The sequence below is a fragment of the Podarcis vaucheri genome (genome assembly GCF_965113315.1).
Source record: "Podarcis vaucheri genome assembly, chromosome: 4".
NCBI lineage: Eukaryota > Metazoa > Chordata > Lepidosauria > Squamata > Lacertidae > Podarcis > Podarcis vaucheri.
The window spans coordinates 59,845,918-59,990,096 of NC_138762.1; the positions used below are offsets into that span (position 1 = coordinate 59,845,918).

The 144,179-nt window shown below is 40.7% G+C and overlaps 1 protein-coding gene across 4 annotated transcripts; it reads right to left on the reverse strand.

Annotated features, from left to right (window-relative positions):
• Positions 1-3,481: 3,481 nt before the first annotated feature.
• Positions 3,482-111,036, reverse strand: KDM6A (lysine demethylase 6A). 4 transcript variants are annotated; one of them, XM_082219813.1, is made up of 31 exons: positions 110,814-111,036; positions 110,457-110,520; positions 87,043-87,151; positions 78,201-78,250; positions 70,149-70,207; positions 68,037-68,157; positions 61,788-61,842; positions 54,255-54,289; positions 52,781-52,874; positions 50,627-50,753; positions 48,690-48,788; positions 48,027-48,246; positions 47,357-47,491; positions 46,766-46,915; positions 46,188-46,283; positions 44,485-44,589; positions 42,206-42,601; positions 36,720-37,495; positions 27,568-27,697; positions 26,040-26,145; positions 25,023-25,228; positions 23,785-23,943; positions 22,569-22,633; positions 21,587-21,661; positions 19,829-19,977; positions 15,653-15,767; positions 14,126-14,313; positions 12,660-12,801; positions 8,073-8,199; positions 5,868-6,038; positions 3,482-4,358 (listed from the first exon to the last, which is right to left on the reverse strand). In XM_082219813.1, exons 1-31 carry the CDS (start codon positions 110,975-110,977, stop codon positions 4,329-4,331), a joined length of 4,518 nt encoding a protein of 1,505 aa, XP_082075939.1. In that variant the 5' UTR covers positions 110,978-111,036; the 3' UTR covers positions 3,482-4,328. The 4 variants fall into 4 exon arrangements, with proteins under 4 accessions (XP_082075939.1, XP_082075940.1, XP_082075941.1 ...); XM_082219814.1 differs by lacking the exon at positions 47,357-47,491; XM_082219815.1 differs by lacking the exon at positions 23,785-23,943 and having other exon boundaries at positions 110,814-111,035.
• Between the last annotated feature and the right edge of the window lie 33,143 nt (positions 111,037-144,179).

Here is a 144,179-nt window from a genome sequence, read left to right on the forward strand (position 1 = left end):
GCTGTTTTTGCTCTGGAAAAAAAACCCCCAATTGACAACATCAGACAATGAAACCTTTGCCACTACTGAATTTTTTTTTAAAAAAAACAACCAACACATTTTAAAAAATCATCTGTGAAAAGTTTTTGTGGCTTCTCTCCAAGCTACTGGGAAGTTCATTTATGAATTGCAATTATCTTAAGCCTTTCAAAAGATTCTGTCTTGAGACGGAATTATTACTAACCACAGATTTGTGCTTTTAAATATTTACTGAGTTTGCTTCCACCTTATTCTGCAGGAAAACTAAACTGGGGTGGTGCCAAGAACAAAGTTTTTGAAGGCTGGGGTTAAAAATCCAATCTAGCCGCAGCTGTACAGTCATACTTCATGTTACGGATGCTTCAGGTTACATGTTTTCGGGTTGCAGACTGCGGGAACCCCGGAAGTACCAGGAAGTAGTTCCGGGTTTCGCCGCTTGTGCATGCGCAGAAGCACCAAATTGCGCTTTGCACCTGCGCAGACAGAGTGCTTCAGGATGCAAACGCTGCAGGTTGCGGACGTGCCTCCATCACGGATTATGTCCGCAACCCGAGGTTCCACTGTAGTGAGTTTACCACAAGCTGCCATTTTGAGTTTATCACATGCAAAAAAAAACTCTGTGTCTATCAAAGAGAGATACCTAGGGTGCCATAGGATAAGGCACTGAAATAGCTATTCCTATTTTTGAGCCTTTGCTTCTAAGAGTCAACCAACCAACCAACAACTTCTCTTGCATTTGAAAAGTTATGGCTGAACACATTAATCCAACTTGATGTGCAAATGTTCCTTACTGTAAGTAACCATAGCGTGTGCCTAGAAGCTAGTCTCTATCCTTGGGAATAGCTCCTCCTCCTGTTCAGAAGATAGGATAAAATTCTTGGCATCTGCTGCATGAAGTACTGAGTCTGTGAGCTAAATTCTAGACCAGAGCTGCAATGATATTGACTTTTATGTAACTTCCAGATCATAGCTACATGATACTGAAACTCTCAGGCATGAACAATGGCTCTCAAAGCTCTACCTCACATAAGGTGATGTTTAAGAGCTATAGATAACATATGAGTGAAAATGCCAACCTACTAGAATGAAGAAACTCCATGAAGGCAAAACCAAGAAACTGACGGGCTGATCCAATGCTTTGTGGAACTATCCTGGTGGAAAGTGAAATGGGCCCCTGAACAAAGGATCTTCCCTGTGTTGTCAAGCAATGCTCAACCAGTTTGTGTCCAAAGCAAACTGAGAGTGAGTGCCAGGTTCTTCTCCAGGCTTTTACAATTTGGGCATTGCTCAACAAAATTTGGTCCTTGTATGTATGTATGCTAGTGTAACTCTCTCCAATGAAAGTATCCATGGCAGATGGCCATCCAATCTCTGCTTAAAAATCTTCAAGCAAGGAGAGTCCATAACCTCCCTGAGGGAGTCTGTTCATTTGTCAAACAGCTCTTACCGTCAGAAAGATCTTCCAGAGGTTGTGTCAGAATCTCATTTCTTGTAACTTGAATCCATTGGTTCGGATCCTTCCCTCCAGAGAAGGAAAAAACAAGCTTGCTCCATCTTCCATGTGACAGCCCTTGAGATATTTGAAGATGACTATCATATCCCCTCTCAGTCTCCTCTTCTCCAAGACAGACATACCCAGCTCCCTGAACTGCTCCTCAAGGCTTGGTTTCCAGACCCTTGATCATCTTGGCCACCCTCCTCCACACACATTCCAGTTTGTCAATAGCCTTCTTAAATTCTGGTGCCTAGAACTGGACACCGTATTCAAGGTGTGGTCTGTTCAAGGCAGAACAGAGTGGTACTATGACTTCTGTTGATGCAGATTAGAATAGCATTAGCGTTTTTGGTGCTGCATTTCCCTGTTGACGCACCTTAAGATTGTGGTTTACTAAGACCCCTAAATCCTTTTCTTGTGTACTACTGGCAAGTCAGGCATCTCCCATCTTATATTTGTGCAGCTGGTTCTTCCTGCCCAAGTGTAGAACCAGACATTTGTCCCTATTTAAATTCATTTTGTTAGTTTGGGTCAAATGGCAAGAAGACTGCATCATTTGGCGCTATATGGCCAAAGGGTTCTTTTCACTCTGAAGGGTACCTCACCTGTGGGGGCTACAATATGGAGGTACACTATCCTGAGAGTTGTGATAAGCAGATAAACTACTGGGGCTTTAGTTCATTTCTTCATGGGCTATAAAACAAGGATTCCATCATCTCATCAAATGCAACCTATAGAAAGTACTAGAGTAGGTACAGGTAAAGCAGCCTTATTGAAGTAAGTTGCTCTGCTTCCTCCAGCACAAAGTAAAATTAGACTTTCTGTGAACAATCAGTCTGGTCAGTGAATAGAGCCAACCTACATTCTAATACTTGAGAGGAGAGGGGATTGGATTAGCTAGGCTGGTATTCATTTACTTCTGTTCTATCCCCCAAAATGTTTTCTGTGTTCCAAGTTGGTGTTCATATTAAAGTAATTGTATCTGATACATCAACGTATGTAAACTATGGCTTTCAACAAAATGCTGGTTTGGGAAAATGCTGCTCATTCTTTTAACTAAAGAGAAGCATTTAAAAACTGTTAATGTAAAAAGGAGGGGGTGCTTTGTTTCAGCAACATCAAATACCACAGTTATGAAGCTGCAATTATCAGTGCACTTGATGCAGAACTTTATGAATCAGTAAACTAATCCACTGGGATGAATAAAGGTCTTGGATTTAGATTTAATGTGTTTCCATGTAACAGTTAAGAAAGTATGGAAGCAAATTAATAAAATAAAATGCTATTATTAACTTTAAACTGTAAACAGATAAGATGCCCTAAAGGATTATAATGTCTTTAAAATTTACAATTGAATTTGAATTACAAAATAAGCAGTAATAGAACATGATTTGTACTTAAGACAATATAGCCTTACACTTGCTCAAAAAAGCAACTGGAATGTACAAATCTTTTTTTGGTCATCTTCTCAGATATCAGTCTCATCAAAATTCTATTTTACTTGATCATACCTTGCTAAATTTCAAGGTGTCTAGAGTTAATCTTCAAAATGTTACTATTTTTGAGCTGTTAGCTAGGTAGGCTATTTCTCATTTCTTACTACTACGATTTGGCATCAGCTATATTTGTCTGTAATTGCAAGAAGTGCAATTTAACAATAAACCAGTCTGAAGGACATATCATATCTTGAGGATACATACCATATATATTTTTTAAAAAATATTCATACTTTTGTAAGCAATACTTTACAGTAGACACCTCAAATCTACCATAGATGTAAAACTTAAAACGAGAAAAATTTAGGCTCTAATTTTTATACATATATTTATATTCAGTTTTCTATATATATTATATATATACACACACGCACAAGAGTATATATAAAATATATATAACCAGATTCAAAAAAATCAACAAAAACGGGGCAATGTACATAAATTCTTTTTAAAACTCAAACAATACAAAAACTTTAAACATTAAACAATTTTAATAAAAGTTTCTGTACAATGCTAAGCAGTTTTATGTACATATAGAAAATGTAATAGGAGTAGTGTTTGAAATTACAGAACTCCTTAAAATTTCAATGGCAGGTAATCTGGAAAAAATAACAGCATTCCATTCACAAATATTTTCAAGCAATAAATATGTATTTATAAATAGTGTAAATTTACATCAAGATTAGAAACAAAATCACAAATCTGAAGTTTATTCTTTAGTCTATGTGCAACCCATTTATCTTTGTGACTTGGCTGTTAATTTTTTTAAATTTCATTTAGGAAACAAAAAGTAACCATCATGGTTTCAAAACAAGACAGAATAACATAAAAGCAGTAAAAAAAAAAGAGTATCACCTAACCTTTCACATTAAAAAAAAAAAGTGTAGCCCAAAGAAAGACTTAAAATTCTAACTACCTTACAAAGAAATGACCAGCTATGCTAGTACTTTCCAAGAGAAAACTCTGAAGGGAGGAAAAATAGATGAAACCAATTCATCAGCCCAGAAACAGAGAAATACAAAAGAGGTGGTCTTCAAGTCAGTAGTCTGTATAATGTTGCCAGTTTTGTCAGATATATACAAAACGTGGAATTTTCTTTTTAAAAAAAAATCAGCTGAATGAGCTTTCTATATTTCAAATTCTGGAATAGGAGCTGTGCTCTCTCCTGTCCAGTTGGTTGACACTCCGCACTTGGAAGGTTGCATAGACACAGCTTTCAGCCAGCAGCCTTATGGGATCGCTACAAAAATCAGTGGTGCAGAACTGGGTCACTTCCTGAATATCAGAAAAGTTTTTATGTAAATGTCCTTGGAAAAATGTCAAGATGAAGATGATGGCAATGGAGGTGCCTGAAAAGAGATAACACAATACATAACCTTTAAAAAAGTTGTATTTACTGAACGTGTCTTTAGAAAGCGTTACTGTTCAGTCCAGAGCAGAAGTGCACTGGTTCATTGTTTGCTTCTTTATGTATCTGGATGCTGCAATACTATTTTCTGAACATTTTACACAGAACATTGCTTAAGACTCCCCTTATTCAAAAGGTTTCCAAGTTCTATTCACAAGCTTCAGTTTACCCTTATTCTTTAGCTCCCTCAAAGGCACACATTCTGCAAATTCTCACCTTCACACAATGGTTTGGACCCAAACTTTCAGTGAATGAGAACAGCATTTGTAGAACATGCCTTTCCCATCTCTCCTTCCCTCTACAGTCCATGAATATCCGCTCTTGGGGTTGGCTAACTTTTTGGATAGGTTGGAAAAGTATACTGGGCTACAGTGGCCCCTACCCTGACATGAACAGAGGAATGACATATGATCCAAGCCCATTCAACTAGAAGTAGCACTGGAGTCCTTGTTTTTCATTTTAGTGTTCTCTTCCAACCCAATCCATGCCAAAGTAAGGTCAGTAAGCAACTTCCAACCTGTCTCCAATGCTCATATGTTTTCCCTTCCCAACACCAGACATTCCAACTTAGGAACTCTAAGTGAACAGGTTAAAAATTATTCCTTCCTAATAACAAATACACTTCTTCAATCCATGTCCCTGAACCAGTGTTGTCAGGGCGAGCGCGGAGGCCTTTTTCAGTTCAAGGTTCTTACATTAATTTACAACTTAGGGCCAGGGTAGCTCAGGGATAACCTGAACCTTTTAATCCCAGCTCAGTCACCAAGATCATCTGCTAGAGCATTGCTGGTTATCCCCCGGGTTGGTGAGGCTCATTTGACAACAAAGAGAAACAGACTTTAGTGTCCCTGGCCCAGTCCTGTGGCCTCCTCAGCCAATAGAGATCCAGCAGGCACCTTTCGTGCCAACTTGAAATCTTATTTATTCCACCAGGCCTATGCAGGCAATTAAGAGTATATCCTCAACAATGGATTACTGACACTTGTTTTTAAGTGTTTTGCTTTTAAATTGTTTCTAATTTGTTTGTGCTTTTATTGTATGGTTTTTTTATCTTTTTAATGTTGTAAATTGCTTTGATATTTTTTGTGATATAGCAGTACATACATATTTTTATTAATAAATAAATAATACATATTTGCTTATTCTGGTACCTCATCAGTTGCAAATGAAGGATTCCACATGCTTTACATCTGATATTCTAGCAAAATTAATGCAATATAGTTGCTCCCAAGATTTTGCTTAGTAGTAAATCAATGAAATAAATTAACATAACCCAGGATTCTCCTGAAGTACTAATTATATTATATACAGTAAGTGATTGCCTAAATGGCACAAGTTTTTTTCTTGTAACAAGTAGAACATATAGTTACACAAGAATAGCACAACCAGTATGTTCAAACTGTTGGCATATATTAATAAAGTACTGACTCACAAATACAGTTTTACTTACTAATGTAAATTGGTCATAGATTTGCATCAGATCCTCCATTTTGTACTGTTCTAGCACCACAAAGTTTTCCAGATTCCCACATATCTTTCGTGCACAGTCTAGGCAATGTACGACATAGGTTTTTCGACAATTACTCTCATTTGTGACAAAAAGCAAATTGAAGACTTCCACCTGTGGATACAAAAAGGAAGCAAAACTAAGCTGTAGCAGAATATGAATGTGACAGCAGAGCTAGACCTGGACTTAATTTGGCATTGCATATATTATATAGGCAACTGAGCTAGAATGGCAAAAACAGTGTTGAGACTTGGCTGGGTAGTGGCAGCAGGAAATTAAGGAGGCAATTCTGAATGAAACAGCATAGCTCTTTTGAAATCTAGTAGCCAGAGTCCATCCAAAGTCGAGCTTATGGGTTGCTCCCAGCCATGAAATGACATGCTATTTTATGACATGCTAAGTTTTCAAACCCTGTATAAATATTTGGCCACTGATAATATATTGTAGAATGGGAAGTAAGAACATCTTGCTATCAAGACCCAGCATATTTCAGAAGAATAAATTCTACTGATAGCCTTCACATAATAAAACCCATATTACACTTTGTATTGGAGGTGAAGAAACCCTCACAAGTCAGTCTAAAGATCTTTCTTTGATACTGAAGGCACAAAGAGCAATAGTAGAGTATAAGCCAGGTCAGGAAATTAAAGGACTGCTTCTCCTCTTAAAGGGAGATGCCACTAGTCCGGTAACTTGAAATAGACCTACGTAAAAAACAAACAACACTAGTACTACTATGGATGAAGTAAAGCCAGACCAAATAAATCAATAGAGTAGATCAAGACAGGGACTTGGTTTGCACATAATGAGCCTTGGTTTCTTAAACTATGTTTTATTAAACAGTGGGTTTAAAAAAAATCATTTGAACCCTGCCCAGCAACTTACCTCCCTCTGGTTTGTCTACTGCCAACAAACCGCAATCTGAAGCCATGCTTTGAAAGCCTTTCTTTTAACAATGCCTAGGCATTACATGTAAACCTAGCACCTTTCCTTAACTATGGTTTGTTTGATTACTTCACCTCATGTGCTCACTAAGCCAGTGTTTCCCAACCGGTGTTCCGCGGCACACTAGTGTGCCGCCGGACGTTGCCTAGTGTGCCGTGGGAGGGAGGCGGGCGAGTCGGGCTAATCCTCCGGCCCCGCTCCCCCGGGGAACGTGCCCCGTCATCCGCTTCTGCCTTGCTCCCTGTGACAGGAATTCCCCAAACTGCATCAGCATCTGCCGCTTGCCCAGCAGCCCCGGCGCTGCCTTGCGCCCTGCGCCCCCGCCATCCTCGGCGCAGGGAGCGAGGGGCGCGCAGGCAGGCGCTGCCCGGCGGAGCGACGGCTCCTTCCGAGCGGCTGGCAGTGTCTGGGCATGACTGGCCTCCCGCCTGGTCCCGCGGCGGCTGCAGACGCGGCCGAAGCAGCGCAGGGAAGGAGACGCCCGGCCGCCCAGCCCAGCCCCGCACGCTCCCACTCTCTCTCGGCGGCCGGGGAGCGGGGCCAAAGCGGGCCCCCACCTGAGTGGCGGCTGCGTGAGCCAATAGGCGAGCTGGGGCAGAGGGGGAGGCGGGGCTCCGGAGAACAAAGGAGGGAGGGGGCACCCGGGAGAAGGGGGCGGGGCGGGAGGAGCGGGGAGCGCGGCGCTGCGCCCGGGACGCCCCAGTTCCGCCGGGTTAGAAGCCGGCGGCCTACCTCTGCTGGCCGTGGAAGGCAGCCAGGTCTGGATCGCGCCCCGAGAGTGGCGGGGTCCGCGCACAGCCTGCCCTCCAGGCTGGGAAGTGGCTCCTAGGCTCCGCCTGAAGCCACGCAGAGCCCGCAAGGCGCCCTCGGCGCAACTTGGCCGGGGCAAAAGGCGAAGCTCTGGAGGGAAAGGCGACCGGATTCCCCTCCTCGGCGGGTCCGGTGGTCTCCCGCCTCCTCTGAGGAAGGGTCTCTTCTTCAGCTTTTCTGATCCTTCGTGGCCCCGTTGGGAGAAGCCGAAATAAATAATGGCCGTGCCATTAAAGTTCTCTCTTTTATAAAAGGGATCCTAATAGAATCGTAGAGTTGGAAGGGATACCACTGAAGTGCAAACAACTGGGAAAGGTCTAAGAGATTAAGTCAGAAATCAGATTTTAAAACTGTAAGCAAATATTAACCCACAGCACATACATCTTTACTCACCTCACATATGCTACAGTAATGAGCTGGTTCTTCCTTTGTTCTCTCATGCCAAACAATCTCCTTTCCTGCAGCAATTAGAGCTTCCCTCAAAGTTTGACACTGCTTGAGAGTTCTCAACAGGCAATACCTGCAACAGATATTAGAATAATTCAAATGATTATTCATTTTAACACCGTTTTATGAATTTGTTGTTTGAATTTTATTGTTTTTAAATTTTGCTACTATGAAAGGCCAAACGACTGCCTCTCCTGTGGGATATAGGAGTACACCAGTGGCATCACAGAAACATTTTTCCATTTTTATTGTTAAAATACACACATATTTACTGTTCAAAATAATAATCCCAATACATAAAAGGATGTCATTTAGAAAAAAGAATTAATACACATAATTTCCCCCTACAAACCATATCTGTTAGTTTGTCTATTCATGCTATTTCCTTAAATAACTAATGTTAGAAATAGTGGCTATCCAACAATACTGAGTATTGCCCTCACAACTAACAAAAAATGAACTATCAAACATACAAATTTTTAAAGGCACATTCATTATATTATTTTGCAGCATTCTTAATGCATCAAATCTCACACCATTCTTTGTTATTTGTATAACTATTTGTAGGACTTGAAGCCAGTAAATATGAACTTCAAGGCAACTCATAAAATAAATATACAATCTGACAGTGTGCATTTCTAACAACAAAATATTCATTTATAAATTATGTTGATTTTGGGGGGATGTCCTCTGCAACCAATGGATAATCTTAAAATGGGTGTTTATAATAACTTGGCCTAGGTATCTTACCCATTTGATGTGGTTATGGTGCAATATAATTAAGTGAAGCGTGTTTACTTGACAGCTAAAGATAGGTAAAGTTCCTTCTGCCTGTTACTGGTTTTAGACTTAGTTTTTGCACTTTCCTTGAAAGTGTTCAAAATACCACAAGTCTTATGAGTACATGCAAGAAGACTGGGGGGGGGGGAATCCCTATCAATTCTCCCCCAAAATCCCCCTGCCCCTAACAGTGGGATGGGGGCATCTTCAAGGCCTCTTTCTGTCTCCATCAGTCTTTTAGGGTGCCAATAAGAAAGCACCAGCAGCAGTATATTGGGTGCAAAGAACCCTTGGAAACATAGTTCTCCAGGGCCCCCACGTTCAATAGTTATTTGACTCAGAAGCCCTGGAAAAGTATGGGAGCCACGGACTCCAGAGCCTAAAGGCACTCTAATGAGAGAAGTAAGAGAGCGCTGCCCCTCTCTCCAGCAGTTAAGTGATGAAAGCATGACTGGTTTTCCATTGGTGAGTGTATTAAACTAAGATGGCATAAACAGAATCAGGGCTCCCTTCACATTGGTAAGGCTTTTCAAAGTGCTTGTGTTTTAATCTTTCCTAGGTCAAACTGACCCATTACTGATAACCTTTTTAAAAGTTTAACTGCCAATGGAATATCAGTGATAAATGGTATTATATCCCTGCATTGCACGGGGCTGTACAAATTCTCTCCCTCCCGCCAATCATATTTCAAATCATTGCTGACAAAAGGGGAAAAAATCAGTCGTGCCTTAGAAAAGAATAGGGCTTTAATTGTATGACACAATAGCATCTAATCAACAGTATTCAATGTTATTCAGTATTCAATATTATAACAGTATTATTCAATATCTAAAAATGTATGCCCTCTTAGTGTTGTGTTTCTGCACATTCTACTTAACAGAAATATCACCCCAAGTTTCCCCCCCTTAATTTGTCAAAAGTTACTTTCATTCTATAGACTCAATTAAAAAATAAAAATCTTAACAAAAAGCACCTGAAACCCAACCACTCCTGTATGACACAAAAACAATTTATAATACAGACTGATGAGGCCAGGGAGCAGGCAAATGTGATTGGAAATTACGGCTAATAAAGGTCAACACCATCAGCTAACGTATCTTTCTTTTGAGGAAGGAATGGAGAATTATTGCTCGTGTCTTTATTTCAGTGCAATCATTTCCTCTATCTATTGTTCATTCTGTTCTGCCCTCATCTATTTCTCTGATGCCCAAAGTATTACAGCAGTGAAGAATTTATGCTCAGCTACTTAGTTGAGTTCCTCAATGTTTAATAACAGAAGATTCTATGAGATACAATAATTTGTGATGGGAAATTACCAACCCTTGACCTCAAGGTCTGCTTGTCTGTCCTGACTGTGGGGAACTTGGAAAGTAACAAATCTTAGTTTCAGATTAAAATAACAGTGTAGTTCAGGGGTCTGCAACCTTTAAGACAAAAGGAGCCACTTGGACCCGTTTCCGAAGAAAAAACAACAACTGGGAGCTGCAAAACCCTTGCGACATTTAAAGCATGCGCGCCGCTGCCCTCCGATCTGACAGCGGGCGGGAAGGTGACGTTGGGACGGTGCGTGACTAACGCACGCACCGCCCCCATGCGACGTCACAGCCAGTACAGCGCCTGCCACAGTGGGGAGTGTCGGGGCGCACAATGCGCCTCCTCCCCTCGCTAGTATCCGCCCCGGAGCCGCGGCAAAGGTGTAAAAGAGCCACATGCGGCTCCGGAGCCATGGGTTGCAGACCCCTGGTGTAGTTAATGGCTTACTGGGTTCTGGCAACTGATATGCTCTGGTATTTGCTCTGACTACCAATAGTGTACAGTAGGCTGAATTAATGTTTGTGTGCCCCATCTATTTGGTTAAGTGATACATGCCTGATAATACACACATCTATCAAGAGAAATCCATGCCAGTCAAATAATGTTAGAGAAAGGCCACAACAAAGCAGACTGAGTGGCTGTTTAGGATCCTGGCTGGTAGATACTTCCTGACAGAGGCTTCACCCTCAATCCTATTCTCCCTCCACAAGCCTTCCAAATAACCTACAGAACCCCTAACTTCCTGTTATAATCTTTTTTAACATTGGATCCCAATTGCTGCATGAAATATTTACTAGAATGATCTTCCTAGAACCACCTTTTGGTGTTGTGTACTTATAAGAGGCCACTTTACTTTTCCTGACACCTCTGTTGTTAGCTTTTATTTCCAGCTTGCCTTTTTTGTACTGCACTTGGTTTCTTCCAAACTTCAGGTTCCTCCCTCTTTGAACACTACCCCATTATCTGCTCTGTCTCCTTTTTATTTCTTTTAGAATAATGTTAGGTTGCATTTTAATTATAGGCTCTTTTAGAATGCTTAAGTTGTCTTCCAAATGCAACTTTTTTTTTTACTGCACCAATGTCATTGCTGATAACTACATGAAAACATGTTTTGAGTCATATTTAATTTATTCAATATCCTGAAAATGTGAACACAGTATGCTATATTAGGGATAGGCAATTTTATTGAGTTGTACACTGAAATCTCTGTCTGTCTCTCTATCTGTCTCTCTCGTTTTTGGCAATTTAACCGGTAACTTTCTCCCCCTTTTTATTCCTTTCTTCTAATTCCCAACATAACATGGGGGGGGGGGGAGAGAGAGAGACGGAGGGAGAGAAATGCCTTCATGTAAGGAGGGGACGGAGAAGGAGTGAAAAGCATCTGCACCAGTCTGTCACTTGAGGAGGATCAGCAGAAACTTCACCACCTTTCACCAAGCTCTATAGCCAGGACAGTTTGGAAAGAGTGGAGAAAACAGTACCACACATTCTACAATCCTACTGGGAATTTAACTCTTACGCCAGAGAAGAGAGTACCTACTGCTTCTAGTTAGAAGCAAAAGAAAATATTAGACACCCTGCCCCTGCGAATGACCATCCCAACAATCTGGCTTACAGATCCAGAGGATTTTTCTTACAGCTATTCACATACAGAACATAAAATCAGAACAGTGAAAGCCAAAGGGGGTGGGGGTGGGGAGACTGCAGTAATTTCTAGTCTTTCAGCTAAAAGGGAAAACTGGTGTCGGTTCAGTAGGTGTTTTTACACTGCAATGCTGCTCACAGCCACTAGAGTGTAGTATGCTTGCTGTTGGCCAGAACACTTTTGTTTGTTTGTTTTTTTCGGGGGTTTTTGCTACTGGTGTGGATGTGTCACCTTTTTATATAAAAGCAACTGTGGGGTTTGTTTACAACTGAAATGTATGTAAAATGGTGGGGATGATGGGTGTCACGTTTATTTAACATTTTATTTCAAGTTGTACTTTGGTTGCATTATTCATTCAGAAAGATGCTTAATATTTAAAAAACAAAACATATATTTAATTTAGCAGCAAAGGCAGAGTTATTATTAACATGTTGTCTTCTCAAACTAATGCTCAGAAATAGCCTCCAAGTGATCAGGTGAAGACTCAGGGCCTGCAACTCACAGCACATTTTCCACCACTGGGTCATGCCATTTAAAAATATATATATATCTATCCATTGGATATAGCTAGTTTGCTTCACAAAGAACTCTGTTCTTTGTACCTTTGTATCAATAAGTAAATTAAGGTAATAACTCTGTGTTGAATTCAACTAACATTTACTTAGAGTAGACTAATTAAAATTAATGGACCTAAAGTAGTCAAAGTCATTAATTTCAATGGGTGTACTTCAAGTAAAAGTTAGTTGACTACCACACTCTGAATTAACAAGCATAGTGATTTAAAATGTACATACTTGATCATTTCAAAAAGCTTTGGATCTGAGACTTTGATATTCCGTGCTATGTTCCAAGAAAGATGAACCATAGGTACTATTGACTTCACACTCTGCAATTTATTCCACTCGTACCGTTCTACAGCCAATTTATATTGACAGGCTGCAATAAAACAGAGAAAAGTAAGGGTACCAATTAGATATGAAAATACCACTGTAGTTATTCTCAATTAAGAAAAAATATATATACAGTCACATTCAAAACCTCTGAGCAGTTTCCAAAATAAATGATTTTGGTAGACTTTTTCATTGTGTATGCCACACCGAAATAGAAAACAGGGGAGAAATATGATAATGGCAGTTCTTTCTTTAGCAACAGATAAAAGAACCAAACTGAAATTTCCTTGTCTCTTAAGTGTAGCCTTTTGTAAAGAAATCATATTCCTGCAGAACAAAAAATGTTTTTAATTGCCTCAGATGTTGACAATTTGTGGCTTCATTCAGATATCACATTCTCCACACTATGATTTGGGGGATTAGAAAAAGCCGTACATCTATCCTCCTCCTCTGGTATCCAAAACAGCAAACCTCACCAACCTAGGCTTTAAATCACCTTTCAGTATTGGTCTGCAAGAAGCGCTTTTGCCAATTCGGACATCACAGCAAGCCATGGTCTGAGGAATCAGGATGGATGATGGATGGCAATGTGCAAAGGGAGAAGGCATGTGTGCACACAGCATATTCACAAAGAGGGAATATGACATCTGACTTTGCTACTTCATACAATCCTACCAGGTCTTAATAAGCAGAAAAATGAATGAGTCCTTTCTTCACACATGCAGCCTGTTTGTTCCTCCCTTTGTACAGGGTGTGATTAAACCTGGAAGCCTCTAATCAACGATAGTTTCCTGTTTTGTCTGGGGAATTATGGTTACCAGTTTTGGAAAAAGACAGGATATCAAGCCAACTTCAAACCATGGAGGAATTCCCTAGCTTGTTCCAAAGCTGGTAAGCAGCTTCCTGGTTCAGACAAAATGAGACACTATAGTTAACTGACAACTTCCTGGACTGTTCCTGCCATGAAGGGGGAGCAAAGGGGCTACACAGGCAGAAAGCTTATTCTTACTAGTCCTATTAAACTGAAATATTATCTAAATGCGGACAAATCATCTCATGTTATTCCATCCACAGACTCCTACATATATATTTGACTATAAATAAATTAATCCAAATTTGTTCTGTTACAGTTACTTTTGATGTAAAATTACGCTGGAGAGCTGATCTCAGAAAAGTCTGTATTTCCTCTGGATTTTTTTCAGAAAGATTGTTAGGATCTGGAATTCTCATATGCATTATTCTAGTTCATGCCCTCTGCAAAATCACACAGTCTAAGGGCTTCTTATTTTGAAAAATATGTGTGGTCTGTTGAAAGCTGTGTCAGTGCTTTTATGAAGTATTTGTGTAACTATAAAGACACATCATCATACCTGTAAGAGGGCCAACATTCCAGGCAATATTGTTACACCAGCCAATAGCTTGAACCCAATGTACAGTCCCAGCATTTATCCACACCAAATCTCCAGGTCTCTGAATAAATCTATATACAGGGACATTGGCTTCATACAAATCTTCCAAATTAGGCCACCAAGAGCCCAAAAGAAAATTCATATTGTTTCTGAAACAGGAAAAGATGAATGTAAATATTTATCAACAGAAATATTCTATATACATCAAAAACATGTCAATCCAAAATGCTGTACACAATAAAAGGACAAAAGATTATTATAAATAATCTTAAGAGGTAAGTTTGCTCAAACAGGAAACTTTCACTTTAGTGAACACCTCCAAGCCAAAGTGAACTGCTACATGCTAATGTTTGCAGAACTTACTAACTAAATTAGGGGATTTATTGCACTAAGTACTATTTTTTTAACATTGCTGCTTCCAGGGAATACAGCTTCAATAATACCCACTTTAGTTGTGACAGAATATCTGCTACCATCACTGGGCTTATTCACAACTGCTAGTTTTAGGGATGTCCAAGGGATAGGAGTTTTGTGTCTTTTTCTTTGAACAGCAGACCCTCTTACCAAAGCACATATAACCCTTTCTATCTAAAAGTTTGCCATGCAGATTGAAAAACCCTCTTGAAGAAACACAAGCCCAAAAGCTCTCAGGCTAGCCCAGGGATGGGAAACTTGTCATCCAGATGTTGTTAGATGACAACTCCCATTGTCCCCGACTATTGGTCCTGCTGGCTGGGGATGATGGGTTGGAACTTGCAGCGGTTCTTTAGATTCTAGCTGCAAAAATGCATATCTACATTTCCACATCAATATTGTTGTTACACCATAACATATAGAAGGTGGGAGAAGAGAGAGATGAAAAAGTAATATATTAGGACAAGAGTTGCTAACGTATTTGGGCCAGTGTGCATATTCAGAATTGTTAAAAAGTGCTGTGGGTGCCAGTCACAAAGTGGCTGAAAGGTGTGGGGCGTGGTATAAAGCAAAATGGTCTCCATGAGAACATGCTATAATGGCTACCACATCCAAAAGGAAAAAAAAAGAGTCAGGACCACACAAAAGTCCAGGTTTGCCCCCTTCCTGCAAAAAAACCATCAATGAGGGGAAACCATTGCATGCTTGTTCACAGAGAGAAGCTTTTTGTACCTCCGCTTCTGTTCAGAATGGAAGGAAGGGTGGGCAGCCAATGAAATGTGTACATGTTTAAGGGGGCATGTGCAGCGTAGAAGAAGCTGAGCCACTGAAAACAGTCTTTTGTGTGTTGTGGATTTTTGAGAGGATATTTGCCGAGCCTTTTTGCAGGCACCATAGGAAATACTGGCGGGCACACTGGTGTCCACAGACACCACAATGACAACCCCTGTACTAGGACAAACCAAAGTAATATATCCTCCCAAATTAGCATCACAAATAGCACTGTTTAGAGACAGAGTGGATTGTGAAATAATTGGAAGCACAGCATATGGCGATGGAAAATACTGAACGTACTTTTCACAGAAGTCATTCATGACGCCCCAATAATTTTCTGGAACAACAAACCATTCACAGTCACCTGGACCTATATTTATATTGACTGAGCAAAAGTTGTTATTTTCTTGATGACCTGAAATTAATAAGAAAAAAACAAAACAATAATAGTGATGATTGATGTTTGCAGGGCACTATAAAAATATGGAGCATAACATGCAAACAAAAATGATAAGAGTCCTGTGGTACCTTAAAGATTAACAAATTCATTGCGGCATATGATTTCGTAAGCAATATATTATTTCATGTACCAGAATATGATTTTATCTCTTCTTAAGGTGTTGTAACATTTTTTGGTTGCTGTTCTGCAACAGACTAGGACTGGTACTATTCCATCAGTTTAACTTACTATATTTACAAATTAATACCCCACATTTCATATCTGATATTGAAGACATCTAACATAAATCAATTATAAATTAAAATATCTAATTGAAGACAGTTGCAGTCAAAAAACCTAATCAGTAGCTAGATAGATGTAGATAACCAGTCTCATGCAGGAAAACCAGAAGTTGAGCTGCCACAATGCACTTAAGCATCCAGGTGAAAAATGGGATGTTCAAAACTGCCTGAAATCAGAGCTGCCAGATTCTAGTACTTTTAAAACTTTAATTATTTCAGCAAGTTATAGGTTATATAATAATGGATACGAATCATAGAATTTAGAGTTGGAAGGAGGATATTTCAAAAAAATATTGTAGGAACTTTGATGCATAGTTAACTTCTGATGAAAGCTGCAGTAATATGCAACCATTACCAATTCATTTTACAAATGTAAGGAGGATTGAGACAATTACATACTCCTTGCTATTTATCAGATAACGTTCTGAGACACACGTGTTCCAACTAAGCTTTGGGATTTAAACTACAGCTCTGAATTTATATTTTATTTACTTTAGAAAATTTACATACCACTTGATTGTAATAAAACCTCTAAGCGGTTTATACAAGTATTAAAATAATCAACAAAAAAGTTAAAGACACATCAAAACATCTTAAAGTACACTAAGAAGAGATTAAAACATGCCTACACCGACATGCCTGGATAGCCTTGCCTAAAGAAAAATCTTTTAAGAAGGCCCCAAAAGGACAACAGAGAAGCTGCCTGCCTGGTGTCAATAGGCAGAGAGTTCCGAAGTGTAGGTGCTGCCACACTAAAAGACCAATTTCTTACAAGTGCAGAATGATTATTATGTGGCCAGTTCTGCAGAACAAAACAGTCAAGTGGGTACATATGGGGTAAGGTGATCCCGCAAGTAAGTGGGTCCCAAGCTCTTAAGCACTTTATATACCAACAGTAACAACTTGAACTTGGCCCAGTAACAAATCAGCAACCAGTGCACATCTCAGAGCAGAGGTGTTATATGTTGGCAGGGTCTTAATCCTGTCAGCAACTATGCTGCAGCATTCTGTACTAATTGTAGTTTCCAGGTCAAGCCCTGAATAGAGTACATGGAAGTAATCCAATCTTACAAGTCACTTGCATCTGAACTACTGTGGGCAAGCTCTCCTGGTCCAGTAATGGCTGTAGCTGTTGTACCAGGCACAGCTGGAAAAACATGCTTCTAGTCACTGTGGCTACTTGGGCATCCGGACACACAATTGAATCCAGGAGCACATCCAGTCTGTGTACCTGCCCCTTCAAAGAGAGTGCAACCCTGTCCTGGGCAGGCAATTGACAAATTTCTCAAGACACAGGAACTGCTCACATATTGTGCCTCCATTGTAGCAGGATTCAAGCTGAGCTTATTTTCCCTCATACATCCCACCACTATGTCTAGGCACCAGCGCACTTCCTATATGGCCTCTCCCGATTCTGACGTTATGGGGAAATAGAGCTGAGTATCATCAGCATACAGGCAGCGACCTTTTCGTGTGGGGGTTCCATTCCTGGCCCCTGCGTGCATCGGCACGCATAAGTGCCCCCGATCCACCTTCTTCCAGGTCCAAAAAGACCTGTACACTGGTGATGGCACATTGAATGCTCCTAAAATGGTCACTGCCTGTATTAATGGCACCTTGCCACAAAAATCCTATTAACTGCTCCCAGTGGCTTCATATAGATATTAAACTGCATTGGGGATAAAATAGTGCCATGCAGCACCTCAAAGCATAACTGTCAGAGGACCAAAAAGCCCTCTCTCAATGCTACTGTCTGGACTTGGTCCTGTAACTGGGAAAGGAACCACTGTAACACAGGGCACCCAATTATCACTCCATGGAGTTGGTCCCAGAGGATAACAAGGTCACTAGTATTGAAAGCCACAGAGAGATCAGGAAGCAACTACAAGTTCTGCTTGTCCTCCTCTCTGTAAAGGTAATTCATCAGGGTGACCAAGAGTGACTTTGATGTAGTTTAGTGTACAAGTATTATTATTATTCTTTATATAGTATCATACATGCATGTGACGCTTTATAAAGAATGAAGTGGTAGGTCCCTTTCTCAGGGGGCTTAACATCCATAAAACTAAGGAAGTGAGGGGAATGGCGCCTTGGGTAAATAGGGAAAGAATATGCAATTATTCTCAGCTGCAGTTGAGTTGGATATGGGGACTAATGAGTTGTGTCAAAAGCATCATTTAAAAGGTGGGGTTTGAGGAGGAATTTGAAGAAAGCAATAGAAGTGGCATCACAGACATTCTATTGGAGGCAATTTCATGCATAACAGGCAACATGGAAGGAACAGCAGCCATTCTGAGGCGAACGGGTGGTTTTTGAATGGCTGAGGGTGATGGTGTAGAACAAGTGAAGGGATATGTTGGGATGCAAGGGCAGATATAAAGTGACTCAAGGCCATGGAGGCGTTAGAACAGGGGGTGCCAACTTTCTTAGACTAGCAGGCACATTTTGATAGAGTGCTATTGCTGCCAGTCACAAAATGGCTGTCAAGAGGCAGGGGAACATAACACGTCATGGCATAGTGCAATGTTAGAGAGAGTGAAGTCACTGCTTCCCCCCACCCTACAACAATCTTAAGTTTACCACAGGAAGTTGACTATGTCCTCCTGGTCCTGACTGTGAAGGAAAAGCTATTAAAGGCAAAAGAACCTTATTTACCCCAGTTCCAACACTAAACCACAGCCTAGGTTGCCATGCAATTAAGCAGTATATAAACTGTTGATGAAGAAATAAAGCATAACTATCAGCACTTACCTGAGAGTAAGTCCCATGAAACACAGAGACTTACATCTGAGGTAGACATGTATACCACTGTACGGTAAGTTAACTTTGCAGTGAATTCTTAATGTGCGCCTAGATATCACTTCCTGCACAGCAGGAGACATGTCTAAGCCTCTTTGCAAAGTTTTCACATTCTGCATTTGCCATTTGGGGAGTGGATTATTTAACATCCACCTGAATTTATAAAATTACTGGAAGGACCTGATCTCAGATGAACCTACCACAGGAAAGATGCTTCCTGGTTTCTAGAAGGTTCCACAGACTATTAGAAAATTAAATGCACGTGGGAAAATTGCACTAAATGGGAAGAGAAAGCCAGTAGTCAGGTTAACTCATTTTCTAAGGGCATCCAGACATTTTCTAAGGGCATCCAGACATTTTACTTCCTAACAATCTTTCTAAGAGGATTAGAGACTTAAGGAAAAGGAAGGGAAAGCTCAGAGTCTGGAGCTCCTTCCTGTGGGTGCAAATGAAGGTGCTGTGTTAGTGATCCCCACATTAGAAACTAAGGAAGAAAAGCTAGTGAAGTATCCTGTAGCAGACAGGAAGTCATCATAGGAACTTAAGGAGCTGCATCATGTGGCCAGAGCAGCAAGAGCAAGAAGAATGGATTTTTATCCATTTATTACTATTGATTTCATTTACACTCCACCTCCCCCCGCCCCCAGGAGTCCAAGGCAGCTTTTTAATTGTTGGGTTTTATTAGTGATCTTATGCTACATTTGTTGGAAACTGAAATCAATGGCAATATTATATGGTCATCACTGCAGTCAAAGAGCCACTACAAAAGTAGCTGCAAGCACTACTAAGAAAATCTTCAGAATCAATAGGATGTATAAATGTATAATTCAGAATTATTAATGAAAAGTAAAGTTGCAAAAAGAAGGCAGAACAATTCAGAAATGGTAAAAATGAAGAGGTTTTTTGTGTCAGTATGTAGCACTTCACATTACTCACCTGGTGTTCTGCTGCCTGGCACCTTCATATACAACTGGACTGTATTCATTCCCAGGATTGTATGACCAACATGACTGAGGAGATTTCCTGCTGATACCACCCGCACAAAAGCAGGAAGCTTTGTAAGTTCATGAAGCTGTAGCTTCCACCTGTTGTAAAACAGCAAATTAATCCATGTGGTATTTGGAGATGCAAAAACCAATTACATTACTTACACATTTACCCTAAAAAGCCCTTCATATTTGTACACAAGTAAAATTTATTGACCCTTTTGGGATGCTGTATTAGATAACTAATTTATACTGTCTTAAGCCTTTTTCATGAACAAAAACCCAGTGCCCAGCCACAATAGGCTGTGTAGGATCGCAGAATGATTATGGTGGTTTGCTGGTTATGAGAACTAACAAATCCAACTGCTTTCTTTCACTGAAAGCCTCATGCTCTGCTTCCATCTACATCCATTTGGTAGTCCTGTGGGTAGCTAATGTACTGGATGGCCCCCAGCAAAACTTGCACCAGACCTTACAAAAGGTTTGGTTGTAAGTTGCTTTGGCTTGCCTTGGGAAAGATAAAGCGAGTATCAAATCAAATCATGTCGAATCCAATCAATCTCTAGGGCCATAGCCTTCATAGCTGATGCCACACTGGACACCACTCAATTCTCCACAAGAGTCATGGCGGCAGCGGCAGTGGCAGCAGCAGCAAGACACACCCTATGGCTCCAACACTGAGATGCTGGCACACAAGCATGCACAAGGTCTTTCACCTGGACCTTTCATGAGCAGAAAGCTGTTTGAAGATTACACCTTAATGAATATGTTGGTAGACCCCAAGAAAGAAAATAATACAGTGTCCACCACATACATGGGAGATGAAAAGTGATAATTTCACAGAACAACATTCCCATATCAGGCACCTTCACACTCCTTTTGTATATCCATAACCTCAGGACGAAGCACAGCAATCTAGAGTTTTGGAACTGAATCTCACCATGTCTCTCCCCTCTTTACATTAGGCTCAGGTGAGGCAGTGAGCATGTGAGATCAGTGTTCAGAATCAGTAATGGATAGTCTAGTAAACTGAAGCCCAATTCTGCTAAAACAGAAATTATTTTAGAGTATGGCTCATTTGCACATGAAGGTGCTGTTCAACCTGTTCTGGATAGTCCTGCACTCCTGAAAAGGACCAGATATGCAGTCTGGAGGTCCAGTGGTATTAGAGTCATAGGGTGCCTTGCACTGCATGAGGCTAGTGTGTTAACTGTGTCCCTCTTCTGAGCAGAGATAACCTCACTATGGTTATCCATGTTCTGGTAATCTCTCAGGTAGATCACCACAATCCATTAGGACTGCTTCTGAAGCCTGCTCAGAAACTGTAGGTAATTAAAAATATAGCTGCTGGGTTATGAACTGAAAAGGAAGCAGGAAGGGTTCAGTCTCCTTTGCTCTGGATCACATATCCTCAACCTCTTCCCATATCTGTGTCCATCTATCTTGGTGTACCATATTCATAACACTACCTAAAATAATCAGAACTTGCTAGATTCAGGATGCTGTCAAATCCAGCACTGTTCTATTAATTATCTTACCTAATTTATAAAATAAAGGTACAGCAGTCAACACCCCATATTATTGACCTAGGGGGTGCAGCTCAGTAAAATTTAAGTTGATAATACAATCCAGGAAAAAATATTCGAAGTTTGGTATCCTGAGAAGATTTAGTTCCCTATGGTGACTATGTACATGTAGATTTACTTACTTTTTGTCATCTGAAAGATCAATGTTGGTCCCAAATTTGATAGTTTTAAAAGGTCCTTTTTTCCTCCTCCCAGAGCTATAAAATAAATAGATTATAGTTATAAATTTTAACTATTTTTTTGAAAAAACCAGCATCTTAAAATGTGACTTTCATAGCCTGTGTGTTTTTTAAACCTAAGTGATCACCATGAGCTAGGAATGCATTTTTGTGTGAAAGGGCTATGAAACAATGTAATTATTTAATTTGAAGTCAATTTGCAAAAATTTGGTAATTCAATTAAAAAAAATATTTCAAAAGAGAAACCATTTTGTTACTGAAATCAGATTACTGGACTGAGCATGTGCTATTAGGTACCCTGTTCCTTAATTCTAAGGGTTTGTCTACCTTACCCTGCCACTATTTTGCACCCCACTGATTGGTGAATCTTGGGGTTCTAGTAAAAAGCAACACAGATTCTACAAGGCTACAAGTTTGTTCATGCCTGTGCTGGGGGCAATGTAAAATAGAAAATATATTCATGAGTTATGCATATATAAGATTACAAATGGAGACATTAAGAATACAAAACACACAATACATATGTATCCAGACATAAAAAATCAATGTAGTTCTGGAAATATATGTGGCTGAGAAACCCTCTTCACCAGTTAAGGTCTGAGGCGACTACATTTCTTTCCATTGAAGATGGTGAGCCGATGTATTAATACACTTACTCTATCGCTTCTCCTTTCACTGTGACCTAATTCATACATGCTTCCAGTTACCTCTATGTGGTGTAATCCCATTATGCAGGATGCATGCATGTGAATACCAGTGGAGCTGATCACATTGGTCTTGACCACATTCTCTCACCTCTCTAAATATGTGGAAAAACCACATGTAATCAACCCCACCCATTCTGGAGTATAGATTGCTTTAAGAAGCAGCTCCTATGCTGTTGGGAGCACATGTGAAGGGGACCTACTGAATTCTAGCCACTCACTTATCAGAAGATGTTGATTCACTATCTGAATGGTCCTTATGGTGACTTTTTTTCTCATTTTCCTCCTGCAAAAGTCAAAAATGACATTTTAAAAAATCAAATTCTACAAATATTTGGTAAACATAAACAGTACAGTATGGAACAACTATTGATACCTCTATGAAAAGTGATTTTACTGGGAGATGCCTAAAGTCATTGCCTCCTCTTTTGACCACAAGAAAAGCCACTCAGCTCATGAAAGGCTTAGTTTACAGGATAATTTTAATCATCTCAGTGAACAACCATAAAAATATCATCCCCTGAGCAGCACCCACATTTTCATCATCATCATCATCATCATCAGCAGCAGCAGCAGCAGCAGCCGCCCCTATCTGACTGGCTTTCCCCAACCACTCTGGGCAACATCCAGCAAAATATAAAAAGACAATAAATAAAAACACAACGGCATCAGTATATCTATAATTCCAACATTAAAAAAAAAAACTTGAGAGAGAATACTAAATGTAGGGCACCCTCTTCTACAGTTGATCTGATTTGCACTATACCTTCTTGCTTCTAATTCCACAATTCTGTTAATTAATGGGAAGTAAACCCAAAGCTGGCTGAAGGACCTGTGGAAGCAGCATTAAGTGCCACTGTATCAATAATATGACCTGCCAACGGGTTGGCACACATACTGTTGGATGCCCCCTGGTATACCCACAGAAAGCTCTGCAGTTGTACATGTCCCACCAGCCACGTTCTGGAAGTGATTTGCAGGAGAGAAAGGGAGAGCATTTCAGGGGTATGTCGGGAAGACTGTGGAGCCAGAAGATTCTAAGACTTCATTCCCCCAGCAGGTCCCTTAAAAGGGCCCAGATCTACTCCTGCCCTGGGTTAGTGTAACCCTTTTTTCTCCCAAGTGTGTCAACTGGAGTGGGAAAAGGGAGAAAAGAGAAGGAGGTCTCTGCCTCAGCCACAGTTAGTCAGTGGGGAATTGGATGTGGTGGTTGCTCCACTACAGAATCTCCACGTTTTACTATCTAACATATAAAAACCAGAAAGCCTTTGAGACATTCCTTTTCATCTAACAGTAATACATTTGTCCAAAAACTATTCGGACATGTGTTTCATTTCCCTACGTTTTCCACTTGAAAAAGTAGGGCCCCACTCATGAACCACCCGAAGTTCTATTGCGCTCAATGTTTTGACACATTCTCTGATCTTTCTAGCTTACCTTTTTGCCCTCAGAATCAAAGAGGCTCAATGCTTCTGGAAGCCCCCACCCTCCAACAGCGTTGGAATTATCTGGGAGAATACAATGCTGGCTCCCTTCTCCAACCAGCAGCCGAAAATCTTCAGTGGATATCCCATTTCCCCCATCACCATTGGCAATCTAGAAAAATCCCATTTGTGTCCCTGATCAGCCCAACAAAGTACTATCAGAATCTCAGAATGTACCCACCCACCAAACCAGTCCATCTTCCACTTCTTTTGTCACCATTTTTTGCCCTGCTCACAGCCCCTGTTGGTTCTTTCACATTCTTCCACCATATGTAATCCCAGGCTACATTCTCTTAGTAAGTATTTTAGATTTAATATTACTGTGTCTATCTTTTGTTCCTTTGTTTCTCATTTCCTACTGCAAGCAGTAATCTAACCCCCCCCCTTCCGAATAATTTTGCACAAATAATTTCAAATTGTATCTATTTATCAAGCAGAGGTTGTTTTTCACTGTTTCTCTTATACGTGCATCAGCCCACTGATATTACTGGGTTTGTATACCTCTTAAGCTCTCTCAAGGCAGCCCATGTTCCAAGACTGTGCTAGATATTAGTAGTTAGAAACACAGGCACACACCCCAGTATAGTTTTCATAAAGCATGAAACAACTTGGCAAACAGAGTTTTCTTCCTCAATATGGTAAATGTTGTGGCAACTGCATAAAAACGAACAGAATGCAACTGCTAACTTATAGCAGATTGCAGGTTGTTCTGTACCAAATATAAAAACAGTGCAAGCAAGCATGATTTCTCCACATTTAAGAATAACATTTTCAATATATAAAAATACTGGGGGGGTGTTTTTGTTTGTTCATACTGTATGCATTTTTGTGGTTTTATATTGTAAACCACCTTGTAAACTTTGGATGAAGGGTGATATAGAAATTTAATAGACAAACAAGCAAACAAACGTTAGGTTGTCTTATAAAGGTAAGGAATGTTTATTTTCTAAAATGTTAATAACTTTTTCTCATGCTTAGAATAGTTATATATATTTGTTTTATAACCTCAAAGGAGGACCTAACTGCAAACGACAAGGTATTTTAGCCACCTTGGTTATCCTGCTATAAATGACTATACATATTCTACTGTATCTCAAAAACCTATGCTTTTGGAGTAAAGTTAAGTGTGCCTATATGATACAGATCAGGAACAGATCTTAATTGACAAATAAATTATAATGCCCTACTTACCCTTAATGATTCCTGGAATGAAGAGGCCTGGTACTGTGCATATTTAGCAATGGTAGTTTGAGATTTACTGCTTTCACAACGCCATATTTTCTTTGTTCCAGTGGGGTCCCAGTTTTCATCCGATGGTTGTAATAGCTGTGTCCTTACTTCTACTAAGTGTTCGTTATTAGCTTCTACCAGTGTTTTGGTAGAGAAGAGTCCTAGATCTAGGGAACAAGCATGTACTTAAACTGAGAGCTCTTTTGCATGCACTGCTGCTGCATGAACAGCAGAGATAAATGAGTAAGCAAGCTAAAGCTTTAGACAGTACTAGCTATGAGCACATTAATACATGATCAATTCAATAAATATTTCTCAGCTGAATCAAAACCTGCTTAACAGTTTCAGGCTTTCAGAAAACTTTCTTCAGCCAAATCTCCTTTAAAAGGATGGTAGATTTCACAAAGCAAAAAGCTACCAAAACCTGTGGCATATGTCCAGAACCCTACCCAGCAGAATCAGCAGAAGAGCCCCTCAGTGCAGCAGAACTGGCTCACCATATTTTGAAATAAGTGACATAATACACATTACCATCTAAAGGCCGGGGAGGAGAGCACTGTAAGTCCAGAGTCCAAAACTGTGTACTGCAGTATTGGTTAGAGATCAATAAAAATTACTGAGCAGTTTGAATTTGCAGAATTAGATAGGCAGTTGAGTTTGTAGAACATACCTTACCAGTTCCAGTTCAGTACATTTTTACTTTTTTATGCATTGGCCACTAAAAGACATGTTACCATAAACTATATGAAAACAAAAATACACAGACCAAATGATCTGTAAGTAGTTTAGGAGCACCTCCACTTGTAAATATTTGTATTAAAGAAAAATATCTAAATATAGGGCCATGCACAATTAAATCATACATAAGCAGACCCTTAAAAATCAATAGACAAGTCAACCGATTTCCATGGCCGTACTCTGCATTTGACTTAGTTCAATACAGCCCAAACAAAGTAAATCTTTCTAACTCAAACTTACCTAATTTAAGAGCTCCAGCAAGGCCACGTATTACAGTAACAGGATTGTTAGGATTTGTACAAAACTGATGTAAAGGTGGGAAGAAAGCATCGCGCTTGTTTTCCAACTAAAAAAATAAAGAGAAAGTTCAGTATTAATGCAAGGAAATAGAATGCAGAGTTGCATCAGTCCCTTGTCATAATGCTTCCTAACAATTACATGCAGCATGGCATGGCATTGCTACTCACTAGAAGTTATTTATGGGTTGCTAAGGATACTTCAAGAAGTATACTTAGATCAGTGCTTTTTTTCTAAAAAATGTTTAGGGGTACTCTCATTTTGACTCAAGAAAATCAGAAAAAAATAAATACAGTAAATGGACAAAAGTACAAAGATTCACAAAATGTTTAGGGATGTGCGTACCCCTGCGTACCCCCAGAAAAAAGCACTGACTAAGATGATATGCAGAAAGCAGTAGCAGTTCATCATGCAATTGTTCTGCAATGATTCAAGATGTGTGCCCTCTAGTGTGTGGTTGTTTTTTCCTAGTTGCTATAGAAAATGTACTTATTGCAGTATTTAGAAAGTTACAAGGGTATGTATGCTATAGGAATATGTTGGCAACTGAAATATTTATCAGAGACAGAAACAAAGAGATACATAATCTGAATTCCAGAATATAAAATGTTAAGCATACAATGACTGCATTTGAGCATCCTGCTATACTATGGTTCTCTAGGACCAAAATGAGTCCAGCTTCGTGAGTCCTATTAGGCTCACATAATATTTTGCTTCTATTTTTGGTTTGTAATGACAAACTGTAGTTGACATTAACTATGGTAAGTGTAAAGCAAGGGTAGAGAACCTGTTCCCTCCAAACGTTGTTGGACAAGTTCCATCATCCCTAAATACAAACAGTGCTTGTTGGATCAGCCAGTTGGAGTCGAAAACCATCTGGAGGACCACAGGTTCCACAAGCCTAGTTTAAAGCAAGCCCACTTTGAACCATGGTTTTTGAAACTGAATGGTTTGAACTAACCATTGTAAATGTAAACCAAAGTTCTGCGTCTGGCTGTGTGGAAGGAGGAGAGGCAGATCTGGGAATGCGCAGATGTGGGAGGAAGCTAGGCTTGTTCACAGCCTGCTATACCATAGTTAATATCACATACAAACATAGACACTCGAAGATTTATTTCATGTTATAAACCTGCATTTCCAGGTGGTTTCCAAAACAGGTATTAAATTAGTGGCCATGAGCCTGATGAGCTCTTTTTGTTCAGCAGAATTCCTATCCCTTTACAGTATTTGCATTTAATAAGTCATTTTGCTTTATAAACCACTTTGAAAAGCTGTTTAAAATGCAGCACTGGGAGGTGGGTAGAAGACAATATGCTTTGTGAAAAATGTTTTGATGCGTACTAGGCCCTTTATAAATCTAAAGGGTTTTATGGATTATAGCAAGAGTATTTCTAGTAAAACATGATCAGCATATAGTCTTTTATTTTAAAAGGCAACAAAATGTTCTTACAACTGTCTAAACAATACTTACATAAATACTAGGTGTAGGTGGATTGAGCTTGTCCTTTGGCAGGGGAGGATATGGAGGTGGTGGTGGTCTTGGAGGAGGACATTTATCCAATAAAATGCTACTGTTAGATAAGCCATTTTTACCCAGATTCCTAAGAAGAAACAAAAACAGTTATACAAACATCTGATGAATGCAGAAAAATATGAACCTTTAATTACTATAAATACAATTTAAGTCCAAAAGTGAACTGATTATCAAGTGTGAAACACACACACACACACACACACTATACATATATATGAGCTTTTTATATTTGAGTTTAAGATCAATTTCAATAGCAGTTATCTGAAAAATAGATTATTAACCTGAAACATTAAGTAGATTATTGTCTCCATTTTAAAGGAGCATTTGTTCACATGGGGCTGTATCCAATGTTAGTTCTACTCAGAGTTGATGAGCCTAAGTTAAGTCGTGCCCATGAATTTCTTTGCTTTTTACTCTGAATAGAACTAATGTTGGATGCAACTCTTGGAAAGTTGGAAGACATCTAATTAGGTTCAGAGAGCATCAACATAAATATATTCAAAGGTATCAGTGCACTCAGAGGAGTAGGAAACAGAGCAAAGGTAGATGTGCGCATCTAGTTGCTCAAAGCAAAGAGCTAACTGGGAGCTTCATTCACCTCCCCATTTCATAGCCCAGAAGCAGGAAAGAAGGTAGATAGGAAAGAAAACAGCTATGTGACCAGTAAATCCTTCTGACAGAATACAGGAAAGCATATGCACATCAGTGCATGGGCACACATACACATTCAAAAGGGTCTGCATTCATACAAATATCAGAGTTATGCCAAGGCTGGGGGTGGCGGAAGATTTGAAGTCCAAACCCAAATCTTCTTTTTAAAAACAACACACAGCAAAACTGGTACAGTCATACCTCAGGTTACAAACGCTGCGGATTGCGCGTTTTTGGGTTGCGAACTGCGCCAAACGTGGAAGTACCGGAACAGGTTACTTCTGGGTTTTGGTGCTTGCTCATGCGCAGAAACACAAAATGTCACGCACATGCACAGAAGCGCCGAATCGCGTCACGTGCGTGCACAGACGCAGTGCTTCAGGCTGCGGTATGCAAAAGTGCCTCTTGCACAGATCACGTTAGCAACCAGAGGTATGACTGTATTACAGTAAATCTATTAGAACTTTAAAAAAGGAGTAATTGCAGCCACTAACTATGGTCTGATCCACATGTCACTTTAAACCATAGTAAAACTAAACTGTGGTTTAAAGGTGAACATGCAGCTAAAATTGTGCACTAAAATTGTGGGTCCTTTGCTCCACCCCCACTCTTACAGCTGCTGTGCTGCCAGGAGGCAAGCAATGGCTTAGTTTAGTGTAATGTCTGAACCTGGTTCATGGTTTGTTTCTTTCCAAATAAACCTTGATTTTGTTCATGGCTTACCACTCATGGTTTCAAAGTAAGCTAAACCACCAATTTGCTACCAGGAGCGTGACACCAGCCGGAGAGGTGGTAGAGTGAAGTGCTGCATGGAATGAACTCATGAATTTCAGCAGTGTGCTCTGGCTTGATGCACGACCACATTTTAAAGATTATTTAGTTTGACTATGGTTTAAAGTGATGTGCAAATAAGCCCTACCGTGTTTTGCAGATCTCATGAGATAAGCTTTATTCAATTTCAGGAGTTTTATAACAGTATAGGAAATGTCTAGAATGATAAATATGCTGCGGGGTCTTTTTTGACATCTCTAGAAACATTCTATTTTTATAATATTTGATGTGAGGTAGTCAAAAGATTTAATTAAACAGCTATGACTGCATATAGCAAAGAACAGATGAAAAAGAGGTATTTGGGGAAGGAGTAGTGGCTGGATGAAAACATTAGCATTACATTATTATTATTATTTACTTTTACAAACCAGGATTGAACTTTTAAGCAGATCACGATCAAAACACCCTTCCCCGACCTAGTGCCCTCTAGATATTTTAGAATACAACTCCCACCAGCCCCATCCAGAATGGCCAATGGTTGGGGGTGATGAGAGCTGTAGTCCAACAACATCTGAAGGGCACCAAGCCGGAGAAGAATGGTCAAAAGGAAATCTTCCCCGCCCATATTCAATATCAAAATTCAATATGCTGCTTGTCTCCAAAGCAACCCCCAAAGCAGGGGGTCCATTCTATGCTGACTATATGCTAACAGGAGATCATCCTAAGAACTGTCATCATCATCATCACCACCACCACCATCTCCCACCTTCCTCTCAAATGAGCCCAGGGCAGCAAACACCTACTGATAAAACAATAGAAACATTAAAAACATATCCAATACAGATACAGATTGGGAAAGATCTCAGCTTAAAAGGCAACTGAAAAGAGTATGGTCTTCAGGAGGTGCCAAAAAGAGAACAGAGATGGTGCCTGTCTAGTAGTAGTAGTAGTAGTAGTCGTAGTAGTAATAGTAATAATATCATGGGGAGGGAGTTCCAAAGGCTAGGTGCCACAACACTGAAGGCCCTATTCTGACATGGTGTGGATCTGATAAGATCTTCATCTGTAGAGTGCAGGCGGTCAATTTGTTATATAAAGGATGAGATGTATTTCAGATATCCTGGCCCCAAGCTGAATAGCAATTTACAGTCATACCTCAGGTTACAGATGCTTCAGGTTGTGCAATTTTGGGTTGCATACCGTGCCGAACCCGGAAGTACCGGAATGGGTTACTTCCGGGTTTCGGCGCTTGCACATGCGCAGAACCACTAAATCGTGCTTTGCGCATGCGCTGAATCACGACCCGCGCGTGCGAAGATGCAGAGCTGTGGGTTGCGAACGTGCCTCCTGCACAGATCACGTTCACAACCTGAGCGTCTACTGTATACACCAAAAGCACCACCTTGAACTTAGTCCAGTAGCTAATTGTCAGCCAGTGCAATTGTTTCAACAGTGGGGTAACATGCTGGCAATATCCTGCCCCAGCTGCAGCTTCTGGCCCAAGCATCAAGAGCAGCCTCACAAAAAGTGAATTGGAGTAATCCAGCTCAAAGGTTACCAGTGCATGGATGACAGTGGTCAGGCAACCCTGGTTCATAAACAGCTGTAGCTTTTTTACCAGCCAAATCTGGCAAAAAGCACTAGCCACTGAGGTCACCTGAGCCTCTAGTGATGAAGATGGATCCAGAAGTACCCCAACTACAAACCTGCTTTTCAAGTGAGTGCAACCCCATCCAAAGCAGGCAACTGATCAATTGTCCAAAAACAACAATTGCTTTGATTTAAACACTACAATTCAACAGATGTGTTATAAAATTTAATAATATTTATTTAATTCTGGAATCTATTGTTAGAATATGTTAATTGTTAGGATATATTAATTTCTGGAGGGTTTGCTATGCTAACTGAACCAAAATAAAAATGAAAAGCTACAGAGAAAAATGGTAATTGTAATTATAATTATTCTTCTATTGGTAAGGTGTTAAGAGAACTTTGTTCACTGCTTCATGCGTTGTCTGTTAAGAAAAATTAACAAAATAATGTGTTGCCAAAAAAAAAATAACCTCAGAATAAGTTGTCAGAAATAATATGTCTTGCAGCGAAATGTCAATGAAATCAGAAAATAAAGAAGACCAACATTTAGTGTTATGAATACCATTATTATTTTGCCTAAAATATAAAGAATCTTTTATTCCTGAAGAATCTTTGAGGATTTTCCAATTCACCTGGAGCAAGTAACAATTGCTTCCAAGGGAGTAGACAAGTTGCAGCTACACCAACCATTCTTCTGCCACACCGCTCTATCTTTTCTGTCTTTCCTCTTTCAGGCCATTTAAAGCTATATACCAGACAGCAAGTGATATGGTAGAGCAGTATTGTAATAGTTGCATGCACTCTCCACAACCCTCTCATCTTAAGGAGACAGTAGAATTGTGTGCATAACACTACAGTGACGCGGGCGGGAAGAGGATGAGAAGTTTGGGATGCGTATATCTGGCTTCTGTTTAGTTATTTTTTAAGGCTGAATTAACCACAGTATTAACCACCTTTCTTCATTCCAAACAAACATTCCAAACATTTCTTCATTGTCAAAGAATATGTTATTTTTCTATAACTTCTAGAAATAAATCTGAAATCCTTTTAATCTTCTCGGGCCTTACAAGTATACGCAAAGGGGGAAAAATGGGGAAAACAAATTATATTCAAGGAAGATGAATAGAGATGCTTAAACAGGTTTAAACTCTATTAAATATAGTGTGAAATCCTATGTTCCGCTCCCACTCGCAAAATGACTGTCCATCCAGAGAAGGCAGTGGCGTAGCGTGGGTTGTCAGCACCCGGGGCAAGGCAAGTAATTTGCGCCCCCTAACCCGTGGATTTGCACCCCCTAACCCGTGGATTTGCGCCCCCTAACCCTAACACCCAGATGTTGCGCCCGGTGCGGCCGGCCCCCCCTGCACCCCCCACGCTACGCCACTGAGAGAAGGCATTGCCTAACTTAAAGGGAGGGGATGGGGGAATATTTTCCCAAACTCTGCTAACCTATTCAGCTAAATACACTTGTAAAATATCTGTTCTAGAAGGTTGGGGAACCCTCCAGGACAGTGTGGAACATTGTAGGGAAGGTTGCAGGGGGGGAGGAGGAATTGAAGAACACCCGTACCCTGCTGGACTTCCAGTATGGAAAGCCTCTGCTAATTCACAACTCATTCAGTGAGGAGAATGGCAGCAAAGGATTCATTAATCAACAATATATTAATAAGCTCTGTTGTTAAATATTTACTAATATACTGCTATTAAATTAATAATGGCCAAGTTATTAATTAGCTGTTGTGGAACCATTTCAAATAGGGAGATAACATTTTAGATGATTGCAAGACTAACATTCAAATGGATTTTAAAGATTTTGGTAATCACAAGAAACAATAATAAAAGAATAAGGATGGGAAGGCTTGAAAAGTAAGGCAATATTGAGCCCAGTAGGGCTGTATCTATGCTAAGGTCCAATGTGTAGATTATATATTTGCTTACAATTCTCTTTCTATTTCCAGAAGTCACACCTTATTTTTAAGTAAAACAAAATATAAGATTTAAGTGAGATATTAACTAAGCCTCAGCAATGACTTCTATTCACAGTCAAGCTTTGAAAAACAAGTTCTTATGTGTCTAGGATAAAACATATATGCTACTAATACATAAAACCCTTCACTCACATGCTACTGAGATTATAAATATTAAACATAAAGCTACAAAGCTACTAAATATAAAATGGAACACAGAGCTATATACAAATGTTCTACACAGCTTGTCTCATGTGCAGATGGAGTTCCTGGAAAGCAACCGTATCTTTATTTAATGCACTATTGGGGGCATGGCAGTAAATGAAAAGGGTGTGTAACCAGTCAGAAATGAAATTTCATTGTTGCTAACAAGTTTGCTCAGCAAATTAGGCATGCTATACTTTTACCGAGCATGATAAAAGAATGCAAGGATATTAACTGAATATTTAAAATCTAATAAAACATTTTACCAATATTTATACTAGCAATTACCTGGTAAATATTTTATTCAAGTATTTAATTTTTCTCATTGATTTTAAACTTGTTGTTTGCTGCCCCAGGCTCCTTAATAATCAATGGAAGGTGAAATAATGCAGAATATATCATAAAATGCCTACAAGTGGTAGCTCATGCTTCCAACAATATACAGTTCTCGTTAATCTCATCTTAATAGAGCACAGCATAGAAAAAATGAACAGAAATTTAATGGCAAGCATCATTCAATGGAACATCTTTCAGATAAGAATAGGTTTAAAAGGACAGATTAAAAGGCAGAATACAGGTAGCAAAGGGATTCCCCGCAATTAAGACAGATGCTGAAATTTAGTAGCTTTACAACAAATCTTTACACATAATATACACATGACTACAGAATTCAGTAACATGACATTAGGAGTCTTGTTGCACCTGCTGCTCTATGATCTCTTACATTATCGGTCAGTCCCCAACGCTTTTCTTCCTTCTCCTACCCTACTTTATATTTTCTTGTCCATTCTAATCTAAACAAAGAATATTGCAGCACTTTAAAGGCTAACCAATTTATTATGGCATAAACTTTCATGAATTAAGAGTCCCATTTATCAGATGCATTGAACATTATCCTTAGTTGACAGGAAAAGAAACTCATGGGTGCAAATTTTTAACCTCTCTCTACATCCATTAGTATTTATACCTGTCACTCGAGGATAACATTCCTTGAATATGATTAAATAGACGCTAATCCAAGAAAGCTTATGTCATAATAAATGTTAGCCTTTAATCCAACTTAAGGGTTCTGGACCCTCTCATTTCTAAGGCCCAACTGTGCTTCTGTACTAATCTTCTTCCCTCTGTGTTACCTCAGATGGCAGGGAGAATGTAAAAAAGAGTAGGGGGGAGAGCACATTACATACATAAACACTAGGGGGGGAATTTTTTTTTGGGGGGGGCGTATCTCTTAAGAGTCACAAAAAGTCAACACTACTCCCCTGCATCTTATAGTTGCAATTATTAAGGGATGGAGTAAAAGAGGACCACACTGCACACAAAAGTTCTGAAGCACTGTGACACCTACTGGGCAGGATCGAAAGAGCTAGTTTAGGATTGACCAGGAACTTATATTTCCCCAAGGGAATTTCCAATTTTCCTTTGAATTGAGGCCAACTACCCTTTACTATACAACTGTTAGAAGACATCTGAAGGCAGCCCTGTATTGGGAAGCTTTTAATGTTTAACGTTTTAAGACGTTGCCCTGAGTGGCTGGGGCAACCCAGTCAGATGGGTGGGGTACAACTACTACTACTACTACTACTACTACTAATAATAATAATAATAATAATTCAATACCACCCTTCCCGTGAAGATCACAGGACAGTTTATAGTATAAAAAACACAAAAATGCATACCATAATAACAAACAAAAACAATACCCCCCGAGAATTCAAAATAGATGGTTTAATTGGCCAAAGGCCAGGGAGAACAGGACTGTTTTTGCCTAGCACCTAGAGATATGTAATGAAGGTGTCAGGCAAGCCTCCCTGGGGAGAGCACTCAATAAGCAGGGAGCCACTACAGAAAAGACTGGTGCTTGTGCTGCCACCCTCCAAAACTCTCACAGTGGAGGCACACAAAGAAGGGCCTCAGAGGATGATCACAGGGTCTGGGTAGGTCCATATGGGGAGAGGCAGTCCTTGAGCCATTGTGGTCCTGAGCCATTTAAGGCTTTATAGGTCAAAACAAACACTTTGAATTGAGCCCGGAAACTAACTAGCAGCCAGTGCAATTGGTGCAGGATCAGTGTTACAGGCTCAAACTGTCTTGCCCCAGTGAGCAACCTGGTTGCCGAATTATGCACCAGCTGAGGATTCCGAACTATCTTCATACCCCAGGTATAATGCATTGCAATAATCTAACCTGAAGGTTAAGGTAAAGGTAAAGGGACCCCTGACCGTTAGGTCCAGTTGTGGATGACTCTGGGGTTGAGGCGCTCATCTCGCTTTACTGGCCGAGGGAGCCAGCATACAAGTTATGTGGCTAGCATGACTAAGCCACTTCTGGCAAACCAGAGCAGCGCATGGAAACGCCATTTACCTTTTCATTGGAGCGGTAACTATTTATCTACTTGCACTTTGACGTGCTTCTGAACTGCTACCAGCACAGAAAACAGAAGTTAGACTATCGTTGTCCAGATAGGGGCACAGCTCAGCCACCACCAAAGCTGATGAAAGGTGCTCCAAGCCACTGAGGTCACCTGAGCCTGTAGTGACAACAATGGATCCAGAAGGACCCCCAAGCTGAGTACCAACTCCTTCAGAGGGACTGTAACCCCATAAAGAGCAGGCAACATCCAATCCATCTGGTCTAGGGAACTACACTCTTAAGTCGGGATTAACTTTAGTTTGTTGGTTCATCCACTGCCTCAAATGCAGATGTAAAGGAGGAGCATAGCTGGATGCCATCAGCACATTGCTGACAACGTACTCTGAAGCACGGGATGACCCCACTCAGAGGTTTCATGCAGATGTTAAACTACACAGGGAATAAAATTGAATCCTGAGGAACCCGAAATTGTAGGCTCCATGGGGTCAAATAACACTCTCCAAACATCACCCTCTGGACATATACATCCACCACCCCTAATTTGGAAAGCCATTCCAGAATGGTATTGAAATCTGCTGAGAGGTAGAGGAGAATTAACAGGGACACATTTCCCCTGTCTTTCTCCCAACAGAGGTAATCATACAGGGCAACCAAAGCAGTTTCTATGCCAAAAATTGGATATTTGTTTATGCAATTCAATATGCCAGGCAGCAGTATGTCATACATAATTTGTAGCTGTTGTTCCAGGAAAACCAAACTAGAGATTCTCTAGAATAAAGAAACTAATTCCATGGCCCTTTGTTTCCTGGCCTTAATCTCTATAATAGAAATCCTAGGAGTTTCTAAAGTCTGACAAATAAATATTCAAGTTCACTAATAGGTCACAAATAAATATTTTCAGTACAGTGGTACCTCGCAAGACGAATGCCTCGCAAGACAGAAAACTCGCTAGACGAAAGGGTTTTTGGTTTTTTGAGTTGCTTCGCAAGACGATTTTCCCTATGGGCTTGCTTTGCAAGACGGAAACGTCTTGCAAGTTTGTTTCCTTTTTCTTAAAACCGTTAATACAGTTGTGACTTGACTTTGAGGAGCAACTCACAGCACGCGGTGTGGTAGCCTTTTTTGAGGTTTTTGAAGACTTTGGTGATTTTTGAAGCTTTTCCAAAACTTTTCCGACACCGTGCTTCGCAAGACGAAAAAAATCGCAAGACGACAAAACTCGTGGAACGAATTAATTTCGTCTTGCGAGGCACCATTGTATATACATTTCAAGCTAGTTATTGTTCCACATACTGACATAAATTTCATATAATTCTCTCCTCCCCAACCAAGTTATAGCTGAAGCTAACTTTATTCTAAACAACTTCAAAACAAGTCATTCTCAAATAAGATCTACAGTAGGTAAAAATTAATTTATAGTTACATCTAAATACTTCATATTCCTTTAAATAGCAACTTCAACCATTTTTTAAAAAGATCACTTGGAACATAAAATTATAGATATTCATTTAGAGGAGTTTGATCACTTACCTGCATGCTTTTAGAACCTCTGCAGAACTGGGATATATAGATACCGACATTGATGGTATGATCTGGGGATTAGTCTTGTGAACAATAAGAGGAGGGTTGGTTTTTATGGGGCTCTGGGAGTCCTCCAACGCCTCTCCATTAACTGCATGTCCACTATGAGGGCTGTTAAGGCTGGTAACACTGTTTGTGGTAGTCTGTTCAGTAGATTTTGGAGAAGGTGTTGCTGTGGAAATGGCTGAAGATGGTGAGGAGGCAACAGAATTCTCAGTCTTTGTATGAACAGGTGGATGAATGTTATTGATTTTGTCACAGGTTCCAGTACCCACATTGTTATTGGCTTTTCCCATCAACAAGGCAGAGAGCTGAGGATTGTCTGAACTAAGTAAACCTGGTGACTTAGAATCTCCATGGCTAGGGCTAGAAACAGCATCTGCCGTCACCTGATGGACATGATTAGGAAGTCCTTCTACACTGGCAGTGCTGTTAGGTGTCTCTCCAGAATGCCTGTTTGTGTCAGGCACTGCTGATGTGTTTCCTGAAGGCTTGCTCTCTTTGGTTAAGGTAATGCCTTGTTGTCCACCTGAGGTAGCAGTGTGAGAGGGGAGGTGATTGAGAGCAGCCCCCTGTGTTACTGAATTGCTAGGCATGGTAGGATGTCCATTCTGATTTTGAATACCAGTGCCAGCTGCCTGGAGATGCTGGGAAGGCCCAGTGGAAGAAAGAGGTCGTTCACTATTAGGACCTGCCGAATGTGAACTCTGACCTTTGTGAAGCCCCTAAAGAAAAGAAAAATAGTTTAGTATTTAAATATCTATCTGTATCTATAATAACAACCTTGAACATCCCTGGTTGTATGTAAGCTAGATACTTGCATAGAAACACTGCAGGACAGAAATCAAATGTAATTTGCACATTTTTCATTAGTTTTAAACACAAATTTTCAAGTAAATGGAAAAATGTTGTGTGCTCACAAAAGCAACCTTGAAATTAAAATGTCAGTGGGAAGAAGCTGCCTTCACATCCCCAAGCTCTTGCAAAGGGAGCGGAGACAGCACTACAGAACTAACTGTTGAACATGAAGCTCATTTTGAGAAGGGATAAGGACAGACAGCCACGTGCAAAAATCCCAGAACACTACATGGCATTAACTATTAACTAGCTGAATGTACACTAGAAACTCAACTGTTTGCCTTGAGGGCAATTCCTATGTGCCATAGGCCATAGAGCAAGTGGCTATTTGCAAAATACATTAAATGATTAACAATACATAGCAAAGCAAATACCTTTAAGTCCCATCTATAAAACAAGTGGATTGCAAATATTGTAATGTCTTATCTCCCTCTTAGTTAGTAAAACCTAAGAGCTTCAAAACTATGGATATTATAACCACCAGGCCTTAGACATTTTTGCCCCTTAGACTCAAGATCTGATATAATTTTACAACTTTACTTAAACAAGAATAATTGAGAGAACAACCCATGTGCCCTGAAATCTCTATATGGTCTAAAAACACCCTAGAAAATAACCTTTTCCAGTCAGCTATGAAAAAAGCATTTAATTGTCAGAAATTTATAAATCTGAGGCAACCTAGCAATGAAGATAATATCTGGATTCATTACAGTCCCTGTGAACTGGGGCTATATGCACATGTAAACAGCTTTGCTATCAAGAAATTAGCATTAAGGCAATAATACACCCAACTAAGGAGTCCCAGAATGGAGAGATGCACCTGTAAAAAAAGCTGCATGGTTCTCTTATGACACTGAAGCAGCGTATTACCATCCAGGTGTTTTTATCTATAACTTTCCATCAGTTGCAAGCAGTGTGACCTGTGGCTTGATAAGCATTCTAGATTTCCTAATGTGCAAATAACTGTTTAATTATTTGTTTATTAAAATTTGTCTATTTAATTAGTGAAAGTTTGTTAATTATTACAAACTTTTGCAAATCAAGATACTTTCATATTCAACCCGTACATAATCCTTTTTTCATACTTCCTCCCCTGATCTGTATCCTCTTCTCTTAAGCCCCCTCCACCTACCGAAATTATCTCCAAGCGATGCATTTTCCCCTTCCATTTCTTTCTCTTTTTTTGCCAAATAAATTTTTATTAGTTTCCCAATTTTCCCCCAATAATAGCCCAATTATAACGGTATCAGTTAATACCCAATTAATAAAATTATTCAAAACAAATTAATTCACTTTAGTTAGTGGCTCCCCGCATGGTTATAGTTTAGCCCTTCCATTTCCTACTGCTTTTTGGAAATGAGTCACTACCCCCCATCCTCACTGCTCTGTATTTGAGAGCCACTGAAGCAGGGATGGCAAAGCCTTTTGGCTTCAAGAGCTGCATGTAGAGTAGGCAGTGGGTTGTTTTTTAAGAGTTCTAAATTAAAAGAGTTTGTCTGCTTCTACTGCCATTCAGATCCAAGAGTTTGAACTGTTAAACTGCTGCAGGTAATATTCTTCCATATCATCTTAGCAAGGACTGCCTGGCATTGCCCAGAAATTCAAAGAAACTCCAACCCCACCCCACAAGAAAATGTGATTTTTAAATGGATAATGTAATTTGCAGTTTGGGACTATGCCACAGTCACTGACACATAGCTCACTGCATCCAACAGCATACAAACATAGGCAAAAACCTGGGAAACTTTGGAACCAACACACAAAACTGGGAGGTCACATTTCAGTTTGCCATCTTGATTCAAAATGGCATCAGACGTCCAAATATAAACAAGGACCACTGCCTCCACCTCAGGAACCATCATGCCGAGTTGAGTGACAATATCCCAGGATGCATCAAAATTGGCACACTTGCAACCTTTTACACCAAATACCTCAACAGTCCTTAAAATATTTGGAGGCATCCACATCAGCATACTTTGGACCCGTCACACCCCAAACTGGCTGAAGTGACAGCCAACTCACATTTCAAAACCGATCTTGTTTCAAAATGGTCCTAAGCATCGAAACATAGGCAAAGTCCACCACCTCAGGAACTCTCATGCCAATTGGGTGATAGTATCTTCAGAGGTATCCAAATTGGTGCAGGCTGGAACTGTCATTCCAAATTGGGTTACAATATCTTCAAAGATGTCTACGAGAGTACAACCTGGGTCCATCATGTGATGGTATCTTTGGAGGCATTAAAATTGGTGTAGTTTGGACCTGTCACACCAAATATTGGGTGAAGTAATACTTCAGGCCACCAGCTTGATTCAAAATGGTGCCCAGCATCCCAATGTCAACAAAAACTGCTGCCCCCAGCTCAGGAACCCTTGTGCAGAGTTTGGCGATGATATCTTCAAAGACGTCCAAATGTATAAGAACAAATGGATAAACCACTTTACAAAATATATAATCAATTGTATGTATGATATTTTGCAGTGGGTTTTTAAAGCCTAATTGCTGAGGGTGTAGGTGTCGATCTTGCTGATCTTCATTTAGCAGCTCTTCAGAGTTTTTGCCAAACAGCCTTAAACGGAGTCTATCGTAAGAAACACTAAATTTGGCAGAAACTATTTGACCTTGACATAAAATCACATAAAAATCAGAAACAAAAGGACTTTGAGAGACGGAGACTGAACACCACCTTTAGTTCAATTCAAAGCTCTACTGCCTTTGTTACATTATTCCATGACTTCCAGTGTTGACTTCTTTGCTATCCCACAGTGTCTAGCCTCTTGGAGAACTGTCAAATTTAAGAGGCTAACACTCCATGTGATGTAATAGAAAGGCAACTAAGGTGGCTTAAAAATCAAACTTAAAATCAAACATGCTGGATTTTGTAAAGCAACCAGTAAAAACAGTTAATCACATTCATGTAAGGAATAATGGTAATCAGGCAAAAGCAGGGCGGGAACAGTGCTACACAAGAAAGCTGCCTTCTGCCACGTCGAAGTCTAGCCCGCAAAATCACAGCAGGAAGTGATCTCCATTTTCAGTGGGGTTTGTCTTAATTGCCTTTAAACATTCCACACATACACACACACCAATTGCATCCATTTCTACTCCAGGTGAGAAGCAACAGTGAAAATGAAAAATTCCACTCTTGAGGGTATTGCTGCTGTGCTTCTTGCTTCCAGAGAACAAGTAGAATGGACCATGAAAGCTGGACTGGGATTTGTGCTGTACTCCGGGAGAAGGGCTAGTTAAAGGATGAACGTTCCATATCTTCCATGGGTCACGTCTGGCTGAGAGATTTCAAAAGAGTACCAACTCTTTATTTCAGCTGTGTTGTTTCATGTGCCTGCTTCCACCCATGTCACACATGACTGTCACAGCTAAGTCTTTTGGTCAGTTTTCTTTCCTGGGGGTGCTGCTTCAGTGTAATTCTTTCTCAGCAGCTTCTGGTTCTTCCTTTTTCTACTCTGGCCTCAAGAGGAAATTCAAAACCTCAGGGACAGTTGGATCCTTCCAGAGTCACTAGTAGTCTGTGGGAGGCTCTCACTGAAGAGGGGTGAGAGCTATCATGGTATGGTTTATTCTGAATGTGTGATATGAACCCAGTGGTGAACGTGGGTGCCAATTAAATATGATTATCATCCTTGAGGTTAAATTAAATTGTTTAATGAGAACATATAAGAGATAGGCAATGTCAATTTCAGAGGAAACTCTCAAGGTGTTCCAAAGTATTTCTAGATTTTTGTCCTGGTCACTTAAAAAAAACCATGGCTCCAAACTACAAAGAAATCAACAATAGTATACTTATATGTTATGTAACTGAACAGTGTTGAATACTGAAACAATTTTTCAACCATTTACTCTTTGCACAACTTTTTATAGCGCTTAGAATTTAATTGTTGTGCTAGTACCAGAAAAGCAGACATGCATGGCCAGTAAGTAACCTCTGTGATTAACCGCTACTCTAGTGATGAATTCAACACTACATTAAAGCCAAACATTTTAAAAAGCAAGAAACAAAGACAGCTGATAAAGATTAATTGTGAAACTAAAAACATATGACTATCCAGTACAAGTTATTACATGGCTAGAAAATACTGAAGCTTGTCTTTCCAATTTCAGAAAAACAACAGTGATAGTGCCAAGTATTTAACTAAGTACTTATGCTTTGTATTAATTGCTGCTTTTGTGTTTTTTTTTAGAATTAGCCTGCAATATTATTTCATGATTTTCCTGACAAAAATATTTATTACCAGTTCCTTATTGCCTTGGAAAACAAATCAGGATTAAAACAGATGCTATTTTACCAAAGCAATTAGTAGACCACATTATTTTTAAAACTTGCAATTTTATACATCAAGCATCTGTACAAAAATGAAATGACAATGGAACTTTTATAAAATAATTACACTCTATTCCATTCCATTCCCTTAATATATATAAAGAAATAGCTTTCCATTATAATGTGCAGGTTCAAATGTTTTCTGATCTTTCTGACCACAGAATGTGATGAAAACCCTGCAAAAAATATATTCCTGTACTAACATTCTGCTATACAACATAAAAAATATAGCGTGTACCTGAGTGGAGTTAGTTAGTTGTTTTTTCCACGGCTCCTCTGCGCTGCTGGTCAGGTTTGTGCGGTTATGAGGTAGAGAGAGTGCGTTTCGCTGCAGGTAAGGCACGTTTCCATTACTTCCACTTCCTGTTATGTGATTATTGCCTATCAAAATAGTGTCTGTACTACCCAGCGTTCTTGCTGTGCTGCAGGGAACTGAGCCTGCTGGAAAGGGTCCATTTGCCATAGGCTGCCCAGGGCAGGTTGGACGGATTCCATGCTGCGTGATGTTAGGCACTCTGGTTAGAGCAACCTGAGGCTGCTGACCAGAGACAGAGTTTGTAGGCAAAGACGAGTCAGCTGTTGGCCCATTAGCAATTCCAGTAGATCGTACCTGTGCAACTCCCGTCTGCCTCATCTAATAAAAAGCAAGTAAAATATAAAGAATGTTAGCAGACTAACTTACAGAATCATGTATTTCATGAGGGGTGGGGGTTTTTTGTTGTTGTTAAATAGATATGACACACTCAAACTGTGATACTCAAGTAAATGCTCTTAGCGGATGTCAGATTTTCTTCCTGTGAATCTGTCACAAATGGCGCGTCATACATTACAAGCAGATAGAGTGACTTATTAATAATGCCATGTTTCTGTCCCCCCCCTCTAAAATAGCACATACATTAAGGGTTAAAAGGTCAGAAGATCATTTGTGAGTCTTTTGTAAGCAAAAGCTGCAATTTGCTAATATGTGTGCTGTTCATAAGTCATCTATGCACTTGTAACACAAGAAACATGGAAACCTTGCTTAAGCTACATCACACATACAGACACATGTACTCAGGTGCAAAACAATCTTATATTCATAAGTAGTTGTGAACATTTGGTGCTTCTTTTTCCAAGGCACGGGGGGTGGGGGGGTGGGCATCATTCCTGTCAAGTAGTATAGAAAAGCAGTCAACATGCAGAGTTGGCATTAAAACTAGAAACACAAAATACATAATAAAAACCAATTCACATGTCTAAAACAATTAAAAACATTATCAATAATTATTGCTTATTTCGGCTAGAGATTTTTATTAACAGTGCCACCAGTCAGCACAAAACTCAAATAAACTAAAATCAGTTTTGCCCAAAAGCTTTCTGAAAAAGCACAGCATCAGGGCCTGGCAGACCTCTCAGAAGAGGGCATTCCACAAAACTGGCAGCCTCACCAAGAAAGATCTGCTCCTAGTAGACATCAATGAAACTTTGTTCAGCACTGGCAGCTGAAGCAACGTCCCCAATGCCAGAGTATATGATGGGGCACATATGAAATAAGGTGGCCCTTAAAGATACCAGGGGACAATAATTTAGGGCTTTAAATGTCAAAACCAGCTCCTAATATTGAGCCCAGAAACATATGGATTTCACCCATACTCTACAAGTGGAGAAAAGGGGGAGAGAAGTGATAGCATGTAATAAAGGAGCATGATAATGTATGCTGCCTTACTGGTCCTTTCCCTTCCAACAGAGGGAGTCTGGAGAAGTCTGAGGCAGTACATACATGTAATAAATATGATTTCAGAGGAGAACAGTTCCTCAAAATGATTGTTCTGGTAGGAGCTGCAAATGAAACAGTTCTTCTCTCTCAGCATTTCCACTTAGACACCACGTTGTATCATATGGTGAAGGAAGTCCTTGACCTCCAATCCAAGAAAAATTGAAGGTTTCTTTGTTTTTATAAAATTCTCGATCAGGTCTAAGGACTGAGTTCACACATTACGCTAGTCATATGGGTTAAATTTCACTGTCTGAATGCATGCTACTATATCAATCATTGTGTGATGAGTTATTGCAGGACACTAACTAATTGCCATATTCATCTTAGCTGGGAAGCAAGATGTTTAACACTAGTCAGAAACCTTCTAACTATCACTTAGTGGCTAGCATGTCTTCAACATACACATTTTAGTAAAAAGAATGTCAAAAGTTCTCATTGAATGACTATGGGTTGCATCCCACACTTGCCTATGCGAATGTCAACATACAGACTTCCACTAGTGCAAGGGACCACCTTTTCCTCTCCCCTGCAGCCTCCAACACACACTCCAGTGTTGGAGAAATCCCCTGAAACAGATTTGGGGGGTGCAGAGGGCTGCAGGGGAAAATAAAGGAAGGGAAAATTCTTGTTGTGCAAGGAGAAGTCGGCTCCTTCAAGACTGGATTCCACCCTATGACTTCTTCAGTTGTTGGCAATTGTTTGGAAAAGAAAAAAAGATAATTAAGACAGGATATGTACAAAACAGAAACAAATGTTGGCACCTGCTGGTGTTGCTGCATCATGACACACTGACTCTCCAGCTGTTCCAGCAGAAGTTTCTGTGCTGGATTTAAATTATTTCTATTTGCACGCAGCTGGTCCAAGTGCTAGAAAATAAATTTTAAAAAATTACTTAGGCCCCCTGCATAAGTTTAGATTTGTTTATAACAATTCACGTGACAAAAATCTTCTGACACTATCTGTTTATCATTATATGCACCCCATTCAGTCCATCAATTCCTTTCCTTGAAACAAGTTGTACTAAAAATAAACAGATACACAACCTACTCAAATTAAGTAAACCATAGATAAGAAATCAATGACTACAATTCCCATCATCTCTGACCAATAAATTCTTATCATACGAGCAGATAGTGAAGCCTGGGAAAATTCATGCTATTTTGTAGGCAACAGCACATCAGTTGTGTAAGCACAGTGACAACTGTTGAGGGCACTTATTTATTTCCTAAATTTCTTCAGCAATTCTCTCTAAAATTTCCCTTCCTTTGGGAGAGGAACAATTTTGTTGTTGGGGAAGGGAAGCAACAGCTACAATCTAGCCCTCAATGAGACAAAGGCTGCCCTAGGCTCTGACTCAGAATAAGGAAGAGAAATGCATGAAGTTGTGGATATTTATTATACAAAGCAAGTGTATTTTGTTTTTAAAGCCTAAACACAGTATATAATTATTATTGTCCTGCTACACATTCAACTATATTTCACCATGATAAAACTGTAAAATAAAGCAATTTTTTAACAAAAAGTTCTACAAAGTGTTTAATAGTTATAACAGGGATAGGTAACACAGTGAATTCCATATGTTGTTGGACTTCATCCCCCATCAACCCTGACCATTGCCCATGATGCCTGGGTCGGATGGGAATTGTCCAACAACATCCAGAGTAGGGATTGCCAACTTGACACCCCTAAAGGCTTCCTTGGGGCCCCTGGGCATGTGACCCTCATGTATTGTTATAGATTTGCGAGGGGGGTGAATAAGCAGGCATTTTCTTTTCCCATTATAGGGCTTTTCTGAATGGGGTGGTGATGGTTGCTCAGGTATACACTATGTGTGTGATTGAGAGAGATGCACTGCAGCAGAGACAGAGAGCATGAGATGTATTTGTGGTTATGTATAAGTGAAGTGCTTGTTTATGAATGAGAAAGATGCTGGTTTCATCTATCATCTGTAGGTGTGAGTGTATGCAAGAAAGAATGAGTGTGGTGCGGCTACCTTGTATATTCTTCTTTATACTGGGGGGCGTTCCTTATTATAAGACAGCAACAGCATCATTTTGTATGCGCCTACATCATTATTGTGCGTTTGCCACAATCAAGACATAGCTTTCCACAGGGAGATAGTGGGGGTTGGGAAGCAGTAATAACTGCACTCTCTAAAATTTTGTAAGTGGTGCTTTTTCAAAATTCAAAATGTGCCTTCTGGTCCAAAAAGGCTGCCAACCTCTGATCTAGAGAGCGCCATGTGCTGCTCATGATTTATACAGTGCTTTAGGGTGCTCAGTGAAAGATAAAAATAGGAAAGTCATTTATATAAAATTGCAAATATTTTAGATAAAAATTATGAATTGAAATAATTAATGAAAGCTTGGAGGTATGTCAGAAGATGAGAAAAATATGATCAACTTGTGCTGCATGGACATATGTACTTTATGAAAAAATTACAAAAGGCTTTCTGTAGATTTACCTGTAATTTCTGTGGTGTCAAGCACCAAGAATGTACTTGTTGTTGTACTGGAGGATGTGACATTGTATGGCCACTGCTCCAAGCTTCTAAGGTGTTCTAAGGAAAACATTAACATTAAAAATGTGAACATAATGGTGAAAGAATTTATTAAAACTGTCCACTACAAGTTAAGAATATTTCCTTTAAAAATATTGCTATATATAATTCAGTAATGGTTAATATAATCATCATGGAATAAAAAGTAAAAGATAATCAACTGTGATGAAGAATTAAATAAAACCAAATGTGGACTTAGAAGTTTATCAAAATTCATCTTAGTTCTTACAATATTATTAATGTGATGATTAAGCATTCTAAATATAAGCAAAGGTGGTAGACAAAATGGCATGATTCTCCCCCCTAACTTTTAGTATGCTATTGTTATAGCTACTGCAATGTTCAACTACTCCTAGTGCAATGTCATCATTGTGAACATTGTTATTCTGATTTTCATTTAAAAGAGTTATCTGAACAACAGACTCAAACTCCTGGATGCCAGATTCTTGTAACTGAGTGGGGCTTTTTATGAGAATATATACCTTTGTTGGACTAGATGTTCTTTTCCTCTTGGCTGGACTGGACAGGTCATCTACATGGCTAGAAGGAATCATGTGTAGTGGCAATTGCTGTGAAATAGGTGTTTGACTGAGGCCTAGTACAGGTTCAGTATTTTGATGAGGTTTACAAGCCTAGGAATCAAAGGAGGAAGAAAAATTTTTGGTTCTATACATTTTTAAATATTCCTTAAGCTACACATCTTTTACCAGCTGCACATTTTAATAAGGGCTGTGTGACTATGCTGATCTCATTTATTGAAAACCAATTTCCATAGCATCAAAGGAGCAATGTGTACCTTTCATGGGGGTGTTTTTAAAACAAAAGTCTGCCGCAATTTCTATGTGGGATGAAATCTTTCTGATAATCATGAAAATCCACAAAGGTTCTAAATTGGTTCCCCCATATTTCCTCCAAATCACAGGGAGTCTATTCTTAATCTCCCTTTGCTAATTAGTCTTGTTACCACTGAAAACTAGCCCTGTGCTACAGCAAAATACGCTCGACTACTACAGATTGATTGAAAAGAACCCTTAAAAAGCTGGGCACCTGCAGAACATAACCCAACTTCTCACCTGCTGTGCTGTGTTCATGGCACCCTGCCTGGAGGTAAGCTCTGCGGGGATTGGTAGGCTCCATGCCTCCTCAATACTAGGAAGTAATTTAGTTTTATTCTGTAGACTACCTTGTGGTAGGTTACACAACTGAGCCTAGGAAAAATTATGTAAAAAGTAAATTTAACACACGCCTAATTTAGTAAGATCAAGTCCATGAAATCTTCCTAAATTCCGTATTCTACTGTGTCTTAGAAAGAATACATTTTAGTTCTGGGGTTTCAGAGAAGTGCTAAGGATAAAGAGGGTAACCAGAATATAAACCTTTGTGAGAATCAGAACAAAGTTGAGCTCTGATTTCAGAGGTCTCATTAGCGCTTTGGTTCTGAAACTGCAAACAAGAGCAAAGGATAGTGTGTGTATTCTCACTAAATGCTATGATAACTTAAAATGTAGACAACACAAAATATGCATAAATTATATCAAGGTAGAAAAAAATACTTAAGAGAGACCCACTTAAAATGAGAAATTAAATGAAACTGCAAGCTATGATATGTTTAGAATGTATATGGAAACAGATCACACAATTCACAAAACAATCACATATTATATTGTGTCCTTAGTTTTTTTCATTCCTTCTCCCTACCCAGGTGAGTTAAATGTGTCCCTCTTCTTAGACCCAAGTTTTTACCTGTAAATACTTTATCCGTGCTGCAAGTGCAGAGGTATTACTACAATTTTTGCTTCTGGTTGCATTTAAGTAGCATTTAATGGCATCCTGAGACTGGTTGCAGGACTCATAGAGGGTGCCAAGGTCCATCCAGGCTGCAGCATGACCGTGGTCCAGCTGTACAGCACAGATATAGGCCTGTAATGCATCCATAGGCTGATTCTGCTGCTGGTACAGCACACTGAAGAGAAAGATGAATACAGTTATCAATTTTAGATGACAAATATCACACCCAGCCTTTTGGTGTGTCTCAGTATACTAACCAAGCTCTTCTAGATAATAATAAATAATGCATGTTTCACATTTGGAAAATCCATCCAGAAATTGTTCTGGAACCATCTTCCTGAACACAATAGCTGCAAAACCTTAATTTGCTACAATGGAATGGGTGGAAGCCACTCCCAAAAACTTATTTTAAACTGTGAATTATACAACTGTAATCCTTAGTCAATTACATCTAAAAATAAGTTTTAGTGCTAGCTTTTAAGATTACATACTACAGATTATATCTAGCAAAAAGGAAAAATTAATAATTTTGTATTAGAGTTATAATATCACTGGGGGCTTAAAGTTGTACTGCTCAAACACATTACTTTATTATGAGGGGGAAATGTAGTTACTTACCCTATAGAACACCATGTGTCTGCACTTGCTTCTGATTTATCAATAGACTGCCTATAAGATATAAAGGCATCCTGAACTTTCCCAATACTTGAATAGCACCTGCGGGGAAAGAAAATGTGTATTTATCAATCTACATATCTGAGAACAATTTGTCAAAAGTTTACCTTTAATATCAGTGGTTAACCTACATATTGCAAAAACCTGCTGTCTCAATATGTATACACTATACTTCATATATTTAAATGAACTCCAGTGGAATGTTCCATCTACTAAAGAACATTGTGAAAATGAAAGTAGCAAACTATCAATTTCAGGACAACCGAAACTAGGTCACTTCATGAAATACAAAAAGATTATCTTATTTATTTGTTCTCTAAATAGAAATTTAGTTAGTAAGTAAGTAAGTAAGTAAGTAAAGTGGGGATTTTTTTGTTACTATGTTATGTACTGTATTTATGTATTTTTCATATTGTAAACCATCCTGTGATCCTTGGATAAATAATAAAATAAAATAATAAATAAACTACGTTTACAGTTTCATCTGTGATATGCTGTAGTCTGCAAACATACATGGATTTTGATATATGGGTCCCTGCCTTCAAATAAACAGCCTATTACCCTCTGTTCTGAGTAATTTTTAATATTAAATAAAAGGAAATGACATGAAAATGCCAGGGATTGATAAATTCTAGAATAATATTTACTAAAGTAGAATAGACTTTGCCACAATAGTTTATTTTTATCTAACAGTATTCTTTCCAATATAAGCACCCATGTTTTTTCAACAATAGTGCCTATACAAAATTAGCCATTTTGATTTATTTTTCAGTTGCTGAGATAGTGTAAAAATACTATCTTCAAATATCAGGTAAGGTAAAGGATCCCTGGACGGTTAAGCATGTATGCTGGTATGCTTTCAAACTGCTAAATTGGCAGGAGCTGGAACAGAGCAATGGGAGCTCACCCTGTTGCGCGGACTCAAACTGCCAACCTTCTGATTAGCCCAAGGGGCTCAGTGGTTTAGACCACAGCACCACCAACTCCCTTCTTCAAGTATTAACACCATACAACACAGGAAGATGTGGTAAGGCTAGAACAGGACTGTCAAACCAACACAGCTCACTAACTACACACTGTGGCCTCAGCCCAGTATACCTGAAGGAGCGTCTCCACCCCCATCATTCTGCCCGGACACTGAGGTCCAGCTCTGAGGGCCTTCTGCCGGTTCCCTCACTGCAAGAAGCGAAGTTACAGGGAACCAGGCAGAGGGCCTTCTCAGTAGTGGTGCCCGCCCTGTGGAACGCCCCCCCATCAGATGTCTTTAGAAGACATCTGAAGTTTAGGGAAGTTTTTAATGTTTGATGTTTTATTGTCTTTTTAATATTTTGTTGGAAGCCACTCAGTGGCTGGGGAAACCCAGTCAGATGGGCAGGGTATAACTGATGATGATGATGATGATGATGATGGTGATGCAAGGTGCTTTGACATCCCCTTTGTTTTCTGCATTCTCAAGCAGGGAGCAAAAACAGTCTTATCAAGCTGGGAATTGTGTTACCTAGCGTTCATGGTGAGCTATGTATGGCTTGGTATCTTCACAGTTGTAAAGGACTGGGTTAGAACATAAAGAGGATACTAACATCACCACTTTGGGTAGATTACAAAGAACACAAACGTCTTATCTCCAAATAATGATCTAAATAGTGGTTTTGCTGAAGTTATTTTGCTATACTTATAATGAACAATGTCATACAATGCTACAAAGGCTAAATTATCCTAGCAATGACACATTTTTCCACAAAATAATTAACCTCAGATAAAGTACTAGCTCTGTGGTTTTCATACTAAGATTAAATCAGACATTTGTTCTTTCAGTGTATGCATGTGTTAATATCACAGACTTTCAAAATGTACTTAAATGGTATACCACCCATTTTTACCTTCCAAGGAAATACCAGGACTGCCCAGAATTGGGATCTGCCTCTAGAGACTTCTGGAGACACTGAATAGCATAGTTTTCCTTGGTGGCTTTATCTCCTAACTGATCCACTGTGTGATGCATCCACCCTAAAAAAAGAATATATACATATACATGGCTATTTGTATTTCAGCAGGGATGTTATTGCTACTCACTGGCCTGATTCAGACATCAACTCATGTTGTTCAAACAAGAAGTTGTGGTTAATTTTTTTATTCATTTTAAACAATTTATACTACTTAATTACAACCATCTCCAAGAGGAGACTCAATACAATGAAATTAAAAATTATTTATGGCTATAAAATCAGAATTCAATTAAAAGCCTGCAGGAAGAAAGAAAAGTATTCAGTAGGCACCGGATATTCATTCAGCAGGAAGGGGGCCTCTCTAACCTTCAAACTATAGTTTGAAACAAACCACTGTTTTGGCCAAATCAGTCACATTAATATTAACCCTAGTTTGTTGGTTTGGATGACACAAGTTGTGGTTCAGCAAAGAAGCAAAATCTTCCAAACTATTCCGAGCAGCTGTACCAGAGAACAAGGTGAGGGGGAACATCAAAGCTTAAGGCTCAGTGTGGCTCACTTTAGTCGTGCTAAGCCATGGTTTTGTACAAGGATTGGAAACCTGCAACCTTCCAGATGTTGTTGCATTCCAACTCCCACCTGTCCCAGTAGTCAGGGATGATGGGAACTATAGTTCAAAAACATCTGGAAGGCTGCAGGTTCCCCAATTTTGGTTGAACATGACTTGCTAATGCAGTCATTGAGTGCCAACTGCATGTTTTTTAGAATTTATAAATCACATAGAATAACTTTTGTAAGCAGAGCAAACAAAAAACCCCACAGGTGCACAACCTATTCTTGAAGTTAAGCCACTATACACATCTAATCAGGAGGGGGGGAAACATGTACTTGCTCATAGCTCAACACACAATATTGTAACAAAACACTCTTGTAAAGACCTATATTGAATCAACCAAGCCAAGAGTCCATTCAGCCCTATAATCTGCCTTTTAACCATGGTAACGAACTTAAAATTTGAGTATTAGGAACACTAGGAATATTAGGCTTCAATGGCTGGTGGCTCCTGCTCCTGATGCCACTACTTTGACTCTCCTTCCCCTTTGCGGCAAGAGGAGGAGGAGGAGCCAGCCACTGGAACCGGGACACACTTGGCTTCTGTACTTTCTGAATATTGGAGGGCACAACCCCCATACCAAAAATGTTTGGGGGCCCAAAATGGCTCAGGCCCCAGGAGTTGGCACCCCTGTGGCTAGCATTGAAAAGCAGTACAGATAGAAATTTTAAGTAAGCAATTATATATTTCCAAACAGAACTTGCTATTGTCCAGTTCTACATCCTACTTAGTGAAGTCCTTGAAGTCAAAGTATAACCTCTGCTGAGTGTAGCAGCTTTTCATATAATGGTCAGGTACAATATTCCCATAGAAGAGATAACAAACTGGGCAAACTGAAGCACTTTTGGCCTTTATTAAGGCTGTCAGGTGAGGAAAGGAATGCTTGTGTACATAATATCTGACAAATGGCTCTGAATTTGACCTATAGCCCATACAGCAACATTTTATTGCAGGTCCCAGTTGTTTTAATCTCTTAGAATCTGAACTAAAAAGGAACTCCTATATGTAATTCTAGGCAACTAGCACCTAGAGGTAAACAGTAGCGAAAGGTAACTAAATCAATACTTAATGAAGGAAATATGAAGTATCTCAAATATTAACAAGCAAACAAACAGCAATTACAGCAGTGTCAAAATACATTCAACCTACTTTAAACGCAGTAAGACCTGCATAAGACCTGGACTCATTAAATCAATCCATTTCAACAGAGAAGTTAATTTTCATTATTAGTCTCTGTGTAAAAGTATAAACTCTTATAGAAGAAAATCTTTTGAAAATACACGTTAAGGTTACTTTAGGAAACTAAAAGATTTATCGATACAGGATCTGTTGCAACTGGAGTCATATCTGAACTGCACCTCTGAGCTTAAGGACTCAGCAATGAAGTTCCATGCCACCCTATAGCCAGCAAATAGTTGTAGAAAATCAAGTACAATAATTCCTTTTCCCTCACGTACCCAAATTCTTTTACATACCTAACTGCTGTAACACAGTTGCTTTCACTTGTGCAGGGAGATTTTCGGTCTGCAAAAGTTGTTCATATTCCTTCTTTGCCAAGTGATATTTTCTCTAAAAAGGAGCAAAGCATATTTATAAATGCTGGAATGTTTTACTGATAATCTGGATTGGTATTATAGTCAAAAATAAGAACATAAGAACATAAGTGAATTTGGTCAAAGGCCTGGAAACGATGCCTTATGAGGAACGGCTAAGGGAGCTGAGCATGTTTACCCTGGAGAAGAGGAGGTTAAGGGGTGATATGATAGCCATGTTCAAATATATAAAAGGATGTCATATAGAGGAGGGAGAAAGGTTGTTTTCTGCTGCTCCAGAGAAGCGGACACGGAGCAATGGATCCAAACTACAAGAAAGAAGATTCCACCTAAACATTAGGAAGAACTTCCTGACAGTAAGAGCTGTTCGACAGTGGAATTTGCTGCCAAGGAGTGTGGTGGAGTCTCCTACTTTGGAGGTCTTTAAGCAGAGGCTTGACAACCATATGTCATGAGTGCTCTGATGGTGTTTCCTGCTTGGCAGGTGGTTGGACTCAATGGCCCTTGTGGTCTATTCCAACTCTATGATTCTATGAATTTTAATAACAATTAACATACAGCCGTAGAATACTGTTTTCACTGATAAATAAAACATCAACACAAGTATGATGAATAGTAGCTGCTGGTTCAGTATTACATAATAAAATATGAACATATTACTCTTGTGAGTGGCTGATCTATTAGCTATGATTTTGATAAAGGTGACCCTTTATTCCTATTTTGTTACATTAAGAAGGTTCTACTTTGTTAGTGTTGGTAGTATCTGCTGTTTAAGATGCCCATAAGTGACTCCAAAATGGGGAAAAGCTATTGATCTGGGTTGATAAAGAATCAAAGCAAACTGACAAGAGCAACTAAATGCTGCACATTAAATAGGATATCATAGCTAATGATATTTGGTTCTACTACTAGCTAATTAAGTAATCTTCAAATCTTGTCTCTTATCTGTTAGTGCTGATGGGGAGAGAAGATATATTTCATGACACAAACAAAATCCCTCAACTGAGAAAATGTCCCTTTTTATGCTTTCTGCCATCGTTTCTCCTATCTGCTACTTCTTTTAGACCATCTCCCCACCTGGTTAAAGTACCTTTCGCCTTCCCAAATTGAGTCCAGGCAATCAGAAATTACAAAATGATTGTGAAGGTATATAACAAAACAGATATGCTGATGTAGTGATGCTACTAAAGGCAATCAAGGTTCACCCAGAGTAAGGGCAATGCTTCCTGAGTAGGTGAACTTTTCTACCTCATTTCAAAAATCACTGATGGGAGTAGTTTCTCAATTCTGACAAATATGTTTGCTAATTCACAATTATTCAAGCTTAAGTCTTCTTGATATATAGCATAGTTCTACATTAACCATATTTAATAACAAAAAAGTATTATACACTTACCTGGGTTTCATATAAATGGGCAACGTGAAACCGAACTGTAAAAGCAGGGAAATTCAAGAGAATTAAGTACTGTAGTATATATGTATACACATCTGTTGGAACATTTATGTGTTTGTGAGTGGATGCTGAATGATAAATCAGGGTAGAAGAGAGTCTACACAGGTTGCTAGAGACTCAATTTTTAAAATTTATTTTATTTATTAGATTTGTATACTGCCCTATATCCGTAGATCTCAGAGCAGTTCACAACATATTTTTTTAGTTTTGTGAAACTAGACCTGATGCTAAATGTATCACTATCAACCACATCATTTGGCAGAAAGATGGCAGGCATGGGAGGCTGGGTATGAGGAAGTTTAACCCTTTCCTTCCTAGGCGTAGTCCCAATAAAAATCACACAACCCCCATCTGCTATTAGGCCCAGAAGGAAAGTTTCCATTAGCATAGCGACTTCCCTTCCATGAATAACACAGGTGCTGGGGTACAATTTCCTAGTGGGGAGGAAAAGCCTCTCCTCCCTGTGCACCGTAGTCTTTACAAGCCGCCATCCCCATTTTCTTTTTCAATGTCATTAAGTTTTGAAAAATGAGCAATGTTCACATATTCTTCAGAAACATCTGGTGGTCCTACACTAAAAACCTGCCCTGATTCCAAGTTGTTGTCTATGGTACAACCCTGGTCATTTCCCAAAACATCAGGATACAGAGTGAAATCAGATAAATTCTTCAAGCTAATAGTAGTAATAGTAGTAGTAATAACAATCCAAGGAGCTACTAATGGAAGTATTTGTGCTTGGACTTAATCTCTCAGTCTCGCAATGTAGTCTGGATAATAAATGCAAATACATACATTCCGGACTGTCAGATATTTCTGAGTATATATAACTATAAATCACAACAGCTTTAAGGCAAATAGGTAACTTTTCCTGAAAAAACACTACAGATTCTGAATTTAATCCCAATAAAGAATTTTCCCCCTCCCTGTCATATTTCAGTCATTTTTTTCTCCACTGTTGCTAACACTCTTTTTCGTGAACCAAAATGAGTATTGTGGCATCTTGAAGACTAACAAATTAATTATGGCATAAGCTTTTGAAGAGACTGATTTTAGTCTAGCAACCTGAAATCTCTATCCACCATTTGAGAGCCAACAATATAGACTTAAAGAGTAACATGAGAATAAAAGACATGTTCCCTACTCTGGGGAGAATATAATCTAAATCTTGACAGTAAGGGAGACAAAAGGAAAGAGAGCAAAGAACAGAGAGAAGGAAAAACATCTGCCTGAAACAGCACAATAAACATTTTTTTAAAGAAATTGGAAAGATAATAGTATGAAGAGATCGAGTTGAGAAGATGTGGTCTGTGATAAGAAGGAAGACAAGGAGAAAATGAGCAAAGACAGTAAAAATCTGCAGAGGTGACGAATATCATATATTAAATCTGAAATAACCAGCCAATTCTCTCTACAGAGCTCTAATTACTTTGTCATATGGTATACGGAATCTAATGTTCAGTAGAAGAAAATAAAAAAGCCTACTGGAAAAGCCGAACATAGCCTTGAACCCAAACAATTGTAAACAAAGCACACAATCAAAAACAGCAGTTCTAACTCTGTAAACACCAATTTGGCTTTCCATTGGACATTGAAGACTCCCTGAGTGAGTGCTTGTGGGCCCTGCTCTTGCCACTTACCATCTGGCCTGGGGCGGGGCCTGGGGCCTCACAAGGACTGTGTGCTGCTTGCTGCCTGCTGCCCAGGAGGACTCCCCTGAGTGAGTGCTTGAGGGCCCTGCTCTTGCCACTTACCATCTGGCCTGGGGCGGGGCCTGAAACCTCACAAGGACTGTGTGCTGCTTGCTGCCTGCTGCCCAGGAGGACTCCCCTGAGTGAGTGCTTGAGGGCCCTGCTTTTGCCACCTACCATCTGGCTTGGGGCGGGGCCTGGGGCCTCACAAGGACTGTGTGCTGCTTGCTGCCTGCTGCCCAGGAGGACTCCCCTGAGTGAGTGCTTGAGGGCCCTGCTCTTGCCACTTACCATCTGGCCTGGGGCGGGGCCTGAAACCTCACAAGGACTGTGTGCTGCTTGCTGCCTGCTGCCCAGGAGGACTCCCCTGAGTGAGTGCTTGAGGGCCCTGCTCTTGCCACTTACCATCTGGCCTGGGGCGGGGCCTGAAACCTCACAAGGACTGTGTGCTGCTTGCTGCCTGCTGCCCAGGAGGACTCCCCTGAGTGAGTGCTTGAGGGCCCTGCTCTTGCCACTTACCATCTGGCCTGGGGCGGGGCCTGAAACCTCACAAGGACTGTGTGCTGCTTGCTGCCTGCTGCCCAGGAAGACTCCCTGAGTGAGTGCTTGAGGGCCCTGCTCTTGCCACTTACCATCTGGCCTGGGGCGGGGCCTGAAACCTCACAAGGACTGCGTGCTGCTTGCTGCCTGCTGCCCAGGAAGACTCCCTGAGTGAGTGCTTGAGGGCCCTGCTCTTGCCACTTACCATCTGGCTTGGGGCGGGGCCTGGGGCCTCATAAGGACTGTGTGCTGCTTGCAGCCTGCTGCCCAGGAAGACTCCCTGAGTGAGTGCTTGAGGGCCCTGCTCTTGCCACTTACCATCTGGCCTGGGGCGGGGCCTGGGGCCTCACAAGGACTGTGTGCTGCTTGCGGCCTGCTGCCCAGGAAGGCTCCCTGAGTGAGTGCTTGAGGGCCCTGCTCCTCCCTGCCACTTACCACCTGGCCCAGGGCGGGGCCTGACAGGCCTCACTAGGACAGTTGTTACTGCCGGAGAGGCACAGAGTGTTTTTAAAATGTTTTATAAAAAAATTTTTCTGGATTTTTTGTATGTGGGGGGTGGGATTGATGTTTGGTTGGGCTTGGGGAATTATTATTTTTTTATTTTGATGTTTTTGTAATTTTTATATTTTTTGTTTGTATTGTTGTATTGGTTTTGTTTGTTTGTTTAAGGTGTTATTTTGTTTTTAGGGGGAGGGGTCAGGGCTGCCGGGGAGTGGGCCCCAGCCCACAAAATGGCTGGGGCATGTTCCACAGGGGGGGATGCACTGGGACAACCGATCTCAGTGATCACGGGTAGGAGGAGGAGTTACGCTAAGACCAGACCATGTCATTACAGAGGAGGCAGGTTTAGTCGTTGTCTGAGGACTATCCCTGCCTCCGGGTCTGGTCCTGTCCGGACGGATACTAGAATCAGCAAGGGATACCCACATAGCCTGAAGGTGCTGCTGTGCAATGCCAGGTCAATGATTCAGAAGACCACTGCCATCCATGACTTGATCATGGATGGAGGATTTGACCTGGCATGTGTAACAGAGACTTGGTTGGATGAAGCAGATGGGCCTGTTCTTGCCGCTGCTTGTCCACCAGGTTTCTCTTACGCACAGCAACCCAGGTCATGTGGGCGGGGAGGGGGGGTTGCAGTGATTTTTAGGAAGTCATTAGTTTGCACCAGGCGTCCTATTGGGAAGACCCAGTTTTCTGAGTGCATGTTCTGGAAGTTGGGCAATAGGGGCAGTACAGGATTCCTTTTGGTGTACCGACCTCCCCGCTGCGCCAAGGATTCCCTGCCCGAGCTGCTTCAGGTCGTGGCGGATGTTCTCCTGGAGACACCTAGCTTGGTCGTCCTAGGGGATTTTAACATCCATGCCGACACGACCTTACAAGGGGCCGCTCGGGACTTCGTGGAAAGCATGGCCTCCATGGGGCTGTCCCTGAATAAGTCTGGCCCAACCCATAGCCGTGGACATGCCTTGGACCTGGTGTTTACCTCTATGGATGTTGGTGATCTGACACTAAGTAAAAGCGAAACGAAAGAAGTGCCATGGTCAGATCACTTCCTGGTGCAACTGGACTTCTCTGCGACCCATCCCCTCTGCAGGGAGGTGGGACCAATTCGGATGGTCCGCCCCCGCCACTTAATGGATCCAAATGGTTTCCAGAGAGTGGTAGGGGATGCTTTATCCCATGTTGATGGCCTTTCAGCTGATTCCCTGGTGGCCCGCTGGAATGTGGAGTTAACCAGGGCTATTGACTGTTTGGCTCCGAAGCGCCCTCTCCGATTGCATGGAGCCCGGACAGCCCCGTGGTTTTCCACGGATCTGAGGGCAATGAAACAATCGTTGAGACGGCTAGAGCGCCGGTGGCGGAGAACTCATTCCGAATCTGACCGGACACAGGTTAGAGCTCAACGTCGAGCCTACCAAGTGGCGATAGCGACGGCGAAGAAGAATTTCTTCACCGCCTCTATTGCATCTGCAGAAAACAGCAGCAGGAGACTTTTTCAGGTGGTTCACAATTTAGCGGAACCACCTGCAACATCGGGGCCCAGTACGGGCCACATGTTCTCCTGCAATGATTTTGCAAAGTTTTTTGCAGATAAAATCGCTCAGATTCGGGAAGAAGTAGACTCCACCGTGGGAGCAGGGCCGGGGCGGGAGAGTGCAAGAGTTCTGTCTGGTCAAGTTGAGTGGGATCAATTCCAATCTGTTGCCTCCGAGGATGTGGACAGGCTGCTTGGACGAGTGAAACCAACCACCTGTCTCCTGGATCCTTGCCCATCCTGGCTAATAAAAGCAAGCCGGGAAGGGCTGGGCGATGGGCTTCGTGGGGTGGTGAATGCTTCCCTCCGTGAGGGGGCCTTCCCAGACCCGCTGAAAGAGGCGGTTATTAAACCGCTTCTTAAAAAACCATCTCTAGATGCGGCCACGATGGCCAACTATCGCCCAGTCTCAAATCTTCCATTCCTGGGCAAGGTGATTGAGCGAGCGGTTGCCGAACAACTCCAGGCACGCCTGGAAGAAGCGGACCATTTGGATCCCTTCCAGTCGGGATTCAGGCCTCATCATGGGACTGAAACTGCCTTGGTCGCACTGGTTGATGATCTCCGGCGGGCTAGGGACAAAGGTGAGAGCTGTTTCCTAGTTCTGCTGGATCTCTCAGCGGCGTTCGATACCATCGACCATAGCATCCTTCTGGACCGTCTTGAGGGGCTGGGAGCTGGGGGCACTGTTATACAGTGGTTCCGCTCCTTCCTCCTGGGCCGTGTTCAGAAAGTGGTGGTGGGGGATGAGTGTTCAGACCCCTGGGCTCTCACTTGTGGGGTGCCTCAGGGCTCTGTCCTCTCCCCCATGCTTTTCAACATCTACATGCGGCCGCTGGGAGAGATCATCAGGAGGTTTGGGCTGGGTGTTCATCAGTATGCGGATGATACCCAGCTCTACCTCTCTTTTAAATCAGAACCAGTGAAGGCGGTGAAGGTCCTGTGTGAGTGTCTGGAGGCGGTTGGAGGATGGATGGCGGCTAACAGATTGAGGTTGAATCCTGACAAGACAGAAGTACTGTTCTTGGGGGACAGAAGGCGGGCAGGTGTGGAGGATTCCCTGGTCCTGAATGGGGTAACTGTGCCCCTGAAGGACCAGGTGCGCAGCCTGGGAGTCATTTTGGACTCACAGCTGTCCATGGAGGCACAGGTCAAATCTGTGTCCAGGGCAGCTGTTTACCAGCTCCATCTGGTACGTAGGCTGAGACCCTATCTGCCTGCGGACTGTCTCGCGAGAGTGGTGCATGCTCTGGTTATCTCCCGCTTGGACTACTGCAATGCACTCTACGTGGGGCTACCTTTGAAGGTGACTCGGAAACTACAACTAATCCAGAATGCGGCAGCTAGACTGGTGACTGGGAGCGGCCGCCGAGACCATATAACACCGGTCTTGAAAGACCTGCATTGGCTCCCAGTACGTTTCCGAGCACAATTCAAAGTGTTGGTGCTGACCTTTAAAGCCCTAAACGGCCTCGGTCCAGTATACCTGAAGGAGCGTCTCCACCCCCATCATTCTGCCCGGACGCTGAGGTCCAGCGCCGAGGGCCTTCTGGCGGTTCCCTCATTGCGAGAAGCAAAGCTACAGGGAACCAGGCAGAGGGCCTTCTCGGTAGTGGCGCCCGCCCTGTGGAACACCCTTCCAGCAGATGTCAAGGCGATAAACAACTACCTGACATTCAGGAGACATCTTAAGGCAGCCCTGTTCAGGGAAGTTTTTAACGTGTGATATTTTATTGTATTTTTGGTTTTTATGGAAGCCGCCCAGAGTGGCTGGGGAGGCCCAGCCAGATGGGCGGGGTATAAATAATAAATTATTATTATTATTATTATTATTTAGGGCAGAGCTTTCCAAGCTTTTAATGTTGGTGACATACTTTTTAGACATGCATCATTTCACAACATAGTAATTTAGTTTTACTAGCAAACTGGACATTAAACTAACCCCTTTCCAGGCCTGTGAGGAACGCGGTGAGCGTTCGCGTGATGCACCAACACACTTATGCAGTGGCTTTTAACCAGTGTGCTGTGGCACTCCAGGGTGCCTTGAATGATGATCAGGGGTACCGCGGGCAACCCTGGCCTCTGTCCCTATTTCCTTCCCTCCCTCCTCTGATGCCCTCTTGCATCTCAGCTGACCAAAGGCTTGCACAGATGTTTGTTGAAGCAGCTCTGGCTACAAGCTACCCAGGCAAATGGTGCCTCTGGGGCTGGCCAAGGGGTGCTTCCCAAGTCCCTGTGGGGCAGTGTGAGGAGGAACTTCTCTTTGGGGTGGCAGCTGCAAATGCCTGGAGGACTGCCAAGGAGAGGAGAAAGGAGAGGAGAGGAGGATGAGGGTACACTCCACCAGAGAGGGTTTTCAAAAAAAGGGTGAGAGGCTGCCAGCTCTGCAGACAAGGGGTGACATAACTGAGCTCCTGAGCCCCACTGGGGTGCCACAGAAGGAATGTACAGTGGTACCTTGGGTTACAGACGCTTCAGGCTACAGACGCTTCAGGTTACAGACTCCGCTATCCCAGAAATATTACCTCGGGTTAAGAACTTTGCTTCAGGATGAGAACAGAAATTGTGTGATGGCAGCACAGCGGCAGCAGGAGGCCCCATTAGCTAAAGTGGTACCTCAGGTTAAGAACAGTTTCAGGTTAAGAACGGACCTCCAGAACGAATTAAGTTCTTAACCTGAGGTACCACTGTAGTTGGGTCAAGGAAGCCATGGACTCAAAAAGGTTGAAAACCTCTGCACTATCATCTTGTGACACAGTTTGGAAAGCTCTGGTCTAAGGAAAAGATTATCTAGACAAATATGAAACAGTAACTAATTTCAAGCGTAATTGGGGAATTTAGTTGTTTTCCATGAGAAGTTTGCCTTCAAAAAAGAAAAGCCTGAAACTCTCCAACATGTTACAAAGAAACAGTTTTGTATTTAAACATACAACTACTTAAACCATTTAATATTTTAAGAATTCATTTTAGTTATTTGCTGATAGTGATGCATTATTATTGTCAAAAGAAAATAATAAGTAGCTCCAGTGCACTAAATGCTACATGCGTGCGCGCGCGCACACACACACACACACAGAGAGAGCGCGCGTGTGTTCTTCTTAGACTGAGAAGACAGCAGTGAAGTAGGAAAATGGATTAATCATGACACTAGGGTGATATAGACATAAATCTAAAAAGTTACTAAGACCACAGATAAATTAAACTACTTACTTTCAGCATTGGACAAAGTGCAAGGGTTGCAGTCAACCAAAGCTAACTGAAAATGCTGTAAAAGAGAACAGAAAAATAAATGTTTTCCCCCCTGTAAAAAGCTAAAGAAATATTTGGTAGATATTCACTTTATATAGATTCAGTAGAAGATAAAATGATGCAAGCAATACGTGCAGGAAAATGTTAATGGCATACATCCAACCACTGATTTTTTTTTTATTGTATGTTACAGTGATGCACGTACAATGTATGTCAAAATCATAGGGAAACATAAAGCAATTAAAGGTTTATGTAGACAAAGTAAAATATAAAATTAAAAGAACTAAACGTAACAAAACTAAACCAAAAAATATGTAACCATTTCATAAAAACAAAACAGCAATGCTTATAAAATATATGAAAGGTCATAAAAGAATTCAACTGTTACCAGGAAAATGCTACAGTCAATGTTTGTTTTCAGGGGGGGGGGAATTAATCATTTCATTATTTTTATACCCCACCCTTCCTCAAATTAGGAATATAGGGCAATTAACAACTAACTAGGCAAAACCAGGCAAAATAATAAAACTATCATAAAAACTATCATAATAAACTGCATCCGAGCTTACTAAAGTTGCAAGAAAGGGGATTCCAACTAAACATCTGGGAAAACTTTCTGACAGTAAGAGCTGTTTAACAGTGGAAGAGGTCTCCCTTGGGAGGTGGGGGACTCTCCTTCCTTGCAGGTTTTTAAGCAGAGGTTGGATGACCATCTGTCTTGGATGCTTTAGCTGAGATTCCGGCATTGCAGGGCGTTGGACTAGATGACCCTTGGGGTCCCACTCAACTCTAAAATTCTAACTCAAAAATTACAATCAACAACAACAACAACGTTTTTTTATTTATACCCTGCCCATCTGGCTGGGTTTCTCCAGCCACTCTGGGCGGCTTCCAACGAAATATTAAAATACAATAGTCCTTCAGATATTAAAAGCTTCCCTAAACAGGGCTGCCTTCAGATGTCTCCTAAAGGTCTGGCAGTTGTTTTTGCCTTTGACATCTGGTAGCGGGCACCACTACTGAGAAGGCCCTCTGCCTGGTAGCACTAATTATCCAACAAATATCAAGTTCAGTTCAGATCCAAAACACTAGAGAAATAAAAAATGTATTTAACCATTACCAAAATGTTTCTATTTTGAGTGCCAGCTAGATTACAAGCAGCAAGGTGCCTTGTCACATGACAGAATACCCTGTCACCATCCTACCAACCACTCCAACAGAAGGGACAAGTGGGGCTTCCCCTGCTGATTGTAATGCACAGTTAGAGGTTACTGTGAAAGGCTCTCAGGTACTTGAGTCCCAAGTCATTTCGACTTCATATGCTAACAACAAATCCCTGAATTAGATCCAGTGGAGACAGAAAACTTTGATCTCTAAAGTTTTCGTCATCCCTGATGGGATATCAGATTTCTGAACAAAAGGTTTGCCTACTGGCAACACTAATACTGAGTTTCATGATTCTAAAAATATGGAAAAACTCCATGTACACAATGAAAAAACCCTGAGCACATATGAAGCATTTCCCTTTACAGAAGTTAATGGTAGGCCATTCATAATACACAACTGTAGGTCAACTTGAGGACCCTTTTTTATAGACACATAAACATATGAAAAGCACATGAAATCATTCAAAAGACCTATTAATTCAAAAAGTGTTATGTATTTTGCACTTATTTTTCCCTCATTGATACATTCAGGATTTTCAGAAGTAAATTTGCTACTGCTAACATTTTAGACTATTAATAAAACTACATAGTGGTATCTAATTTTGTTAGCACAATTTAACTAACTGTATGCTGTTACCTTGAACACAAATCAAAAGAAAAATAGGAGCAATTAATTATGCAAACAATTCAAGGTTCAGGGTAAGTAACTGATACTCACCCACTTTATCAGAATGTCATAACAGAACGATACTTCATACTGCAAACATGCCTTCACCCTCATCATATAAATGAAACATCACCATACCAGGGTGGCAGTAATGTTTTTAAACAAGCATTTCTCATTCAAAAAAATTACGAGTGTTCATTAATCAAGGTAATCAACTAAACAAGCAAACCAAGAACTCCAATGGCATCACAATGCAAGATGAACTATAAAAACTAGTGCTAGAGCGACCAATGCATGCATTTACAGTCTTAAAAAAAGTCAGTTTTGTTGATGCACAAACAACTTTATTTTATTTCTCTTCTAAACAATAAATAACCAAACTAAACGGCTTGGAATTATTTCTAAGAAAAAATTGTATGATATCTCTAACTTGCAAATTATAAAATTGACTCGTTGTGCATAAGCTACCCTTTTCCAAGGCTCAAGAACTATAATGGCTGCAATACTATTTATGCTTGGAAAGATTTAAGGATGTCGATAGAGATATAATTTCTGAAAACTGTATTAAACAAAACCTATTCAAAAAGACCACCATACAGCTTTTCAGATTCAGAAATAAGCAAGCCTGCAGCTAGAGGCCTTACAAAAAACAAAAACAAAAACCAATTACAGAGATTATTGGCACCTCATATAAAAAGGAGAGAGAGAAAGAGAAACCACCCAAAAGGGCACTGCAGATCTGTCAGTATCAAATAAAGCTGTTTAAAAGCTGCATATAAATAACAAATGTTCAGTGTTAAGAGATGGCAGTGGAAGATACTAACGAAATGCAAACAAAATCATTATTTCTAAATTACAGCTTCAAAATATTTAAGAATACTGAAGTCTTTCTACAGTACCACTATATTCTGCACAATTTCAGAACAGCAGCATATCAAAAAATACAAAACATAATATTTGCCAGGACCATTTAGCATAGCACATGAAAAGCTATGTCGATGACCCAGAACATGAAGATAGGTAATGCAAAAATAATAAAGAACATGAAGATAGGTAATGCAAAAATAATAAAGAAAGCATCTGTCAGAAAGCTGCATATTTAATTACCAAAGCTCATACATGAACCACCTATTCATCTTGAACAATCCTGCATATCTGCCCCACAAATTAAACACAGAAATTCCCTTCTGAAGTATTCAATAAAAAACAGCTACGTAGAAAAACAAAGCTTTTTTTGTCAAAAGGCTAACAGTTTACCGTCTCTAGCACTATAAGCAACAAATACATCACATTAAATATCCAGCTCCAAATCTCTGCAGCAAGCCGAAGCTACCAAACATCTGCACCTCGTACAAATATTGCAGTACTGAAGCTGGCTGCTGCTGTGTGAAATAGTTATTATGCAGGAGAGGCCACTGCAGTTCAGAGACGACATACAATACCTCAAGGCAGACATCAGTCTACAGAAAGTCAAATCACGAGTAAGAGGATTTACCTACAAGGCACTAATCTGAATGTTTAAACGTGGTGGCATCTTTTTAAGCACAGCAGCAAGTCAATGACATACTTTTGATTTGTATGGAATTATGATTGTGCAATTAATCAGCAGACTTCTTCAGAGCCCTTTGCTGCTGATGTGATTGTGGTAAAAGTCAATGACGTGACCTTTACAAAGAATTGTAAATTCAGTGTTTGTGTGTCTACAAAGCTACTACCACACACAGAAGCAGTCTCCTATGGCATTACACATGTTTAACAATTCACTCAGGACTACACAGTCTATTTCTTCAGGATTTTATTTTATATCAAGAGGCTTCAAAATGACACACAGTAGTACTTAAAAGAAGAAGAAATATTAGAAAAGTTACTGGAAAACCTTTTGATTTTTACATACACATAAACTATAGATATTCTGAAACTGTAATTTTATTATATTTTTCATCCCTAAACTGCTGCAAAATTTCATAATAGGTAGTTTAAAAGTCTATGTTACACAAGTCAAGCCATCATTAGAAACCTGACAATTCTGACATGAACTTACCATAGGACAGCATTAACCCAGCTGAGTATAACTCTTAGAGCTGTCTTTTCTAACTGTATGACCTAGGTGTGATGCTGAGAAATGTCTTTTGTTGAGATAACTAGGACACAGAAAGCCTTGCGTAATCAAAGTGCTGGCAAATAGCCAAGGCTCCATCTGACAGGCATGTTGAGAGTAAGGGTGGGAGGACGTGCAGCACGCGCTGCTAAGTCAACTCATTAGTTTGCTCTCCAGAGTCCTTCAAAATCGGAATTAATTCATCTTTCTAAAAGAAAGGAGGCTTGTAAGGCGTAAGCGCTCTCTTTCACTCTACGCTGCACAATCCAAACAGAATAATCGACTACATAAGCAAGACAAAAGAAGTTGAACAAAGTACTTAATTTGCATAATATGAATAAAACAGGCCTGGTCCAAATGACCACATGCTAGACCATATATTTTCCCCATACTTGCAAAATTCCATGCATATAATGACAATGTAGTAGAGCACTTGGATAATAGTTTTGTTGAACACTGGTAGTTATTAAGTGCCAGCAAAAGAGAATTAATTTTGTTATGAGAGGCAAGAGTTTCAGGTGAAAGAAGTTTGCTAACTCCATGCTCTAGCTCAGGAGTTGCCAACATGACACCCATGGACACCAACATGCCTGACAGTTTCTCCTATGGTGCCCACAAAACATCTCAGTAAAGATCCCCTTTAAAAATCTACAGTACACGAGACTTCCTGCTCAGTTCCTGTTTGCATTGGCTTGGTCTGTCCTGCACTGAATGCTAACTGCATGCCAGACTGGACACCTACCTCATTTCCATTATGAAGAAAAGTACAAAGAACTTCTCTCTGTGAGTTAAGTGTGCTGGTAGCTGATGTAACTGCCTTTTCCTATTGATTTTATATTTTATTTTTTGGGTGGGGGGTGAGAAGGGGCATGGCTGGATCATTTTGCGGTCTGTGTTTTTCTGTTCTTTTAAATGTGTTTGCCTTTTTTTGAGATGGGCACCGAATCTGCTACTGGCAACCCATGCTCTAGCTTTTAATGCTACATCTTTCTTTATTCCATGTCTCTTATCCTCACATTGTGCCCCCAACATTCAGGGTCTCACAAAGTTATTCTCATACACCATCCCTACAAAGCAGCCAACAGCAGTGGACTTATTATGGACATAGTGAAGTCCTTTGCAGACATTACTTTTCCCAGGAAGCAACTTTTAATTGTGCAATATAATCACTTCTGGTTATTCAGGTAAGAAGTCAGCAGACTGAACACTTGCCAACGTTGTGCTTCTCTCCCCAATAGGCTACATACAAATGCAACTGTACTACTGCGTAACTGCCCCATCTCCAGCTTTGAGAGCAGTTCTCAAAATACTTTTTAAGTCATAGGCAACTGGCGCATACAGGAGTTGGATTTTCCACCCAGTTTAAAGGGTTTCCCATACTTGAGGTATGGGCAGGCCTCCACAAAGCTTAACTTGTGATAGATAAGAGAGAATAATTACCGGGGGGGAAGGAAACAAAAAATAGCTCGCCAGAAATTATTCATTTGGAGAGAGAGAAAGCAGTGAACTGCTGAGGTGCTCATTCTGCAGTGGATGGGAGGCCCTGCCCAACTACCCAATATGAAGGAAAAGGAAAATGGGTCTGCACAACACAACATCAATCCACAGAGCTGTCCTGCACATACACACTTCCCCACGAAAGACTGCAAAAATGCCACAAAGTAGACTTTCAATGAAAATATTGTACAGTTTCATTTTAATGATTAGGATAGTCATATTTAATACCTTTTATGGTACATTTTACTTTATATGCGGACTTGTCATACTTTAATAATCCTTATATTACAAAATATATGATAGACAGGTTCAATATAAACTGCTGGAAAATCAGTCATGCTCACCTTCCAGTAATAAAAAATCCTTTAAAATGTACCTCATACAAGTCATGAACACCTTCTCAATATGATAAATCTTACACAAGGTTTCTATAAGTCAAAATACTTTAAGTCTATACAGTCATTATGTGGCTCTCAAAACTCTATACATGATGAAATAGGACTTGGACACACCCTCCCATAGTTCCATGTGCATAGAGAGTTTAAAAGCTAAATTTGCAACATCTCACATTTAATTTGAAGCAGGATCTCCATGAAATGCAAGATAGATCCCAGCTGATAGCAAACTCCTGGTCTCATTCCGAGGCAGAAACCCAGGTGCCAAGTAATAACGGAACAGGTGAAATGAAAGTGAAGGAAACTAATACACTCTCTTGTAGTGCAATGAAAATCAAGTCCAATATGAAGAAAATGTTAGCTATCATTTAAAAGGGAGACACTTACCTTAAAACTGGACTCAAAATCTGTGTTCACTTTGAACATAAGCCCAAGTCGTAAATGAATTTCCTTGGCGCGGCAAAAGCTGGGATCAACATAAAGCACCTCCCGAAATGCTTTAATTGCCCTGGGGGAAAAGAACACACACTGAAATGTTTAATCCAGAATATTCTTAAAGGGCATCTGAGAAGACCAACTCATTATCCCTTGAAGAAAATGACTCAGAAAGAAAGTGCAAAGGAATTCTGACAATTCACAGTCATACCCAGATATAAAATTAAAACATGTACCTCTATTCCTCTAAGACACCTTAAGTAATAAAATATTGAATAGCGGTAATATACTTACAAACAGAGTGTTTACATTGGTTCATTGAGTTTAAAAACCATTTTAGACTTTTTAATATTTTAATTTTAGAATAATAATCTGCTGAATATATAATTAAATACAGTGGTAGCTCAGGTTACATACGCTTCAGGTTACATACGCTTCAGGTTACAGACTCCCCTAACCCAGAAATAGTGCTTCAGGTTAAGAACTTTGCTTCAGGATAGGAACAGAAATTGTGCTCTGCTCTGGCAGCGTGGCGGCAGCGGGAGGCTCCATTAGCTAAAGTGGTGCTTCAGGTTAAGAACAGTTTCAGGTTAAGAATTAAGTACTTAACCCGAGGTACCACTGTACTAGTAACAAATGAATAGCAGGCCTTAAGTGTCCACATCATCAAGAAGAGAAAGATTTAAATCAAGTTTCCTATTTTCTAATTCATGTATTCTGATAAAAATGTGCATATTAATTGGTTGCTATAGCAATTAAAATATTCACTTACAACTAAATGGTAGATTTTATAATGCTAGGAACATACCGTATTTTCTGGCATATAAGACGACTGGGTGTATAAGACGACCCCCAACTTTTCCAGTTAAAATATAGAGTTTGGGATATACTCGCCATATAAGACTACCCCCGCCTGCAACCAACTAGAGGCAGCCAGTCTTTTCATCCCTGTACGCACACTGCAGCTCTCGCAGGAGCCTCACACCGCAGTCTCACAGGAGGATCGGGGGGAGGGGCGGGCGTAGGGGAAGACTTCAAAGCCCCGCTTGCCTCATCCCTCCTCCATCCTTGGCGGCAGCCAGACCCTTGGAGCAGTGCCCCCCAATGCTGGGCTAGAGGTGGTGAGGGTGTTTTTGGCACTCGCCAAGCGTCTCTTCAGATGGGATGGGAGGGGAAGTTGCGGGGGTGTGGGGAGAGAAAGGAGAGCGGCCGGCAGAGCAATGACTGTCGGCTGGGAAATGAAAGTCAAGCCTCGAAACACCCCCCCCCCGCCTCTGGTCCTCCTCATGGGGTGGGGTGGGGGTGGAGAGGAGGGGGGGGACTGGCCAGCAGCCGGGGCTGCCGGCGACACCAGCGGGCTCCCCGTGCACTCCGTGCCCCTCTTGTCACGTTTGTGGTTTGGGACAAGGCGGCAAGTCTGTGCATCAAGAAAAGCCCCGCGCCCTCGAGCCCCACCGCAGACCGCGGACAGCACGGGCCCCGACTCCCAACGCCGCTTTGCTCGCCGCTCCTTGGAGCGAGGGAGATGGGCCCAAAGCTTCAAGGCGAGGAGCGGGCACAGGCCGGAGCCCCCCAACCTAAAGCCCGCCAAGCGCCACCAGGGGCAGAGCGCGCACCCCTCCGCTGCCTCTGCCATCACAGCAGCAGCCCGAGGCAAGGCGATCGAGCCTCGATCGGCCGTCCAGCAAAGCAGCAGGCTGCGCTCACCGACTCCCTCTCCTCCTTCCCAACAGGTGACTCCGCATCGCCACAATCATACCTGGCATATAAGACGACCCCCGACTTTTGAGAAGATTTTCCTGGGTTAAAAGGTTGTCTTATACACCAGAACATACGGTAATTCTACCATTTTGGTCAAATTGCTCATATGCTTTTCCCACTACAATACATCTTCTTAGGGTATGAAGACATTGGGAAGTGAATGGATTTTGTTTGTCTCCCTCTGTAACATGTAAGGTCAGTAAACCAAGTCACTCACTTGAAGATTTAATACCCAGAACTTTTGAAGCTACAACACATGATGCAACAAGATGTTAGAAGTAGAAAGTATGCTCATCCACTTACCACTGAAATGCATTATAATGGAAGTAGACCAAGCCAAGGCCATACAAAAAGGCAGCATTCTGTAAAAGAAAACACATTTTTAACTGACAGACATAAATGAATGCCTGCATTTTTCTAGGAAAGTATCAAAAACTGTACTGTAGTACAAAATGATATTTCAGGCACTGCTTGGCAGAATGAATGGTGATCAGAATAAAATGTTACTCATATTAGCAAATTTTACAGTATTGCTACATTACTGAAATAATGGAGCATGTGAATTGATAGATCAATAGCATTTCTCATTCATTTAAATTGAAACAATGACAAACTGCTGTCATAATCCAACTTGCAATCTAGTGGCCTGCTTTCCTTAGACAGAGGATATGTTTAAAAACTGTGGGGTGACAAGAGACACCCGTAAGATACAGGAAAGAATTGCAGTCAAATGAAAGAATCTCAAGGTTAAACGACACACTGTTTTATTATCTTAAATATTCTCTCTGTTGACTAGGTATGTACTCTGGAATAGCCATACTTTGCTTATACACCTTTCATGGACCTTCCTCATGGCACCATTATTTAATTATTGTTCCAATGTCTCCATTGAAAACTGCCTAGAAGCCAGTTAGTACTCTTGCAGCTATATTGTGTACCAACTGGAACCACGTGCTACAGACATATTGCCAGTACTTTTTTTTATATATAAAATATTTATTAAAGTTTCACAAATTATACAAACACAACAATACAAACAAACACAAACAAAAAAAGAACAAGTATAATTTCAAACCCTTATTTTCTTATAACTTACTTCTCCGACCTCCTCATACCTCCCCTTTCTGCATTCCAATTTCAAATTTTAATTCAGCAAATCCTCACCCTTAAATTTATCTAATTTTTAACCTTTCTTTTCTTTTAACTTAATCCTTACAACTGTAATCCACTTAATTTCTAAACCAGCATCATTCTAACATTCATTAATTTTACAATGTTTCTTAAGATAGTTCTTAAATTTCTTCCAATCTTCTTCCGCCGTCTCTTTTCCCTGGTCTCGGATTCTGCCGGTCATTTCTGCCAGTCCCATATAGTCTATCACCTTCATCTGCCATTCTTCCAAGGTGGGTAGATCTTGTGTCTTCCAATACTTTGTGATGAGTATTCTTGCTGCTGTTGTAGCATACATAAAAAATGTTCTGTCTTTCTTTAACACCAATTGGCCGGCCATGCCCAGGAGAAAGGCCTCTGGTTTCTTAAGAAACGTATATTTAAATACCTTTTTCATTTCATTATATATCATTTCCCAGAAAGCCTTAATCTTTGGGCACGTCCACCAAAGGTGAAAGAATGTACCTTCCGTTTCTTTACATTTCCAACATTTGTTATCAGGCAAATGATAGATTTTTGCAAGCTTGACCGGGGTCATGTACCGCCTATAAATCATTTTCATAATATTTTCTCATATTGCCAGTACTTTATCACCTTCACTGGCTCACACACAAAACCTAAGATCATCAATGAATGCCCTTCTCCGAGTGCTCAAACTGCCCTAAAGAAGGAAACTAAGTACCATATTGACCTTCCTGTGGAAGGACTTCTGCTTGCAAAATGGGGGTTCCCCTACTGCCCTTGCATATTTGGCTAGGGAGGAGGGCAGGAGATCTCCCAGAACAGGGTCAGTAGGAGAGGGTGGGATCATTCCATCTCACAAGTTGAATTCCACCCTCTGTATTTACTCAGCCATTGCAGCTTCTATGGAAAGCAAAGTTGTTTTGGCAATTGTAACTAGAAGAAAATGTCTTTAGTTCTGACTCCAGAAACAGCATTACCCTCCCTACAAGTTTATGCATCTCAAAGTAACACGTACTCTCAACCACCCAAGAAAGGGCTGCACATAGTTCGACAACCAGTGTTCTCTGACCCTCCAACGTAAGCTGAAGATTAGAAGTGAGTTAACACAACTATACTATATTGAATAGTGCACACTTCCTTTTTAATGAGTCAGGCCAAAGATATAAAGCAGTGGTAGTATGGAGACCCATTTATGCAATGGGTGGATGAACTAAAACAAACACCAGGGTTGATGTGGATGCAGGAAACAAACAACAGAGAACACTAGAGAGAAGAGACATATATCCATAGACAGATGTAAGACAAAGAAGTTGTGAGACAAAAGAAGAAGGTTAAGAAGAACAGCACAATTTGCTTTTAAAAGCAATAGCTCATCTTTCCAGTCTCCTAACACCTCACCTAAGTGTTTAAAAAGAGAAGATTCAGAGGGTCAAGCATGACAACCTGTCATTTACAGAACTCTGTATCTACTGCTCAGCACTAACAGCAGCTGTCATAAGAACATAAGAGCAGCCTGCTGGAGCAGTCTAAACAGTGGCCAAGCAGATGCCTATGGGAAGACAGGAAGCAGGAATAAGTGCAACAATGCTCTCCCAACATATGATTCCCAATAACTGGTATTGAAAGGCATAATGCACATCACTTGACACTTGCTTACACTGAATCACATTTACCATTTTTAATTCCGCTTTACCTACTCTGGAAAGATGCCTTCAGAGTGCCTCACATATCTCTTTTTGTTTTAATCAGCTTGAATAATTCTGCATCATCAATGAACTCCACTTCCTACATCACTCCATTGGGAGAACCATCCATTTTTACTTAATCTCCACTTCCTTAACCAGCTACTGCTCTATCCACCTTCATTCTCGCTCTCCTGATACTGAGACCAGGATAGAATGAAACATGTAAAGAGTATATAAATGTAAGTCAGACCTGAGGAGGGGTACAGAGAAGACCAGGAAACATCCCCCAATTTAGTAACTCCAACAAAAATTCAGCCAAACAACGCTCTACTTGACTCAACAGTTTCTGATATAAATCAGTATAATTAAATAATGGGATGGTTTTTCATATAATTGATATCAGTTCTATTCAAGCAACAAATTTTATTTACATGAATTCATGAGCCACACTTCAATAACAGGACTGTAAAGGTTGCATACAATTTCAAAACAATAAAATCAAGAAGAAAATCACAGTAGCTACAGCATGACCAAGGTGGCCTTCACTGGCCAGCAGCCATTTATCTTCAGATGACAGGTGCTACTGGTGAAAGAGGTTCTCAGATGAATGAAGAATATGGGCAGAGCACTTTGAATTGTGTTCTGAAACAAACTGGCAAAAAATACCACTTGTGAGATGTATTCCATATAGCCAGTCCCAGTTAAAATTTCGGTAGTCGTAGGTTATATTGAATGCACTGCAGTACCTCATAATGCTTTTGTTATTTATTATAAAGATGTTATACTCTGCCTTTCCATACATCATTAAGCTAACAACAACAGAGATAAAGATAAGATTACAATGGTTGTTGAACTAGCTTTGTATTATCGTACTTCTTTCTAGAACAAAATAGATTCAAAGATTCATAGGATTGTAGAGTTGGAAGGGACCGGGGGTGATCTAGTCCAACCCCCTGCAATACAGGAATCTGTTGCCTAATTTGGGTCTCGAACCCACGACCCTGAAATGAAGAGTCTCATGCTCTACATCTTTGCACTCTTTGACTGCCGAAGATGAGCAGTGTTTCGAATCTATCAGTCTGTATTTCTCTATAGCATAAACATATCCTGGGCATTATAAAGAGGTACAATTGAGAGCCTCTGCCAATATGTAATGAATATGTGCAATATTCATTACATATTCAACAGAATTCTTAAAGCGTTACCATGGTAAAGTGTTATTTAGTTCATAATCATGGTCATGAAATTTAAACCAGGGTAGGTATTATTCAAGAAAAGTGTGCTATACAAATTTTCAACTCTTCTCATTCTAAATCCTGGAGATTTGTAACAAGAAGACATCCTATTAAAATCAGTTTTACAGCATCTATAAAGCCCAAAAGAGGTTAAGCCCTATTTCAACAAGTTCCAGCTGCAATTCAGGACACTTTGTTACCACTTCCACACATACATGGTTCAGCAAAAGAGGTCATGTGGGCATACAATAAGCAAAACTATTTCCTCTGATATAAAACTTAAAGAGCCCATGCAAGGATTTATAGAAGCAATGAATGCTCCATATCTTCTGCCAATATGAACACCCGGGGGGGGTGCGTTCCTACTAATTGTGTGAGGAATCCCCCAAAGCTAGGTCATCAAGACAAAATAAAGTATTGCTGGAGAAAGAAATCGGGAAGCATCCAGTAGATAGGTGCTGTAATAATAAATTACTACAACTGCTTTCAAACTGACTACGTAAGTGCATTTTCAGGTTGCACAGATAAACATTCTTGAAATCTTAATCAATCTTGAAGTTTACCACTTATCTGGTTCTGCCCCCCCCAAGTGAAATTGCGTAAAATGGGGAGCACCCTCTAAAAAAGCCTCTAAATACCCAATTCAAAATATCTAGAGTTGAAGCTCTGGGGCTGGCTGGAGGATGTGCTGGAAGGCGGCTACACTACCCCTCTACCCCATGCGTCAGCTGTTACACAGGGACGCTGAGCAGCCTAAACAAAGCCCTGCAACATGTCAGGTCTCTTCGGGACTTCCTCCACCCTCACCCTCTTTGGGCTCCAGAAAGAGTCTCGTCGTGAACCACTAGGACTCTCCCAATTTTCCACCTCAATTTCCTAATATGATTCTCTTTCTTTCCTGGCGCCGCGCATATACACTGTTGAGTAGAACACATGAAGGTGGGGGGGGGGGTCATACAAGAGATACATGAGTTGCAGCAATATACATTATGAAAAGATTTTGAAGTTCCCAAGTCTCTTTCCTGTATTTCTCTTTTACCCTTCAAGTATTTTTGAACCAAATCAATTTTGATCAACTGCTACAGTCACTTTTGTGTGTTTATAGAATGACATAATTAGCAGCAGAATAATACAACACTGAATTCTCAACTATCTCTGGAGAATGGATTCTTAATTATTTCTCTAGGCACTCAAGTGAGACTGCTACCTGGAAGATTTTTATTGCATAAGATGTTCCATCCAGATTCATATATAAACAGTTTTACTCTAAGGGAATGTATAAGAACCACGATGATAAACAGTACAGCTCTCCCTTACACTGTGCAAAATTGATTGTATCATTATCAGATACTGAAACCTTTTCACATGTCGGAATGGGCACTTTCCTAAGACCACCAAGTATGTGATGTGAGTCTCTGAGCTACTTTTCTAAGAAAAGCAACCAATATGTTTAACTAATTATATATTGTGCATTTTGAAAATGAGAAGGGAGAGAAGCCCAGAAAGAGCCTCAATTATTGCTATATTGTTACAAAATATATCAGATGCATACCCTACATGTAAATACTATAAATTAGAACAGTATCTCCTTCTGAAGATGAAGGCACTGAAAGCAACATAATAATGTGACTGCATTTCAACATCTGTTGCCTGAGGGGATATCCATGAGAAGAGAAATGCTTTCCCATTATCTTCACCCAGTTTGCAAGAGATGTAGGAAGTGTGGTGTCACTGATAGATCAGGCCAAAGTACAAGTCATACTGATCATCATCCTGAATGGAAGATAATGCTAAAAAGAATGCTTTTATGCGGAATTTTTGGTTTTGGGGTTTTTATATTTTTTTATTGTTTGTTGTTATGTCTTTTGTAATCTTTTCTCTTGTTAAAATTCAATAAAATATTATTTTTTAAAAAAAGATAATGCTAAAAAGAAATGGCTTATGAAATACATAGCCCACCTAGTTTTCAGTATCATGAGTATATTTTAATAAAGCTCTTAAATGTGTGGAAAAATATGTTTTGAAGTACAGTGTGTCTCTGGAAATTCTAGTTAAGTACAAAACACCTAGAAAACACCTACTCAGTTTTACGGAGTGTAAAGATGTGTATTCTAAAAGGAGTCTTTAAATCAGAGTTACATTCACAATTTACAGGCTTAGACAGATTTATGGGCAGCATACACTATTTCTACAAGCTCTGCATGAACAGTTAATTTTACAAAATTTGATGAGATCCCACTACCTATCGTTGGCATTTCTAATCGGTACTTTCTGAAGTAATAGATATAAGTGGAATGAACCAAAAATTCACAGTAATCCCATTATTTTTAATGCAGACTTCACCTTGCAATTTCAATTTAGTTGTACAACATGGCTGCATAAGGCGAAGGTGGGGAACCGCTGACCCTCTAGATTTTGCTGAACTACAGCTCTCATCAGCCCTAGCAGGCATGGTCAGTGGCTATGGATGATGGGACTTGTAGTTCTGCAACATCTGGAGGGCCAAAGGTTCCCCACACCTGACCTAAGATAATACCTGCGACATTTCAAAGTCCTCCAAATCAAATACTTCAAGGTAAGAAGTATTACAGGCAATATCCAACTAAGTCATACTGTGAGTACACCAACTGAAATCAAGTTACTTAAATCCACAAATTCCTATGGGTCTACTCCAAATATGACTAACAGCAGATATTACCCTGTAGAGCAAACTTTGAATTTTAGAAGGATACTTTACTTATGGTCAATGTCTGCTTCGTTGCCAAGTGCCAATTCTCACTGCAAAATATGCCATTCAATACTTTGAGATACACCTCCAATACCTCTGTTCATTTAGTTATATACGTGTAGTACACTCAATGAATGGGGTACTGGAGGCTAATCTCCAAGTAATGTGGAACCCCTAAATTTGGAAGGAACAAATGTCACTTCACCTTACACTGTTACTTTACAACGTAACAGTGGAAACCAAAGAACAGCACCAATGCTCTAAGTGGATATGAAGGTCCCACCATCCAAAAATTCACTTATCTCCACGAAACTCTACTATAAGCTCTGCAGTCACTTATACCAACAGACTATTTTCTTAGTTCCTTGCTTGTTTGTGCTTTGCTGGTTTGAGGCAGCCATTTTCCAGCAGAAACTATGGAGGGAGGGGTGAAATTAATGAAGAACCAAAACAAAGTACATATTTTATTGGCATCAACACCTAATGACACCCCTCTTTTCATGTTCTTTCCCTGTCTTGCAAATGCAGCTTTTAAAAATGTAACTTCTTCCAAAATCACAAATGTGCAGGCAAAATTAAAATAAATCAATTTATAAGCTCTATTCAATAAGAATGCAAAAAGTCTTAACTTGTTAAGCCAAATCTAGCATTAATATTTTGTGCACCATACGCCACAGTAGTTACTGTTTTCTTTATTCAGAGTGGCAGATCATATCAACCCATTTTTTTAAAATCACCTCAAAACCAGAACCACTGCAGAAGATAGGTACATTCATCACCATTGTGACTTAAGTTGAGCTGGTATCTTAAAATTCAAACATACACAATCCAGTAATTTAAAGCTCCAACATAACTGAATGATTCGGAGTATATATGATTGTATATATGATCAAACAAATTTTAATTGTGTTTTGAGACACCCTGAATGCCTAATATTGAGGCAAAAAATAGAAATGCTTTAATAAATATATATTTTATTGCGGGGGTCGAAGCCTAGGAGCTGACTTCTATGACACAGGCAGAAACCTGTGTCCACACTGGGTAGTTGAAGTGTCAATCACCAGACAAGCAGAAAATCCCAACACCCATCTGCTGCCCCTTGCCAGTTCTAAGGTGGAGAAGGACAGCATGAGTACTTCAATTTATCATTGACCCTATCCTGTGTTCTGAAGATGCTGTCTAAAATCAGGGACCATACCACCAAGGCCATCCAAAATTGGTTGACCCTCTATGAAGGAAAATAACTGCAAGTTAACTTGGTAAAGAATAATACACTGTACAACAACAATGAACGCAGAAAAGAAGATGGTTTAAGAAAATGCTGCCCAGTAAATTTTAGCAGCAGTCTTAGGTTATCTACTGCTGAACACTTCAGACCTGAAACAAGCAAAAACAAAAAGCAGGCACAGCCAGCTACATAATACCATCACTGAAGTTTGAGCTATGGTAAACAACAGTGTAGACAAACAATATAGCAAAATATTGTGGCATTGATACATATAATCTACTATGTATAAAAACTGGAGTACTGTTTGAAACAAGATGACTTTTTAGAAGTATAATTTATACATACCTTCCAGTAGTCAGATTGTAAACTGTAGTACCTCTGGTATGCAGATAATGCTGCAACAGAAAGAATGTTTTTTAGAAAACAAACTCAAAATTTTAGTAGTTATAACAAGGTTATTTGCTGACTCCAGATATAATGATAAACCTTGATCAACATAGTTAACAGGACAAGATCTAACCATGGGAAGTGGTCTTCCTCCTCCCACCCCTCTTCTCTGGAGCACAAAGTCCTCTTTCCTGGTTATCTGTGTTTTAGGAAAAATGTTCACCAGGTTTTCTATTTAATCAAGGTCCAGAAACCATGGGTTAATGCTAAGTTCCATCTTTGGTTAAATGGAGACTCTGATTATCAGTACCAGTTAAATGCTTTACTACACTTAAAGGGGGTATTCATTCCCAAAACAGGAAAGGGGAGTGCTTATTTCTACAATGGGTTTCAATAGACAATCCTACGCATGTTTACTCAGAAGTAAGTTCCATTGTGTTCAATGGAATCTTGAATGAAAGAAAATATGTCTGCAGCAGTCCAATGTAGATCGCAACCTCACCCAAACATGTTATTTAACAGATATTTACAGTGATAAAGCCACAACACACCAGCCTAAAATCTTAAATCAAAACTGAATTGCTAGGAATAATAGAAGGATAAATGAAGAGTAGCTGTTTTTATGTACTGCCATAATTTAGGAGTTTGATTCAACACATACACACATTCTCAAAACTGGTTGCATACTTATACTCTGAGCAAAATAACCACACAATATAAACAGTGTTGATAGTTCTTTTACTTTCCTATCAGTATTTTTTTATTGCTCATCATTTCTACACAGTCATTATGAAGCACATTATGTCTCCTAGCTCAAGTCATCTGATGAAATTAACTCTTGTTAGTTGAAAGGCATAACATTAAATTGCATTTACTCGAACTATTTGGTGAGGATAGTTTTCAATCGAAATCTGTTCATCATGATACAGGCATCTAGGATATCTAAATCCCTCCATCCATACTCATAATGTTATGGGAAACCCAAATGCTTTCCTTTCCTTTATTTTTTAAAAAGCATAGTTGAAGTACTTTTCAAAAGCCAAGAATTTACGTATATAACAATCTGAATAGAATACAATCTATATGAAACGGATTTTTAAAAATGAAATTAAGTCTAAATTGGTTGCTTTAAAATAATTGTTTTTTAGACTTACAGTTATTGTTTTGGGGAATAATAAAGCAAAAATAGAACAAATTCTTACAGGCAATATCCAACCAAATATTCAGAGTAGACACATTTAAAATGATAAACTTAAGTTACTGTAATGAATGTTAGGCATCATCCTATATGACTAAAATAATACATCTTAAGAAGGAAATGGACACAAAATGTTAATTGAATAATTAGAATCTGTCTAGGTGTGGGGGAACCTCTGGCTTATGCAATGAATTTGGGCCGAAAGGTCTTCCTATTTGACCTGCATTTGGTCATTTCCCACAAAGCAAAACCATCTGTATCACTTCTGAGATCATGTGACATCAGGTGTCAGAAAGCAGGACTGGATTCCCTATGCATCAGCTGATGCATGGGAAATTAACTCTTCCTTGGTTCAGGTGCCCAGGTGGTGAACCCTCTCACGCACACAAACTTTGCAGAAAACAGAATTTAACTCCAGCGCCCATTAGCTAATGAGTGGGGTCTCAATCCTGTTGTCACTATCAATTCTCGCCTTGCTGGGCAACTCTGACAGGTGGGTGATAACCACTTGACATCATTATGACATCAGAAAGTTGAAAAGTGGGTAGTCCTGCCACCTGTCAAAGTTGGTTCACAAGGTGGGGAGAGATAAAAGATCTGGCTCACTGGACCAAACAAGTTCTCTACAGCTGGATTAAGGGATTTGTCTATTATTATGAAACAGCAAGAATACAAAAGACAAACCTGAAACCGTAGCTAGAGTTTATGCAAGTACCTCACACTGCTTCTCATACACAATTTACACTATTCAAGATATTAATGGTGTATCTATACCACAGACAAACTAACTGAATAGTAATTCACTACAGCAAGGAAATCCTTGGAAATGTAATAAGACTAAGAATCATTACTTTTCTACATCTTCCAGAATTCTTTGGGGGATGCCTGACAGTTGATAATGCAATTCTTTTCATGTAGATAACTCATGAGGTCACAGAATCATGTATTTCATAATCTTCTGTGGGGAACCTAACTGAATTTCAGCAAATATCAAAAGGAAATTATATACATGAAATCCAAAATTACCAACAGCCTGTGGATTATTCTTGGCAAACTCATGTTGCAATAATTCATATATGAAGGAAAGGCAGTTCTCAAGTTCTCATTGTATTCTAGCATGTCCAAGAAACAGAACCAAGGTTCAGTTATATATATAAGCATTGGTAGATAAGCAGGTAAAGTCCTCATTCGAATAGTTGCTTTGATGTCCCCCTTAGCAATCTCCATAGAATGGCAGCCATTCACTTGACTGCCCAATATTGCACTTGTGGACATTTTTCTGGTGGTGAGAAAAACAATCTTTGTTCAACACTGGTTGATCATTGCTTACTGACAGGGATCTCTAAAGGAAGCATTATGCCTGTGGATTTGCTAGTATCATTCCCCTGATCAGCAAAGTGCTACCACATATGAGCATTTTTAATGCTAAATGGACTTAAGAAAAGTCAGAAATGATTCCCTGTTGTCCTAGGACAAGAGAACCTACAGGTTAGCAATCTCAAGTCTTTCATACAGGGAAACTGGGAAAAGGAGTTGGGTTCCACATGCACAATTGGATGTTTCTCAGGATGAACAGTGGCAGATTAAAGCTTCAAGAATGTGCAAGTAAAGAGAGCAGGGCTGATGGGGGAGGAAAGCCTTCTGTTCAGCCTGAATACACAATGAGGGAAGAGAGAGAAAGAGGCATGAAATTTGTGTTAAGTGAGCATTCCATTTCTCCAAACCTTTTAATTATAGTCTGTGTCAGAGTTTTATTTGATAACATAACCTGAAGACTTTTTGTGTGCTTTAAGAATAAAAAGTACATTATGTGTAATAATGCAAGCCTCCATTTCTGAACATGTACAGAGTGTTAAATGCAGTTCTCACAGTGTTGGGAACTGGAAAATATGAGGATAAACAGATCAGAAAGACAGCAGAGAAACTTGGGCAAGTAATAGTTGATTTGACAAGCATAAAATCACAAAATCATAGACTGCAGAGTTGGAAGGAATCCCAAGGGTCATCTAGTCTAACCTCCTGCAATTCAGGAATCTCAACTAAAACATCTGACAGGTGGCTGTTCAACTTCTGCTTTAATACCACCAAGGAAGGAGAGTCCAAAATCTTCCGAAGGAGTTCATTTCACTGTCTGACAGTTCTAATCATTAGAAAGTTCTTCTAGTTGTTGAGTTCGAATCTCCTTTCCTGTAAATTGATTCCAATAGTTTGGGTCCTACCCTCTGGAGCAGGAGAAATCAAGCTTGCTCAATCTTCCATGTGATATCCTTTTAGCTATTTGAAGAAGGATATCATATTCCCTCTTCTCCAGGCTAAACATACCAAACTCCCTCAACAATTCCTCATAAGGCTTGGTTTCTAGACCCTTGATCATCTTGGTCATCCTCTGCAAACATTCCAGTTTGAAAAAACCTTATTAAATTGTGATGCCCGGAACTGGACACAGGTGAGGTCTGACATGGCAAAATAGAACAGTACTATGACTTCCCTTGATCTGGACACAAGAACTTATGTTGATGCAGCCTAAAATATCATGAGCTTTTTTGGCTGCTGCAACACACTGTTGCATCATTTTGCTTAACATGAGGTCTACAAATACATCTAGCTCTTTTTCACATGTATTACTGGCAAGCCTTTTCACATGTACTACTGTCCTTCAGCTTATATTTGTGCAGCTAGTTCTTCCTAGATTAGTGTAGAACCTTACATTTCTCCCTATTGAAATTCATTTTGCTAGTTTTGGCCCAGTTCTCCAATATATTAAGGTTTAATCCAAATTCTGTCTTCCAGAGTATTAGCCACGCCTCCCAATTTGGTATCATCTGCAAATTTAATGAGCATAGCCTCAAACCCTTCATCCAAGTCATTTATAAATATGTTGAACAACAATGAGCCCAGGACAGAACCCTGTGACACCCCACTTGTCACTTTTTCCAGGATAATGAGGAACCATTAGGGAACACTCTTTGGGTTTACAAATCCACCTAACAGTTACTTCATCCAGCCCACATTTTACCAGCTTCTCCACAAGAATATCATAGGAAACTTTGTCAAAAGCCTTAGTGAAATCAAGTCACTCTATGTTCACAGCATTCCCCTGATCCCTCAAGCTTGTAACTCTATCAAGCAAAAGAAATGAGTCATCTGGCATGACTTGCTTTTGAGAAACCCATGCTGGGTCTTAGTAATCACAGCGTCCTTTTCTAAGCGCACATAGACTGACTGTTTAATTATCTGTTCTAGGACCTTTCCCAATATTGACGTTGTTGATCAGTCAGTAGTTACCTGGTACTTCCCCTCCCCCCTTTTAAAGATGGAGACAACATTTGTCCACCTCCGATCTGCAAGGACCTATTCTCAAAGAACACTCAAAGATTATAGACAGAGCATCTGAGATTACACCCACAAGCTCCCTTAGTACTCTTGGGTGCAGCTCATCAGTCCCTGGAGATCTGAATTCATTAAAAGTAGCTAGGAATACCCTTACCATCTCTTTTCCTATCTTGCACTCCAGGTTCCTCCTTGCATTGTTTATTCTGTTATTTTTGGGCACTGATTTCCTTTTAGTGAGGAAAGAGGCAAAATAGGTGTTGAACAGTTCCACCTCTCTGCTACCCAATAGCATTTCTCCATCTTCTCCATGCAGAGGACCTACTACTTGCTTGTTCTTCCTCTTACTCTGAACACAGCCGAAAAAAACTTCTAAAAATTATTTTTAACCTCTCTTGCAAGCCTGAGCTCATTTTGAGCTTTGGCCAGTCTGACCTACCTGCAAGTGTTGGCTACTCATGTATACTGTTCCTTCATGATTTTCCCTTTCTTCCATTTTTAATATATGCCTGTCTTCAATCTCAGTTCATCTGTAAGCTCCTTATGCAACCACAGTGGTTTCTTTAGATGACCCCCACTCTTCTTTCTTGTTGGAACTGTCTGCATTTGTGCCTTGAATATTTCACCTTTAAAACAACCTCTCATCCATCTTGGATTCCCTTCTTTTTGAGTATTTCTGACCATGGGATCTCACCCAGTAGCTCCCTAAGTTTTTTGAAATTGGCCTTCTTAAAGTTCAGAGTGCATGTCCAACTACACTCAAGCTTTCCCTTGCCTCTATATAATAAACCCCAATAAGACATAATCATTTCCTCCCAGGGTTCCTAGTTATTCCACTTCATCAATCAGTTCTTCCCTGTTGGTGAGAACCAAGTCCATGATCCCTTTGTTCCTTTTTCCAACTTCTGAGAAACGAAATCGTCAGTTAAGCAATTGATCGTGAGTCCTAAGTCAATGCAATCTTCAACTATTGTGCTGAGCCGGGCCAAACTATATTCAAACATAACCAATTATTAAAAGCATTATTAATTTATTTTCTAAAGTATTTCTAAGCCACCTGTCCTTCCTCATATTGATCGCAGGGTGGAGTACCACAAAAACAAAGCCACAGTACAATTTAACAGTCAGTGCTCCAGGGCCTCCTGTTGGTCCCAATAAGTCAATTCACTCAATAATTGAATGGCTGCATTCTGCACAAATTGCAGTTTCTGGACAGTCTTCAAGTATAGCTCCACATCCAGAATGTTGCAACAACTGTACTTAAACCAGTAAGAGCTTGCGGAAGGCATTACTAGTCAACAAGGTCATCTATGCCTCCAGTGATGGATCAAGGAGCATCTTCAAGCTACATACCTGCTCTTTAAGGGAAGTACAACCCTGTTCAAAACAGGGCTGCCTAATTTCCAGATCCTGGAGCCACCAACTAGAGTCTCAGTTTTGTCAGGATTCAGCCTTAAGTACGGGCCTTAAATTCATCCTACTCCTACATCTGGTGACCTGTCCAGGACTCACATGACATCTGATTCAGATGTCAAGGGGCAGGTAACACTGGGTGTCATGAGCATGTTGATGGCACCCTACACTAATCTCCTGATGATCTCACCTAGCAGCCTTTTATAGATGTTAAATAGCAAGGAGAGGAGCAAAATGGAACCTGAACTGACCCCAGACCACAACTGCCATGGGATCAAGTAGCTGTTCCCCAATGCTATTATCTGAAACCAAAAGCTGGTAGGAGTGGAACAACTGTGTCACTGTGCCTCCATCTCTCAACCCAACAGAGACAGCCCAGCAAGATACCATGGTCTGTGGTATCAAAAGCCACTGAGAAATCCAGAAGGAACAACAGAATAGCACTCAACCTATCTGTCTTCAAATAGAGGTTATCCATCAAGGCGACTGAGGCAGTTTTGGTTCAAAACCTGGCCCAGATACCTTATTGAATAAATAAGTTTCATCCAGAGTGCCTGAAGTTGGGTGTACACCATCTTTTCAAAATAGACTACTTAGCTATAGATGTGCAAAACCTCTAGGTGCAGGTGTTTGGGAGGGGGGTTTAGGAGCAGACACAGCATTTTCTGTTTAAATAAAGTGGAGGCACTGCCTCATGCAAAGCATTACACACACTCCATCAAGATCTAACTAGCTAGCAAGGGTAAGGATTGAGAGCATAGGAGGTTGGACAAACACCTTCAAGTTTTGTCCATACTAAGCTGCAAAATCTACAACTGATCCTGTAGCACCTGGTCAGCCAGAGCACAGGACAGCTCCCCAGACACTGAAGCAACGGTAACAATCAACTTGGTATGAAACTGAATGGCTTTACCCTCGAAGTGCCTTGCAAATGTGTCACAAGGGGAAACCAAAGCTCTAGAACTGGAAAACCTGAGTGGATCTTAGCATTTTTTTAATCACATAGAACAACTTTGTCAGATAACTACTCTAAAACAAAGGCCAACATATACTCAAACCCCATTTGCAAGAAAGACCTGAGGGCCAAAGAACTGATTTAAAAGCTGCTTGGTGCACGCAATAATCCTCTGTGTCACATAACATAGTCACATAACACATGCAACAAAGATCGCAGCAAAATGTCCACAAAACCATGGGGAGGGGAGGCCATTTCTTCTTTCTAAATCCCTCAAACTTTAAAGACATGTAGCACATTTTCTTAATAAAAAAATCTGCATCCATTTTTGAAATTTGGGTTTCATTCCCAGAAGTACTAAGCCAGAAAGTTTCATCAAATTCTGCCCCAAAATGGAGACATTATAGGTGTTTGTTGATTTTACAATTCAAGTCAGTGGAGACCTCGTAAAAAGCTTTGGAAAAGCAAACTATCAGGATTCTGCCTTGAATTCAAAACAAAACGTCAGCTCAGACCTCAAAACATAAGAAGCGCACAATCTGAAACATGTTCCATACCAGTTTGGTTTTATACAGAGCCCTGGGCACTGTATAAATTAATCTTTTTTATTGGTAATGTAATTATTTAAATTGTCAATTTAACAATAAGCCACTCTTCCTAAATTAATCTTTTTTAAAGAAAAAACAGATCAGTTATTAGTTGTTAACATTTCTACGCCTTGTTGTGCTCCTGTTAGGCGTGGACCTTCCTGATGTGACCCCTGCTTAATTTTATTGTGTAGCTATTTCTCTATCTTTCTGAGTTACAATACTTACAGCAATACATAAGCTTTTATTTATGTTCTCTATTTAACACAATAAATGTAAAAACATAATGAAAACATCATAAAGACAATACCAAAAGAAGACCTAAACCCAAAGGCTTTAGGTAATTCTTTAGACACTGTTGCATATGCCCAGTGCATCAGGCAAATTTAGAGGATCATGCAAAGTACCCATGATCCCTTGGATGACTCATACATACCACACATGCACAATAGCTTTTGAGGTAGTACTAAAGCCCACCCTCTTCCTGGTCTGGATGAACTGTCTCTGATGCCCACTATATGTAACAAAACGTGTACAAGAGGGAAGGTCCAAGCAAAGCTGAGAAATATCTAATCGAGGTTTGGATTCAGTTAGGCTTCAAGGCTGCTTTACACTTTCAATCACATTGCTGGGAGCATGATGGGGCCTAGGGATTTTGAAGCTGTATTTCAAACACTGAACCTAGGCTAAAAGGGGGACAAAATCTAATGGGTGGGTCAAGAACTGCTCCAGACTCATCCTAGAACTAATCTAATGAGTAAAGTATTAAACATTTGCAAATGGAAAAACAACTTCTGCCACTGCCAGGGCACCAAGGGTCACACAGAGGCTGGGAGGATCCCTCTCAGGAGGGTCATCATAGCAAGGCGAAGACCATCATGGCCCTATTCATCAACCAGAGATAGAGCAGCAACAGGCAGCTTGCTTCCCCAATCCCTGCATGGCACTCTGCTCCAACTGCCAGTTACCGCAGAACTAAAAGGATCACAGAACTAAAAGAAGATACATGAGCTAGGTGGCCTAGGGCCACTGGGAGGCTGCTCCTCAGGAAGAACATTATGGTAAGATGGGCCCCCATCAACCAGTGAAGCAACAGCGGTTCCATTGTTTGGTTTCCACCCTCTCTTCCTTCCCATTCCTTTTGTTCATGTATATTAGACTGTAAGTTTGTGGGCAAGGACTGTTCAACCTTTTGAGAGAGGCCACATTTAGAAAGTTTTAGGCATTTTGTAAATGTTAAATAATAATTCCTTCATAAATATGTAAGCACATGAGATCCTGAGCAAAGACTGCTAAAAGAAATGGCAATGGACTTACCTTTTGGATAATCCTCCAATAAGAGGTTGAAGTGACCTAATTGGCAAAAGAAATCGGATTCGACTTTTCCTTCTGCTTTCAATATTAACGATTCATAGCAGCCAACAGCCTGAGGGGGAAAATAACAAACTTTATAAATATAATGTACTAAATACAATATATGTAAAGTTCTTATAAAACAAGTCATCAATTTAGGATAACTTTAGCATTGCATTATATATATATATATATATATATATATATATATATATATATATGCTTTCGTATATATATGCTTTTCGTGAAGATGACGAGTGAGACCTCGTCGAAACGTCGCACAGACACCCCGACTCTTACACGGGAAGACACCCGAAGACACCAAAACCTGCATATATATATATATATATATATATATATATATATATACACACACACACACACATACATACACACACACACACACACACATTTTGGAACACCGTGTACTATTTCATTTTTCTTTTGTGGCTTCCTGTGTCATCTGAACCCAGGCAACCAAGGGTTTAAAGAGAAACGAACCATGAGCTCTGCTTCAGATGAAACAAGCCAGTCAGAAAGGCTTGTTTGGTCTACAGCAGGCACATCCAACTGAATGCGATCTACTCCCAGTGTAATAAAACTGGAAGTGATCTACCCAGTGTCATTGACCATAGTTGTTGAGCTTTTTGGGAGAGGATGGACCACAATTGTTTAACTTTTTTTAGAGAGAGATCACAGTTGATGAGCTTATTTTACAGGGACAGACAACATTTTGGGGAGGATGAGCTGAGTTGTTGAGCTTTTTTTAGGTGGGGGACACGAAGGACATGAGGCTAATTAGCACAGGGGGCGGGGCGCATAGACATCGCTTGGGAGGAACAGGTTGGACATTGCTGGTCTACAGGGCAGCAACAGGGCAGAGGAACATCACAGCAATTTAGAGAAGAATGTACCAGCAGGTCATGCACTTTAAATTATAGATTGTTTCAAACGATGGTTGTAATCGGACATGTGAACTGTGTGAATAAAATAATACAACTAGGCACCACAGCTATTGTTAAAATATAAAGATATTCTGCTTCAATACAGTCAAACACAATTAAAGGGCTGAATTGATACTGTTTGTTTTGTTTGAATTTTCTCATTTTGCAAGGAATCATTTTTTGATCAAAACATTAAATCCATACTCTAGCATAAAAGACAGTACTAGAATAGCACAGAACGAATTATGACTCTAGAAAACTTAAATTATGAATAATCTTGCTTTAAATCCATTGATCTGAGGAGTGTCTTTCTCCAGATCTGCTCAGCCTATAACAGTAGTGGCTTAGTGATGCTGTCAGACCAAATTGGAAGAGGAGAGTCAATGTGCCACTTACAGCAAAATGGCCTGGCACTATCATAAGACTCCTAAAATTGCAGGTGTATCAACAGAGGTATGAAGGAGAACCCAGGCTGAATCTCTCATTGGCCTGGTTTATACAACACACTAAAACATGGTCTAGTTAACCAGGTAAAAACAATAATGAAAAAACAGCCTATATTTTACTAATTATTAGTTAACAGGTGCCCAATTATTATTATTATTATTAGTAGTAGTAGTAGTAGTAGTAACATTTGTATACCACCATATATCCACAAGTCTCATGGCAGTTCACAACATAAAATCACAAAACACAAAATAGGTAAGAAAAATAAAAACAAGAACAAACCAATGATCTCTCCCTAACAATAATATCCAATAATCCCAAGGTTTATAGATGGTTTACACATTTTGGTTTATATTATCTAGAGCTTAGCATAATGTCCAGACCCAGACCTCTTCTTGACTTAGGTGGCTGGAGCCACAATAAGGACAAGCAGTTAGTACAGAGCAACTTAAAAAAGAAGGTGTGCTCTAGGTTCAGCAGCTCTCTCTGGTGCCTCCCATTGTGTCCAGCAATAGCCATTCTTCCCACTGCAAAAACTGCCCCCCCTCCCCCATATCATATTCTGGAAGGTAATTCACTGTGTGCTTGTCTGAACCTGTAATTTCCAGATCCTCCCTGGATCATGTTTTTTTTTTTTTAAATGATATTGCATTGACCACTTCACTTTCCAACCCTCAGGTACGGAGGCTGATCTGAGGGTCAATTTATATAGGACTCTTGTCTCAACTATATGCCCCAGTTCCTTTGAGATTCCCATCCTGCAACACTTAGTTCATGCACAAATCTGTCCTATATCTTCTGCAGTGAACACAGATTCAAAGAATTCATTCAATTTCTCTGCAAATCATAGCCTTCTTAAGCACAACTTATCACCTCAGGTTCCAATCACCTTTCTAGCCAGCCTCCAGCTACTGATATATTTTAAAAAAAAATTGTTGGTGGTGGTGGTCTTTATGTACCGTATTTTTCGCTCTATAACACGCACCCGACCATAACACGCACGTAGTTTTTAGAGGAGGAAAATCTGTAGGCATGCCACTCGTAGGCATTCCCTCCATAACATGCACAGACATTTCCCCTTACTTTTTAGGAGGAAAAAAGTGAGTGTTATGGTGCAAAAAATACGGTAATTTAAAGGAACAAATCTCACTCCAGCCACACTGGAGTCCAGCATGGAATGCAGCTTTTATGGCTTTGTGGTACAAAGCATGAGAAGGGCAGCTAAGTTTATTCTAAGAGCTGAATATGGATGCTACTGTAACATAAGGGTGATGCTATTAATGTCAGAAAAGGAAGCACTAGCGTTTTCTTATTGGGAAGATTAAGAATAAAAATTTAAAGTCTTCTGTTACTTGTTGCCTGCATGCAGTCTACATTTTACAGGGTGTTCTATTAAAACTAGCCTTTATGCCTGTTGCTTTCACAAATGAAATGAAAAGAATCTGTTATTAAAAGGGAAGAGTGCTACAGAAGACAGTTCACTTCCTTTCCTTTGTTTAAAGAGAGGGAAGCAATGTTGGAAGAATTTAAGTTGGCAAAATGACCAGCAACAGCTGCCTTGTTGTGGGCATGTGGGTATGATAACTAGCGCAGAGGAAGGAAGCAAAAGAAATGACTGGAGAGAATGCAATTCAGTCTAAAATATAAAAAATCATTTGCGTTATTCTGCCACCTGCTTGCTTTTCATGGGCACTGAACGAAACACTAGTTCACTTGTGCTGGAACTTGAATTATGATAATTCTGCTGCTTTAACATCTAACTTTGTGTAAATGTAAAGATGTGTTTGATAAGGAAATGCACCAACAGAATAAACAAAGATGAGAATTCTAACAGTGCTCATTTTAACTGTACCTAAATAAAACCCAACACTGGGTTGCACAATCCTCAGTCTCCACTACAACAGGAGACAATGGTGGGAAAGTTCATATTTAATTCATTGATTCTCTTGTCTAAAATAATATCCATAGATGACAGAAAAAGAATAAAAATAAGAGTCAGAAAGAGTAAAAATTACGGTTACATTTTTTACAGTCTTGTACAATTCACTTCGATTTACTTTTTTTTTTAATTAAAGGATGTTGCTGATCTTTGCAAATGCAGGGTCAGAGAGAACCCTAATAACCAACCATTCCTGTTATAGATACGGGTGTTTTAATTAAGTTTCCAGTAAACGGGAGGTTGTTTCTGTTGCTATTTTCATTCAAAGTTACCTAACAAGTGCACCCCTCACATAATCCCCCAACCAAAGCTCACACTTATATTGTCATTGATTGCCAGGACCTGACCTCACCTAATCTGCCAAAAAATCATGGAACAGAGAAGTTCAAAATACATCCTGTGTAACCTTTCAAATTAAAATTGTTGTGAAGGATATCCTTTAGCCTTATGTGCACAGGAGTGCTTCTAAATTAGTGAGGGGATGGAAAAGACAGTCTCTGGAATAATTCCAGTTATAGGATTCTCTACTGCTATTCAATCCATTAATATCTGGCTCAATTAATGTGATTTTATCTTTTCCTAGCCTCAGAACAAAAATGACTTAAACATCAATGTAATTTCTGTTCTTTCCCTTCATCATCAGCTTTTTAATAAGAAAGGACTGCTAGATTCAAGTAATTCCCTCCCCTCACCCCAATTAAATGTTCATTTTTATTCATTAGAAATAAGAAATAAGTTTTTAAATGATGCAGTAATCTCTGAACAACAACAGGTGTCTGGTCCACAAGCTCACACTGCATCAAGTCTGCTGTACTTCTTCCTCATTTCTCTCACTCTCAACAGTAATACTTAAGAGAAGGAGACTCTGACTGGCACTCTACTGCTTTGAATTAGTCATGGAGAGGAAAGTAGTAATAGTTGGAAGCTCTAACCTTTTATGACATTTTAGACTGTGAGTATAAGACTGCTACTAAAGTAAGTTCCACAGGCATGTGGGAGCTCTTCAAAGTGGAACTGCAAGAAGAACTGGGAAGGGGAACTGTACACACAGCAGCTCAGACCTACAAACACCCAGCCACCAAAATTAAGAGACAAATCTTCTCACATTCTTTTTACAACTTATATCCATGGATTTCCATTCTGTGAGCCACCATATTATGAATATATGAAATAATTAGGATATATAACAAGTTTATTAAATATGGGCACTAGTTTGAATCTTCTTAATTTTTCACTTGTTTCTGAACTTCCTAAGAACCAAGGATGCTAACTGCGTTCACATGGTATCCACGTTATTCTAATCCAGGTATAAGACAGATACAGTGGTGCCTCGCAAGACGAAATTAATTCGTTCCGCAAGTTTTTTCTTCTTGCGAGTTTTTCGTCTTGCGAAGCACGGTTTCCCATAGGAATGCATTGAAAATCAATCAATGCGTTCCTATGGAGACCGTCCGGGGACAGAGGGGAAGCGCCGCTCTGTCCCCTCTTTTGAAGCAAGGGGCTGCGGGGAGAAGATCGCTTCTCCCTGCCACCCCTTGCTTCAAAAGAGGTCCGGGGACAGCGGGGAAGAAGCGCTGCGCTTCCCGCTGTCCCCGGACCTCTTTTGAAGCAAGGGGCGGCGGGGAGAAGCGATCTCCCCGATGCCCCTTGCTTCAAAAGAGGTCGGGGACAGCGGGAAGCGCTTCCCGCTGTCCCCGGACCTGGGGCTGCGGGGAGAAGATCGCTTCTCCCCGCCGCCCCTTGCTTCAAAAGAGGTCCGGGGACAGCGGGGAAGACGCGCTGCGCTTCCCGCTGTCCCCGGATCTGGGGCTGCGGGGAGAAGATCGCTTCTCCCCACCGCCCATTGCTTCAAAAGAGGTCCGGGGACAGCGGGGAAGACCCGCTGTCCCCGGAGCTTGCGGGGAAAGCTTCGTTTTGCGAAGCAAGCCCATAGGGAAATTCGTCTTGCGAGGCAACTCGAAAATGAAAAAACCTTTCGTTTTGCGAGTTTTTCGTCTCGCGAGGCGTTCGTCTTGCGGGGCACCACTGTATTTACACACAGTACCCATGTATAATTGAACTTTATGATAATGAAAACTTCGGGGGGGGGGGTCCACTACCCCTGTTCTTTTCAAGGTATGGGTCATCCATCCAGTGTTCAAAACTCCCATTGTTCTAGGCACATTTTGCGACAGGGAATTTCATTAGTGCAAGCAGTTTCTGAGCTCTGGGTGCAGTACTGCACCTAAGATTTTAGAGTAAAACTGCACAGTGGAAGGAAAGGAGGACCTTTTTACGCCTCACAGCTACTCTTAAGTATATTAGGGGGGTGGGAAGAGAAAGGACTAGACCATGTGAAAAAGGAACATAATATTTTAGCTGCAGTGCATTCCTTTTCAGCTTTGTATTCTTATTACAAAAATGTGCGCCTAGAAATTCTGTTGTTGCGCCCATAACCTAGGTTTAAGGTGCCATTTAGGTCCTAGCTTTCATATCTCACTTTCTAACACTGCATCCATCAGGGCAATCAAAGCAGTCTGCTTCATCTAAGAGCAACTGATAAAAAAGAATCTAGCTCCAAATTTGAATCATATTTAAGCACTCAGCATGCAATAGACATTGAATCGAAACCTGTAAAATTAAATAGTCATCTAAAACAACTGAGATTACACTATGAGCAACGTTCCAAAAAGTAAATCTTTGCACAATTTGTGCGTTCTGCACAATTATACATGCTTATATTCCTCTGAAATCAATGGGGTGTTAAGTGTGCATAAGTACAGCCAAGACTGTAGCTAAAATAAGAATAACACATTATGTTCCTAATTGATATATAGGTTGTAATGTTTGGTGGACAAAACAAACTTTAAAAAATAAATCAAGTCTAGTTTATAAAACTTTGGCGATATCCGCATGCTTTAGACTTAAGGCTAAGCTTTAAATCAACATTTGATTAAATCAATTCTAGGTGATACATTCTGGTATATTGTTGTATCTTTGCAACCAGTCAAAGATGCAGGGCATTGTTATAGCAATTGGAATAAATGCCTTTAAAATTAAATACACAGGGAGTTGGTATTATCAGTCACAACTAACCACAACAGCAGCTCTGGCCTTTCTTCTAGCAGAGAGAAAGTATTCTGCGTATCATCTGTAGCAAATTCAGAGAATGATGTTATTAAAGTTATGGTACTCTCTCTGGAAAATGTCTGGAGAAACAAAAATGGAAGATACTGAAGGAGGAGATTGGGATACTATTGTAAACACAACAGGAAATGGAATTTGATCATAATGGGACATGAACAAAAGGATATATAGTAAAAAAAAAAAAAAAAAGGAATATTAGCCCAATATGAAATCACAGTGGAGAGATTTTAAAATGGACAGAAGAATTTACTTTCACTCAATATGGATTAATGGTGGTGGGAAATAATGAAGATAAATCCAATATAAAAATATGGTTGACATTTATCAATAATAACAATTAGAGCCGATTTCCGACTTTGCATTGGGAAAAGCAATGATTCTGAGATACCTTGACTTGACTTAAAATAAATTTTGTTTAACACAAAGTGGAGAAGATGGATGTTAGCATGAACCAAATGTTTTAAATAAACCTTTTTTTATTTTATGTTAACGGGCAGATGGAAAATGAGAAGTTTTCTTTTTGTAGCTTTCTATACTGTTTCCTTTTCTTTGTCTTTCCCTCTCTCTCTTCTTATTGTCCCTTTCCTTCTATTTTTTCTTCTTTTTTTGGGGAGTCCCACATCTGGGGACTTTATAATAAAGTTCAGAGATTATATACTCATGCATGGCAAGCATGTCCAACTTGTTGATCGCGATCTACAAGTCGATCGCAGGTGCCTTTCAGGTTGATCGTTGGATGCAATGAAGAATTGGGGGCAGGGGGATCTCAACAACTCTTGGCAATGATAATGGGTAGATCACTACTAGGTTTTTTTTATACTGGGAGTAGATTGCAGACTCTTGGGAGTTGGACGTGCCTGATGTATGGGATAGCTGCATATTCTTGCACTGCAGAGGGTTGGACTAGATGATCCTCAGGGTCCCTTCCAACTCTACAATTCTATGATTCTATGGCTGATGGAAGACCCTGCATGAAAGGCTGGGAGGAGTGAAAGGCTGGGAGGAGAAAGGAAAAATCCCAAATGAGATCTGGGAGGAGCTACTATTCCTCTGTGAGTGGAAAGGGACAATAATTGCTTTAAAGAGAGGCTTCCATATTTTACTTATATGATTTGTATTTCTTGTAGTTGCTTTTTTTTACTGTATTATGAATTTTTTAAAATAAAAATCTCATTCAGGGAGGAGTGAGAGAAAGAAACTACAGAGCACAATGAGCAAAATCCAGCTAAGTTGTACTTAGAGTAGACACAATGAATTTATCCACCTATTTTAATTGGTCTGCTCTGAGTATGACTAACATTTGATATTACCCATTGCACTTAATAAAATATACTAATAGTAACCATACAAATGAAGCCAAAGAGTCACTGAGAGCTTCAATTAATTTGAATAGAAAGATGTGCCAGGAAAAGAAGACCCTTTTACATTTGAGTCCACATTTATTCTCTAATGCCTATACTGTACTACCTTTCTGACTACATAGGTTTTTTCTGGAAGGACTTGCATACAACACTTTTCAAAGATGTGCTTGTTGGAGTCATAAACAATAATGCCTGGCTTCTTGAATCATTACAGCAAGCTGTTGGATAACATACTGCATTATAAATGCAATGTATACAGTAAATATTGTGATTAAGCAACTAATTAAATAACAGCCCATTTCATAAGCTGCTGCCCCAAGGATTGGCAAAGACTTTTGCATATGGAAATGGTGAGCTCTCCCAAGCCTGCCATGGATTTACTCAGAAATAATATAATTTATTCTGGAAAAAACAGGGAAGAAATATTTTCCCAATCTGAGGGCTTGAGAAAATGTCTCACTGCCCCTGACAGTCCCCTGCCTTACTTAGTCAGCTAGTAGAGAGTTTGGGGGCTTGAAAGGCGCATCTCTCCTTTGAGGCAAGCTTTAACAGGTCCTCAGAATTGTTATCCAAAGCCAAGGTTGGAGATGTTACAAGCACTACTAAGTATCACAATGCATTGTACACCAGTGTTGTCTCATTAGCCAGGGCAATGCACCAGAACAGAGACATGGTAAGCTTCTGCTCAACTGTCTCAACTTTGATATGACTCTATAGCATATATCCTATGAATTAGTACTATGAATTTATAGTATTTAGGGTTACAGTGGATTTTTTCAGTCTTAAGTATATGGTTACTCAGAAAACTGAAATAGGTGGAATGAAAAGAGAATTGCTCTTCATATATGTTGTCCCATATTACAACATATATGAAAAGCAATTCTCTTTCCACTCCACCTAATTCTACTTTGGCCAAATAAAGCTTGTTGTTTCCATTTTCTAAATCATCCTCTAACAAGAATACAGCAGTAATTATTCCATTATCTCCCTTTAAAATGTTCCTCAAAAATGTGTTGTGGATCAGTTGTAATAGGCATGTAAAATTAAAAAAAAGATGAAATACACACATTTAAGTAAGTTCATTGTTGCATTCATTGTTACAAATCCAACCTAGAGTATACCAGAACATGGATCACTATAGCCAGGCTATCCCAGTTGGAAAAGGCTGCAGCTGAAAAGCTGCCTAAATTTGCAAAGATGTCCACTTTGGGTCTTGAGTGACAAAGTGGGATTAAAAAGCACCCCTAAGATGCATACCTATTCCTTCAGAAGGACTGCAGTCCAATCCAGCACACCTAATTCCAAGATTTGGTACCTACCCACAGTGCCTATATCTCCTCAGGTTTCAACTTCAATTTACAGGCCAATTACCAAGCCCAGGTAACTTCCTCACCTGATGCAGATGACAAGGAGAAAAAGAGCTATGTTTCATCAATATGCTGATGACACCTCACTCTAAATCCCCAGTTTAACCTACCACATGGCAGTTTATAGATGCTTCAGAGAATGAAGGAAAAGATGGAATCTTGCCGGAATCTACAGCTGAAATGTCATGGAATCTAACAGAATTCCCCCAATGCTGTTTTCTGAAACTAGTCAGTCATGCAGGCACAAGTGGAATCACCATAGCACCATGGCTCCCAATCCAGAGAGTCTGTCAAGCAAGCTCCCATTATCAGTATGGTATCTATGCATTATACACAATATTAAAACTGTTAATAAATCCATGAACTTAAGTTTGTACAAGCAGATTATGAAAACATAATCTGAACCCATTTTACATATTTAGGAATGAAAGTTACAAACAGAGTGAGTAATAAATATTGCTCCCTCAGCAAATACATTATTATTATAGTCCTGCAATTAAACATGCCTGAGGTGAGCAAGAATTGCCTCTAGGCTGCTAAGAAAAGCCTCGCAGCCTAGAAAGAGCACATAAATGCAGTGCAGTACTGCTCCCCACCTAAGGGAATACAGAATTACCATAGATGCTTCCTGCCTTTTCCTCGTCATCTGACAGTGTGCAGCCTGACTGAAAGCAACCATAATGGAGAAACACAGCAGGGTGCAATGGCCTCTACCAATACAGCCCCCCCTTCTGCTGCCTCTGTAATATGCCTCTGTTGGGGAGGAGCGCACTGACCAAGATGAGGAAATGCAAAACATGCCAGTTGCCTCTTCCCAGGGTTATACAGTAGCTTTAATTTCAGAAGGTAGGGAAGAAGCTGCAAGAGCAACTACTTTAGCACTGCTTCATTTCCTTAACATAACTACTTATTCCATACCTTTCAATTCTTTCTAATTTTCCTTCTCATTGTCTATATTTTCCTTCTCCAAGATCTATGTTTCTAATTGCAAAATCTTCTGCCAAGCTCATCCACTGATGTTCTTCCGATCGTTCCACCAACACGAGCACTGCAACTTGTCATATGAAACTATCCCCGCTCTCCTCCCACTGTGTGCTGTTCTGGAGGTTCTACTGACCCATGCAAGCCAAATTCAGCAGGGCGGGGGGAAGAAAGCCCACAGGGCTTTTGCTGAGAGGGCTGGTTAGGTGAATCCCGCCCTCAGTTCTCCACCCCTGTACTACAGGAAATAATGCTTGTACAAAAATATACATGACCTATTTGTTTAGGTGTTGCAGTTGTACAGATTTAAACTTTAGTGACATACATACCCACCCACCCTATCTAGAAATTTAACTCCACAAATGTTGAAGCAGAAGGAGGGGAACTGTTCTTTCTCCAGAGTGCAGGGAGGAAATTTTGAGAGAAATTGAAATATACACTATATTTACAGCCCCAAATGTATAAATGCTTAAGTCTGCAATCCTTTGTGAACTTACCTAGGAATAAAGTAACTTATGAATGTACATGTATAGGATTTTGCTGTTGATATTATACAAACAAAATTGTGAATGTGGCCAATATTAAAGAGTGAGGGCCCCAAATTGTTGCAGCCTCTGTTACCTAAGCACATGTATCTTAGTTTTTGCCATGTGAGTTGTTAGTAAAAATAAAGTCTGAATGTAGAAACCACACTTTTTTCACAAATGAAAAAAACAATTATTTGGGCAGAACCAATCTTAAAGAAGGGCCTATATAGTCCTTTCATAAAGATTGCAGAGCCCTCTAAGTGCAAAATGCATCTTAGATTTAAGTTCTATATAGGTATACAGCAAAGGTGGGGAATCTGTGGCCCTTCAGAAGTGGTTGGACTCCAACTCCCATTAGCCCATGACCAATGAGGATGATGGGAGCTGTAGTCCAGTAATACCTGGCGGACCAATGATACTGTGCTCCTGGTCTATATGTAGGAATGATCACTCACTAATGTGCTGGTAACCTCAGGTCTTGACTATTATAATGCGCTTACATGCAGCTGGTCTGGCGGTTGAAGCTGGTACAGAATGCCACAGCCTGGTTGGTGAGCAATGTTCCTTATCGGGCAAATATCACGCTAGTGAAGGATCTGCAGTGGGTGCCTAACAGCTACCAATCCAGGTTTAAGGTTCAACTATTACCACACAAAGCCCTAAAGAGTTATTGGTTGTTACTGATTTTATTGTTTGAACTTTTTTGAACTGTTTTGTCATGCTTTATAACTGACTTAATTCATTGCAAATTTTGATTGCAGATGTTCTAAGGTTCTGATCAAATTGTTGTTCAGATTTCAATTATGCATTTTATAATTTACTTTATAGCTATAAACCATTTCAGCATGTAAGGTGAACAACAATAACTAATGCTATAGGCTAACGTACATAAAAATATTCTTATTACACATTTTGAGTGAGTAAAACTTTGCGTTAAAACAAATTTCTGTCATTCCAAAAGATAAAATATATATTGGACTATATTTGGTTTTTTGTTTGCAATAGTCCCCCAAACCCCCAATTTTTTCTATTTTAAACAATTGGAGAGAAAGCTCTCAGGGGGGGGGGGGCTTGTCTATTTCCCAAAGCCCATTCTTTTCATTTCACCCCCAGACCTTTCAATCTCTCTCCATTGTTCACAAAGCTAAATATCTGATAAGAGAGTGATCCTTCTTGTACAATATTGCCTCAAGTTGAATTATATAAAATATTTAGTATCATCACTGGGGGTTTTAATGACTTAAACATTTGCTGTCTCTGGGCATCTGCCTGAACGGACAATGTTGCAAACTGAAGATGGGGGCAGGGATGGCATATAATCCCTAACACCAACATTTGCAGGCGAACTGATGCCCTTTAAACATTCATGGAATAGGTGTGAGAGTCTGTAGCGAGATTCTAAGCATGTTCAGTTTAGCATACTTAGAAAGCCCCCCCCCCCACATACACACTACCAGGAATTCTGATAAAACAGGGATCCCAATCGCAAGGAAGTCTCTAAACACATTCAGAAAATTCTCTAAACCTTTGCATCTAAAGGGCAGCCTATACACCCAGGGAAAATACAGGCCTGGCTCACATACACACTTCTGCCTCTCATTCACAACATTACATGTTTATGCAAACACCTGAATACCACTAGTATAAGTCTGTCATTTTTCATGTTGGAGTTACACAGTCTTGATTCTATGCATGCTATTTGAAAGAAATTTCCACCAAGTTCAATGGTACATAAGTCAGTTAAGAGTTCACTGAACTTCAGTCTGAAAGATTTATGATTAAAATATGTAAAGATCTATGAATGTATACACAGATGTGCTTGTACAAAAATTAAATTGAAACATTAATATTATGTAATAGATCAATACAAAAAGTTAGTTTGTACATAGTCACCAACAATCGCATTCTCTAGGGGATTTGGCATCTCTAAAGTAAAGCTTCCATATGAAAAATTTGGGGATATGGGGGCCGGGGCAGGGACCAGAAACAGACCCTTACAGATTACCAGAAATAGCCTGCCTCTGAACAGAATATAAAGGGGTCAGAGCTAGTAACACCAATCTAAAATTAAATAGCTTATGCACCACATCATATATGATGTTGGGTGAGGGGCAAATTAAGGTGCAGCTGAGTCAAAAGGGGGCTTGCCATGTCTTGCAAAGCCACATGCATTGTGCTCCAAAGCACTTGACAATCAGATGATTGTCAGATTACACCAGCCACATCCAATTACACACCCCTGCCCTAGAGTAAAACAGAGTACAAATTTTCTGTGAAGCAACACATGCATTATTACAAAATAAACTGTGGGTAGGCTTTAAATGTGCATTAATAATTTGTGTGTTGTTAATTGTTTAGGACTGTAAACTGGTATTATTGATGAAGACCAGAGTCTAGCCACAATCAAGACTCAGGGTCCAAGGCTGCTGAGTCTTTAGCTAGGAGCCAGACCAAGAGCAAAACCAAGTTCAGGGGTCTGATCCTGCTGCTGGAGATCGGGAGACCACTGCACCCAAGGCTGGCAGACAGAAGCTCCCAGAAGAACCCCTGGACCATCAGGTCCTGTAGGACCAAGGCCCATCATGGGAGTTTTCCCAAGACTCAAGAATCAAAGGCCTCCCACAGTACCTAACCAGTCCAGAAGCACAGTGAAACTATAGAAAGGAGGAGTATCCATCTTCAGGCAGGAGAGTTGACCCTTTAAGAATCTGAGGTCTCCACAGTGGGGGAGGGTAGACTGGAAGCAGAGGCTATAAAAGTCTGTCCAATCTCAATCTCTGTCACAGTAAATTACTCATCTCAGAACTATCCTTGGTCCTGCAACTCTTTACCTGTCTCGCGCTATGAGACTAGCATCAGACCAGGACACAGCATTGATCTCCCCAAAAATGTTCCACATTCAGTGATGGAAATCCACATTAGAATCTTAGGGTGATACATGAAGATGCTCATAGGAAGCAAAAATATTGAAAATGGAAAGTCTCCAAATATTTATTATAATTAATTAGAGCCCACCTTGTAGGAATCATCATCACTATTAAATTTCTATACCACCCTTCATCTGAGGTTCACAGGGCAGTTTACAACATAAAAACACAAAACAGAGTAACAAACAAAACCTAAACCTACCCCACAGAGATATGTAACGAAGGCACCATGTGAGCCTGTCTGGGGAGAGTATTCCACAAATGGGGATCCACCAAAGAAAACTTCTGCTACTGTTATTATTACTACTATTTATTAAATTTCTATGTCGCCCTTCACCTAAAGTTCACAGTGCAGTTTACAATAAACACAAAAATGCATGTCATAGTAACAAAACCCCCAAACACATTGTTTAAAAGGCCATTGTTTAATTAGCCAAAGGCCTGGGAGAAGAGGAAAGTTTTTTGTATTCAGCTTTATGTGCTTGGCAAATAAATAAATCGAATTTTTTTTCCAGGAAAAAACAATTTTGCACCAGAGGCAGAGTTAGGGTAGCACAATCAGTTCTGCCACACTCAGCACGAAGCTAAGGAGGTGCCACAGGGCTTCACAACTAGTATATTTAGCAGAATGGAAGGCTAGAGGTGCAGTTGCTGAATTTTGGACTCTCACAGGGCACTGCTGAAATTTGAAAAACCTAAGTTGGCCCTGATTGCACCCAATGTGCTTTGATTACAGGCATCTACCAATCAACACGCGTCCAAAAGATGTGTGATCATGCACGTGGGTGTGATGGCAAACTTGAACATGACTTGAAAAAGTCATGAAAAGGGCGGAACAGGGGCGTGACGTGGTGGAACAGGATATGACATACTTATACACGCTTGTGGGCCAGGAACAGAACTCCCACACAAAATGGTCATTGACTGTGCAATTTTTGCTTTAGGAGTGATCCCCAGAACATAACCCCCACATAAGTTGTGGGATTACTGAATAAGAAACCCTGTATATATTTCAGATTAGGCAAGGCCCAGCTCTAACATTTATACAACATCTGTATAGCTACTTACTTTAAATGATTAAAAAAACATTTACAAAATTTGCTATTAATTTAATTTATGTTCAAGCTTTCTTCATGCAAGTGGCCTTAAAACTGAATAAACTTTCACTTTTTTAAAGTAATAAGCTAAATGGTTTTCTAAGGCATTTCCAAGCTGGAAAGAACTCTCATCCCCCAATGCTTTTTTCTACCTTCTCCACCTTTCTCCACCTGGAAAGGCAAAGTGGTTGAGAAAGAACCACAAAGATCATCCCTGTACATGCTTCTGTCTCTCTACCTGGACACATACCTTATTCCCCTCTCTGAGACTTTTCAAGAGAGACAGAGCAAATGCCCACATTTGAGTTTCTGTTATTGAAAGACAGACTATAAATTGCAAATAAACTAGCTTGAAAAGACAAGATAGGATAGAGATGGAGAGGTGAAGAGAAATGTCTTCCCCCATGTGGCTTTAGCCTGCTACTTATCAGCGATGGTGCCAAAGAATAGTGGCTAACGCAAAACAACTCACAATACAGTGAAATATTGCTAGGCCAGTGAGACTAGTTTATTGAGAACAGTTCAAAAATGCATGAATCAATGCAGGTGGTGCAGTCTTATAGATGTCTTCTCCCGCAGATCCAGAAAAAGAGGAGGGAGGAAAACAGGCTTCCTGAAGTTCATACTTTGCTGAGCATCAAATGGAGGAATATGAACACAAAATCTTACAACCTTAATATCTATTTAATGACCCAGGTAGGAGCATCAGCACATACATACAAGCCCTGGCCCTTCAATAAATGACAGCAATTAGCCAAACATATGAGGGTAAGATTTGATACCTTATGTCCTGATTTGGATAGGTTCCAGTTTGGGTATTATCGAATATAGTAAGATCATGAAATAATACCCACATTTAGAACTTGGATACTGGAGCCATTTCTGCTTGTTTAGGGAGTTACTTGTACATTACTGGATCTCAGATACAGTCATACCTCGAGTTGAATGTGCTTCAGGTTGAGCGCTTTCGGGTTGCACTCAAGACATAACGGAGCGCGTTACTTCCGGGTTTCGCCACTCGCGCATGCACAGACTGTCAAAATGACGTCACGAGCATGCGCGGAAGCGGCAAAACGTGACCCGCGCAGACACACCATCGCGTCTTACATTCTATTCAGGATGTGAACGGGGCTCCGGAATGGATCCCATTCACATTCCGAGGTACCACTGTAGTTTTGTTGTGTTGTTCCCACTCTGTAAATATCAATTCCGCTTCATAAGATGGCTCCTCTGCACCACTGTTAAGTGCCTAGTCCTAACTACTACTAGCGGACTGACAATAACGTAACAAACCCCTAGTTACTTCCTGAATGAAACATAATCAGGAACACACAAAAACAGAACAGTGTATGGAAATTATTGTCCTCATATACCTGTGCGTCTCAGTCTAACCCTTCCAGTAAATGGCAATGAAGTGAAGTCAGACATGAGCATGAAACAGGAGGAGGGTTTACCCCCACTTCTCACTCCTTAGAATTTTCCTCTCACTTCCATCTATTTCACACAATGAGTACAAACTGTGGCTAATCTTGTCAGCAGGTACATGAGGGTGGGGGTTTGTTCCCATTCTCTTACTAAATAGCCTGTTGGGTTAGATTAGTTGCAACCATTGATTTACAAGATCCAAGAGTAGTGTTCACAAGGGAACGATGAGCACCACTATAGTCCTTTAGTTAACTGCCACTCCTCCTACAACCAAGGAGAAAAGGTCTTTCAAAAATAAAGCACTGGTTTCCCTCACTGACTGTGGTAACCACAACTGTAATAACTGCCGAGGAAGTTCCATCCACAGGTTCTTACAAACAACTAAATGCTTCACATCATAATTTACCATACACACAGCACCAATGAAGGCCTTCAGGAATCCATAACGCTGGACACAGAGAACTCAAGAAATTATCCTTAAGGAGTCTATCCCTTCTATGAGCAATACCTTTAATCTATATTAGTAAAGCAATCTGAATCCTATCTGATAAGAAAATATGTTTATTGTTTGAATCGTAATTGCACTAAAATTCAAGGCCTGTAATTCCACCTTCAGCTTTTAGTTTGCCAAGCAAATTAAAACTGCAGTCATTCTAAACTTTAGCTTTTTAAGGTGCTTCCGCAACACATTCATCAGAGTGCTCCCAAATAGTTCAGATCTAGTTATAATAGCAAGTTATAAAACTGTATATATAAAATTATTATATAAAATTATATATGTATGTATGTATGTGTGTGTGTGTATATGTGTGTATTTAAATCAAGTAGAGATTAAAAGGCTGAATTATTATAATCATTCAGTATACTTCCTATTAGAGAAAAATGGAAAATATGAATGTGAACAAGAGATCTAAAAATTGTGATTCTCTTAAAAATATATACTCAAATGAAATACAAGTTGTAATTCTGAAAATGTAATAGCAGACTGTCTAAAAATGATGTAGCTATCTTATGGCCTTATGCCAAAACATAAGGTGGCTGAAAAGAACTAGCCAACTCCAAGATTTATACTTTAATGTACAATGACAAAAAATGATCTAGAATGATGTATATATTTATTCCTTCATATTTCCATGAACAGACTTTAAGAAAAAGAAAAAGATGACTATTGATGCCCAAAAAGAAAAAAGACTTTTTGGGATGTGTGGATATATTAATTGGGGTGTGTCAAAGCTTAATTTAGGGAGCACACTCAGAGTTTCTTATGCATTTTTACATATTTCGGCTATTCTTGGTACATGTGTACACACACGTACATACTCTCCAAATAAAGTACTGGCCTAAAGTATAGCATCACCTCTTAGATTACAATCTTTGGCTGTATGGGTGTATCAGTTTTGATGGTCCAAAGCTTATTTAAGGGTACACACCCCTAGTTCTTTATTCTCTTATTTAGGCATGATGGCACCATGTTCTTGTGAAACCCTGGAATCATTGATTGAAAGAATGATTGTTTTTAACTGTTTTTAGATTGTTTTTATTGTTATTGATATGTTTGCCACACTGGGAGGAAGAGACGGATATAAATGAAATAAAATAAAATAAATGATAACTAGTGAAAATGATAATAATATAATGAAACATTCCCTAATTATAGTTTGATATAAATTTTATGGATGTAGATGCACAATAGGAGGATGGCCAATGACCATTTTGGAATATTGCTTCCTTAGACCTGTGCCAACCTGCATATGATGTCTATCTAATTTTGATCATTCCAGACTTGCATTCTATCCAAGTATAAAATGCCACCAGTAATGGCATTCCCACAGAAATCTCTTACAGGTACAGGACTATCACTGGTGTCTCAGTGATCATTCTGATTCATAGTGTTTGTAGGAAAGTTTCCATTATTGTAGCTAAATTAGGCCTCAATCCAGGGAGTCACAGAATGAGCTCCACATGAGAAGTCACATTTCTAAGGCTGTAGTCCTATGCATTACCTAGGAGTTAAGTCCCTCTGAAACCAGTAGGACTTAATTCTGAGAAAACAAGCATAGGGTTGCAGGACATTTTCCAGAACTCCTTGTGTAAATGCAATATGACCACACATTGAACAAAAGACTTGCAGGATATTCAGAAGAGACTTCTGAGCTGCATGGGGAAAGTGAGAAATCAAATTTCTGTACGGCAATGTCTAGCTTATGTCACAATGAGAAGCTGATTCTGTCCTGCAAGAGATATTTCCTTTTTTGTTGTTAAACCATCAATTCAATTTACATGGAACTTGAAACGGCTTACTTTTTTAGAAATGCAACAAATAAATAAATTACAGAATATCACTGTCTAAATACCTCAGATCACAACATTACCAAAATATGACTAAGCGAAATCTATTTTTAAAAAATATTGGTTTTTTAACCATCCTGTACCACCAAACAGAAGAAAAAAATCCACGAGAAATCAATCTGATTTATTTCCAAATAGAAGCAGTAAGGACCTAACAATAAGTTATACATTCTCTGATAATCCTAGTCACACATGTGTTTGCAAAACTAGACTATTATATTGAATAATTGCAAAAATAAATTAACAGAATGAAACTTAGTGTATCCATTGCATGAACAGTATGTCCATTACATTCTATTAAAAAAACATTGACAAACCTATTGGTTATGGCCTAATTTTATCAATGCACTAAATAAAAACATAGTCAATTACTGTCATACTAACTTCAGTCAATATGACTTCTGTTATACAGTGGTACCTCTGGTTACATACTTAATTCGTTCCGGAGGTCCGTTCTTAACCTGAAACTGTTCTTAACCTGAAGCACCACTTTAGTTAATGGGGCCTCCTGCTGCTGCCGCGCAATTTCTGTTCTCATCCGGAAGCAAAGTTCTTAACCTGAGGTACTATTTCTGGGTTAGCAGAGTCTGTAACCTGAAGCGTCTGTAACCTGAAGCGTATGTAACCCGAGGTACCACTGTATACACACCCAATGTACCAGTGAATTGCTGCCTTAAAAAAGAGAGAAAATAAAATAAACAGAAGACTAAAATGCATGAAACTGTAGTGGAGACCTTAAAATAAAATACATTTCACTCCATGCAACTGTCTTTGAAACAAAGTTGTTCCAACAGTAAACAAGAATTCCCATGAAACATTAGGGTAACAAACCATAAACATTATACAAAGTACTGGCAAAAATGACTGAGGATGGATTCAAAGTGCACTGAATATATCTGATGGCAAATTCTATCTAACCCTACGCATAGGCATACCTCTCATTGCATAACAGTAAAACCTTACTTAAGAGCTTCCTTGGCAATATATTATCACTGACATTAGCATAAAAACCTCTGGGTATGAGTGAGAAAGAAGTTGCCCTCTGCTGCAAGGAGAAAACACCAACCTACAAACATGGGTATAGATATTTAAATATTTAGGCTTCGGTCCTAATATGCAATGAACATTACCTTTACACATACTTTATAAGGAAATATAAATGCAATGTATTTACACACAGTTATTCAACATACTGAATCTAGTTGGCACACTAGTCAGCAGTATAAATAGATTTTATACTAGAATTTCTTATATTTAATTGTGCATGGGGGAGGGGTGACCCAGGATAATATTGGGCCTACCATACTTCTTTAACGTGCCCTTTAAGCCTGAAAGGTTAGAGCACCATACTATCACAAATCTCATTAGAATAAGGTCTACAGTATAACAAAACAATTGCTGCAGCACAAATAGAAACCTAAGCAAGTGCACAGAGGAACTAGAAGATCCAAAAGCCAGAGTGCAATAGCAGAAGCTTGCTTATCATATACACCCACCAATGCCTAACTGCAAGCCAGGAAGTAAGAGTCATCATACTGCCCTGCCCCCATATTAAGAACAGAAGCAGATGCACTAGCCTTATCCAAAGCAGGGTATCAGGGAAATATTTGCAACACCTTTTTCCTATCAGCTCAATGCTTCAAATGAAGAACTGCTTGTAAACATTAAATCGGACCCTGAGGATTTGTTTACACTAGTATTTCACTTGGTATGAGAAGTACAAAACGCATATTCCTGTGCTGTCCCCCCCCCACCCCCGTACAGAGTAGAAAATGCATTCTGCATGGGGAAATTAAGAGCAGAATCAGACATATATCATAGTTTAAATATCCCTTTCTGCACCTTAGATCAAGAAGCATATAATTTTCATATCCAACAAAAACAGTGGAACTTCTTACAACAGGCCTAGAAAAGTGCTCCTGAGAGACTGCCATTGTTGTCACTAGGTACCATACACTTAAATGTACTTGCATGTTCTAAAACTGTACTGATTAGCAAACTTGAAGCAACACTGTTTACATAAAAAACTAACAGTGAGGGAGGGGGAGTAAAATAGACTCAAAATAATGACCACATTATGAACTTGCTCCTATCATAAACCACAAGCTTACCTGAGCAACAAAAAACTTAAAAGATGCCAATCCATAGGACAGATATCTCAGGATTATCATGGACCCAGGAAGTAACCCAACAGGAAAGTCGTTTAGGTTCCCCCACAACTCAGTGATACTTTGCTCAATAGCAAAATAGAACCTAGTTATTTTCTGACACAAAAGTCAGACTCTCCACACAGGCAGTTTTTCCTCTTAAATTGTTCAGCACCTCATAGGCCTGGCCTTGTGCATCTGAAAAGGCCCACAGCCCTCACCAGAACTACTGATGAACAATGTAAATGAACCCAGGCTGAAACCTAAAAATGACTGAAGTGTTCAACTGGCTGCTTAGATCTTGCCTTTTAAAAAACTATTATAACTCAGAGGAAGCAATTCGTTCCCAAATGGTTTGGATTGGTGTTATCATCAAAGAATGAAGAGTTCTACACCATGACCATTACCTACTACACATAAGGCATAAATTGTTGCACCATCCATGGTTTTGGTGAACTTACTGGTTTTTTGCTATGTCAGCCATGAGCTTTACATTTATACACATGTTTGACTATGACCAACTTTCAATGAAGCACTTTACTGCAATCTTTGCCTAGTGACAGCCCATTCTGGAAAGTAAGCCCCCAACCACATAAGGCCTGGGACATCACTCTTTCAACAGAACCCATCTGTTTTAAATCCATCTGCCCTAGTTTGCAATTTCTGCATACTTTTAATTTAGGCTATAATACTGTCCCCACTTACCATGGAGTAAGCCCTAACCAACTCAATGAGACTTATTTTGGAGTAAGCATGCATAGGATTAACTTGAATATATTTTCATATTCAGAAACGTCAATCCAAACCATACAATGACAAGATAACAATATACTATCCATTTTCATGTATACTCTAGCAATGTTACCCAATTGTTGGGCTCTGCTTAATAGGAAAAGAAACCTTCTCAGTTCTAACCCTTAAAATCCACAAGTACCAAACTCTGTTTTAATAATGTCACAAGAACCCAAGCCTCAAGTTATATACAAAAGATAAATACACATTTGAACTAAATATACAAGAAAAATGAAAACACATTACAGTTATATCGTGTGATATTAAAAAGAACACAATACCAAAAGTACTCATGCTGTTCATCTTTGCAGATTGTGGCCTAACATTTTAAGCAGCAGAAACTCATCCATTTTTTAAAACATATGTGTCTTATTCTAAAACAGTTTTCAGTAAGATTTCAAATTCTGATAGTCTCTAACATACCAGAAACTATATACGCACAGCAGATTTTTAAAAAATTAAAATAACTACTTAAACATTAAATGCTTTGGAGAACCTGTCTATTTTAACATTGCAATGAAAGCCAATAGAACAGAGGAAAATGCCATTACATAAAACAAAACAGACATACCCACGTAAAAAATCATTCACAACATAGTAAGTTCACCAGTTACAACAAAAGGAAAAAAATGTAAGCAAGCATTAAGGTCTAAAGTAGACTATTAAATCCAAATGGGAATGCCAATTTTAAAATAAGGAAATAATTTCATTTATATCCAGTCCAAAACATTAAGATGTCAAAATATAGACTCTAGCTCTGAAAATGCAGTGTCAAATGAATCAGCATTACAGCCTTTCTTACAGCATAATAATGGTTAAAACTGTCCAGAAAATTAAATGGTCATATCTAGGCGCTAGACAGCTGCATGCTCCACAGGTTGATGCCGTTTATCCATGCTGTAAAAGTGCAATATTCTACTTTAGAAAACCGGAGGCAGGAGCTCTCAATACATTAGTGGGATTTGCAGCTCCAAAAAGCCACACTCTTCAACTGATATACATATTCATCCCTACTATTTATTTCCCTGTTTACCTCCTCCCACCCTGTTCTTTCCCCTCCCTATCCGGCCATCTTGGGCAGTCAGGAGCAGCCATTAGTTAACTAAATGACAGGACCAAGAACTTTTTTAAATATAGGAACAAGATTTCTCTTCACACGCTCAGGTGAGCAGCAACAGCCTCTCCCCCATGGCCTGACAAAACAGCATGATGAGGCGAAAAGCCTGGGAGAGAAGACTCACTCAAGGAAGATGCACTTTGGGAGGAAGATGGCTCGAGAGTAAACAAATCACTTGGCGACTGACTCCCCAAAGTGACACACCATGGAAGAAAAGGGATCCCGCTTCTTCTAAAGCCCTTCTTTCGTGCTTATATGAATTAAGTTGGGTCGCTTCGGTCCTGTCCAGCTTTATGAGTAAATATGAGCAAAAGGGCTTTAAAAAACCAGGAGGGGGGGGGGAAAGGAGGTCCAAGGTGGCCAATGGCAGATAAGGAACGCCCGATCTCCCGATTATTCGCGAGGTTGCTCCCAGCTGGAGGGATTCAGGCCAGATGCGCAGGCACTCTCTGTCCTACTTTTTGGACAAAGCCCAGAAAGTGACCGAGAGCAGCTTTCCACGCCACGCGCCCCTCTCTTCCCCCTCCGCGCCCAGGGGAGCAGAGGGAGGCACCTCCGGGCACCACACGCGCGCCAAGCGAGCCATTCTCGTCCGAAAGCCAGGGAAAGAGGTGGCGGCCACGCAGGGCAGGCTCGACCCAAGTCTCCTGGCGAGTCCCACGGGCGCGCTGCTGCGGCGGCGGCGGCGGTTTAATTCCTCCAGCTCTGCTCCCCACACACACACAACACACACGCACGCACACACAAGCCCACACAACACACGCGAGGGGAGGGTGGCTCCCTCGTCGGTTGCCTCCTCCCCACCCCCACCGGAGCCCAATCCCCCCCTTACCTTTAACAGCAAGGCCTTCGTTCTGGCGCCATCTTCATGAAGCCTCTGAAATCCGAAGAGTCGGCTGCAGAAGGGGGGAGACGGGAGAGAGACAGGCTGAGAAAAACAGCCGCGTCCGCCGAGAGGCTGCCCCCCTCGCCCGCCCCACACGGACGCCTTCATCCGCTCCCTCGCGCTCGCCGCCCGCGCTCCGACCTGGCGATCGCGCCACAACCGCCGCCGCTCTTTTTTATATTCCCCTCTCTCTCTCTCCCACACACACACACGCGCGCACACACACAAGACACACACACACACACCCCGGCCGAGCGAGAACACCGGACGAGCCGGAGCGCGGAGGCTGCCGTTAAGGGGTACCTGTCGAGGCCGGCGAGGACTTCTCTTTCCTCCGCTGTCAGGCTGGCGAAGTCCTCCTCGCTCTGGCCGCTCGCTTTCCCCGCCGCCATTTTCTTTTCCTCATCACCGAAAGAAGCAGTAGAGGCGGCGGCGGCGGCGGCGAGCGACACTCCACACGATTTCATGGAAACGCAGCGCAATTAACTCGCGATCGCAAGGCCCCCCCTCCCCGCGCGCCCACCCCAAGGCCCCCCCAGTGCCGGGCGGGGCGGGGTGCCCGACACACACACGCCACCAACACAACTTTTATTACAACAACAACAGCCGGCAGGGAGGGGGAGGGAGAGGGAGAGGCGGGGGGGAGCCCCGCTGCTCGGAGGAGGAGGGAGGGAGGGAGGGAGGGAAGGAGCCCCAGCGCTGGAGACGCGGGGGGAGGCAGGAGGGGGAGGAGAATAAGGAGGAGGAGGAGGCGGCTGCTGTTGCTGCTGCTGGCGGCGGTGACGGCGGAGCAGTGTTTACATCGCTGCTGAGCCGCCAGCCCCGGCGGCGAGGAGTGAGTGGAGTCGGAGTGACAGGGGCCCGCGCGCGCCCGCGCGGGGTGTATTTGTTGCCTGTACAAACTTCCCCAGCAGCTGCACAAAGTTGTTGTAATTGTGTCACACAGCGAACCCCACGCCGCCACCGTGACCCCCCCTCCCCACCCCGCTTGCCTGTGCCCACGCAGCCAATCGCCGCGCCCAGCCGCGCCCACGTGACCTTTGTTGACTTACGTCAGTCATAGCGCTCCTCTACCGCTACGCTCGAGCTTGGTAGCCGCGCTGCCTTTCACGTAGCGGCTACGCTGCGGAGTTGGGAAGCTGTACTTCGGGTACCCCGATTGCAGCCGGAGCGCGGAATCCTCCATGTGTGGGCGGGGCGGGTGGCGTTAGAAACTTCCTCTACTTTTCTAAAAAGTAGAAAAGGAGCCAAACCTTCCTCACACCCTGTCGGCACAGCATCCACATTTTCGGGACCGATATTCAACGGATAGAGACAGCAGAGGTTTCTGCGGAAGCATTTCTTCATGTCATTCAGAGTCTGGCAGGGCTTTGAAAGCCTTATGACCTCCCGCGCGGAAGAAGGGCAGGGATTGAGAAGCCAAGTTACTCAGGATTTAAAAACGTTGGCATTTACTGTGTTGTTGTTTCTAGGTAGTTCTGCAGGCAGAAATTCAACGCATGTGGCCTTTCCCTGTTCATAGAGATGTAAAAAGCTGCACTATTGAATTTTTACCTGCTTTGCCGACTTTCAAAGAGCAAATTGGTTCTCGGCCTTTTGCCTAAGATCAAGTGCAAAGAGCAAATTGGTTCTCGGACGGACGAACAACACAGGATATGAAAAACGAGAGTATATTTCTAATCATGAGATTCGTAGATTCATTATTCCGTATCAACCCGTTTCAGTTTTGTCAGGGCACGAGGTCAAACGTGTACTTTTGTGTGTTAAAGGACCTATACACCAGCCCTCTTCATTTATGTGGCCAGATACACACTTTCCTTTTCTGTTCAGTTTTTTAAGCTGCCCACTTATTTATTTATTTACCGAAATTTATATACTGTACTGCTTTATAGATGCGTTACATAACTGGTTACAAACTCGTTTCCGTCGGCCTAACGAATCATACCGTTTGCTTAAGAAGTGAGATGTGCTTTAAATTCTCCCAGTTGTGTAGCACGACTTGGGAGCAAGACGGGGGAGCACTGAATTTCCAAAACTTTATTGTATAATTAAAAAAAGCAATTCAACACTGAATGAGGGCGCAGGCCCATCCAACGAGCAGAAACCATTGTGGGAGAACTGTCACGATAACTTTAAAACCTGCAACGAAATGGGGCCGTGTAACCCGGTTCTATTTTATCTGAGGTTGCTATCCGCGCAGTCCCTGCGTCTAGGACTCTTTCCCCGCTAGTGGAGGAGTCTTACAGAACGTCAATCGAAAACCGGAAGCTTAAGTCGCTTTCCTCCCTATCTCTTCGGCTTCCGCCCTCATCACTGGCCGTACGCCATTGGTTGAGAGGGCGGGATTTATGTACACTATGGGCTGTTATTCAACCGTCAGTGAGTCAATCAAGCGACTTTGTCAGTTACCGAAGTAGCAGCAAGTTTGTATGCGGCCTTTAAATTAGGTGCGGGGAGGCCCCAACGGCGGCGGCGGCGGCCAGCAGTTGCTCGAGGGGGAATAGGTTTGGGATTGCGTGCGCATAAATGGCTGCTGCGCTTAAACAGGCGGCTGGTCTGGAGACGCTGCTAGGGAGCCTGTGCGCGTGAAAACACGCGTGGCCGTTACTGCCCCCCACTGCGCAGAAGGGTGCGGGGAGGGGGCGCTCTTCTCGGCCAACGGCTGCGACCCCCGCCCTGCTTTCCTCCCGCCTTCCCTTGGGCCGGGTCTGGGGCGTGGTTCTTCTGGCACCAACGAATAATAATGGCTTCCCTTGCGCGGTGCGTGTGCGCGCGAGGCGAGAGAGAGAGAGAGAGGAGTGGGCCGGGGCTTGGAGCCGAGCCCGCCGGGACGCCTCTGAGGGGGCGGTTCGCGAAGCGGCGGCGGGGCGTCCCCTGCTCAGCCTGCGCGCGGCCGCCTTGGGCGCAGTGGCTCCGCTTCCTCTGCGGCGGCGGCGACAGCGGCTCTTCCCCCGAGTCCCTCTCAGCGAGGGCGAACCGTTAAGTTGCCGCCTCGGAGGAGCGACCCGCGGGAGGGGCGAGGGGACGACTTCCAGAAAGCCAGCCCGGGCTCGCGGCTCCGTGGGCAGGCGCCTTCCCCTTTCCTAGGAAGTGGGGTCAGGGAGCAGCAAGCCCCGCATTAGGCCTCCGCACTCCCCCCCCCCCTCACAAAAAAAGCGACTCCCAAGTTAATGTGTTTCTTCAGCCCGAAGCAGAAAGCAGCCTTTCCGTGGGCGTGGAAGCCTCTGACTCCAGGGAGAACGTGTGACAGAGACCGCTTCGGGAGGGCTTCCTCCATTTTCCTTGCTGATTACCTTTCCTGAGAATAGACACGTGTTAGGGTGGAGAGCGGCGAGCCTGGGCTGTGAAAAACGGGGCAGCGCAAATACAGTATAAACGTTTCCTGGCGCTTGCGGGAGAAAAACAACAAACGCCATACTCTCTCACACACACATACCCTAACTAACGCACTTTCACGAGTCTTCAGCTCCCCTCAGTACACCCGGAAGGAAGAAAATGCAAAGTTGAAATGTTTTGCTTTGCTTCCCCCAAGGACCGCTCTGGGAGACTTCTCGTATTAATAATTCTGTATTTATCTAAACTCGTCTGTCGAAAGAGTGTATGTCAGTAGTTTTACATAATGGAAACATAGGCTTTTTCAAAACTGCCCAATTTCCTAAAATATCAAACACAGTCTAATACTGTATACACTTACCTGAAAGTCAGCCCTGTCTAACTCAACAGGGCTTTCTTCTGAGCAACCTAACTAGAATTTTCCTATTACACTATAATAGCTGTGTGCTACATTCTTGTCGGATGAAAATTGTCCTTGTGAGAGTGAGCTGGGAAATAATAACTTTGTCTCCCAAGTACTTTTAGATACAGTTACTAGTGTAATGCCTTGTTTTTGTGATGTTCAGGTAAGAAAGAATTTCATCCAATGAATTTTTATGAGCTGCTGTAGAGTTCTTGAAATTGACTTAAATGTAGACCAAAGGCAAATAGTCTTTACCCTAGTTCTTTATTTTCCAGCTGCACATAGTACAGCCACACCTCATAATAGTATTGTGAAGACTTGCATGTTGAAGAAGTATTATGTTTCCATACTGTATAGTTTCGTTTGTGAAATCCTTTGAAAATACTTGGCCATTTTTTCTTCTCATATTTGCATATTGTATTTTTCCTCAGTTTTAATTTCTTTGGTGAAAATGGGAGTGGTGCTTCTCCTGAAAATTGAATTGACTGTATTTCTGCTGAGCCATACCACAGCCATTGTGTTATGCTGTACCACATTAATTTATAAAGCCTGTCGTTAATTTTGGAATGTAAGGACTTCATTCACCAACGTTCTGGAAATATGAAGTTTGGAAGAGCTGTAGGCACCACCTTGTCTGCTTGTTTCTCTTCTCCCTTGGTTCACTGTTCCCCCCCCACACACACACACACACAAAGAGCGCACGCACACACACAGCTTTACCAAGGGTCTGGGTAAAAACTGCATCCAGTAAAACTGAAATGGATCTTCTTGAATTTGCATAATTTTACATGGCGCTCTGCCATCATATTGTTTTAGGATTTGTGGTGTTGATCCAGATATCATCCTTGGGCAGTGGTTTTATATATGAAACTATAGCAGAAGGAACTGCTGACATGGTGAAACCAGTCTCTGTTAAGGGCTGGCCCTAACAGAAACTATTAAGTGTATCTGTGCATGACTATGGAGTTTGCAAAGTACAGGTGCCATGGACATGATAAGCTAGTGTGGCATAGTGGTTAGAGTGTCGCACTAGGACAGGCTTCCTCAAACTTGGCCTTCCAGATGTTTTGAGACTACAATTCCCATCATCCCTGAACACTGGTTCTGCTAGCTAGGGATCATGGGAGTTGTAGCCCAAAAACATCTGGAGGGCCGAGTTTGAGGAAGCCTGGACTAGGACCTCAGAGACCAGTGTTAAAATCCCTACGGGGCTAGTTACTGGGTGACCTTCAGCCAGTCATTGTCTAACATACCTCACAGGATTGTTTTGGAGATTAAACAGGGGGGGGGGAGAGAACCATGTACACCAAATTGAAATCATTGGAGAAGAAGTGGCATATGAATGCAATAAATAATAAATTAACTAGTGATGCTTCTAGAAGGGTGCATTCTTCCCTATGTCTTATGTCTTCAGTGACAGAGCAGCATGCTCTGGCACCGTGGATGGAGAACAGGTGGGGGCGTAGCTGGTGCACATCCCAGGGGGCATGGCGCGTGTCCCGGGGGTGTGGCATGGCGTCTGGGGGGGGCGTGGTGCGCCGCTCACAGGGGCATGGCGCCCGCCATGGGGGGGCGCAGCATGCGCCCCAGCAGTGCGCAGCACAAGTCAAGGAGGTGGCTGTGATGGCACCCCACCCCGGATAGTATCCAGAGTGGACCACTCCCCTGCCCCCTTCCTCTGCCGTTGCATATCTGGAGATGTTAACTGGTGGGTGTAAGAGAACAACAGAACAGGATTCAGTCTGGTCTCTGTGGAGCTGGGGAACACAAACTTGACTTGCTCTCTGTGCTGAATCCAGGACTATAGGAAGGGTGCTAGAAACCTAATGGGGGAACAAAGCCGTTGGACTGTTATCACTGTGAGTCCTTTCTTTGTTCTTAAAGTAAGCCTTTATTTACACACACAACCATGTATCACAGTCACCACTGTCTCCAGTGCTCACCAGAAGTATTTGCTAGCACGTTCGGAGTCTCACTGCTCAGACTGGGGTGCCCACAACAATATTAAAGCTTACATTGGTATATTGCACGGGGCGGGGGACAAATCTATTGGAAAGCAACGAAACCACCAGCAAATCACAGGACCCATCTTTCCTGTCTCCCCCACCACTCTGTTTTCCTCCCCTCAGTCTCCCAGATTATTATTTTTCCTCTCCTACCCTCTCTTATCAGTCCATTGCTGTGCAGCTAATGTGACCTTGAAAAGCAGAGCTGAAAGAGGATATGGAAAAATGTACCCACTCTTCTCTTGGTCTTTTTGCCCTATGTACTTTTCAAAGGGGAAAACTGTAATCACCCTCACCATCTTATGTCAAAGAGACAGTGGGGTGGGGGGCTCAGAATCTTTGTAGATGCCAAAGGATGTTCTGGTCAAATTAATGGATAATTAAAGGGCTTTTGTAGCATGAAGTACTTTCCATGAACTTTGGCCTATCAGCTGCACCGCTTCTTGGAAAGAGATGACCTTGCCACAGTTACTAATACTCTGGCTGCATCTAGGTTGAATTTATATATGGGGCTTCCCTTAAACTTCCCTGTAAACTTCAGCTGTTTCAGAACACAGCAGGTTGTTAACCTGATTATACTGAAAGATTTGCATTGGCTGCCACTTTGTGTCTGGCTGCTGGATTGAAGCTATACGCTCAAAAACTCTTGGGATGCGGTATCTGAAGAACCACTTGCTCCCATAACATTCTTCTTCTCAGAAACCCTCCTCCAACTGACCTTCGGAGGCAAGGCAACTGGGGAGATGGCCTTTGGAACTGTGTGCCTCTCTTACTCAGGGATGGTTTCCAGACATTTAGATGCTTCGTAAATATTGGTTCCTGACACACATCTGTAATATAGGATGTATAGTGTGTGTGTGTGGCTTCCAATATATGTACTGAAAGATCACCTTTGACACCAGGGAAGTGCTTTCACTTAAAGCAATTTTGTTTAGACAAGCCTTTCCAGACGAATAGACGTTGACATGTCTTAATATTTTAATTCTAATTATATTTAAGTGTTTTGAATTGTGTTAACTGATTCTTGTTATTATATATTTATATCCTGTATTTTCCCCTGTCAGGGAGTCAAGGTGGTTTACAGATAAAATATGAACCACTAAAAACGGGGAGGGGGGTAATTAAAAAACTTTTTTCATTGAAAATTTTAATATTGTAAAATTTGGAGGTTTTACTACAATTAAGTGGTAAAAATATTTTGCTAAATAAATAATTGAAAATACAATTTTGAGGTATGTTCACTATCTGACCAACTGGGATATACTTTCAAAATCAGTTTCATCACATGGAAAGCCATAAATGAAGGCTGAGGGTTTTGACGAACATATTATTGCAGGTGATGGGCTCTAAATAAGTACAGTTTCACTGTCATATATAATTTCCAGTTGGTGAAATAGGAGAGAGCTGATTTCACTAAGTCTTCATAAATGAAAGTACTGTATATTCACAACTGATGGATGGGCATCCAGTATACAGTCATCAATAAACTTTCCGTAGTAAACACAGTACTAAAGGAAAGCAGAAACCATCCCTTTATATTTGTCATCCCTGGCCAATCAGCAACTTAATAGATGCTAGAATTTTTGAATAGCATGTTGGACTAGTAGACCTTGGTCTGATTCAGGAAAGCACAACTTCCAGTTACCTTCACCTCCATTTATTTGTTTTGTTAGTTACTCAACACAGGACAGTCTCTAAGTGATATACAGACAACTTTTAAAATATACAGAATTGTTAATAACTGTAAAGATGTAAACATTCTAATCAATACATAAAACACCAGCTTCCCAAGAAGTGGGGCAGCAGCCCAGAGCAGTGCTCTTATAAAACTCTCTAGGAAGGGGGTCATTTAATACAGGAAAGCTATGCCTCATTAAGAGATGCTGTACTGTACAGCATACCTTCTAGTTTGTCAATTTGTATAAGTGGAATTAGACAAGACTGAAGTTATCACACACCTGAGATATGTCTTTAAGGCTCACCCATGCATAAGTTCTGTTGCACACAGTGGGGAACGCTTTTGAGTAAACATGTATAGGATTGTACTGTAAATCTTGTGTATTATTTTGACAATTTCTTAATGGAAGAAATGTTATAAATATATGTTAAATAGTTGCCGATGCAGCCTTATGCATGTTTACTTGCATGTATCCTGTTTTTTACATATAGAAATTAAATGCTTCATATTTTCTACTTTAAGCCACCTTGTGAGCCCAATTTAGATTTAAAGACAGGTCAATTTTTTAAAAATAAATAAGTTTTTTGTTTTCTATCATTGTTTACAAATCTAGGATATTAAGATAAAACCCTACTAATTTTTAATTCCTTTAAAATGACCCCAAAGCTGACAAAAATAAAATAAATTTCAGAAGAAAATCTACCTAAGGGATTGTTCCAACAATTGTGGATTAGCCACTAATAATGTTTCACTGGGTGCCTTTCTTATACGTAGGCTACACAAATGGCTAAGCTAAAGGGTGCTCATTGTTATTTTAACAGTCATGATAGGGAAGGAGGTAGTCACTTTAGTGTACAAGGGGTTATAGGTTAATCTCAATAGCTTGTATTATTCCAGGACAGTTGGAGATCTGCAAATACAAATACTTAACATAAGCTCAGAAGGAACACTTTCTTGGTGATTCATTCCGACCAACAGGTAAGTCACTCGATTCTGCACAATTTACAAAGCAATTTTCAAGGATGGCCTACTGTACTATAATTTCTGCCATAAATTTCTTAGAACAATTTGGTTTCTGCAGGATAAAAATCACCAGTAAAAGGCGCGTGATTGACCCTCACCACACCACCTTCCCCTCTGCAGCTCTGCTACCACTAGCTAGGATTTCTATAATAAGTTAACCATACTGCACAAGTTTTTCTCCAGCTGCACTTAACAACCTGAATGAAGAGTTTAAACAAGAGACTTGAAGATATCACTACCTGCAGTAGTTAACAGTAATAACCAGCATATTTCAAGCCTTCCTGTATTTTTCCTTTATCCTGCAAATGTACAATACTAATTTGATCATCTCTTTAGTTTTCCAGATCTTACCTCATCATTCCCTAGTTGTGAGTCAATTGTTCACCATTTCAAAGTCGCTAAGATTTTGCTCTTTTGAAAAGATTCCAGAATCAGATTTTGTGCCCAATACTAAATGAGTTACCATTTACCCACAAAACATTGATGTTTAAATGAAATGTAATTTATCATTATCTGAATAGCATAAATGTTTGTCACTCAAATCTCTCTTTAGGCATATTCACCATGCATAATCTCAGGTTATTACAATGCCAACAATCATCCTGGCCATCTTTATTTCACTGTAAAATAGTAAAATTCCATTACCTGACCAGAGTTTCTTGAGACTAATAATAGGAAATGCTGCTGGGCATAGTAAAAAACAAAGAAACGCAAAACCAGTTCTGTTCATTCTCTGTTGTTACCTTCCCAGTGATTTTTCCCAGATAATTTCCTAACTTGGTTTTTAGATCTATTAAGAGACAGTATGTTTTTGTCACATTCATATTGACTAATTCATATTAGTTTATTAAAAATGTTCTCACACTAATCTTAAAAGTCTCATTCCTTTTGTCCATCCTGGATGGAAAATATTGGAACCACAGATTATCATTATTACCTATCCTAATTTTATTCCTGCTGACTTCTAGAATGTTTAAAATTTCCTCCCAGGATTTTGTTATCGGAATTATTTCTGCTATTGTGAAAAAATGCCATCTTACTTGTTTGTAATCCTATGTCCATTTAACTAGTGAGAAACAGTCTTGTTACTTATGAGTAAACAAGATTACTCCGCTCTCCAGTGCCTTGATGTGAAATGACAATGAAAGGTTGACATCACTAAAATCTTTATATGATCAGACACAGACTGAATTTCTATTTCTGTATTATCTTTTGTCATTTAAAGTCATCAGAATCCTGTCTGTTCTTAAATAATTTTGATGTGGTGCGGAATAAAACATAAAATGGTTTGAATATCTTAAAGGAGCAATAATTAATTGTAAAACCATTATTAATTACAAACTATCCACTCCTCTTTGAAAATGCCTAGGTGAAAAGCTACTGTCTTTTCCTTCATTGATCTGCTGAAAAATAGCATTCACCACTCCTTGGGATCTTCTCACGTTGTTAATTCATCATCTCAAATTATTATTTTATTTATATATTGCAAACTCGCATAAAAATGTATCTGTGTGGTGAGTGGTGCCTCAGTTTAAAAACCATATCATGAGCAATACAGTCAACCTTTACAAAACTTGATTGCACATTATTGAGTAAAGCAAAGCCATGTACGCAGGCAAAGTTACCCTAAATGTGTGTAAGGTGAGTTGCAAAGCAAATAGCACCCACCCTTCTATTTAAATCACCACCACTCCCAGTGTACTTTACAGAGGAGAGATGGCAAGAAGGATTCTCTTAACGTGCTACTCTCAGAATGCATAGTTGTGTCCTGAGCTGAATTCACGAAGCTTTATGCTGTCAGAATGTTGATCCAGCCAGCCAGTGATGCCTATTCTGACTGGCAGCAGCTCTCCAGGGAAAGGTTCTTTCCTTTTATCATACCACGTGAGAACCTTTAAACAGGAGGTGCCAGTGGCTAACCTCACTGTCACAAGCAGTACACCTCTGCAGAGCAGTTGTTGGGAATCACAGTTGGGGAGGGTGCTGTTGCACTCAGGTCCATCTTGCAAGGCTTCCAATAGCCATCTGGTTTACACTGGGAGAACGGGATGTTGATCTAGATGGGCCTTCAGTTTGATACAGTAGAGTTCGTGTCACGTTCTTACGACATGCATGCAAAACATGTGCTTTACCACTGAGATCTACTACTCTATCCTTACACAAAGGTTCATTCTACTATTATTTAGAATTGGGAAAATCTGGAAAGGAACAAATAGTTACTGCATACTGAAGTTTTATATTTGGCTTTCTATATTTATGGCATGCTGATATGTGTGTCAGATTTCAAAATAATCAGATAAGTTCGAACCCTTTCCCCTCTATCCAGGAAACAGCAGAAAAACATCAGAACAGTTGTTTTTGCATGATTTATAGTATTTTGTGCTGTCGGTTGCATCAGAAACAGACGATTGTGCTATATTTGTCCTCTGCCTCTGCTCCAGCCAAAATCAGGAAGCATCTCAGCATGGATTTGCTAATCTTTAGCGTCATGGCCATTGTTTAAAACTGATTTCCATTATATATTTTTTATCAAATTGATTTGTGGTTCAAAATGTAGTTGTGTCATGGAAATCCATTTTAAAAATGGCCACTGCATTTTTCTCCTCGGTTAAATCCTTCCCTGTGTTCTGTGCTTTAACACTATTCAGACTAGAAATTAGGAGGAAACAGTTATTCACCACACTGCTAAAAACTTTATAGCACACTATTAGTAACAAAATATTCCTCCAAAGCCCCCTTTGTGATTATTCCCCACAACCCCTGCTCAGATCTTATAGTTTTACTGTATGTAGATTGTAAACTACACTTTGTTATCTGCTTCCTATGCTAAAGGACCAGACTTACCCCAATCTAATGAGTTGTATTTGATTATCATAGTTTATATTTATAAGATAATCATTCAAATGCAAAGAAATGTTTTCAGATTTTGAACAAGTAGCTGAAAGCATTAAAACATCTCTGCATCAATTGACCAGAACCTACATGGAAACTTTGCTGCAAGAGTGTCTTCCTCTTTCTCTCTTTTTAATAAAAAAAATTTTTTTATTGGTTTTACAAGATTTTATACATTTTAACTTTAACCATTTCAAACATTGAAATAAAAGGTTCTATTGAGCCTTCGGACTTCCTTCCCTCCCTTCATGGGTTCCATATTCAAAGTAAGGTTTTCTGCATCTTTTTCCTTTATCCATCTGTTAAATATCTATAGTTACCATACCTACCTGTAATTCCACATTAGAAGTGTCATTACATCCCTGCCAATGATTTTAACTCTTTACAGTGGTCTTTTAAATAAATTAAGAATTTACCCCAGTCTTTTAGAAATACTTGATCTTCCTGGTTTCTGATCTTCTCCATCAGTTTTGCCATCTCTGCATACTGTATCAGTTTAGTCTGCCATTATTCTCTTGTTGGTACTCCTTCCTTCCATCTCTGGGCTAGTAGCATTCTCACTGCCATCGCTGCATACATAAAAAGTATTTTATCCTCTTTTGGTATCTCTTCACCTTCCTCCATACTTTTCAATGAGTCAGGAAATGCAAAGCTTTCCCAATATTCAAGAAAACGAGACAGCCCCTGCTCACCTGTGTGCATAAAAGGCCTTGATGGACACATTAAATTAAGATGGGTAGATTATAGTAAAACAGGATAAGCAGCACTGAATCAGTGATGGACTTTCATCCCACTAGTTTCATTAGGCCTGGCAGAGATCCTAATTTGGCCTACAAAGCTGTTTTTCCCAAGTCACAACCACCTGACCTCATATGAATTTAAATTTCTTAAATGCCTATTTCTTTTTTAAAAAAACTCAAGGCATCTTAAAACAGACTATTGAGGTTGTATCTTTTGTCACCACTCTCTGAACCTGCAGAGTATACCTTGAGGGTGTTTACCACCTTAGATGTTGGTTATTATTCTGCTTGCTTGATTGGAGGCTGAAAAAAGCTGTTCCACAGTTTGGGGTGTAGCTTTCAAATCAAGTCTGAGTTTTTGTTGCTGGCAGGCAAAAAGTCTTGGCATTCCAAAAAAATAAGGAAGTGGAGAGCACAAAATATATAAAGGCTGATTACATGTTTAATATTATGTACTTTTTCTGTTACGGATATTGGTTCAAATAAATCTTAGGTTATATATTAATCCTCTTTCACTAACAGCATGAACTTGAATAAATAACATTTGGATAAAAAGTATTACCTAGCTGTGTAAAAATTTTGAGTTGAATAAAATCTTGCTTTGCTGCTTCCCACCTCAAATCCTTCTGCCTAACTCTGGACTACATAACGCTTTGTTAAAGGTCACTGCACCAGAAACTATAGATGGTGGCTGTTGCTGCAACAGCAATACAAGTTACAGTGTTAGCATATTACACATTTAGACATTTCATTAGCATAAAAACTATTGTACTCAATTACTCATATAGCAGATCATAGGATCAGTCCACTAATTCAGAAAAAGTGCTGTCTAAAATTAAATTATTGCTTTCAAATAATACAAACATATATTCATGAGTCCATGAGTTCAATCACTTTTTAAATAAATGACATGAAAATGCTTCATAGTGAAAATGCTACATAATTGATTATCTGTCAAGATGCTCTGTTGTATCCAACATTGGTTATACGCAGAGTAGATCCACTGGCAATAGTACACATGACTAGCTTAGGTTCATTAATTTCAGTGAGTCTACTATGAGTAGAACTAAATTGGATATAACCAGTGCTCCCCCCCCCCCTTTAAAATGTTTAGGGATACTCTCATTTTGACTCAAGAAAATCACAAATTTATACTGTAGTTCAATTCGGGGAAAATAAATACAGTAAATGGACAAAGGTACAAAGATTCACAAAATATTTAGGGGTATGTGTACCCCTGTGTTCCCCCAGAAAAAAGCACTGGATATAACCCATGGCTCATGACTACATCATTTGTCTAATTTTCGCTATTTTCGTTTTTGTCTTCCCCTCATCCACTTTCTGTAGCGTCTTGCCTGATAAAGAATTCTAGAGAATGCAAATGCTTTTGTGACATTTTGGATGGAAGCTATTGCCCAACTATGACTGATCAGCTATTCTTCTCCTATTTTCTCAGAATAAGCAAGTTTGTTCCAGGTTCCAAATCCAGATTGCCAGTTCAGGCATCTCCATGTACACATTAAAGAGAAATGTTTTGACATATAGGCTGTAATCATCTGTGAATAACAGTTATGGCACTCAGAGGAACGAACACCTCTCTATTAACTTCTCCTAAAAGCACTGTACTTAGTCCTACGAAAGAGTATTCCTGGAATAGCAGACTCCACTAAGTATCACCTGCTACAACTTGAGGGTACAAATGGCAGTTGATCATAATTGTACAAAATCATACACAAAACTATGAGAAAGCAAAGTGCACGCATTTGATGATGGGGCTTGATTATGCCCCATCCCATCCATTTCCCTAAAATACTACCCTTTTAGGAAACAACTCTTCCTAGGAAGTCATTGTGTGGGAACCTCTGGTGGTTGGGGGACAGGTTTTAATGAGTCCTGCCATGCATTGAAAGAGCTTGTGAGCAGGCCTTGCAGGCTTCCATTCACCATTCACTGCCACTCACAAGTTGGCAATCCTTGAGGAGAGACTGATGGCACTACAGTGGTACCTCGGGTTACATACGCTTCAGGTTACATACGCTTCAGGTTACAGACTCCACTAACCCAGAAATAGTACCTTGGGTTAAGAACTTTGCTTCAGGATGAAAACAGAAACCGTGCTCCGGCGGCGCGGCAACAGCAGGAGGTCCCATTAGCTAAAGTGGTGCTTCAGGTTAAGAACAATTTCAGGTTAAGAACAGACCTCCGGAACGAATTAAGTACTTAACCTGAGGTACCACAGTACTCAGGATCCCACTTCATCTGTAGTAGCTCTACACATGTACATCAATATGCACATAGGGTCCTTTGTGGTTACTCAACACATGCCTGACAGGGATGCTTGTTTTCAGTGCATCCGCTGGTTCATGATTTGACCTCACCAAAGGAAAGGGCTCCTTAAAAATTTCAGACAATTTTGCCAGCTGCTTTTCATCACTATGCTCATCATTCCCAATGTAGAGTCTCTGCATGTTTCTGCACATCCATGGCTCCAATGAGAATCAACTTCCCAGAAGATGCTGTTGTCCCATTCAGCCACCCAGCCACCCATTGTAGCTTTACAGCAGAAGGACATGTATCAGTAGACATAGCTTGGTGCTTTGAAACAAGGAGGCCTAATTTGTGACCCTCCAGGAAACGTTGGACTCCAATTCCCATGAGCCTCAAATGGTATAACCAATGGTCAAGAGCGAAGGGACTTGCAGCACAGCTGCATTTAGAGGGTCACAGGTTAGTCAGTCCTGCTTTAAAGAGTTGGTATTCCTGGGATTCTTGCAGACATGCAGCAGTGATTTTAAGTGCCCTGTGAGCAGTTTTACCCTCGTCACAGAAACCAAGACAGTGACTTATGCTTCCTGTGCAATGTGTGCGGTTTATAGTCACACATCACTCCCAAAGCAAAATGCACAAGTCCCAGATTGTGTGACGCTCACACATTTTACCATGGTGGAGACAGGGACATTCTTACTTGGCATGTTTCTACAGGAAGCACAAAAAGAACTTTGTGTTGCTGCGCTTCCTGTGCAAGATCCAAAGCTGTTCTCCCAGATGCTTTAAGCATAGAGACATTGTGCGAGGTGAAGATGAACTAGAATCATAGAATTTTAGAGCTGGAAGGGACCACGAAGGTCAACTAGTTCAACCTCCTGCAATGCAGGAATCTCAACTAAAGCATCGATAATTGTATGGGAAAAGCATCCAGAAGACAAAAATGTATTAAGGAGTTGTTAGTGATCTGACATGGTTACCTTTCCTGCCTCTGTTCCTTCCCCTTCCCTTGCTCTTGTTAAGTTTTTTTGATGGTGTGAGAACAGCCTTTAATGTCCTGAGAACATTGGGAGGAGAAGGCCCCCCCCCCACAGCTGTCTTCATCAGTTGTGGAAGATAATGCTGGGTACCTTCTTTGATGTTGGACGTTGTTTTGAGAAAAGGAGGCCTTGGGAGCGGGTGGCTAATGGATGATCTGCACGTAGCCAGTCTTGGGAGCCACACAGTCTATCTATAAAATTGAACAGTTTGGGCAAAGTTTCTTTGAAGGTCATGTACAGACTGATCAGACCTGGGGGAGTCACTTCGCCGCTTCTTGAGGGCTTCCAAGTGGCAGATTGAAGTGCTTGCTTGGTATGCATACATTGCTTGCTGTTTTGGAATAAAATCTTTAATCTTCTCACTCACTTGTGTATTTTGTTTTGCTTCTGAATCTCATTTTAAAAGAACCACCTTGCTTTTAACAGGACAAAAGCACGTGGCCATTCAGCCTCTGCTTAAAAGCCTCCAAAGAAGGAGAGTCCACAACCTCTTGAGGGAGTTTGTTCCACTGTCAAACAACTCTTACTGTCAGGAAATTCTTCCTGATGTTTAGTCGGAATCTCCTTTCTTGTAACTTCAATCCATTGTTTCAGATTCTACCCTCTGGAGCAGGAGAAAGCAAGCTTGCTCCATCTTCCATGTGACAGTTCTTTAGATATTTCAAGATGGCTATCATATCAGTCTCCCCCTTTCCCAGCAAAACATACTCAGCTCCCTCAACTGTTTCTCATAAGGCTTGGTTTCCAGACCCCTGATCATCTTGGTCACCCTCCTCTGCACATGTTTCAGCTTGTCAATATTCTTCTTAAATGGTGGTGCGCAGAACTGGACACAGTATTCCATGTGTTGTCTGACCAAGACAGAATAGACTGGAGCTATTACTTCCTTTGATCATAACACTATACTTCTGTTGATGCAGCCTAGAAAAGCATTCACTTTTTTGTTTCTGCATCATACCGTGAACTCATGTTAAGCTTGTGGTCTACTAAGACCCCTAGATCCTTTTCACACGTACTACTGGCAAACTAAGTGTCCCCCATCTTATATTTGTGCAGCTGGTTCATTCTGCCTAAGAACCAGACATTTGCCCCTATTAAAATTCATTGTGTTCATTTTGGCCCAGTTCTCCAATCCATATGTAGCAGTTGCCTCAACTTGTACCCAGTGTGCGACCTTATTAACCTCATAGGCAGAAGGAGTTTCTCTTCGAAACCGGGATCACCGGGCTGCAGTCCTGTTTGCTACAGCTGCTCCGCCACCTCTAAGATTTCCTTGCGTCAGAGATAATGAAAACATACTGTACTTATTTTGATGATTCTGGAGTACCCCTTATATGTACGGTAGGCCTTATAATAGTGGGTACATTGTGAAGAACACATTCTTTGTACTTTGCTTGCCATGTATTGTGTCTTTGTATGTTGGCCTGATCCCATTTTTTTTTCTATTTGTGTATGTTTCTGTACAGTGGGTTCCTTATTTTTTGTGCTCTCCAATCCATTAAGGACATCTTGAATCCCAATTCTGTCTGAACTGAAGTTTCCTTAAAAACAGGAAGGGATGTTGAGGTGGGAGCCCTGCTGATGCAGACTGGTAAAACTGGAACATGAGAAGAGAATAGCTATGAGAGATCATGATAAAAGGAAGATATCCCATATGGGGATTGTGTGTGCATGCTTTTCACAGTTCTAAGAGTTATGCTGCAGTGTTCAGAAAAGGAGTTTCAACAGTGCTGTACTGTTAAGTGTGAAGGTAATGAACCACGTGCTGATGTAGGTGGAATTATGCCATCGCTGGGCTGCTGCTGCTGTGGCTCACAGCTCTCAATGTTGCTAACATTTCTGTAGAACATACAGACAGCAGATGCTTTAATCATCCCCAGACACCTTATCTTAGGTGGTGATTGTTTGTGATGGTTAATTTGGTAAAAGGGAAAATAAAAAGGCTGACCATTAGGTCCAGTCGTGACCGACTCTGGGGTTTGGCACTCATCTCGCTTTATTGGCCGAGGGAGTCAGCATCCAGCTTCCGGGTCATGTGGCCAGTATGACTAAGCCGCTTCTGGTGAACCAGAGCAGCACACGGAAATGCTGTTTATCTTCCCGCTGTAGCAGTACCTCTTTATCTACTTGCACTTATCTATTTATCTTCTTGCTTTCAAACTGCTAGGTTGGCAGGAGCAGGAACCAAGCAACGGGAGCTCACCCCGTTGCAGGGATTCGTACCGCTGACCTTCTGATAGGCAAGCCCCTAGGCTCTGTGGTTTAACCCACAGTGCCACCCGCATCCCATAAAAGGGAAAATAGATATACCTTGTAAATGAGGTTTATAAAATAAAAATAAAAATGAGAATTCCCTGGATGCCTAAGATCCAGGTTTGAGGCAAGTACTCTTTATTGAGAGAGCCCCAGCCGAGATTTAAGATAACAAAACATGCAGAAAAGTGAAGAATGGAAATATAGGCCTTAAAAATATCCCCATCTAAGTTGCTCCCAAAGTTTCCCACTTCCCTTAGCATAGGAATAGACCGCATGTTTAGTAAGTTAAAATGGTTTCTTGCAAACTCTTCAAAGGTCAGATTAATGTGTTTTTCCATACATCAACAAGAAAAGACAGGCTGTACAACTTAAGTTCCAAAAATGATACATGTTTCTAAATTATTTGTATAGAAACACAAAGATGGCTTGCTTAAGCCATGCAGCCCAAATGTGGAGCATCCAGCTTAGACCTCCTTACTAGTAGAGTTTACATGGTGGAAAATGAGAGAACAAAGTGCTTGGTAACCCTTCCTCCCAAGGTGAGGGTGTGTGACCTAGCTAAGCCTGGCAAAATAATTACTCTGTGGTCTTATCCCCTGCATGCATTAATTAGAGTTAAGCATGTTGGTTGTATGAGACTGGATATCCCACACTTTGACCTTCTGGGTTTGTTTTTAGCTTCCCCATCCCTTAAAATGCCTGGGCCATTTTCCATATCCTGGATATAATTCAAAAAAGTTGGATGCACATTCATGGGAGTCTTTGCCATTGACTACAATGAGACTTGCTTTCTAAAAATATGAGAGTCATGGTAAGCAACACTTAAAATATGTATTATACTACAAATGTACCAAAATGTATTCAAAACTTATTATTACATTTTTTAAAAAAAGTAAAAAAAAAACCCAGTAAGTTCTTCAGCACTTTAGCTCTAGCTAGCGTAGCTTCCCCAGAGTCCCTGTTCATATTGCTTGCATCGAGCTTTTCTCTGTTTTATTTATTATTTATTTATAGGCCACCTTTATCTTCCAAGGAGCTCCAGGCAGTGTACCGGGTTCTCCTCATCCCCATTTCAGCCTCACAACAATCCTGTGAGAATAGGTTAGGCTAAGTAAGAGAGTGTGACTGGCCCAAGGTCACCCAGTGAGCCCATGGCTGAGTGGGGATTGGAACCTTGGTCTCCCAGGTCAAAGTCCAACACTCTAACCATTACACTACACTGGCTCTTTTACACTATTTTACATTATAGTGGTACCTCAGGTTAAGAACTTAATTTGTTCTAAGGTCCGTTCTTAACCTGAAACTGTTCTTAACCTGAGGTACCACTTTAGCTAATGGGGCCTCCCACTGTCGCCAAGCCACCGTAGCACGATTTCTGTTCTCATCCTGAAGCAAAGTTCTTAACCCGAGGTATTATTTCTGGGTTAGCGGAGTCTGTAACCTGAAGCATCTGTAACCTGAAGCGTCTGTAAGCCGAGGTACCACTGTACTCAATTGGTGTGCCACCCAGCACAATGCTATTCCTTCCTATGTCATCAGTAGAGAAGTCCTAGATGGTACGATGGACCCCATGTTGTCAGTCCTCCCAACATCAGCTTCCCCCCAGTTTCTGGGGGTCCAGTGCTGGTGTGCAGAGGAGGAACATCTTGAGATCCTCCCAGCTGGTTCAGAGCTACATTTACCCAAACATGATACAGAAAGAGCAGCATTGCAACAGCTTCCATTTCACTTGAGTGAGGAAAACCCATTGGTCACCCCCCACCCCATGGCCCCCATATGACATGAGAGATAGGTAGGGGGGGTGGAGAGACTTAAACTTCTTCCAGTTCATGGTTTAAACAACAGGATTCCCACCACCACCTATAATTCACCAGAAAGCTTACATCATAACTTCTGTTTCAAAGGCTGAAATTCTGGCTCCCTTGAAGTCCAATGGCAAAACTACAAATGGCTTTCAAGCAGCTGGAGTTTTGCTTTTTACTATCTCCAATATCCTCAAACTTGTTAGTGCTTTGTGAAAAACAACTCATTAACAAGATTTGGAAAGCAGCAGGGTATGGGAAGTTTCTCTTTTATTATTAGAAAACACTTCATTTTGTTTAGATTCGTTCATGATAACCCATAACAGCCATACACATTTGTTAACTTTATCTTCTGAACTTGCTTTCTTGGGTTTCCAAAACTTTTTCCAGCCAAATGAGACCTAGGAGAGCCAGATGCATATATCTTGTTTAATTACTGTGCCGATGAGGCTGTTCTGTTATCTCTGGTTACAGGATAAAAAACAGAGACAAATGTTCAGATTGAAGCCTCCTCTTTTAGCTGGAGCATGTTTTATTAAAGATCATCCTGTTTCCCCTTTTCAAAATAAACCTTGGGGCACTCACTTAGAATAAATGTTTCCTTGAAAAGCTTGCTATTCTTAGTACTTTTCAATAGTTTGTGCTTTTAATCTTGATACCTCAATAGTGTTTTCGTTGATTTTTCATAGTGGGAACTGATGTATTTTATAGCTGTTGCCTTTCCAGCTATCCATCTCCTGAATAACTGCTGTGATCATGATTCCGCCCCCCACCCACAACAAATCATAAAAATAAATTTGCAATTATACAATTGCTTTGATGATGAACTCACAAAACTAGCAGCTGATGGAGCAGTGAGATACGATATAACTTCAAGAAAAAATTGTCAGTTTTCAAACATACATTTAAACATGCATGTTTCAGTTGCTAAACTGAATCTAATCAATATTGCCACTGGTGGGTTTATTACAATGTTTCTTTTGTGGATTATAACTGTAGACACACATCACTCCCTTGCAAAAAGATACATGCATATATATTTTTTCAAGTCAGCTTATTGAACAATGGGCAGAACGTCTCCTTTAAATTGCAGGGTATTTAATTAATATCAGTTCTCCTGCATCCTGCCCAGTAATAGATTTTGAATGTTCATAACAGAAAATGTATTCAAAGCTTATAGACATAGCTTCAAATCCAGTTGTTCCAATGCATGTCCAGGGACTTTCCTTGCTCTCTGTTGCAAGCACTTGGCAACTCGCTGGAATCTTAGTGTGGGGAGAAGTACTCAAGAAGCTGTGGTTGCATCAGTCTTTGCATTTCATGGATATACTGAAACACAAGGAGAATGCGTGAATCTGGATGCCAAAAAAAAAAAGGGAAACCCCAAGAATCTAAATATTTTATGGGATGGGAAAATATGGGCTGCAGTAATGCTGAAGGAGACCTTGGGAATAACAAGAGACAATAGACCACATCCATTTACAGTGTAATGTGGTGGAGAAAAACATCTACAGCTAGTTTAATATAACACAGGAGCAGAATGTGCTTTTCTCGAACAACTCCTTTGTAGAAAGAACAGGGATCTGCAGCCGAAGTCTTGGCTGGTTAGTTCAAAGCAAACGTCAATATTCTTCACCTCTTAGCCACATGCAGCTCTCCGCTCTCTGCCCAGGGTCTCTTACAATTTCCCTCCTCTCAAAATCTTCCCTTTGCCCCCTGCTCATCCTTTTGCACCACTCCTCACCCTGCCTTAGCCTTTCCTATCCCCTTTCTTTGACCTTTGCTTCTTCTGCTGGTTACTTCCTAGGTCTATCCAACTGTGATACCCCTCATTAAGATCTGACAAGCTCCATAGATTAAAGACATGGACGCCCATGGAATGTTCCGCCTAGCGCCATGTTGAATGCAGCGCAGTAATCATACTCTGGGGATAAGAGAGGAAAACTGTTACAATGGGGAAGCAATGGGGAAGCCAAGTGAAGAGGGGTTGCCAAACGCCCAGAATTTCCCAGACATATACGGAACACTGTATTGGCAGCAGTGCACATCTTGGGCAATTGGCAATTTTCCATAAAAATAGCTCCAAAATGGGAATTTGGGCAATTTTTTTTTTAAAGGTCAACAATTTTCACTGTTTGAAATATGGTAACCCTAGGGGACCTACTAGCTAGGGGGCACATAAGGCACAAATCAAGTGTGAAAGGCGATGGCGGCTCAAGAACTTTGCAATACTAAGCCTTATTTTCTCTAAGAGTAGGCATCAAATATTTCTAGCAACCAACGCGACAGAACAATATGCTGCTTGACAACTTAATTGTTAACAGTGGGCTGTGAGGTACAAAACTGAAGTTGTCCTCTGAAATATAGGCTAAATATATAGAAAGCGGTGCTAAATATTTTATATTTATATGTGGGACACAGCATTATTAGTCACTGCTCTTTGTTTCTTCTCTGTGAGACCATAGACCAAGGCAGGCAGAATGGTGGAGACTCTTTAAACTTCAGCAACATAGCAGCCAGGGGAGGAGGAGATTTGGACTAAGATGGAGCAACTTTTCTGGGGGGGGCATTTAACCCTTTCTCTACTGCTGCTTTTCATCCCTCTTCACCTCTCTTCTCAATTTCAACCTCCTGATGCTGCATTTCATTCCATTTCAAAAAAGTCTGGGCTTTGTTACATTTTTGGACCCTTCCTCCAGGCTAGAAACTGCCTTTAACATCCTAGGATAACAAAACTGTCTTTGCCCGGCACTGAAAATAAAACAGTGTTGATGTCAGGAGAGTCTCTCTGAGGAGAGCATTCCAGAAATGGGGCATCACCACCAAGAAGCCTTTTTCTCTGGTTGCTGTTGTTTAGTATATTTTAACTATGCATTTTATATTGCTGCTGCCGCCACTAGCTGCCACCGAAACCTTGCTGAAGGGAAGTAAATAAATATTTCAAATAAATAAATTTAAGAATCTCGGGCTGCACACACATCGTTCATTTAAAGCACCCCAAAGAATCCTGGGAACTGTAGTTCACCCCTTACCTTACAACACTTTAAACAAACTACAGTTCCCACGATTCTTTATGGGGGTGCTTAAAATGTATGGTGTGTACCCAACCTGAGCATGATGTGAGGTTTTCCCAAAGGGTGGCTCCTGACATAGGGCACGCTATGATTTATTTCCAAAAGTTAAATAGTCATGTAGATACAGTAAAGACCTAGCATCTCTAGGTTTTGCCTACATGTTTGGAATCTTTAATAGTTCTTCTTTGTTCTTTAAGAAAAAATCCACATAGTGTACCAATCAAGCATTCAGCACACACCTTTTTGAGTGCCTGGCTAAAACCCCTGAATGCACCTGCCTGAATGGATTAAATCATTCTGCAACCCTGTTCCTAATATTCTTTTTCCACCTCACTTTGCTGCCTCCTTTAATTTTTTTTCCCCACCTATGGAAGGAGGAAGGAGTTTTCCTCCTTTTAATTTTACCACTTTTTAAAGGATTTGTCATGTTTCTGTTTCTGGCTGGATAATTCTGGATGTCAGTTTAGAATCTGGCCTGAAGGATTCCCCTACTTTAGGCTGTTCTGAAGGGGGCTCTGGTTTTAACTCGGCTCCAGCTAGCAGAGATAAAATGCATGTGATCCTACACTCTTTCATAAGGAAAGCTTTCTATGCAAAGTGCATAATTTAAACATGTCAAATTGAAAAACCACCGGCTGTTCTAGTAAAGTTTTGTCCACTCTTCCTTTGAAGGCTATATTTTAAAGCTTTTAGCAGTGTGGAATAGGCAAAAATGCAATGTGGGGTGGACAAATGCTATTTTTTTTATATAGGTAGCACTGCCATCAGAGGCTGTGGAAATAACGGCAAGAGAGAAACAGTTGTGGCTTATGGGGTAGGGTACAGTTGCCCTCCCGTCACCAACATCAGGATGTGGCAGGGCAATGACAAGGTCAGGGCTGTGCAGGTGCACTTGCAGAATGTTGGATAGACTCCATCAATGCCCTGACCTTGCAGACATCTTGCCCCATCCAGGTAAGCTGCAGCAGTGCCATACTGGATGGAGAAGAAACTGGGATATGAGTTCTGAAAGAGAAATTGTGATATATCCTTGGAATCTCCCTGATTTCTAGGGAAAGTGCTTTTGCATTCACACAAGAGAAAAACATTTCGTCTGGAAGCATCCTCTCATGCCTCATGGGGGTGGGCTTTAAAACACTTGCAAGCTGGGATGGGTGTCATTCTTCTGGCCCTGAGCAACTATCAGGCCTCTGGCACAGAGGAAGAGGAACCAACTGGACCAGGAAGATTACTGGCACAAGCCATGGAGGCTCTGAGCCAAAATCAGAGTGAACTACTTTTAACAGGTAGGTAGGCATGACCACCCTCATATTAATCTCCTGGCATCACATCAGCTGACTCAACTTCAATGGAAAAATTGGGAGCACTTTTTAAGTACACTCGCAATTCTTCCTTTGCAGCCCACACTTGCATTAAAGTCAGGGCTGTAAAGGAAGAATCTTATAATCTGTGACAAGAAAGAAAGAAAGAAAGAAAGAAAGAAAGAAAGAAAGAAAGAAAGAAAGAAAGACACTCTACCAGGTAGTATCAAAAGCAAGTGGGTGGCGCTGTGGTCTAAACCACAGAGCCTCTTGGACTTGCCGATCAGAAGGTCAGCAGATCGAATCTGTGAGATGGGGTGAGCTCCTGTTGTTCTGTCCCAGTTTCTGCCAACGTAGCAGCTCAAAAGCACACCAGTGCAAGTAGATAAATAGATACCACTGTGGCAGGAAGGTAAATGACATTTCCGTGTGCTCTGGCTTCTGTCATGGTTTTCCATTGTGCCAGAAACACTTTAGTCCTGCTGGCCACATGACCTGGAGGGCTATCTGTGGGAAAACGTCGGCTCCGTTGGCCTGAAAGCGAAATGAGCACCGCACCCCGTAGTCGCCTTTGACTGAACTTAACCATCCAGGAGTCCTTTACCTTTACCTAGTATCAAAGCCAATGCAGCAAACAATACTGATTTCTTAAAGGTCCAGGAGTCATTATCAATGTATTATTATTACTACTACTATTATTATTATGAAAGTAACAAACAATGAATGTTACCACTTTAGTTTCCAAAAAGAATATAAGACCCTATTTGCATGTTACAATAGTGGGGTGGTAGTCAATTGAAAAAGTAACTGTCTGGGCATCTTTCCCTTTAAAAAAAAAATATTAAAAAGAATTTTTAATACACATATATTACAAATATACAAGCATATACAAAAATACATTTCATACAAGCCTTAAAAGTGTTCAAACATACCCACACTCAATCCCACGGATAATTCATTTTCCCATCACCCCTCACCCCACCTTTGTGTTTGACTTCCAATCTACTCAATTGCAATTTCTTTCCACTTCTATTACTTTTTTTCACACACCTTTAACCTAATTTCATACTTCTTTTTCTGTTACACATTGTTATCCATCTTATTTAGTATTTCAGTATTTGAAACGGAACTTGTTCATTCTAATAGGAGTTCTGATTTTTCGATATGGTTTTGCAAGTATCTTTTAAACACCTTCCAGTCCCTGCCTATCTTCTCTTTTGAGATCCTTCCAATTTCTCCCATTGTTTTGGATATATTGTAGTACTCCAATAATTTGGCAAGCCACTCTATTTTTGTCGGTACAATACCGCTTTTCCAATTTTTCGCAATCAATAGCCTTACGGCTACTGTTGCGTATAAATATAAGGTCTTGTCTTCTTCCTTTAGGCTTCCTGGTACTATTCCCAATAGAAAACCTTCTGGTGTTTCCCTAAATGAATATCTGAACATTTTTTTCATTTCGTTATAAATTGTTTCCCAAAATTGTTTGACGTTTAAACAATTCCACCAAATATGTATCATAGTCCCTTTTCCAGTGTTGCATCGCCAGCAGACATCGCTACAATTTTTATTCATTTTTGCTATTCTTTCAGGTGTTAAATACCATCTATGTTGCATTTTGAGGTAATTTTCTTTCAATATATAACACATAGTGAATTTCATATCTTCTTTCCACAATTTTCCCCATTGTTCAAACAATGTCCAAACATCGCCTATCTGGGCATCTTTCCATGTAAAAAAGCAATTTCTTCGAACATTTCCCCAAGTAATTCATTTTCAGCCAAGCCAATCAAGATGTGATAACATGGTTGTAACAGTGAAGAGCAACTTAAACATCAGAATTTTACCAAAATTTCACTTTACAACGTGCCCAAAGCCGTTTGCATACAGCTTCTCACCCAACTTTGCAAGATAGGCCAGTGTCATTATTCCACTGCTACAGCTGTAGTGGCTTGTCTCAACTTTTCATTGAGCTGAGATCTCATTTGAACTAGGCGTTTCCCAACTTGTAGCTCAAGCTCCTGACTACTAACTACCTTCAAGCTGCATGAAAAACCACTTCATACAAACATCTTTGGTAGAAGATGCCCACCATGGGACGACTTTTCTATTGTATGATAACCTGATTGGTGACCTGCTCCAGCCACTTGGCAAGATTATGGCTTGCTATGCCTGTTGTGGGGGAGTCCTGCCGAATTCAGGGTGAGTCAAGAGCTAGTAATTATATTGTGTTTTCAACCTATTACTTGCCCTCAGCTTCTTGAGCTCTTTAAGATTAAAGTATGTATGCATTAAGTGCATGGTTTAAAATATAACAGAAGCCCCTGACATTCTTATAATTGAGCAAGTCTGGCAAAAGATTGGGAGAAGCACTAAACCTGTTTCTCAAAGTCCTGTGCTGGTTCAGGTTCTTGACTTAACTGGAGCATGGGCTGACAGAGACTTAAACTGTCTGATTATGAGTCAATTCCCAATATAATGTGTATATCCACAGGCTGACTATTGGAAGGCTTCCACAGAAGCAAATCACACACACACGCAAAATGTAATTGGAAGAAGTCATCCATGCAGCTTGCTCAAAGCCAATTGCATGAGCAGAAGCTGGATAAAAATACCAGATCCAGTTTATGGGATAATCTTTGAAGAGGTGGGCTAGAGATAACCCATTCAAATGAATCCCTGCCCCCATGGTCTACTGGGAGCATTCCAAGAAGACATCCGTGTTGCTACATGCCACCCCAATCTCCAAGTAGTGCGAGACTCCAGGGGTTCCAGGTGCTTACTCAGGGTCCATGTTTCCTTTTGGAAATGAGACACAGCAGAGACTGTGGTGTTTTTATGATACGTACATGGTTTATTTATACATATATCCAACCTGAGCCTACAATGGAGCAGTTCAAAGCATTAACACCCTGGGAGGGCCTTGCTTCCTCCATAGCTGCAGCCTTGGATTCAAATAGAAATCAACCATCACTCTCTCTCTCTTCCCAGTGTGCTACTTTTTCCATTTTTAGCTCACCACTCACCTTTCCCTTCTCATCTTTGTTCTTCTAACTACCAGTGAATTAAAAGAAGGCCATCTAGGACAGTTTCACTTCCTTTGTTCCCTTAATGGCCCATTACCTAGGATATCAACTCATCAGGAAGCTAGCCTGTATTATATTTTTACACTTGCTGGATCCAGGCATTAGCATGCAGTCTACTCGCCCCCCTTAACCTCATAACACTACAACTTACAATAGAAATAATTGAGAATGATGTGTATTGCAGACTAAAGGCTCCTCCAGATGACTTATTTATTGAACATTCATCCTGATCTGCTTTCACAAAGCTTACACAGAGGTCAAATTATATCCGGTCTTAATTGAGCATTTGTTCTGATTTGTTTATGGAATGGGTATACCGCAATGGACATTCATTCTGCATTCATCCTGCATTGCTTGGAGTGTGTTCATATGTCTTCCCACCCTTTTCCAGTGCAATTTCTTATCACTTTCCAAACCACAAAGGGTCCAGTTTAAAACAAAATGGATTTGTTGTCTCTGCTTAGAATAGCTCGTCTCCAACTTGGATTGTAATCCGAGTCTGGATTGTGCATTATGGGCACCCTAATTTCTGCATTGCTTCCTCTAATTCTGCTACTTGGATCCTTTTTACTAAATCAGGTTTCCCTAAGCTTGGATCAGACAAGATTTTGACGTATAGTCCATATAGCTTGCTATGAGCTACTTCATAAGGTTGGCAGATTTCAATAGCCTTTTCAAAGGTGAGCTTTGGGCTTGTTAGAAGGCTTTTCTAGAGTACAACTACTCCGATTCCAGGTACAGTTTGGTGTCTTATTATAAGAAGTATCAGCTCCCGAGAATTGCACCTGAATGCAGAAGAGATCATATAGAATTCATCTATAGGCTCTCCCCTCACTATCTCATACATGAACACTATTCTTCTTAAAAGCTTAATTGCTTTTTAGGACTCACTACTCTTTCACCAGTATATCATAATTTGGAGAGGGTGGCGGAGCTGATGTTAGTGTTTAACTTAACTGGACATGTTTGAACAAATTTTTAACTTTACTACTAGCTGTTACTCAGCCTCTGTACTTAGATTACCAGTTAGGACTCTCTTGGAGTATCCCTACTTGAAGGCTTAAAATAATAAAAGTATTCTCTAACAAAGGCCATCCTAACCTTCTTTCTTTCTTTTCCAATGACATCAGGAAGATGTCACCCACTTTCCTCAAATATGCCAGGAAACAGACCACTAATCAACATCCGCAGATGAGCTATTAGATTGATGAACAAGGGGAAAGCCTCAAAATTACACAGAACTCAGAAGGCTAATGCAATTAAAACTGCTCATTGCTGCAAAGTCTGGATATGATTGGTGATGACAAAGCAATAACCTATTAGTGATTTTGAGTATAATCTATTATTAGAGTGAAGCAAAATTACAAATGAAAAGACTAATAATCATCCAAATGATTAATTACCACCTGCCACTGCCACCTGAATAGCATCCCCAGGGAGCTGAAGGATGTAAAAATGTAAGTACCATCCTCGATCAGACGAAAAGTCCACCTGTCTCCAAAAGTAACCAGCCAGATGCTTCTAAGAAGTCCACAAAGAAGGCATGGGGGTGGTAGCCCTTCTCTGTTTTGTCCCACAGCAACTGACATTTGGAACCACAGCTCTAGTCCTGGAAAATAGTGTGCAGTACATCCATCATGACCAGCAGCCATTGACAGCCCTTACCCGGTTCTACCTATCATTTGTTCTGGCTCCAGCTATTGGTAGTCTCCCTGTCTTCTGCTCTACAAATGCCAATGGGCATCAGCCACCCATCGAACACGCAGAAGGCTCAATGCCAGATTTCATGAGAGAACCTTCTGAAGTGACATTCTTCAGAAGATAGGAGCATAGAAAGCTGCGTCAGATTATTGGTCCATGTAGCTCTGTATTATCTACAGTGACTGGTAGCAGTTGTCCAGGGTTTCCTTCGCCTCCCTACTTGGAGATGCCAGGAGCTGAGCCTGGTACCTTCTGATGTTCTAGCACTGAGCTACTGTTCTTCCTGAAATACCAACCTTGAATCTTACTCAAATCCAATGCAGAACCTAGCTAGTAGTGCCATACTAATTTGTTATGTGACAAGTGCTAGATTTGGGCAGTATATTACCGAACTTTAAAAATAAAATAGAAAATTAACATTTATTATCCAGCTCCCTAGGGAAGATACTCAGAATTAAATCTGTGCTTTAGATAATTTAGTGTTTAATGATATTAAATATTATGCAAGTATATGATCATTAAAGCAATATTACCCCATGGAAGTTTGCTAAAAATACACCTTTGATCTGCTGACTATCTTCCCCAGCTGGAGCAGACCTTAATCTCTACAAGAAAACTGACATCTAAGAACAGATCCAATTCCACTAATCCAAGGAATGCATCAGTATCATAGCCTTCTAGACAGGAAATGTTATTCTGGGATCTGCATATGACAAGGAGAAAGAAATACTGAGAAAGAAATGGGGCTTTTGGGAACAGCCCTGTATAACCTCAAGGCTGACAACCCTAGCAGTGCATCTGCTTTCACATCCTGAGAGCAGCCTGAAATCACAAAAACCTTTTCCTTTGTTGCGAACAAGTAAGTAAATTTTTAAAGAGAGTTTGGTGCTTCTCCTCTTCGTGGTTGCTGGGGACAAAATCCTTTTGCTATCTAGAAGACTTGCTCCTAAAGCAAGGTTTGTACAGATCCCGTTTATTGCCTTCTGTAGACAACACTGTTGAAAAGATGTGGCATTTAGGACTACAGGACTGCAACAGCCATCAGAACAGGTATGCCAGTTTCCTGTGATCCCACATGGAACAGAACAGAGCCGGCCCTCCCATGACACGGGGTGAAGCACTCGCTTCAAGCGGCAGAAGTGCAAGAGGCAGTGCTCTGCTCGCCCACCCCACTTCCACTGCTGAGAGGGAGGTGTTCTGGCATGTGGCATTTCCAGTCATCTTCCCCAGCCCCAGGCAGAGAAGCCCAGCAAGAGGCACAGCTTGGAGGAGTTCACTGGCTCCTGCCAGGACTGGCGATAGCTGGGGTGTCCCTGCTTGTCAGTTGCCACTTGGCTCCCCCCACCCTGAGGTGGGAGGAGGAAGCTGATTGGCAACACTTGGAGGAGCGGCCCAGCTCCCACCGAGACTGGTGAGAACCAGGGTGCCACAGCAGTGGAAGTGGAGTGTGGTAGGTGGGGCCAGGAGGAGGCAATTCTTCTTTTGCCTCAGGTGGCAAAACAGGACGAGCCACCCCTGTAACAGAGCCATATACGTAAGTGACCAAAAGCAGAATTGTATACAGATTTGGGATGAATAGTCTAGAGGTCCTCAGAATCTGAGGGTCCTTCCAGATCTGGACAATTTAGCAGCACCCAGTCATTGTTTTAAGCTGGAACAGGAACAGCAACTTTGCTTCCAGACTTCTGATGCTATATTTGGGGACACTGCATAGCTATTCCAGTTAATTTTAAAAAGTATTGTCTTCTAAGAGGTGGGAGCAGAAGTCAATCAGGGAAAACCTGAGAGGGCAAAGTTCTCAGCATACAGGAAGTGAAATAATCTGATATTGCACATCACATTATATTAATGTCTTTCTGTTAGAGTTTTTTGAAGTTGTTTTGGGGGAGTAAATGCATGAATACCTTGCTTTAAGCATTTTATAAATATTTCATAATCCAAAATTTCAATTTTCCTGGTTTTTTTGGGGGGTGGAGCAGGCAAAAAAGCTTTAGAAAAAAATGGGAAGGGGAGTGTTTTTGTATTAAAGGGGGATTTTTTTTTTGCAGGCCTTCACATCTCTAGCTACAGCCAGCACACCCAGTGGTCAGGAGCAATGGGAACTGTTGTCCAGTAACAACTGGAGGGCCACAGGTCCCCCATGCCTGTTCAAGGCCATGCGCCATACATGAAATTTATGTTCCAAGCAGCTACCTCTAAAATTCCACTCAGCTTTATGCATAAAACTTTCTTTTTCTGTCAGCAAACCAGACCTCAACAGTTCCCATGGTGACTTTCAGGGATGCAGCATTTAAAAGGAAATATCTCCACCACCACAAAAATGGTTCTGGGCACAGAGTTTTCTCTGGTGACCTCTCTCCATTGTGGTTACAGCAGGCTGCTCCTTTCCTTAAATCATCAGCAGTTCCACTCTTCATTGCAGGGACTCTGCCTTCTCCTTTCTTAAAAAGCACTTAGTTCAGTGTGAGTGAACCCACAAACTAAATAATAAATGGGGAATAATAAAGCAGATGCAAGGTGATGAGCAAAGATAAAATAAGTTTTCTTTTAAAATTTAACAGAAAGTGCAGCAGACTCAGAATAGAGCATGATTCACAAAGCATTACAAAATACATTATTAAAACAGAGGGGGAAATCACTCCAAACATGCTGGGAAAATAACTTATTAACCAAACAGAATCAGAACTATTTCAGACCTGTAGCTTTTTTAGACCACCCTGAATACACCATCTCCCTATCTGCTTTGATATTGTGCAGAACTAAATGTCTTGTTCTTTATTTGCACAGGAACCCTGAAGGTAGGTAATTTAGACTCCATTTTATCTTAACAATCCAACCTTTATTGAGTTTTGGATTTCTCCACAATTATCCCTAATGAGTCACAAGACCCAAAGAACTTGGGTTGAGAAATGTAATAGCAGTTCCTCCATAGTTAAACAGTGCTGAAAATGTATGTTCGTGTGTCAGCAGTAGGACTTCATAGAATCATAAAAACACAGAATGGTAGAGTTGGAAGTGACATACATGACACATGGCCATCCAACCTCTGCTTAGAAACCTCCAAGGAATGAAAGCCCACCACCTTCAGAGGGAAGAAGAAGAAGAAGAGTTTGGATTTGATATCCCGCTTTATCACTACCCGAAGGAGTCTCAAAGCAGCTAACAGTCTCTATTCCCTTCCTTCCCTACAACAAACACTGTGAGGTGAGTGGGGCTGAGAGACTTCAAAGAAGTGTGACTGGCCCAAGGTCACCCAGCAGCTGCATGTGGAGGAGCGGAGACGTGAACCCAGTTCCCCAGATTACGAGACTACTGCTCTTAACCACTACACCACAATGGCTCTCAGCTCTTAGCTGTCAAACAGCTCTTAGCATCAGAAATTTCTTCCTGTTGTTTAGTCAGAATCTCCTTTCTTGTAACTTGAAGCCATTGGTTCAGGTCCTGCCCTCTGGGGCAGGAGAAAACAAGCTTGCTCCATCTTCCATGTGGCAGTTACCTTTGTACACTGCTACCTCTGTGCACCTCTGCAGGGAGTCACCTGCCGCCACCACACGTATCTTCCTTCTCTGGGAAGCGGCAGAATTTGTTCTGTACACTGTACCTTCCATAGCCACCTTGGTGTGTTCTGAGCTCTGCAACTGCAGTTCTCGCTCCTCTGGCCGAGAATCGGCGTCCAAAGTGAGGGCATGGAATCGAGACACAGCATGACTCCTGACAAGCCTGCTTTTTTGTGTCACATTCCTCCACAGGTTTGTCTCCTACATTGTCTCCTACTCTGGTCTAAAGAGAATTTCTTCATCTTAGCCTGGTAGCTCCAAGTGTGGATAAGTGAGCCCCAAATTGCTGTACCTTCTCTTCCAGCAAGGCAGCCAGCTTGCATTTGCTGCAGGTGTAGTTTTGCACTTTCTCAGGCAGGAAGACAAACATGGCACAGGTGTTGCGGGTCACTGAAGCAGCTCCTTATCTTACTTTAAGCTCTCCACTGGAGCCCAACTTGTATAAAGTGAGGCCACCTCTCTGCAAGTCTTACCATTGCTAAGCTGGTAAAGCTTGTTTTCCTGGCAGTAGTTCACACCAATTAATTTATAGCTACCGGGCAATCTGCTCTGGCAGAGTGGGACAGAGTGTGGGTCTTGTTCCCAGAAAATCCCTTCAGTTAGGTAGCACATACCTGGGGAATGCAGTCTGGCACCTTAGATGTTACATTCAATTTTTGCATATTCATTCATTCCTTGGTGAGCTGAAGAAAGGGCTCTCTTTCAGAAGACCTCTCAAGACAAAAAGCCTTTTAAAACACTGCTTTCTCCATTGTCTTTCATCTAAATGCAATATTTTATTTAGAAATATATTTTAGGAAGATATATTCAGAGCCAGTGTGATGGTGTCAGTGAACAGGGTGATGGTGTCCGTGAACAGGGATGGCCTAGTACTGCAAAGACCCAGATTTTAATCCCGTGCTCAGCCATAAAGCAACCTTAGTGACCTTATGCCAGGGACTCTCTTGGTTTAACCAGCACTGCCCAGAGTTCCTTGCAGGAAGAGTGGCATACAGTTGCAAGAAGTAAATAAATATCAAGCCAAGTTTAAAATTATGTTTAAAAAATCATTGAAGACGAGAGAAACAACAATAGATTCAATAAGGAGAGCTATGGGAACACAGGAAGATTTTTTGTATTAAGTCCAACAGTTGATCCATTTAGGACAATACTGGGTATGCTGGATTGAAATGGCTCTCTAGGGGTCTCACTCAGCCTTACCTGGAAATGTGGGGGGTTGAATCTGGGATTTTCTGTTCGCAAAGCAAATGTTCTACTGCTGAGCTGTGGCCCTTCTGCTATCTAGAGGGCTATTTAAATAACACAAAATCTTTAAACATGTAGGCAGGGAAACAATGTTGTTATAAGTATGCCCAAACAAATAAAGAAGAATTTAAGAAGAGAGAATCAATATTCGTAAAAAATCACAAGCTATAAACAGTAATGTGTGTTTGAGACAGGAAAAGTAAGTATAATTTGTAGACAAATTAAAAGAAAATAATTCAAATACTCTAATGCCAAAAGTTTACACAG

Excerpts from the sequence above, each read along its gene's own strand:
- KDM6A (XM_082219813.1), bottom strand. The coding sequence starts at position 110,977 with ATGAAATCGTGTGGAGTGTCGCTCGCCGCCGCCGCCGCCGCCTCTACT. Across the intron at positions 25,229-26,039 it reads TGCTGGAGCTCTTAAATTAG|ATCTAGGACTCTTCTCTACC; the intron begins GTAAGTTTGAGT and ends CTTGTTCCCTAG. Across the intron at positions 4,359-5,867 it reads TCTATGACCAATTTACATTA|GCACCTCCATTGCCATCATC; the intron begins GTAAGTAAAACT and ends ATCTCTTTTCAG.